The sequence below is a fragment of the Sorex araneus genome, chromosome 10, assembly GCF_027595985.1.
Source record: "Sorex araneus isolate mSorAra2 chromosome 10, mSorAra2.pri, whole genome shotgun sequence".
In the NCBI taxonomy this organism is placed as follows: domain Eukaryota; kingdom Metazoa; phylum Chordata; class Mammalia; order Eulipotyphla; family Soricidae; genus Sorex; species Sorex araneus.
In genome coordinates this window covers 64,539,271-64,679,067 of record NC_073311.1, presented here as the reverse complement: position 1 = coordinate 64,679,067, position 139,797 = coordinate 64,539,271, and the positions used below count along the sequence as shown (strand labels likewise).

General features: G+C 58.5%; 3 protein-coding genes across 5 annotated transcripts; 1 reads left to right on the top strand and 2 right to left on the bottom strand.

Moving 5' to 3' along the window:
- Window positions 1-32,446: 32,446 nt before the first annotated feature.
- On the bottom strand, window positions 32,447-46,905 carry LOC129399131 (collagen alpha-1(I) chain-like). 3 transcript variants are annotated; one of them, XM_055118337.1, is made up of 4 exons: window positions 46,281-46,905; window positions 38,551-38,904; window positions 33,271-33,600; window positions 32,447-32,597 (listed from the first exon to the last, which is right to left on the bottom strand). In XM_055118337.1, exons 1-3 carry the CDS (start codon window positions 46,903-46,905, stop codon window positions 33,527-33,529), a joined length of 1,053 nt encoding a protein of 350 aa, XP_054974312.1. In that variant the 3' UTR covers window positions 32,447-32,597; window positions 33,271-33,526. The 3 variants fall into 3 exon arrangements, with proteins under 3 accessions (XP_054974312.1, XP_054974310.1, XP_054974311.1); XM_055118335.1 differs by having other exon boundaries at window positions 33,271-33,595; XM_055118336.1 differs by having other exon boundaries at window positions 32,448-32,597; window positions 33,271-33,595; window positions 38,551-38,901.
- Window positions 46,813-50,891, top strand: BHLHE41 (basic helix-loop-helix family member e41). The gene is made up of 5 exons (XM_055118334.1): window positions 46,813-46,946; window positions 47,128-47,191; window positions 47,521-47,628; window positions 47,947-48,058; window positions 48,499-50,891. The coding sequence occupies exons 1-5, from the start codon at window positions 46,885-46,887 to the stop codon at window positions 49,398-49,400; spliced, it is 1,248 nt and encodes a 415-aa protein (XP_054974309.1). The 5' UTR covers window positions 46,813-46,884; the 3' UTR covers window positions 49,401-50,891.
- Window positions 50,892-70,149: 19,258 nt separating this feature from the next.
- RASSF8 (Ras association domain family member 8) lies at window positions 70,150-124,964 on the bottom strand. Its single transcript, XM_055118254.1, has 6 exons — window positions 124,836-124,964; window positions 111,119-111,198; window positions 82,507-82,698; window positions 75,551-76,440; window positions 74,122-74,266; window positions 70,150-73,155 (listed from the first exon to the last, which is right to left on the bottom strand). The coding sequence occupies exons 3-6, from the start codon at window positions 82,607-82,609 to the stop codon at window positions 73,034-73,036; spliced, it is 1,260 nt and encodes a 419-aa protein (XP_054974229.1). The 5' UTR covers window positions 82,610-82,698; window positions 111,119-111,198; window positions 124,836-124,964; the 3' UTR covers window positions 70,150-73,033.
- Window positions 124,965-139,797: the final 14,833 nt, after the last annotated feature.

The window sequence follows — 139,797 nt, the reverse complement described above, 5'->3', positions numbered from 1 at the left end:
GGAATTAAAACTTCTAAATGAACGAATGAACGAACGAATGAATGAATGAATAAAATGATCTTCAGTTTCACAAAGGAAGTCTGGCTAGCAGAGCCTTTGGCATCAGCTCCACAGTCACCTCACGGGACTGTAAGAACAGGGATCCCCTTCTCTTACCCCTAACTGCCAACCGGCCCTTCCTGGCTCACAAAATCTCAAAGATTTTTCAAGACTATCAGGCTGGAGTGATGGCAGAGCAGGTAGGGCATTTGCCTTGCATGCGGCTGACCTGGGTTCAATTCCCAGCATCCCATAGGGTCCCCCCGAGTACCGCCAGGAGTAATTCCTGAGTGCAGAGCCAGGAGTAACCCCCGTGCATCGCTGGGTGTGACCCAAAAAGCCAAAAATAGAAAAAAAAGAATATGTAGAGTCGCTGGAGCGGTAGCACAGCGGGTAGAGTGTTTGCCTTGAAGGTGGCCGACCTGGGTTCAATTCCTCTGCCCCTCTCGGAGAGCCTGGCAAGCTACCGAGAGTATCTCGCCCGCACAGCAGAGCCTGGCAAGCTACCTGTGGGGTATTCGATATGCCAAAAACAGTAACAACAAGTCTCACAGTGGAGATGTTACTGGTGCCCACTCCAGCAAATCGATGGGCAACAGAATGACAGAGATACAGTGATACAAGTAGAGTGCCCAAGGTCCTGTGCGGGAAGCGTCTCGCCAAGTGCCTCCCGCGGATTTCTGCAGGTGCGCCCGGTTCTTAAGTGCAGCCCCCAGCTCAGTTGCCGGGTCCCGCCCTCCATTCCCAGGGCCTCAGCAGTGACGCGTCACTGTGCCAGGACTCACCGCTTCCCTCCAGGACACTATTCGACCGGGGCAGTTCAGGTCACTTCAGGTCATCTTACAAAGCAACACAAGCAAACACCCTACTACACTTTGCCCTGTAAGTGGTGTCTGTCCCCACAACCATGTGTGTTTAGGTTAGACAGCCCGAGCGCTGACCTACCTGCCTTTTGGTTGAGTTGGTTAGGGGTGCAGTGCTCAGGGGACTGGGTGCTGCTGGGAATCGAACCCGGGCCTCCCTCCTACAAAGCATGCACTGAGTCCTTCGCACTGACTCTCTGGTCCCCCAGTGGCCCTGTGCAAGCTGTCTTTGTTGAACCCTGAGCAGTGGTGATTGGGGCTGCCTTCCGACTTCCTCCTTCTGCCACGGGAAGAACGACGATAATAATTAGGCTGATGAACAGGTTGCGGCCTACCGCCCCTCGACACTCACAGTGCTGGGGTCAAACTTGGGTCCTGAACAGCGTTTATGTTTCACAACTCAGTTTTGCTGTTATCACACCTTCCACTAGGAGACAATACAGAATTTGGGCCCATACAATGGAAGCTCTCCCCGCTAAATTGGTGGCGATAAAATAAAAAGTGAATTACTACAGTCTAAGCAAGAGAAAGATTTTCCCAGACATTACGGCTTTATACTGATGGTGCCCAAGTGAGAGTGGAAGTAAGCCCCTATCAACAGAAGGGAAGCTTGGCGTTCTGTGCAGCGTAAGAGAATCTGCTTCCTGGCCAGGGGTTTCTCTAACGTCCCTAGAGCACAGCCAGAGGGCTAAGGAACGTGGTCGCATGGTGTCCACAGTGCAAGGCTGGCTTCTGTGGAATACCGGATTCTTTCCTTCCGGGGCCAGACATTCCCCTCTCTCTCATGAGGATCTGAAGCCGCTTAGAGCGGGACTCGGTGTTCGTGATGAGTATTGAGTGCAGTACTGTTTCCGAGGACAAACGTGTGGTTCCTTCCCGATGCCTCTCCCCAGATCAAGGACCCCCCAGGTGTGTGTCTCTTAAGTCCAGACCGTCTTCCCGGACTGCAGCTGCTCAGCGACGAAGCCGTGAACCAAATGTGGTTTAGGAGCAAGACGTGGGCATGACGCTGGGAGAGAACTCTCCAGCCCACCGCGCGTAGCGTGAGGCGGTGCCGCGCTGCCCGGTGGTGTCGGGGGAGGGCGGACACAAGGCCCACCCCCCTCCGTGGCCTGGGCCAGGGTTCCGAGAGCAGCCGAGCACACAGAGGTGTCGGGACACTCTGTGCATTGTGTCAAGAAAAGAAATCTCGCTCTCCGGGCCGGAGCGTGTGAATGAATATTCAGCACCTCCAGCCAGAACTGCCGCTAATGATCTAGATGCCGAGTTCCAGCCGGTCGCTCCCTCCTGCAGGCCGCCTTTGTGTTTCAGCAGCTTTGGGCTGGTTCACACCTCCTGGAGGACAAGTGGGGAAGGGAGGTGAGATAGAAATTCACCCGCTTTCCCGCTGCTGCAGCCTCTGTCCGGCCAAGCTCTGGGCGCTAGGCGAGATTGAGGGGAGGTGAGAGGGAGTGTGTGTGTGTGTGTGTGTGTGTGTGTGTGTGTGCGTGTGTGTGCGTGTGTGTGCGTGTGTGTGCGTGTGTGTGCATGTGTGTGTGCGCGTGTGCACGGTGCACATGTGGATGTGTGTATGCATGTGTGTCATAAATGTGTACGTGTGTGTCATGTGTGTCCATATGTGCACATGTGTGCACATATGTATGTGTATGCATGTATGTACATGAATGTGTCCAAGTGTGTCATGTGTGCATGTGCGTGCATGTGTATGCATGTATGCATGTGTGTCATGAATATGTATGTGTGTCATGTGTTTGTGCGTGTGCACATGTGTGCATACCTGTATGGTGTATGTGTGTATGCATGTGTGTGCATGGATGTGTACGTGTGTGTCATGTGTGTGCATGTGTGCACACATGTATGTGTGTATTTAATGCATGTGTGCATGAATGTGTGTGTGTGTGCAGGGACGCAGAACTTGCAGCCCCGTGCTCTGAATCAGGGAGCACAGGAGCACACAGCACACAGCCCCCCTGAGAGGGCCGTTCTCTGCACGGGAAGACAGTCCGGGTCAGCACCCCCTACCCACTGCGGGCCCAGAAACCAAACCCAGGCGGGGCTGTCTCGAGCAGGACCCCCGCCTTGCCGTCAGCAGCTTCCAGCCTGCCGGGTCTGGGCATCCCTGGTGCGGGGTGGCCCTGGGAGCCGCACAGCCCCTCGGGGCGCTGGTCTGCACCGGGGTCTGCTGTGTTGGGGTCTTGGGAGGCATCTGGAACGGGGCCCCGGGGAGAAGCCAGGGTTTCTGGGGGGGGGGGTGTGCTCGTGAGCATCGGAAGCCCCAGCAGGTCAGACTGCTTCTGAGAGGGTCAAGACCCACGGGGCCCGAGCAGAGCTGGGGGCTTTCTCCAGGCGCCCTCACCGAGCCCGACCAGCGGGAGGGGGCCCCCGCCAGAGGGAATGGCACTGGGGGCAGGAGGGCCACTTCAGGCCCTCCAGGCCCTCCTCGGTGAGCCCCTCGGGTGGCCCACACCCGCTGACTGCCCTTCCCTCCCTTCTCCCCTCTCCCTCCCGGGAAGGGGGATGCAGGGACACCCCACCGGCTCCCTCAGTGCTGCTGCCTCATTCCCGGGGCTGCCGCGTGCTCATGGGCTCTTGGCGCCTCAGGGCCTGGGAGTTTCTGGGCGCTGCCCCCCACCAGCAAGGAGCCCGGCCCAGGGCAGGCGCCAGACAGATGTCAGACGGGCAGAGGACTGCTGAGGTCACGGCGCCCGCAGAGCTCCGGGCTGCCGGGTCTGCGGCGATGCTGAGCTCACTGGAGGCCCCCCAAGGCCTTCAGGTGCGGACCCCAGGACTCCTGGCTCCTGCAGGGGACAGGGTGGGGGCCGAGCCAGCTGCCCCCCCACAGGCATCCTGAGTCTCCAGCGTCTGAGCCAGGCCCCTGCCTCCTCCTCCCCCACTCCTGAAGGCCTGGGGACTCGGTCCCCGTTCTCGGGCCAGATGCAGAGCCCGTGCTGAGTGCCCGGTAACGCGCTCTCCTTCCCCACACCAGCCCCTTTAGGGGGGCGCACCCACACCCGGGTCCCCAATGCTTAGTTAGCATCTGGGGATTACGCAGCCACCGCCAGCCTTCCTTTCCCCTTCTGCACTTCAGACCCTCGTCCTCGCGATGATTGCCGACACGCGTGTAGCGGTTAACACGTACCACTCACACGTGTGCCTGCCCCACCCCCCACAGCCCCTGTCTGTGAGTTCTTGTCTTATTCCCATCCAGCCGGTGAGGAAGCTGAAGGAGAGAGAACAAAACTATTAGCTCAAAGTTACCGGGGGGAGCAGGGACCCCCGGTGCTGAGATCTGGGCCGCGGTCCATGCCAACACGTGCCCAGGGTGCTGCGGGGGACCCTGGATGTGCCACACTGAGGGGGCCCTGAGTGTCCTCGCCTCACCGAGCCTGAGGCAGGGACCGACCCGGACTCGGGCCCCGTGCAGAGGATCCAAACCAACCAGACGCTGCTCTTCCGAGTCTGGCGCTGGGACCCAAGGAGCACTGTCGTAGTGAGCGGGGAAGGTGGAGCCTCATAAGCCCGATGGCGCCAGGCTGCTTCTGGTACGAGACGGGAAGGCAGAGATTCTGACCTGCTGGAGCTGAACGCCAGACAGGGCAGGGCTGGCGGGAAGGAGGCGTCGTGGCACGCGATGGGGAGTGCCAGGCCCCTTCCTCGTCTCCTGATTTCCACGTTCTTGGGTTCTGGATCCTTGCAGTGGGCGAATGACAGGCCACAGCCCTCGGCTTTGAGCTCAGTCCTCCCAGGCCCCCAGGAAGGGGAGGCGGAGGGAGGTCCTAGGGAGAAGGCGGGGAGGCGGCTGAGTGACTCAGGTAGGGCTCTGAGCGTACACAGCATCTCTCCCCAGACGGGGTCCGGGGCCGGGGGCTGCTGACGGCTGCAAGTCCCATGGGCTGGAGATTTGGACCGAGGTGCCGGATGAGTGTTCAGAACTCGAGCGAATGAGAGAGCACACGCCCGGCACGCCCAAGGCTCGGGCTCACCCCAGCCCACACCGACTCCCAGGAGAGACACCCCCCCAAAAAACACGAGGATAGACGCCAGGAGCAGAGCCATGCCCTCACAACCCAACAGGCCTGACGTCTCCGAGCCTCAGCGGGAGTCACAAGCCACGTGGGAGCAAAGTCCAGCACGCGGCCGTCCCTAGTGGCCCGGCGAGAGGCCGGGTGGAGTGACGTGGCCCCGGAATCCTGCTTTCTGCTTCCCAAACTCCTTCTACACAGCCCTCTCGAACCCTCACCCAGCCCTGTGTCATTCAGTCCCTGGCTTTGCTTCCTTCCGGCTAGGATCTCTCTGTTAATTCGCTTTCCCTCCTCTCCCACACCCACTTCCTGAAGAATGAAGTCCAACTTAGCCTGGAAAAGACTCACTAAGAAATGCAACCTTGGGGGCCGGGGCAATAGTACAGTGGGGAGGGCGTTGGCCTTGCACAAAGCCAACCTGGGTTCAATCCCTGGCATCCCATTGGATCCCCCAAGCACTGCCAGAAGTAATTCCTGAGCATCGCTGGGTGTGATCCAAAAGCAAAGTAAATGAATAAAAAATTGTTTTAAAAGATTTAAATTAAAAAAAAAAAAATAAAACTCCTTCCAGAGACAATAAGGCGCAGAGAAAAACACAGGGTCTGTTTGGAAGGTGGCGTCAGACGCTGGCGTGGGTACCAGACGGGCAGGGAGGAAGATGGAGCCAGGGACGGCAGCCAGGTGCTGCTGGTGGCTGGACCGGGCAGGAGGGTGGCGGGGCGCGGGCAATGAGCCCAACAACCTGCCTTCGTCAGCTGCGGGGAGAGACAGCCACGAGACCAGACAGAAGCCGCTTCCAGACTGCACAGAGCAGGCACCTCATTTCCTTCCGAGAAGTACCGACTTGGCGAAAAATCCCGGAGGTGTAAGTCAGGACAAGGAGAACGGGGTCCATGAAGCGACTGAACAGAGCTGTTCTTGGGGACACAGTTTGTAGAAAACACCAGGCCATTCTCGGACACTGGCTGTAAAACTACCGTGGAGGGGCCACTTGCCCTGCGTGCACTGACCACAGCTCAATGCCCAGGACCACTTATGGCCTCCAGGGCCCTGCCCAGGACGAGGGCAGAGCCACGAAGGAGTGAGCCCTGAGCACTGCTGGGTGAGCACCAGCCCCCCCTCCCCAAACACCATTTGAACAGCCGGAGCTCGAGTTTATCTTAATTCCAGGATTAAGCTTGACAAAATTTTGATACTACTATAAGAATTTAGAATTCTTAAGTTGAAGAATGTTCTCATTTGCAAAAGGATTATTCAGACCATTAGGCACAGAGTCCTTTTTTATTAATTATGTCAATATTTATGTAATCAAATAACGTATGGCCAGCCTACTCTTTCACACTTTTCTGTCTGGAAAGGGTTAAAAGAACAGGATTAAATTATTTCCATGAGGACAATTCAGATTAAAAATATCTAAATGAAGAGCGGGACAGAGCTGAAAGTTAAGAGGACTTCTATTTCCGAAAAAAAATTTACAACCTGAGAAATGGAAAGTGTATATTTTAATACTCTAAATATAACTCACTTTTTAAAAAACATGAAAACTACAACGATGTAAGTTTAATTTTCAGAATTTAGCTCTGGGGTTATAATGAAATGAAATCTCCCGTAATGATAAGGAGTTCAGCAAACTGCCTCTTTGAAATGCAGGCTTGAAGCAGCATCTACCTTGCAGTCGTCTAAGACAGCTGAGCTGGGTACAATCCTTACAAATATAATTGTGATATTAGGGGGTGGGGGGAATCAAAGTTCCCAGAAAGACCACAAAAAAATAAAATTATCTAGATAGTGGGAAAGTGAAAAGCCATGGAACTGGGAGAAAGCAAACACTAGTCACCAGAGCAAGAGTTTGTTCCCAGAATACAGAAGGAATTCCTATGTCCTGGAGTTACTTATAAAACAGTAATGCCGCTCATGGTCAGGGAGACGGAAATGAAGCCAGCTGCGAGTGATGACCACAGGCCCACTAGAATGGCCAAGATCAAGAAGACTGAGACGGAGCGCCCAAACACTGACATGCCAGGGAAGGACTTCTCACACAACCGCTGCAAAGGTGGGTGAGCACTTTGAAAGAAAGCTGGCCGTTTCAGAAGAAATCCACACCTGCCGTGAGCTCTAGGCCAAGAGGGCTGAGAGCTTTGCATATGTTTGCAACAAGTTCATTTGTAACAGCAGAAAGAGTATTCCAAGGGCAATGTCAGAAAAAGCACATGCAGTGCTTTCATTTCTAGGAAATAACATCTGCACCTGTACGTCCATGGCAGCACTGTTCACAATGGCCAGAATCTGGAAACAACCCAAGTGCCCAAGAACAGACGACTGGTTCAAGAAACGTGGGTATGTCTACACAAGGGACGTACCCAAGTTCTATGCAGCAGTTAGGAGAGATGAAATCATGAAATCTGCTTATAAGTGAATGGACATGGAGAGTATCATGCTGAGTGAAATGAGTCAGAGAGAGAGGGACAGACACAGAGGGACTGCACTCATTTGTGGAATATAAAATATCATAATGAGGTTAACACCCAAGGACAGTAGACACAAGGGCCAGGAAGATTGCTCCATGGTTGGCGGCCTGTCTCATGGGCTGGGGGAGAAGGCAGCTGGGGTAGAGAAGGGGTCACTAAGTCAATGGTGGTCGGAGGGATTGCTTGGGATGAAAGATGTGTGCTGAGAGTAGATAAAGGACCAAGCACGATGGCCTCTCAGTATCTGTATTGCAAACCATAATGCCCCAAAGTAGAGAGAGAGTAAGAAGAAAATTGTCTGCCATAGAGGCAGGGGGTGGGGTGGGATGGGGGTGGGGAGAGGAATACTGGGGACACTGGGGGTGGAAAATGTAGACCGGTGGAAGGATGGGTGTTCGATCATTGTATGACTGAGGCTCAAACATGAAAGCTTTTCTTAAGTGGTGTAGCTCACAGTGATTCAACTAAAAAATAAATAAATAAATCATGCCTCGGTAAAGCCATTACAAATGCGGAAAAACACAACTGGCAGGTGTGATCGGTGTTTTGGTGAGGTGGCGCCTGAAGAAGTATCAATATTCAACCAAGACGGTGTTTAAACCTCAGGCGTGTGGGACTGGAGTGAGTAGCATAGCGGGTAGGGTGTTTGCCTTGCACGCGGCCGACCCGGGTTCAAATCCCAGCATCCCATATGGTCCCCTGAGCACCGCCAGGAGTGATTCCTGAGTGCAGAGCCAAGAGTGGCCCCTGTGCATCTTGGGTGTGACCCAAAAAGCTAAAAGAGAAAAAAAAAACCTTCATTCTTCCATAAAGGCCTAATTTAAATCTGATCACCCATATACATGGGCCACAGTCAACAGAGTAACAAAGAGAAATAAGAAAAGCAATCCTGGCTACATATTTTAACACATGGATGCCCGTACAGCCCACCAGCTTCTCACAGCTGAATTCCTTAAAATAAGGAAGATGGGGATATAATGTCTAGTCCATCGATCTTGATACAGCTTAATACAGCTTTTTGAGAGAAGCCGTGAGCTCTGATAGGAGATAATGGCCGAGTTTATGCATTTTGCTTGTTCCCCTTCCTATAAATGATCACAAAATAAAGGATGAAAATAGAAGAGCCCAGAAGGAGCCACGAGCAGGAGGACAGCCACTTTCTGGGCCCTAGAAAGAGGAAGGGGACCAACAGGAAAAGCAACCCTGAGTATCCTCCGCGAGGAAGCGGTCAGCGTCGGTTCCAGGCAGAGACGGTGGGCTCTGAAGCTGGGGAGAGGAGACAAAACTCAGGGGGGTCTGAAAAGTGTGGCAGAGCCTGAGCACTTCATTAGAGACCGGGGATAGCCCCATCCTGGGCCCCAGGCACCAGCCTCAGTTGGCACCGACAGCTACCCGGGCAGAAGGGCTAGACATGTGTTGGCAAAGGTGTAGGGAAAACGGCATCTTCAGGACGAGGGTCAGGTGATGGAGCGGGGAACTTGCCTTGCACGTGTGGGGCCCTGCATTTGATTCCTGGCATTGCCAAAAAAAAAGCAACAACAATCACTTCTTGGCCTTTTGGCTAAGATCAAGTGTGAAAAAGCAATAACGAAAATAAAAAGGAAGCCTCGTGCACTGTTAAGGAGAAAAGAGACTGTGAAGGTTGGCACACAACCTTTATGGAAAACAATTCGGAAATCCCTTACAATGTTAAAAATAGAAGTAGCATATGATGTTGCAATTCTACTTATTAGTCCAAAGATATGGAAACAGTAACTCAAAACAGTTTATGCACCTGTATATTTGAACACCATTACTCACAATAAACAAGACGTGGAACAACTCGAAAGGCCCGTCACTGCAAGTCTGAGTAAGTCAACCGCGGTGTGTACACTCAGTGAATTACCGCTTAGCGATTGAGAGGTGACTTCTCTGGGTGGAGCTGTTGTTCTGGGATAGAGCACATGCTTTGCATTCATGAGGCACTGGGTTCCACCTCGGGTACCCCTGAAAAAGAAAGATAGAATCTTGCCTTTTGAGTCAAAAAGAGAACAACAATTACCGGATGGTCTCTTTCATCTGGGGAACGTAAAAAGCCAAAGCAAATGAACAAACAAAACACAACAAAAATAACTTAACCACTGAGGCCCACGTGGTGGTCAGCAAAGAGGAAGGGAATGGGGGGGAGGGGTCCACTGACCGTGGCGAAGGCCGGGAACTCTGCCTGTGGACTCAGGGCGGTGTTCTTCAATCCTGGGGTTCGAGCTTATGTTCTAGAAACACCATCATGTAAAACCAACGGTAAATAAATTTTGAAAACACACAGTAGGCTTTTACTCTTTATTTTAAAAACCTGACTTCCGGCTCCGGGGTAAGACTCCAGTAGCGCACATGCCTTGCACACGTGGAGTTCTGCGTTAGATCCCCTTGGATGCCCCTGTCAATCTTTTACATTGTTTTTCAACCAAATTCATTGAAACCATAGTCGACACAAAAAGGGCTCAGCCCCTGTGGCTGACACAACGGCTTTCTAGAACACACATTTCTGTGCAGTAGAGCAGTGGGTAAGGCGTTTGCTTTGCACGCAGCCAATCTAGGTTCGATGCCCTGCACCCCTTAAGGTCTCCTGAGCACTGCCAGGAGTGATTCCTGGGTGCAGAGCCAGGAGTCAGCCCTGAGCATTGCCGGGTGTGGCCCCGTCCCACCCACCCACCTCAAAAGAAAGATTAGAATGCAGACTCCTGCTTTCTCCTCAGGGAAATCTACGCCTAATGCCTCTTGGCCAGTCAGTCACTAAGTCACGTGTCCCTTGCCTTGCTCCCGGGCCAGCTCCCCTGTCTGAATTGCTGCCCCCGCCCCTGTCCCCAAGGCCTGCCCAGGGCGTGCCCCCCAGCTCCTTCTCGCCCCCAGTGTTCCCGGTACCCTCAGGAGGTGCGGCTGGCTCTCTAGCTCCCTGCAGGCCGCTCTGAGAAGCCGACCAGCTGTGTGCAGGGGTGAGGCCAGCCTGCAGCCCTGTCCATGCATCCCCGGCCACGTGGGGTGCTCTTGTCCCTGCATTGCCCCCTGCCTCTCGCAGCCCTGCCCACCGCGGAACTCTGGCTTGGGGCAGTCGGGGGAGCGCTCGGGGCCACTCCAGCTTCTTCAAGCCTTTTCTCCATCTTTCAGCGGCTGCCTCAGACACAACAGGATCTCTTTCCTCTCTGCTCTCTGCCAGACTCTTGTCTGAGCCTACGTGCACTGCGCTGCCCCGGCTGTCCCCTTCGTCCTGACCTGCTGCCGATGCTGGAAGGCGGCGTGTGGAAGGCTGGGGCGCGTGTGCAGACGCCCGTGGGTGATTGGAGCGATGGTGACTCCCCGACAGGGCTGAGGAGCGGCGAGCCCAGGAGAGACGGGCTTTAGGAAAATGCCCACTTGCCCGGCGCCGGGGCGTGCAGTTCTCTGCCCACGTGAGACACACAGAGCCCCCCTATGAAACTCTCCCCGAGAAAGTCACCGTGTGCTCAGAACGCGTGACCGCGGGTGAATAAGCTGCTCGTGTGGACTGGGCACCGGGGCCGCGCTTCATGCTCACTGACTCCACAAGTGGGTGGGGAGGAGGCGGGGAGGGGCTTAGGGACAGAGAAGGTTCTGGAGCAGAAAGAGCCCCCCCCCCCCCGCCTCGCGTGCTCTTCATGCCCTGAGGCTGCTCAATCTTTCATCCACAAGGTTTTTCATATGTAAGAATACAAAGACATCACACAGGGGGGAAATATATAGCAGGGGTGGGGCAGGGGGGAGAATGAGCAAATGTAATATTTACCTGGTCGTTGGAACAGGTGCTTGGGTTTTTCATCTCATATATGGCATTTGCTTCTAGAATATTCTTGGCCCCAATGTCTGCTGGATTTGATCCAGTCCTGCGACCATGTGCTCTAATTTTTATCTACTTTAACACGACCCTTTTCCTTCCCAGTGTTACCCATTGCCTTCTCTGGATGTCTTTTTTAAGGCCCTTGAACGTAGATGACACAATTTACTTCAAATGACTACATACCTAGGGAACACGTACATTCACAGATTTTTATTAGCAGAGACAGGTTTGCGCTGTATTTTGTGGAGTAGATCCTCTGGATTAGAGGCTTCCAAACTTAATTGGTTTACGGCCCCTTCTTCAGGGAAAAAAAATCAGTCACTCAGCACCCCCGGGAAGTCTCCTTCTTTAAGGGAACAGATAGAAAGTGACCTGCGAGGCGATTTCCTCTGCCCTAGACGTCACTCCTGAGGGCAGCTGCAGGGCGAGGGAGGGAATCAGACTCCCGTAATGGCCCTGCAGGTGCGCGGTCTGTTGAGGTTTCCCAGCCCTGCTGTAGCACAAGGTGACAGATCCATGAACGAGCTTGTCTGTGTTCAGATGTTTTATGTGTTTTGTGTTTTATGTGTTCAGTAAAACTTGAATGTATTAATTTTTCAATGTGTTCTGAGATGTTAGGCTTTCCCGCCCCCCCCCCCACCAACAGTTACAAATGTAAAAATCATTCTTAGCCCACAAGCTGTACAAAAATAGACATAGGCTGGCCATGGCCAGCTGGCCGCTAATTCCGCCTGAGTCCAGGGATTACTGGGTCAAAGGCTACGGCAGCCTACGGTTCTCAGTGAGGAATTTCCTCGCCAGTAATCTTGCTGATTATTTTCCACCATTTTTCTTGGTTGTTCCATTTCTGAGTTGAAGTTTCTATTTTAACCTTTTGGTACAGGGAGAAGGACCCAGGGTCTCTCACGTGCAAAGGTATTCTCTACCCCTGAGTTATACCCTGGTCCTGAGTTCAGGCCTTAAATAGCGTTTTCCTCTAAACACAGACTTACTAGGGGATGATTCCGACAAAACACCCTTGTGGCTCATTACCTCTGGCCTGCCTATTTCCTTCAATTTTTTTTCTTTGCTTTTTGGGTCACACCCAGCGATGCACAGGGGTTACTCCTGGTTCATGCACTCAGGAATCACTCCTGGCGGTGCTGGGGGGACCATATGGGATGCTGGGAATCGAACCTAGGTCGGTCACATGCAAGGCAAACGCCCTCCCCACTGTGCTATCGCTCCAGCCCCCTATTTCCTTCAATTGACAAGACAGACAGCCTGAGTGGTCATCTGGTCGACCTTCTGCCTCAACAGCTGAAGCAAGGAAAGCCCATGAGAACAGGATGCTCCAGGATTTCATCATCTGCCCTTAAATTCCCATTTCAAACACGTTCCCTTCTCATTCTTCAGCTGAGCCACAGAACATGTGGCTGGCTGCCACCCTCAAACACAAAGACAATTATTATTAAGTTGCCTCCTCGGCATTTCTTTCTCTACCCTGGGTTGATGGTGATGAACAAAAACAACTTCCATTTGTGGACTGTGAAACTAAGGTGCAAAAGTGTGTCTGGTCTGATTGGAGGGTGACCCGGGAAAGGAAGAGGCCACGTTCCCTGCCTCCAGGGCTAACTGTCATGCTCGTAAATTAACATTTATTAAGCAACTGGCGGGTGCATTCCACTGTGTGAGGTGTGATGGCGATTAATGCCGTTCATTACCGTACATGGTTTAATTCTTCTCAATTTATTAAAGTGTCTCCTGGATGATTAAATTGCTGGAGGCCACAAGTGCAACTAAACACTCATTCCATTAACACATGCAATAGAGCAGCGGCAGGGGCATGAGCCTCAGGACGCTCGAGAACGGACCGATTTACAGCATGTTCTGAAGGTCAGAGATTCGGTCAAAGGATTTTATCAGCTCCCCAAAATGGAATTTTGGACCCAAGGTTGGTGAGTGTATTATCAGGCCTGCCGGAATTTTGCTACCTTACTTATTTCATTCCCCTGAAAAGTTTTCCAGTAAAAATACTCACTTGAGAATTCACCTTTGAGATTTCCCTTATTCCTTATGGTCTCAGTCCCCTGACCCTGAAAGAGCCTCCGATCGTTGGAAAAGACAAGTAAGGAAAGGCTGCTAAAATCTCAGCGCTGGGATGAATAGAGACGTTACTGGCACCTGCTCGAGTAAATCGATGAACAACGTGATGACAGTGATACAGTGATTTCCCTTATACTCCTTTGGGGGCTGGGGGGAGAGGGACTTGTATAAAATAGGAGGAAACACTTGTGAAGAAACAATCGCTTCTCTTTTGGGGAATGTTATCGACTCAGACAGCTGAGGGAGCTCTGAGGACTGAGTTCATGCTCAATCCCAGGCACTGCATGGTCCCCAGAGCACCAAGTATGCCCCCCAAAAAAGCAAAAAAGAAAGAAACTGGCATCAACATTAAGGATACAGTTAAGTCAGGGTTAAGGGTAACTAACGGGAGAAGCGAAATTCCACAGAAATTGACTCAGGGGGTTACTTGCCTTTATCTTCACAAACAAAAGACGAGAAGAAATTAAGCACGAGCTCAGTGACCTGGTGTCTGTTCTAAATCACGCAGGGCTGTGAAGGTTGCAGGGGAGGCTAAGTTCAAAATGGCTCTGACCAGATATTTTAATTTAGTCTTTCAAAGGTAGGAGGGCGTTGAATAGGGACAAATATAAGACGATATTCCTAGAGGGAGGAGAGAAGGATGTGACAATGAACTAACAGCAGAGTCTCCCTGGGTCAGTGCACACAGGACCTGGTGAGAGTTCTTAGATCATGGGTCAGGCCAAAACAGCACGTTCTGAAACAGCTCACACTCACCTGGAAAGTCTTTAAAGAAAAGGCCTCGTAGCCAGCAACTGTAAACATGATGTCAGTTCTTGAGAAGGGCCCAGGAAATTTGCATTTTGAGCAAGCTTGGACCATGATTCACAGGCAGGCCAGTGGGTCTCTGGACCACACTTTGAGAAACAGAACAACAGCTGCTTTCTGGTCTCTGCCCAAGCTCAGAGACCCATCGTTGGGACAGGAGGCTGGTTGAGTTGGAACTCAGAGCTGTACTTGCTGGACTTTGAGGGAATATGGGAGTTACGAATACTATATTCATGCATAGCTAGCCATTTCTTTGTCTTTAAAATGAGAAGTCTTTACTAAAACAATTAACAAATTTATACCCTGCAATCTGAGCACTTCTCTTGTTGGCTAAACTTCCTGGAAGCAGAAACTGTTTTTTTTTTTTTTACCAGTTTGTGGTCTTGGTCCTTAGCACAATAAAGTTCAATAAGACCTTTTATCATCAGATGTCAGGCTCCAGTTACTGGGTTCTCAGGATTAAGAGATATATGACTCATAACTTACATCTGGACTTGAGGAAACTTAAAAACCAAAACCAAACCAAAACCTCTGCCTAACAGAGGTCCCCTCATTGTATCACTCCGAATGCACAAACGCTCTCACTCCAGAGCCATTTCAGATCCCCGAGTGACGGTCACTATTTATCACAGTGTCCCCAGTTCTTGAGCCACCCAGTCCCAACCCTGTCCTCACCTAAAAAGAGCTTCAACTTCTTTTAATTTAGTCTTTCAAAGATAGGAGGGCATTGAATAGGGACAAGTACAAGATGATATTCCTAAAAAGAGCTTTAACTTCCTCACGCTCTTGTGGCAACCTTGGTCCACATTCCCAGACTTCATTCTTCTCATTATTTCTTATATCACTGCCACCCCATGGCCTCCCACCACACATACACACAGACATACATAGATACACACAGAGACACACAGACACACACACAAACACACAGACACACACACACCAATTAGATACGCCATACTCACTCCTGACTAAAAAGCTTCATTTGAGGGTGATTCTGGATAGCTCTCTTTTAGATAATATAATAACTTGCATTCTCAAATTTTCAGATCATCTCAAAAGTGTATTTTTTTTTTTGCTTTTTGGGTCACACCCGGTGATGCACAGGGGTTACTCCTAGCTCATGCACTCAGGAATCACTCCCAGTGGTGCTTGGGGGACCATATGGGATGCTGGGAATCGAACCCACGTCGGCCGCGTGCAAGGTAGACGCCCTACCCACTGTACTATCGCTCCTCAAAAGTATATCTTAAAGAACTTTTTCCCCGTCATAAACATTTTACTTTTTTATTCCTATCTTTTACACCAAGCAACCTCTCACTGGCACCCATCCCTCTTTTTTTTTTTTGTTTTCGTTATTGTTATTTTGTTTTTTGGACCAAATCTCTTTAAACCAGGGTGAATGGTAGTTTCCTCGAAAAGGCCAGACCTGCTCAGCCCTTCAGCCTGGTCCTGAGAGCAGTGTTCTGTTCACTGGGGTCCTGGCACACTCTGCCCCTCCCACTGTGGAACACTCTGCGACAGAACATGTTTCCATTAATGTGCTCCCTGGGGAGTAGATGGTGCTGGACCTATTTCATCTGTGGGCCGGAATGTGCAAGGTTTGCTTTACTTTCCTCAGTACATGAAAGGGCTTTGGGGAGGTGGCGGGGGCGTAAGGCTCCCTGGTAAGTCTTGAGAGACTGAGAAACTCGGGGCTTTAGCTAAAGCAAGACAGGCACACGCTTAGTATCAGCAGAGGGAGAGCCCGCAGCCCACAGGGGCCAGACTCGCACCCCTGAAACCCACCGAACTGGGTGCATTAGAAAAAAGAAAATAATAATGTATGAACATAAAAATGACTTTTCTCAAATTAAATTTTTTTAAATGCAATTTTTTCTATCCGCCTGCCCACAGGATGATCCAGTAAGATTAAAAAAAGAATAAAAACGAGCCAATGAGATGATGGCCCAAAGGGAGGGGGGTTCTCCAGAGGCCTGGGGGTGCCTGGCATGAGGGGGCCCAGAGCTGGCCCCAGCACTGCAGAGACCACCTGACAACACGCCCGGGCCCTGCTGGCCCCGGTACCGCTGGGCACAGGGAGGACCCCATCGATGAGCCAAGCATAGAGTGTCCACCCTGCACGGCCAGGCTGAGCACTGCTGGCACTGGCCCCCGGGACCCAGGAGCACTACTTGGGAGTCCCCCCTCCAACTCCACACAGGACGGACACATGTCAGGAAGGGCCAAGCCTTTGGGTTTCATGGCATGGCACAGCGTCCACTGCTGGGCTTGGAGCAAAGGCGTGGCCTGGACTTTTGGTCTAAACTTTCCCCACAGGCTGGAGGCAGGAGGAGCAGAAGCCGGCGGCGGAGGTGGTTCTGACCCGAGCAGTCTCAGCGGAGGTGCTGAGGGTGGGGAGCGGGCCGGGGGCATCCTCATCCACGAGGAAGCCAAGCGACTCCAGAGCTGCCACTGCTGAGACGTGCCCACGGAGGAGAAACTTCGCAAGTGGCCCTTTCAGCACGGGAACCAGACCAGCCACGCTGAGCGGATGCTGAGCAGATGCTGAGCGGATGCAGCCGCTTGAGGTGCTTCTCAGTGCTGCCTGTGACGCTGCGTCCGGCCTGGCAGCTGAGTGCAGAGTGGCCAGGTGATCTCTCTCACGGCCCAGCACCTGGCTTCATCTACATGCTTAGATCATACGACGGAAACCGTCTCAGAGAGAAGCTCAGCTGGGGGCCTTGAGCTAGTACAGTGAGCAGGGCGCAGGTCTCGAGGACCCCGGGCACTGCCCAGGGCAGCCCTGAAGGCCCCCGGGCACTGCCCAGAGCAGCCCTGAAGCCCCCGGCGCCAGGCCTGGGGACTCCTGGACCCACGCGGCACTGCATCCCCAGGCCCTCATATCGGACCATCGGCCTGGTTCGAAGGACCAAAGGAACCCCCGGGCCTCCCGAAACCATAAATAAACAAACAAATTTTAATATAAAGGAATGGCAGGAGCACACTGGTCTCCCAGCCGAAGACTCTGGGCACCCTCAGGAGGGGCTGAACGGTGTCCACACCCCAGCACAGCCGCAGCCGCAGCCACGCCAACAGCCACGCCAACAGCCCCCTCCACTGCCTCTCGACCCAGCTCTGCAGAGACACCAAACTGATGAAAATTCCAGGGATAGTGGTTCACCAGGCTCCGGGGTCTTCTCGGAGTGGGGGTGGGCAGCCTCCCCCAAGCCCACATACTTCTGGAGGCCCGAGAAGCCACACCCACATCCCAGAGCCCTGGGGTGTCAATTCACTGGCCCAGCTCTACAAAGCCTGGCCTTCCTGGAACATGCGGCCACATACCGCGATACAGCCTGCTCGGAGCACATAGTTAGCTGGGAAGGTAATGTAGCAGCTGGGAAGGTAATGTAGCAGCTGACTGGGCTCAGTAAGCAGAAACAGTAACACAGAAAGTCAACTGGCAACAAACTGCTCCCTGAACCCTCAGGCAAGGACTTAACGATCCCATGACATATAATGATTTTCATAAATTTTTTTTCTGAAACATTTTTTGATAATTCTGTTAGTCATCTAGTTATAACAAGCAGTAACAAATAATTTTGTATCTGTTCAGTGGTGGGCTTGGTCGGGAAAGTGGGGACAATGGTGCAGGAAGGTGTTGGAACACAACGCTTCCAACAACTGTATTAGGCACAGCTTCATAAACCATGGTGTTTAAATAAAGTAAAATTTAAAAACAAAGTAAAATAATAGGTGTGTGAAGGGACTAATCAGAGCTATGGAACAAGTGCCCGTGTGTACACGAGGGGATTTTATTTTATCTTATTCAAATATTCAAAACAAGGAACTATCTAGTATGCCACTGGGTTCTCTTTTCTAATCATTGAGCTGACATAGTTGATGAGAGTGCCAATGTTTAAGTGTTTTAGAGATACAATGTTAACCACACTCTACAGCCACCAACATGCCAGTAACCACCTGGTCCACAGACCTCCCCCTGCACATCTGCTCCTTTTTTTTTTTTTGATATCCCATCTTTATTTATTTATTTTTAATTCTTTTATTGAGTCACCATGTGGAAAGTTACAAAGCTTTCAGGTTAAAGTCTCAGTTATACAATGCTCCAACACCCATCCCTTCACCAGTGCACATATTCCACCACCAAGAATCACGATATACCTCCCCCCTTCCCCCACCTCCCCAGCCCCCCACCCCGCATGTGTAACTGGTAAATTTCACTTTACTTTCACTTTACTTTGATTACATTCAATATTTAAATGAAAAAAATCACTATTATTGATTTGGAGTTTCTCCCCCCTAAACACATCTGCTCCTTATGGAAACTCAGTGCTGTAGTTTAGAGACCCTGGGCTTGGTTTCATTGAAAAACGTCCATTCCCACTATGCAGTCATTAGAAGAGATCAAATCATGAAATCCGCATATAAGTGGACAGACATGGAGGGTATCATGCTAAGTGAAATTAGTCAGAAAGAGAAGGTCAGACATAGAATGACTGCACTTATTTGTGGAATATAGAGTAGCATAATAATAATAATAATAACACCTAAGGACAGTAGAGATAAAGTCCAGGAAGATCACACCAGGTTTGGAAGCCGGCCCCACGTGCTGGGGGAGAAAGCAGTTAGGATGGAGAGGGGCACAGCACAGCACAGTTGGCCCATTGTTCATCGATTTGCTCGTGCGGGCACCAGTAACATTCTTGTCACTGTTTTTGGCATATACGCCACGGGCAGATTGCCAGGCTCTGGAGTAGCGGGCAAGATACTCTTGGTAGCTTGCCGGGCTCTCCGAGAGGGGTGGAGGAATCGAACCCGGGTTAGCCGCGTGCAAGGCAAACGCCCTACCCGCTGTGCCATCACTCCATCCCAGGATGGAGAGGGGACCACTAAATACATGATGACTGGAGGGATTGCCCAGGTTGGGAGATATATGCAGAAAGTAGACCAAGGACCAAACACGGTGACCTCTTAGTAACTGTATCACAAATCACAATGCCCCAAATGAGAGAGAGAGTAAGAAAGACTGTACCTGCCACAGAGGCAGGGAGTGGGGTAGGGCGGGGGTGGCGGGTGGGACACGGGGAACAACGGTGGTGGGAAATGTGCACTGGTGGAGGGATGGGTGCTCGAGTACTGTTCAAATGAAATGCAATCGTGCAAGTTTATAACTATCTCATGGTGACCCAATACATTTTTTATTAAAAAAAAAAAAGAAAAATGTTCATTCCCTTGTCTTGTTTCTTTATACCCTACAAAGAGTGAGATCGTCCAGTATGCTTTTATTTTTTTGCTTTTTGGGTCACACCCAGCAATGCACAGGGGTCACTCCTGGCTCTACACTCAGGAATCACCCCTGGTGGTGCTCAGGGGACCATATGGGATGCTGGGATTTGAACCCGGGTCGGCTGCGTGCAAGGCAAACACCCTACCCACTGTGCTATCACTCCAGCCCCCGTCCAGTACGCCTTTTGCTAAGTTGTTCACTCTTGAGATCACCCAGTATGTCTTTCCCTTCTGATTTATTTCACAGTACTTGACACCCTCTGGCTCACCCATGATGGAGCCAAAATCAATACTTCACTTTTTATTATCGCTGAATATTATTTCATTGTATATACAGACCACAACCTCTTTAGCCACTCTTCTGTAGCAGGAAACTTGGGTTGCATTCAGACCTTGGCTATCATTATAGCACTGCAGTGAAAATAAGCCTGCGTGGATCTTTCGGAATTAGTATTTTTGTCTACTTGAAATAGATACCTAGGAGTAGAAGTGATGGATCAGATGGTAGTTATAGTCTTTGGCGAAATCTTCATGCTATTTTCCATGGAAGATAAGTAAGTTTGCCATCCTACCACCAATGAATGAGGACTCCTTTTCCTCGACACGCCACCTATACGTGCTTTTGGTCCCTCTCTAGTAGCCATTCTCCCTGGTCCGGGTGACAGACTCACTGTCACTTTGATTACCATTTGATATTCAGTGGCTAGGAGCTTTTGTTCATGCGCTTGCAGGATCTTCTTGGGATATGTTTCTATTCGGCTCTTCTCCCTAGGTTTTAATGGGGGTGCTTGTTTTTTGTTGCTGAGTTGTGTGTGTGTTTGATTTTTCTCACATGTTAGTCCTTCATCAGAAGTACGGTATGTGAATATTTTCTCTCATTACTTAGGATGTCTCTTTGTTGTAATGATAATTTCTTTTGTGGTGCAGGAGCCTTTTATATAAGCCTCTTTGGTTTTGCTTTCCTTTCCAACGGAGCTGAATCACTGGAGATACCACAAAAGTTAATATCATGGGATGCTTCGCCTGTGTTTTTATGAATTCAGCTCAGACATATCAATATTTAACCCAACTGAGTTAATTTTTCTTCATGATGTGAGTCAATGGTCAAATTTAAATTTTTTGCACATGGCTATCTAATTTTCCCGTCATCTTTGATTAACGTGACTCTCCTTCCTCTATTTTATATTCTCGGTACCTGCTCATAAATTAACTGTCGATATATGTGAGGGTGTATCTCTGGGCTCCCAATTCTATCCATCGGTCTAAGTTTTTTGTCCTTATTCCAGCACCACACTGTTTTGATTATTATAGGCTTACAGAATAATAAGTCTATGTCAACAACTCCATCTTCTTTCCCCTGGGCTTCCTTCAGTGATTCATGGGTGAGGATTACGGGGTAGTGCATTTTTGTAACTCAGTATAAACTTTAGTACTAGCTGTTCTATGTCCCAGAAATATTCCATTGGCATTTTCTTAGGGCTTCTACTTAATCTATGTGAGCTTTAAGGTGGATCCCATCCTGTGCTGGTTAACATCTGACATCTAAGTCTCTGTGATGCTTTGAGTAGGACAGTCATTTGAACAGCACTAATTCCTCCAATATGTGAACATGAATAAATGTTCACTTCCTTTCATTTGCTATTGCTTTCAACAATGACACAAAGTTTCCAATGTATTAGATCTTTCACCACTTTAGTTAAGTTAATACCTGACTATTTGACTTTTGGATGTAACCATAAATATGTTTTAAATAAATTTTTTACCCCCTAGTCTGAATACAGAAATGCTATCTTTTTTGTGTATAAATTTGTCACTGGCCACATTATTTTATTGGGTTATGGTTTTCAATAGTTTTGAAGAAGTCTTCAGGGCTTTTCATTATATATTATTATCATTGTTATAATCATATTATATCATATCATATTATCCTAATATATTATTGTATAATAATATAATATATTATCATATAATATCATATTAATGGTATAATCATATAAGATCATATTATTATGTCCTCTGAAAATAGTGATCATTTTATTTATTTTCCAACTGGAGTCCCTTGTATCTTTTCTTACCTAATTGCCATGACTAGGAGTTCCAGATTCTCTCTTTCAAAATGAAATTCTAAACAAACACTAAAAGAAACAAAATGGAACTCTACGTACTCATGCCACCCACCACAGTTCCCGCCCCATCCAAGGAAGATGTGGCTTCTGCTTCCTCCCCACCCTCACCCCGCCCCCCATCCAGGCGTCTGGGCTGAGACCCCCTTGTGCTCAGTGGGAGACAGTGAGAGGCCCCTCCCCCCTGCAGTGTCCCCCACCAACTGTTGCGGACAGATCTCTACAGCCGAGCCCCTCCCCTAGCCAGGACTGGCGCCCTTCCTTTGCAGGACGGTGGGTGGGGGTGAGGGGTGGGGGTGGGGGATTAAAGAGCTGAAAGTGCGTATGAGAGGAAGGTCACCGTGTCTGGGAGTGAAAGCGGCCCAAAGACACGGAGGCCTCTGAGATGCACACGGCCACCACAGGACCAGAGACCCCTCGGGGTGAAGCGGTGCCAGACCCAGTGCCGGCCCCTGAGAGGCTCTGAGGCAGAACAAGGCTGTGATATAGACATGAAAAGGACCCTTGGAAGTTCAAAGCTCCCCGACCCGGGAAAACTCCCCATTAACTCCTACTCCTGCAGAGAGTTCAAGATCAAGGCCAAGTCCCAGCTGCCCCACCCCAAGGCCACTCAGGAACCCCCCTCTGGAGCAGCCCGTGTTCTCTCCGAGTGTGTCCGTCTCTCCCCCCACTCAGGTCTCCCCAGTGCGTGGACCTTCCCTCATTCGTGTTCACCAAATACTCTCACCTTACCTCACCCGAGACTCTCTTCTGCAGGGCTGGGTGAGAAAAGAATCCAGGCAGAGACCTGGACTGACTTTTTCTCTTCTGCAAAGAGTAACTTTGCTCCAGCCCGAGCCCCACGGTCCCTGGGAAATCCAATCCCGAAGCTAAACTCCCACACCGTGTCCTTCGAGAGGGACCCGGGCACTGGCAACTGGCTCTGGGGCTGGTGAGCCGCGTGCAGGAGTGCCTGGGGCAGACTTTCTCAGTCCCGGCTCTGCCAGGAATGTCCAGGCAGCCTAGGGAGGTGGGGGGGGGGGGGCAGTAGCGCTCTCCTCTCTCCAGACTCCAGTCTGTTCTCCCGCCTCATGGAGGCAGCTGAGCACTTATTCAGGGAGCTCTGTGTCCCGGGCACTGTGCTCGGCGCTAAGAAAACCACCCTGGGCGCACTTGCTGCCAGAAGGCTCATTCTTGGTTTTCTTACCCTGCCACCTGCCGCCTCTCTGTAAGCTCTGCCCACCCGGGGTCAGTCCTTGGCAGGACTCTCGGACCAGCTGCTCCCACAGGCACACCTCAGCCTTGTCTGGGTCTCTGGGTGGCAAGTGGACGCTGGTTACCTGGACATCCCTTCTCATCCAGAAACACAGACTCACTGGACGCCCTGCCGGGCGGAGGCCCAGGCCCTGCTCCCTGACCACGGTATCCCCCCGAGTGTCACCACCCCACGGATGCCCGGACGAGGCTTCTGCCTTGCCTATCCACTTCCTCCTTTTACCACCCATTGTTCCTAGAGTGTTAACAAGACTCACGCCCGGATGGTTTTGTTCTTTGGACAGAGTTGGCCTTGGGAAGACCCTTTCCCCAGTCCCAGGCACGTCCCAGCAGGCCCTCAGCCCCTTTGTCTCTTGTCAGCCTTTCAGTCACACCCCATGGACCGGCCACACCCTGTGCTTTGGGGAGCCAGCCGGACTCCCCCTTCCAACCAGTATAACCAGGCTGAGCCAGCCCAGCCTTCAGCCAGGGGGGCAGAATGACCGATGCCCAAGAGCTGGTCCCGCTGCTGTGCTCAAGATGGCTCCCAGGGAAAGGCAGCCAAGAGTGTGGCCCAACAGCACTCCCGACAGGCCTGTCCTCTGAGGTGGAAGATAGCGTAACCCCAGGAATGAGGTAGAAAGGAAGCAGGGGGGTGGGGGAGGAAGGAAAATGGGAAGGAAGGAAGGAAGGAAGGAAGGAAGGAAGGGGGGAAGGAAGGAAGGAAGGAAGGAAGGAAGGAAGGAAGGAAGGAAGGAAGGAAGGAAGGAAGGAAGGAAGGAAGGAAGGAAGGGTGAAGAGAGGGAAAGAGGGAGGGAGGGAAGAAAGAGGGAGGAAGGGAGGGAGAGAGGGAAGAAAGAGGGAGGGAGGGAGGGAGGGAGGGAGGGAGGGAAGGGGGAGGAAGGGAGGGAGAGAGGGAAAAAAGAGAGAGGGAGGGAGGGAGGGAGGAAGGGAGGGAGGGAGGAAGGGAGGAAGGGAGGGAGGGAGGGAGGAAAGAGGGTGATGCAAATGTCCAAGCTCAAGCTTTGCATGAGGCAGACCCAAGTTCAGTCCGCCACATCTCCCAAAAAAGGAGAAACAAAAGAAGGTAATGCAGTAAGATGGGAAGAGCAGAATGATAAATAAAGTTCTACAGATCTCTCACATTAAGTTACAACAATTGCTTGTGTCTTTTGTGATATTAAAATGAACATCCTGGAGAAAGAGCACAGAGGTTAGGGAGCTTGTCTTGCACGCAGTCGATCTGGGTTGGATCCCCAGCACTTCATGTGGTTCCCTGAGCACCGCCAGGTGTGAACCCTGAGCACAGAGCCAGTGTGGCTCTGAGCACTGCCAGGGATGGCTCCCCAGTAACAATGAACGGGCTGTTAACTTCCGAAACCAAACCTATTTATTCCCCATTTTTCATTGCCTTGGATTTGAGAGTTTAGGAAAAGAAAAGAAGGTGGCTGCCCATGTACGGTGACACTTACTTTTTCTTGAGAAAAATACACTGATTCCTGAGCAAAATGCCCCTTAGAAGAGGGTAAATAAAAGCATCATCTCTCTGGACTTGGGAGGTAGCTGGTTTCATCATAAAGAATTCATATAGTGGCCAAGGCGTTGCCTTTTGTCTTGCGACCTGGGGTTGCAGTGCTATGACTGAGTCACAGAACCATCAATGATTAGGGTATGTAGCACTGTCGTCCCTTTGTTCATCGATTTTCTCGAGCGGGCACCAGTAACGTCTCCATTATGAGACTTGTTGTTACTGTTTTTGGCATCGAATACGTACACCACGGGGAGCTTGCCAGGCTCTGCCGTGTGGGTGGGATACTCTCAGGAGCTTGCCGGGCTCTCTGAGAGGGACAGAGGAATCGAACCCAGGTCGGTCACATGAAGGCATTAGGGAATATATCTTTTAATATTTATTTTATTAAGATTAAGGAATATTTTATTTTATGCAGTGGGATGAAGCCATAAAATGACTAGAGACATTCCACGGTGAACTTCAGAGTCCCTTGGGGTCGTGGTGTCGGTGTCTCTGGAGGCTGTGTGGCCATTCTCCCGGATTTCCTTACAGAAGCAGCCACGTTAGTCGTACGAACTCTTGAGAGTATCAGCTGGGCTGTGGGCTCTGTCTACACCCCGGGGAATTTCTGCAGATTCAAATGAGTTCACCCTACCCTGAGGGAGCCAAAGTTCACTCAGCCCGTTGTACTCGAGCACGTTTATGTGTGAAACAGAGTCCAGGCCCTGGGCGGGGGCAGCTTTCCTAGTCGTGGACCCCAGAGAACTGTTTCCCAGAGGCTCATCCTATGCCAGACAGCCGTAAGCAGAGGAACCTGCAGGGAAGTTCGCTTTTTATTATTTTTTTTTCCTTTTTGGGTCACACCTGGTGATGCACAGGGGTTACTTCTGGCTCTGCACTCAGGAATTACCCCTGGTGGTGCTCAGGGGACCATATGGGATGCTGGGAATCGAACCCGGGTCGGCCACGTTCAAGGCAGATGCCCTCCCCGCTGTGCTATGGCTCCAGCCCCAAAGTTTGCTTTTTATGAACTCAGCTTCCATCTACACTGACCGTTGACTGGTAGTCATTTCTGTCATGAGCCGAAGATTCCTCTCTAAAGCACTTCCACAGTCAAAAGCAACACTAACAACACTGGGTCGAGGGTAATTTACCATCAGGAAGGCAGAGTTTATTTATTTATTTATTTATTTATTTTGCTTTTTGGGTCACACCCAGCGATGCTCAGGGGTTACTCCTGGCTCTGCACTCAAGAATTACTCCTGGCAGTGCTTGGGGGACCATATGGGATGCCGGGGATCGAACCCGGGTCGGCCGCGTGCAAGGCAAACGCCCTACCCACTGTGCTATCACTCCGGCCCCCAGAGTTTATTTTGATTAAAAACTTTATAATGTTAAGCTCCTTGCAGAGCATAAAGGGCCGTGCTCAAAAACATTACACCAGAACAAGAGAGAGATGGTCCGGGGGCAAGTTGCCTCCCTGTACCCCTCTGAACCTCTTGCCATGGCCTGTGGAGGGCTCTCTGCCAGCCGGCACAATGCTGACCCTGCTGGATACCAGGCACCTCACATGGTCCCCGGAGCACCACCAGGAATGATCCCTGAGCACAGAGCCCGGAGCACGCCCTGAGCAAGCCCAGGTGTGGCCCCAGCCCCTCCCCCTACAAGTTCTCCCAGTGACCCCAGGGAGGATGGCCAGAAGGGCTTGAGCTGCGTAGCTGGGAGGCCCAGGGTTTGATCCCTGGCACCAATGGTCACCAAGATAGGAGTAGCTCTGGAGCACAAGTGAGTGTGGCCCCCCCAACAAACAAACAAAAATCACAGGCAAACAAACAAAACAATTACCCTCCATGATCTGATTTCCCAAATTCACGATTAGGGCTATATTTTCCTTTCAGTCAAAAAAGTGAAGCCACATTAAACACTCAGTGTGGAGTCCAACTAAACTCTAAACTAAGCAGCTCAGCTCTAAACCTCAAGCCGGCCTTCGAGGTCCAGGGGCCCAGCTTCCTCCCTGCAGAGAGGTGACCGTGAAGTTGGCCCAGCAAACCCCACAGGACCCATCTCAGCTCGAGCCCGTCTCTGGCCTGTGCAGGAACCGAACTTCCTGCCAACCCCCTCCACTACCGTCATCCTGAGACTCCCTGCACCTATCCCTTCCTCAGGAGCACGGCTAGCAGCCACACCTCTGCTCCAAACAGCAGCACGGTAAAAGGTGGACGCTCCAAGGCCGGGGGTCCTGCAGGCCTCCCCAGCCCCCCGGACCTCATGCCATGGCCCGTGGCGGGCTCTCGGCTGCTCCCTCTGAACCAGGCGTTGTTGTGCTTTTTACACTCAGTGTCTCTGACGTGCCTCTTTGGCCGAAAGAAAAACAGGTGGCAAACGCTGAATTATCACCCCGTGGTCCTCCCTTTCTCATTTCCTTTTTTTCCGTCTTTCTAGTCATGCGTTATTTGCATCTTTCACCCGCCCATCTGAAGGAGATGCTTTTTCTGCTCTCGCGCCCTGCCCGGACACTTCCTTTCCCAAGGCAGCTGTGTAGATGGAAATACTGTGGGCTTTCTAATGCTGCTCACCGCGGTTCTAATCCTGGCTCTGCTGTTTACGAAAAGCGCCTCTCTGCACTTCGAGCTCCTCAACTGTGTCAACGGAAATCGTTTCAAGGATCTCTTGAGAGGTCGTCTATGTGTGCCGGAGTCGACCGGCCGATGAATAAATATGAACCCCCTTGCTGCCATACAAGTCTTTACTTCTGTATGATTTTTTGCTCTGTCTTATTTTCATTCCCACATTCTTGAACATCCTGGCTCTCGTACTATTTGTCTTCTTCCCCCTCCAAATAAATGGCGATGTGAAGTAACAATAAGACCTCAGTACAAAACTCAGCCCCCCAGCCTCCACCCTCCTCACCCGACACATGTCCCACCCATGCCCACCCCTCCTTGTGAAGTGGGTCTTGGGTGCTGTGGGAATCGATGCGACAGTGTTCGTGGAAAGTCTTGCAAAGCAGGCTGCACGCAGGGGACACGGTCACTGCTGTTCCCGACACTCTCTGCGTCCCTGACTCATTATTCAATCTTGCTCTTTCCTTTCCATTCATTGTGGATGACCCCCCCCCACTTCGTGTTCTTTTAACCTCAAATTTCCTCTTTCACACTGACTCTTCCCCTTTCTGCCAAAGGACTCGGTCGCCTACACATGAATTACAAAACCATCCGAGGGGCATCAGCCCCGACTGTGCCAGAGGCCACTTTCTGAAACACTCTGATCTTTTTCCTTTGGAACCGCTTGAGCTTTCTACATGGCCATGTAAGGAGAAAGCCGGGGTCACTCTGAAACTGTGGAGAACTTGCCTCTGTCTCTGCTCTCCCTCCGCTTCTTTCATGCCCGTCCCCTCACCCACTGCCTCGCCTGCTCAGTCTCATCATTTTTCCCAGTACCATTTTTTAGATCTATTTTTTTCTCAGTCACTCTGGATTTACCTGCTATATTTCAATTTGGACTGAGTGACAGCACAGTGGGTAGGGCGTTTGCCTTGCACGCAGCCTACCCGGGTTCGATTCCTCTGTCCCTCTTGGAGAGCCCAGCAAGCTACCGAGAGTATCCTACCGGCACGGCAGAGCCTGACAAGTTCCCCATGGCATATTCGATATGCCAAAAACAGTAACAAGTCTCACAATGGAGACGTTACTGGTGACCGCTCGAGCAAATCTATGAACAATGGGACAACAGTGCGACAGTGCTATTTCAATTTACCCAATGGGACAGTTAGTTGTTTGCCAATGTCCTTGCTTTATATAGTGAGCACGGCTACTCCCTGATTTTAAAATCAGTTCTTCTGCCGTGATAAACCATTGGTTTTGGGTTACAAGTTGCATTATTAAGCCGTGGGGGGTTGGGGAGAGGTGGGAGGAGTGAAGATCTGACCAGAGGCCACGGCATCCTGGACGATGATGCGGGGAGTGGAGGGTCAGGGGGCCGTCGGTGGGGGGGCAGCAGGAACCAAGTGCAGCAATACCATGAACTTTGACACTAATGATTGTAACCATGTGAACTATACTCTAATGAAATATGGCTCAGTCGGTTTTTCTAATGACGTCATAGGCTGTCATTGCTGTCTGTTCTCTCTGCCAAGTGCTCCGTGAAGGAGAGATGCTCCCGTGTTCTGACAGCGATCATTCACAGTTGAATTTCCCACCTACGGAAACATCCATTCCCGGGCTCCAGACCGCTTCGTTACCACGCGCCCTCGCTCACCACCCCAGGCCCCCACCCGAGTCCCAAACCCCACTGCGGCTGTGGGGGGCAGAGCCCGAGGGTGAGCTGCCTCCCTTGCGTGAGGCCTGGCCACGTTCATCCCACACACGGCCACCGGGTCCTGCCACCGGTGATCCCTGAGTGCAGAGCCAGGAGTGAGTGAGTCCTGAGCACACCCAGATGTGACCCCAAAACCAAAACCGAGACAGAATAAAAGTCTCCAAATCCCCCTTCCTTCTCGCCGACGCGGGCTCGGGCTCAGCCGTGGCTGTGCAGGCCGACTCCTGCCCACCCCGAGGCTCCTCCTTCCCCTGCTGACAGTGTGCGAGACAGGAGCCCTCCCTCGCGTCCTCTCTCGGACTCCGGTATTCGAGCCCACGGCCGGTGCCAGCGCAGGGCCTGACGCTTAATGTTCCCTCTCAGGTCAGCCTCACAGCGACCACTTGTATGTCAGCACAGTGGGAGGGCGGTCGGTCGCCTTTCACGCGGCTGACCCGTGTTCGATTCCTCTGCCCCTCTCAGAGAGCCCGGCAAGCTACCGAGAGTATCGCGCCCGCACGGCAGAGCCTGGCAAGCTCCCCGTGACATATTGGATATGCCAAAAACAGTAACAATAAGTCTCTCAATGAGAGACGTTATTGGTGCCCGCTGGAGCAAATCGATGAGCAACGGGATGACAATGACAGTGACAGATTTTTTGGGGGGGGTCACACCCAGCGATGCACAGGGGTTACTCCTGGCTTTGCACTCAGGAATTACTCCTGGCGGTGCTTGGGGGACCATATGGGATGCCGGGGATCAAATCCGGGTCAGCTGCGTGCAAGGCAAATGCCCTACCCACTGTGCTATCGCTCCAGCCCCGACAGTGACAGTTTTAAAGACCAGAAAACTCAGCCAAGTCACCTCCTTGAGGTCATTTAAACTCCAGGCCTGAAGCTGTATCGACCGGCCTAATTTTGGAGCCGGTCTCTGGGTGTCCCTAAAAGGAGCGGCTGAGGGAGGGGAGAGAGATGACTCAGAATTCTGGCCCCGGGGCTCTGCAGAGGTTCCCCCGGGTCCTGCTTTCTAGGATCTCATGCTTCAGGCGATTCTCCTCTGAACGCGGGTGTCCGTCTTTCTCCGCAGGCGCGGGAAGACCCGCACTGTGCCGGGCGAGAACCACGCACGGGCATCTTCAGAGCGCTCATGCCAGCCGGGGAACAGCACCGAGGGTCAGGTGCCTGCCTTGCAGGCAGCTCCATTTCCAGAACCTCAAATGGTCCCCTGAGTTGAGGTTCTGAACCCCGAGCCGGGAGTAAGCCCCGAGCACAGCTGGCCACAGGCCTCTCAAATCCACCTTCTAGAGCCCCTGCCCTGAGCTCAGGTTAAGGGCTTGGTGGAGCCGAAGCATCTAAAAACAGCACAGTGCAAGACACTTCCACACACACTCCATGTTTCTTCCACAGAGAAGAGCCATTTCTGAGCTTTCTCGAGGAGAACAGAGGTCCCAGGTGCAAAGGTCCTGGGGTCAGGCCGTCCCTGGAATGGTGAGCCACTAACTCCACTTCTGGGTGCATCTCCTGCCTTGGGCCCAGCCATCTGGTCCTCATGACATTACGGTTCACTGTTCAAGCTGGGCAGCCCCCCTCCTGGAGACCACGGTGTGCGGCACTGGCAACCGGACCCTCAGGAAGAGCCAGTACCAGAAGCCCTGGGTGGCGAGTGTCCCGAGTCAGGAACCACACACACACACACACACACACACACACACACACACACACACACACACACACACACACACACTCCGTGAGAGGATGCACCTGCGCAATCACGCTGTTTACAAGCCTCTTTGGCAACGTCTTCTAAAAATAAAACAAGGTTCCGAATGGTTTCGCCATCACTCTCGTGTTGATTCATCTACACACCTTCATTCAGAAAGTATTTAAGTACTCAGTGCTCGCTGGGCACCGCTCCAGGGGAGCGAGCCCCGCATCACTCAAGGTCGCAGTGCTCCACGGAAGGGACAGATGAATAAACACAGCCAGCGCCCAGGGTACTGGGCAGGCCGCCCCCCGCGTGCTTCCCCAACAGCTAGAACGGCGCGGCCGCTAACCCGGCTCAGTGCCAGCCCGACCCGGGCAAGACGCAGAGGGCGCCTGCGTCTCACCAGCACAGCGGCTGCCTCCACCGGCTGAAGAAGGAGGCCGACAGCTGCTTCCTCTGAACAAACGAGGAAACCGAGGCCCGAGGAAGCTGTTCACTGGCCAGAGCTTCCGGGAAGAGGCAGAGAAGATGGAGGGGCGGGACGGGACGGGGCTGTGGCTGCGAGGACAGACGCTCAGCCGGGTCCGTCCATGTCTTCCTCTGCACCAGCAGGAACCACCCCGGAACACACACACACACACACACACACACACACACACACACACACACACACACACACACACACACACACACACACACACACACACACACAGAGCTCTGTCCTGAGCCGTCGGACCTTAGGGTCGGGCTAAGAAGTCTCACAAGCTGCGTCTGCCAGCTGGACGCCCAGGGCAGGCTCAGCCCATGGGGACGCCCCTTAGTCCGTCCACCCCCGCAGAGTCCAGCTCTGGGGCTGACTCTGGCCCCTCGGGCCGAGCTCAGAGCTAGTCTCTCTCTAGCTCCAGAATCGGTTGCCGGGGCCCATTCGACTGCCCCTGGCACTGGCCTCGGGGCCGAGAAGCGGAAGCAGAAAGTCCATCCCTCCTCGTTTTCATCCAGCCCAGGGGCCTCTGCCCACCACCTGCCCCCTGGCCAAGCTCTCTGTGAAACTCCCCAGGCCACAGTGGGGCCCCCAGAGCCTAGGGCACCCCTCACTGCCACTGCCACCCTCCACCCTGCCTGGTCCCCAGCAGCCCTGCTGTGCCCGGAGGGGGTGGGGGTGGTCATGGTCACACTCCAAGCTGAAGGTGCCTCCTGCGACCCTCTACTCCAGCCTCCAGCACCAAGGTCCTGCCCCGGAAGTCGGGGCCCCTGCACTTCCGCTTTTATGAGCTTCGACCCAGTGCTCCTCATATAGGGCATTAGCCAGCCACAAACCGTCTGCGGGAGACTCAGTGGGGTCCCGGGGGCTGGGCGCGTGCGTGGAGAGCACGGCCTAGGGTTACCCCGAGAGCACCACGAGGGCAGGGCCTGGGGCCACACAGTGCCTGGCATGCACGAATGTGTTGCATAAATAACTCTTTCCCGTTGCCATGGTGACAAGGTGCCTACAGCAGAGAGGCTCGGTCGAGGAGGCTGAGAAGCGGCCGTGCTGGGTACCAATGAGGAAGACTGCAATAACCGAGGGGAGATGGTGCTTATGCTGGCGCCCCGGTACCACCCCAGCACCTCCTCTGTCTGTGTTCCACCTTAGAAACCTGTTTCTCATGGCTGGGACGGGACCCAAATAGGAAATCACGCCAGCACGATTTTAAATAGCCCAGAATGAACCTTACCTCCTTCCCTCTCTCTCTCCCTATCCCTCTCTCTCACTCTCCTCTGTCTCTGGCTCCTCTCTCTCCCTCCTCTGTCTCTGTCTGTATCCTCTCTCTCCCTCTCTCTCCTCTCTCTCACTTTCCTCTGTCTCTGTCTCTGTCTCCTCTCTCTCTCCCTTTCTCTCTCTCTCCCTCCTCTTTCTGTCTCTGTCTCCTCTCTCTCTCTCTCCCTCTCTCCTCTGTCTCTGTCTCTGTCTCTCTCTCTCTTTCCCCCTGTTCTCTTCAGCATTTCCACAAGTATTTGGTAATGTTTGATGGTTAACAAAAGCTGATCTCATGCTGGCTTTATAGCATGAATATTTTCCCCCCAAAGAATAAAAACCTGTTCAAAAGAATAACAGGGTGCTTAAGAGCTTGCTGAGAAAAAGACCAGTCATGGAGACTTTTTAATATATATATACTTGTTCCTTTATTTCCAGTTCCCACCTGAAACCCCCACGAAGACTTACCATCCCAGTGCCTTGAAAGAAACGTGAAAGAATTTCTCTATATTGGAAATTTCTGGAAACGATGGTTACAGCAAAGAATTTCTCAACCACTGCTGGCACTGGCAGATGAACAGGCTTCTCGGTTCTCTGCTGAAAAAAGTCAAATGAGGGACTTGAGTCCCAGGCATCACTCTGGCCTGCCGCCTTGCCTTTCCCAGAGGCTAGACTCTTGTCCCCGTGCAGAATCTAGCACACCCCCAGGGGTGCTGGTCTCTCTCCAGGGTCTGTGAAGGGTGAGACAGAAAACAAAGGCTGCTGCCTTTCCCAAACCCACAAGCATTCACGGTATTGGACTTTATGCTCCTTTGTTACAAAATATTTTCCGGTCTACTTTTTTGTAGGCATCAAAGATCAAATTAGAATTTTATAAGAACTTATGCCCAGGAGGAAATGATGAACTTTCACTTGACACACACACTCTCTCTCTCTCTCTCTCTCTCTCTCTCTCTCTCTCTCTCGTGGGGTTAATGGGGCTGAGTCACACCCTGCAGTGCTCAAGCATTATTCTTGGTCTGTGCTCAGGAGCATCTCTGGTGGGTCCCCGGGGGACCACACCTGGTTTCAGGATTCAGATGCATGCGGGGCCAGTGCCCTTGCCCAGGTGCTATTCGGCGGGCTCTTGACCTATAAAGGAGTTCACTTGGAAGTTTTTGGAAAGCATAAGACAGGACTTCTAACTTAAGTTAGAGGAAGACAAAAACTGTTCTGTAGCACCAATGCGTAAGAGCTAGCTGGTGGGCAGGCTGAAATGAGCAGTTCCTACCTTCCAAGGGGTCACAGACAGAGTCGAGAGCGCTCGTGGAATGTGCCACTCGGTGTCAGTCTGTGACTGGGCGGCTGTCCCGGGCGGTGTGCAGTGTGTGTGTGTGGGGGGCGGGGTGGCAAACCAAGCACTCCTGTGCTGTCCTGCAGGCAAGGCCACTGGGTGCTTCTCCGGTGTGCCTGCTCGCTCTTCACTCACACACGCTTGGCCGTGGGCCCTTCCCAGCCCAGTCACGGCGCCCCGGTGGAGACGGTGTTCAGGCCACGGGAAGTGTCTTCCCGCCTGGGGCTGCACGGCTGGCAGCAGGATGTGCCCGTGCTTCTTCCTGCACTTGAGAAGACAGGAGAAACTTTTGACCTTGAGACTCTGTGTCAAGACGATTTTAATTCTGGGGCTGGAGCGACAGCACAGCGGGGAGGGCGTTTGCCTTGCATGCAGCCAACCCGTGTTCGATTCCCAGCATCCCATAGGGTCCCCCAGCACCACCAGGAGTAATTCCTGAGTGCAGAGCCAGGAGTCACCCCTGGGCATCGCCGGGTGTGATCCAAAAAGAAATAAAAAAGAAGAAGATTTAAGATTTTAATTCTGGAAACCTCCATTGGACATTTCTGGTGCAAGATTTGCAAGCACCCACATGGACTTCAGTGTTCATGGTAAGAAGACAGACAGACAGAGACAGAAACAGAGACAGAGAGAGGGAGGTAGGGATGGAGGAGGAAGTGCAACAGGGACAGAGACAGAAAAGACAGAGAAACTATATAATACATGGTAATGTAATTGAGTGATAACATAGTAGGTAGGACCCGTTTGCCTTGCACGAGGCTGACCCAGGTTCCATTCCTCCGTCCCTCTCAGAGAGCCTAGCAAGCTACCAAGAGTATCCCACGCGCATGGCAGAGCCTGGCAAGCTACCCGTGGCGTATTCGATATGCCAAAAACAGTAACAACTAGTCTCACAGTGGAGACGTTACTGGTGCCCGCTCGAGCAAATTGATGAGCAACGGGATGAGTGACAGTGACAGTGATTGTAACTGAGACAGGGGGTACCACATTCTTTCTAATCTGGTGAGAATTACAATGTGTATATCCTCCATAAAATAATATACAGGCTAATATGTTTCCATAACAACTGACAACATATAATGTGTACTAATTATGTACCAGAGTGCCTGGCTAGTCCAGCCCTCGCAGGAAACTTAGAGGCTGTGTGTATGATCAGTCGAGGGCACGGAGAGTCGGGGTAGTCCGCCTCAAGACAGAGGCAGGCAAAGGAGAGTTGGCCTTTGAGTTTGTTTGGCTTCTCAGCTCACTCCCGTTCACTAGGATGAGTTAAATCACTCGGGACAAAATCTGAACTTTCTTTGACGATTTAAAAAATCACCCCTGCTCTCACAGTGTCTCTGAATCCGCAGTTCGATCACCAATTATAATCCACAGGGTGTATGGATGAAAAGAACAAACCACGAAAATTTCCAATCACGACAGCTGTGAAAAGTCAACCTTGACCAAATGTGTATAAAGGCAGCAACAGCAGCGGACAGACATGAATGAGAGGCAGGAACTGCCGGCCTGACAGCCAAGGCAAACAGCACCTTCCTGCAGCGAGGAGGCCAGCCTGGCACAGCCGTGTGTGGGAAACGTCGTTCTGCCACCGAGAAAGGCCTCTGAAGGGAAGCTACGGTGCCTGGGAACTACAGTGGGGGCTGACACGATCCTCGTCACAGACCTGAAGGGGACGATGCTGAGCAGGACGCAGAGAGGATTTCTTTTTCTTTTTTCTTTTTTAATAAGATCAGGGCTGGAGCAATAGCACAGCGGGGAGGGCGTTTGCCTTGCACACGGCACACCCGGGTTCGATTCCTCCGCGCCTCTTGGGGAGCCTGGCAAGCTACTGAGAGTATCTCGCCCACACGCAGAGCCTGGCAAGCTCCCCGTGGCGTATTCGATATGCCAAAAACAGTAACAACTAGTCTCACAGTGAAGACATTACTAGTGTCTGCTCGAGCAAATTGATGAGCAACGGGATGACAGTGACAGTGACAGTGACAGTAAATAAGATCAGGCAGCAGCACGGGGCAGCAGCCAGGTGCATGTGTATGTGTGTGTATATGTGCGTGCATGTGTGTATGTGTGCACGCGCGTGTATGTGTGCGCGTGCATGTGTATGTGTGCGTATGTTGTGTATGTGCGTGCATGTGTGTGTGCATGTGTGCATGTGTGTTGTGTATGTGTGTGCATGTGTATAAGTGTGTTGTATATATGAGCGTGCGTGTGTGTGCGCGTTATGTGTGCATGATGTGTGTGCCTGTGTGCATGTGTGTGTATGTGTTGTATATATGAGCGTGCGTGTGTGTGCATGCGCTTGTGTTGTGTATGTGTGCGTGATGTGTATGCCTGTGTGTGTGTGCCTGTGTGTGTGTGTGAGCTGGGAACCAGCCGTGATGCGGCAGAGCCGTCCCGTGTCCCGTGTGTGTGGACCGGGGGTTCCCAGGACACCTCTGAGCCTGAGGGGGATCTCTCAGCACGAAGGAAGCCTCTCGGGAAGGAGACTGCACTTCACGGGTGCTCCTGGGGTGCAGACCTCATCAGTAAACACACTTGGAACGGGGCGGGGCGTTAGATTGCCAGAACACGTTCCGTTGCCGTCCCCCTGGCCACAGCCTCTCTGCAGGTATAGGAGGGGCCGTCAGGGTCAAGGCCAGCGCGAGGCATGGTCACGTGTGCCAGCTTTCGGGCCCACGGGCTCCGCACTGAAGGGCACCGGGTGTCCAGCACACAGGGACAGCAGGGGGGCAGCCTCGTGCCCTTCACTGCCCCGTGGCACAGGCTGCGCCCCCCCCCCATCTTCACCAGGGGAAGGAGCCATGACCCCACTAACCCCTCCGGACCCGGCTGCAATGAACAAACCCCAGGAGACACTCAGACACTCCGACAGCAAGAAGGGCAAGGTGACGGGGCAGGGGATACGCCGGGCAGCGGGTACTCACGGGCAGGGCATACAGGAGAGCAGCGGGTACCCACAGGCAGGTTTACGCAAAACAGTGGGTACCCACGGGCAGGGCATACAGGAGGGCAGCGGGTACCCACAGGCAGGGGATACGCAAAACAGCGGGTACCCACAGACAGGGCATACAGGAGGGCAGGGGCACTAATCCTGAGACTCGGTGGTTTGAGAGATTGCTAGAGTTATATAACAGGGTACCCGCAGCCGGCGACATCCCTGCTCCCGAGCCGCATCCATGTCTTCTGGGACAGAAAGCCCCCGAGTCCCGCCTCTGTGGAAATCCCACACCAGAATCCCGACCGCAGGATCCCGTAGCTTCATCCCATAATCCCCGGGCCCTCCTGCTACAGGACACGGAGCGTTCGCTTCATTCGCTAAAATTCAGATGCATTAGAAAGCCCCAAAGCGTTTTCTAAGATTAGCTACAGTTCCTAGAAAGGAGCCTCGGTCGGGGTGGAGCTGGGGGTGCAGACACAAGCCTCCTGTGGCCGGCCCGCACCCACGACACACACACAGCCCCCGCTGGCCTCCCCCGAGGGCGGGCAGGGACGGGGGCGGGGGGCGAGCCTTGTCACTTCCAGCCCCACGGGCCTCCCTGTTTCTAGAGTGACCCGGCTGGCACCTCCATGTCTGTCACGTGCCAGTGTGACCGTGGTTTTGCCTCGCCTCCCCCTGCTGCATGGAGAGCATCCCTGGGTCTCTGCTCTGTCCCGGCCAGAGGAGCCTGGAAGCAGCACGGCAGGTGGGGCGCTTGCCTTGCACCTGGCTGCCCAGGTTCAATCCTGAGTTCCCGGGGGCCGGAGCGATAGCACAGCGGGGAGGGCGTTTGCCTTGCATGCGGCTGACCCGGGTTCGATTCCCAGCATCCCATATGGTCCCCTTGAGCACTGCCAGGAGTAATTTTTGAGTGCATGAGCCAGGAATGACCCAAAAAGCAAAAAAACAAAACAAAAACCAAAAAAACAATTCCCAGGTTCCCGAGCCGCATCAGGGTGCCCCTTGAGCACAGAGCCAGGAGTAAGGCCCGAGCCTCGCCGTCCTGCCCAGCTAAGGCTCCACTATGGCTTTCCCCAGGAGGTGGACCTTAGGTGCAGAGCACTCTGGGGAGAGTGCCAGCCTGACATGTGTGTCCACGCACATGCTCCTACTGACTCGTCTACATACGGGGCTCCCTGCTCCTTCCCCTGGGCTGCTCGCTCCACAGCCCCGGCAGAAAGCTCTCGGCACCCTCCACAAACACCTTCCCTGCATGTGAAGAGTCCGGGGTCTTCAGAGCCGTCATCTTTGTCAGCGCACTCAGGAATAGGGGGAGGTGGGGAGGTCAGCACGGCTTCCCCGTGAAGAGCAGAGGCAGAGGGTGGGCGGAGGGGGGAGCAGCCTGGGAAGTCCAGGACAGGCTCAAGGTCAACAAAAAGACACCCGAGGGGTATCGCCAAGCGGCCAGCTGCGTTTGTGACTGAAACCTGCGGAGGAAGCCAGAAGGGGAGGCAGGAGTTTGGGGGTCATCGGCACAGCGCTAACATCGGGGGTGAGTAGGGATGACACCGGCCAAGGAGAGCGAGAAGCAGCACAGGCTGGCCCGAGCACAAGAGTATGGACGGGACACACCCCTGCAGCCCGCCTGGACAGGACACGCTCCCCTGCAGCCCTCCTGGATGGGACACACCCCTACAGCCCTCCTGGATGGGACACACCCCTGCAGCCTGCCTGGATGGGACACGGTCCCCTGCAGCCCGCCTGGATGGGACACACCCCTACAGCCCTCCTGGATGGGACACGCTCCCCTGCAGCCCTCCTGGATGAGACACACTCCCCTGCAGCCCTCCTGGATGGGACACACCCCTACAGCCCTCCTGGATGGGACACGGTCCCTCATACAGCCCTCCTGGACAGGACACACCCCTGCAGCCCTCCTGGACGGGACACGCTCCCCTAGAGCCTGTGTGGATGGGACACGGTCCCTCATACAGCCCTCCTGGATGGGACACACTCCCCTGCAGCCCGTCTGGACGGGACACGCTCCCCTGCAGCCCGCCTGGATGGGACACGCTCCCCTGCAGCCCACACACCACCACCTGCCCATGTGGCCGGCCCCTCCATAAACTGTTGATGAACAAAGTACTAATTCTGAGACTCAGTGGTTTGAGAAATTGCTAGAGTTACAATAATAGAAATGATCTCATCGACAGGAGTCGTAGCTATCGAAGTCCCTCACCTCCCAATTATTTCACTCCATTCTACTATCGGGGGCTATTTACGCCTGTGCAGCTACTCACTCCACTGTTGGTGACGAGACGTGGCTAGCGTGGTGCTGGCTGGAGGAGCAGCGTGGTACTGGCTGGAGGAGCAGCGTGGTACTGGCTGGAGGAGCAGCGTGGTGCTGGCTGGAGGAGCAGCGTGGTACTGGCTGGAGGAGCAGCGTGGTGCTGGCTGGAGGAGCAGCGTGGTACTGGCTGGAGGAGCAGCGTGGTACTGGCTGGAGGAGCAGCGTGGTGCTGGCTGGAGGAGCAGCGTGGTACTGGCTGGAGGAGCAGCGTGGTACTGGCTGGAGGAGCAGCGTGGTGCTGGCTGGAGGAGCAGCGTGGTGCTGGTTGGAGGACTATGCACATCAGGGGAACCGCATCTGCCTGCTTGTTTCATCATTTGTTAAACCCAAGCACGAGAAAAGAGAAGACGTTAATCACCCCGACTGGAGCATTAAAGTGTATGATTTCTCCCTCTCCCGCCAGTGACTAACAGCCTCATTCCTGTAGGCATTCTGTTGTGAGTAACCCAAAGATAGAGGAAAACATTTTTCCAGTTCACAAAAATTATCTTGGTATTTTCTCAGATCACAGCTGAATAAATGGGGCTCCAACAAATGTTTTCATTGCTTCACTTTGACTTCAACTTACTCTTCAACACCACAAATCACCAACCAGTACTCATGCGAGAAATATGCCTGCAAATTCACTGCAGTCACGGTTTAGCAAGAGATGAAAAAGTTTGGCAAATATTAATAAAAGCATTCTGTGAGAATCAATAGATTGCAAGGAATCTGCAGGATTAATGCATATTTTATTATTATGTGTGAGTGTTTACACATCCAATATAGTGATACATCTATATACTATACAGAGTAATATACACAGTAATCTATATAATAAACTGCATACAGTATTATGGAGTAATATATATGATAAACTATATACACATATTACCCAGAGGACTAGCTAAACCTTTATCACCAGTGCTTATATCCCAACCTAATAGACATATGGTATTCTGTGCAGCAATAAAATTATTATATTACTATCTACTTGTGGGAAGTGTCAAAAATAGTCACAGCAAATTATGATGAGTATTTTTTTAAATGATGGCAGATTCTGTGATGTGGCTTCCAGGAAAACGGATCTGTCAGGTATCATAGCACCTTGAAAGGCTGATGGCTTTCTCTTCATTTGCCTGAATTTATGCTTGATAATTGATTTTTTTCTTTCTTCTAACATAGATGCTGAGTGTCATGGAAACCTCAGACAAAGAGCAGACTGAGAAACCGCTCTCCGAAGGGGCTGGGCTGCCGCGCCAGTATCTGGGGCTACCCCGTGCCACACCAGAGCCACTTACTGCATGTGGGTCTTCAAACTTAAGCTGCTTAAAAATAAGAAACAGAAGCCCAGGGCCTTGGTTCAATTAGCCACATCTCAAGTGTCCAGTGACCACACACAGCTAGGAGCCGCCATACTGGATGGACCAGGACACAAATCGTTTCCATCCCCACAAAAACGTCCCGTGCGGCTTACAACGTCAAGGGAGGGAATTCCTTCCATGTCGAGGGTTTGGCAATTACTCAATGATCAAGTTTGTTTGGTTTTTTTTTTTGCTTTTGCTTTTTGGTCACACCTGGCAATGCTCAGGGGTTACTCCTGGCTCTGCACTCAGGAATCGCTTCTGGCAGTGCTTGGGGGACCCTATGGGATGCCGGGGAATCGAACCCGGGTCAGCCGCGTGCACGGCAAACATCCTACCCGCTGTGCTATCGCTCTGCCCCTGAATATGATCAAGTCTTACCCTGTTTTTTAAGCTGAAAATGCACTATTAAAATGGTTTCCATTTTCTAGTTTCCTTCTGGGCTTGGAACCTGCTTAGGACTGACTCCAGGCTCTGTGCTCACTACACAGGCTGGGGATCAGGCCTGGGTCTGCGGCATCAAGGCTGTACTATCTCTGCCGCTTTAAGCTGAAAGTGTTGTTGTTGTTTTAAGCCAAGAACTTCAGGAGAAATCACTGATTGTCTATGTGGACATATTCAGATATTCAGCACCCAAGATACTTAGTACCCAATACTCAGTGCCAGTGTTGCTCAGGCCCCCCTGCCTGGTCAGGGCCACTGAGGCTCGCTCCCTCAGGGCCCCCTGGCACGGTCAGGCCACGGTCAGGCCATGGTCAGGCCACGGTGCGCTCTGTCCTCCCAAAGCCGGCTCTCCCAGGCCCCTGGGGCCACAGCGAAGCCACAGACGGGAGACAGGGACAGGGCTGCCTTTGCCTCTGGCTCCAGGGGGGCAAGGGGGAGGGGCGAGTCCGAGCCATCAGCGAGCCCCGGGAGTGACGAGGGGGCCTTCCACTTCCGGGCTGTGAGGTGTGGACTCATGTCTGGCCTCAGTTTCCTCCTCTTCTGAACGACGTCACCCAGGGCCCATCCCAAACCTGAGCTCACCGTGGGGTGGGGGGCGGGGAGTGGGGAGGCTGAGTGGGGTGCAGCCACACCGGTGGCGGGGGCGGGGGGGCGGGTTGGAACGTCTCGGGCGCGAAATCCCCTGTGAACAGCACGGGAAATCACAGTGCCTCAAACAAAGAACCTGAATTCTAAAGGGACGACTGATCTGCGTAACCGGGATAGAAGATTGCGGGCTCAGACCACCGCCCCCCCCCCAGAAAAGCATGAGACGTCCTGACCGTGACACAGAAGGGCCCCAGTCTGCACCCAGGGTGGGAGAGCAGGGCCCAGCCCCGCGCAGCCCGGGTGTGGGGGCACGAGGGGGAGCGGGCAGCGCGCTCCCTGCTGGACCCCAAGTCCGGGAAAACCGCACCTCAGTCCCGGGGCAGCCTCCAGCGCCCATTTGTGCTGGGCAGGCACGAGCGTCCCCGGGACTGAAGCCAGCGCTCACCCCAGGGCGTTCAGGCCCCCATAAGCCGACCCAAGCTTGGACGGGGCGCCCGAGACCACCGACTACTGCTCCCCCACTCTGATGCAGGGCCAGCGGCCTCACCCTACGCCAATGGAGCACCAGGAAACGAGCTCCAGTCTCTGCACGCCTTTGGGAGGCACCAAGCAGTGCTGGGGGGGGGGGGTGAGGGCCCGAAGCACACCCAGGGCTGCGCCTGGCAGTGTCTCAGGGGCGTGTGGTGCCCCCGTGCTGACCCCGGTGCCAGCCCTGCCCTCTGGGCCTCGGTCACCCTCGGTCACATCGCTGCTGGGGGCAGCCCCGAGGCCAGTCCCGACCCGGCCTGCCCCTCTCTGCAGGACGGGGACGAGTGACCCCTGGCCCGCGGCCTCGCCCGGCAGAAGCGGACTTTCTAAACTGCAATAAAGAGCACGGGTCACCCCCAAATCCGCATCTGTACCCTGAGTGCAGGAACAGGGGTGGGGAGGGTGGTGTTTCCGGGCGGGCAGGGATGAGAAGGCCTGAGGTGCTCTGTGCTCCCCCCCTCCCTCTGTCTGTCTCTGTCTGTCTGTCTGTCTCTGTCTCTGTGTGTCTCCCTCTGTGTCTCTGTCTCTGTCTCTCTCCATCCCTCTGTCTCTCTGCCTGTCTCTCTGTCTCTGTGTGTCTCCCTCTGTGTCTCTGTCTCTGTCCCTCTCCATCCCTCTCTCTGTCTGTCTGTCTCTGTGTGTCTCTCTCTGTGTCTCTGTTCCTTTCCCTCTCTCTCCCCTCCATCCCTGCCTCCCCTTCTCTCTGTCTCTTCCTCTCTCCCTCCCTCTTCCTGTTTCTGTCTCTCTCCATCCCTCTGTATCTCTGTTTCTGTCTCTCTCTGTGTCTGTCTCTGTCCCTCTCCCTCTCTCCCCTCCATCCCTGCCTCCCCCTCTCTGTCTCTTCCTCCCCCCCCCTCTCTCTCTCTCCTCCTCCGTCCCTGCCTCTCCCTCTCTCTCCCTCCCTCTCCCCGCAGGCCTGCTGCTCAGGCTCCTTTGAGTCTGGGGGCGCCTCTCCCCTGTCTCCCAGGAGGTGCCCGCCTGGCACTCGGATGCCGCTGTCCCGTGGCCTCCCGCCTCCCCCTTTGTCCGCAGCCCGACTCCGAGGGCCTGGCACCGCGCCCTTGCTTCGGGCCTCCTGGGAACCGACGCTTGGCAGGGCCCGGGATGCCCCTCCTGAGCGGCGCCCGGCCGCCCACTGCGGGCCCTTGAGAACCGTGTCCTGGACACGGCCGCCCTGGCCTGTCTCTGGGGCACCTGAGAATGCGGCTGGCCGGGCTCCAGCCCCTCCAGGGAGGCGCGGAGCTGGCGTGGGGGCTTCTGGGCATGGAGCGCCCCACTCCAGAGCAGTGCCAGAGGCGCGGCCCCGACACCCCCTTCCAGGAGGGCCTGTCCCTCCGCCAGAGCTCCGGGCCCTGTCCCTGGGGAGCTGGCCACGCTGCCACTCAGAGGGGCACCCCGCAGGCAAGCCCCTCCGGACCTACGCCTGCAGCGAGGCTTCCCGCCCCGGCCTGGGAGGAGGCCCCCCCGGCGGCCGTGGGGTGTCCACTCCTATTCCAGGTGGCCCAGGGCATGGGCGTCCGTCCCTAGGGTTCCCTGGGGCGGAATCTCTGGAGTCACACGCATGTTCGGGGCAGGAGCAGGGAGACAGAGCAGCAAAGGGACCCCAAGAGAGGGAACGGGGCTCTGAGATGCCCCAGAGTCCCCTCGGGTCGGGGGTGGACGCTGCCCTTGGAACTGGAGATGGACAAATTCCCCAAGGGGGCCACGGGTGCAAACCCACTCGAGTGAGAGGCCACGGCATGAGACTCGGGGCCGACTGGTGGGATGGGAGAGGGGGTGCCCGCGGGGGAAACACGGTGAGGGGGGCAGAGAAACTCTGTGCTGGCCGATCTCCGTCAGGGGGGCTGCGCCCCGATAAAAACAGCCCTGGCACCCAAAGACATGCTCGGGCAGAGCCTGGCCCCGGCTCTCCCGCCTCGTCCTCAGAAACCCGCCTGCCTCTGGCCCGTCCCGCAGACCCCGCCGAGCAGAGGCGCGGGGGGCCAGTTCCCCTGGCAGAGACAGTGCCTGGGCCTGGGCTGGGCCGAGTGAGGCTGCAGGGGGAGTGGCGGGCGGGCCCCTGCGTGTGGCGTGCCAGCGCCGAGACCCCGATGCCAGAGCATCTGAAGAGCATCGCTAAGGCTGTGCCGGGGCAGACAGGACGCCGGAAAGTGCCCGAGACCAGGACTCCCCGTCCGCAGGGCCCAAGGTGGCCAGGCCGCCACAGAGTGGGGACGCCCTCCGCAGCCCTGCCCCCGCTCCCTGGCCTAAGAGCCCCCGCGCTGGGGGTCGGGCTAGAAAACTCCGTCCCTGGCGCAGCACCCGGGGACAGGCGCAGAGGAGGGGAAGTGACCACAGCTCCTGAGCACAGTCCTCAGGGCTCCACGCAGCCCCGCGGGCCCCGGGTCCCTCCCACAGGAGCCACCTTGTCCCCAGGGAGCGGGCGGGCGCATGGCCACTGTCCTCACTCCCCCCTAGACTCTGACACGGACACTCCCGGCTGGCCCAAGTATGGTTATGTCTGCCCCTCGGTCTGTGGTTGGGGGGGTGAGCCCCAGCACCCCCCAGCACGGACACTCTCCCCAGAGCCTGCGAGTGGGAGACTCCACGTCCACGGAACGCCCCACTCCCATAGCTGTCCCCAGCACCAAGCCCGTGAACAATGGCTCCCCACGGGGACCTTGGTCCCCACTGCTCTGACCCGGAGTCACAGAGGAGGATGGGGGGATGACTCCCGGCTCAGTGCCATCTCCTGGGTTGGGGACGACGAGGCCTGATGCACCCTCACACCAAAGTCCTTAACCGCCCGCAGACCGCCCTAGTAGCAAAGGGGCCCGGGGGTTAGGGGCTCCACTCCTCCAGGGCCAGACCCGCAGGGGCAGGGCCTGAGTTTAAACTCAGCACAAAGAGGGGCTGAAGCAATAGCACAGCAGGCAGGGCCTTTGCCTTGCGCGCAGAGGACCCAGGTTCGAGTCCCAGCTTCCCATACGGTCCCCCGAGCACTGCCAGGAGTAATTCCTGAGTGCTAAACCAGGAGTAACCCCAGTGCATCGCCAGGTGCGATCCAAAAAAAAAGCAAAAAGAAAAGAAAAATAAAATAAAATCAGCAAGAAGATGAGCCAGGGAGATGGGAGATGAAAGGCAAGAGTGCAGAGAGGACAGGAGGGGCAGAGGTGGATGAGAAGAACAGAGGGCAAGGGGGAGGGGCAAGCAGAGAGAGGTGGAGGGTGTGTGTGTGTGTGTGTGTTTGGGGGGATGGAACAGCGCTGCGCTGGGCGTCCTGACGCAGGCCAGGAGGCCGCTGAGTGCCGAGGCCGAGCAGGGGCCTGGGGCGAGGAATAACTGCTGCAGAACACTGAGGCGAGGAATGAATGAAAGGGGCCAGGGGTGAGGAATGAATGATGCGGAACCTAGAGTGGGGGATGGGGCTTCATTCATTCCGGGGGGCAAGGAGCTGCCGCCCACGGTGACGCCCACCCCATCCCTCGTCCTCCGATTTCAACTGCTCCGGGGCCGGCCCCAGTCCAAGTCCCCAGGGGCCACGCGGGGCCTGTCACGTCCACGCGGGCCAGTTCAACTCTGACCCACCCCTCCAGGCCTCGCCTTCGAGCGCGGCCCGGCCCGAGCACCCAGAGGCCCCGGGCGCCTTCCGCGCTCCCACTCCACGGAAGGCGCCTCCCCCGCCGCGGAACGGGCGTGCCCGCCACCCGCGGGGAGGGGAGAGGGTGCATCCGCACAGCCCGGCCCCCCTGGGCCACCCCGTGCCCCCCACCCGCGCCGGGCCAGCGGGGGACTCGAGCGCGCGCCGCGCGGCCCCGCCTGGCCCCGCCGACTGCAGCGGCGCGCACGTGACCTCGCCGCGCCCGCGACCCAGATCCGCCCGCGGGACCCGCGGGACGCGCCGCCAACGCTCCAGGGCCGGCCACTGCTGCCCCCGGCGGTCACCGCGTCCCGGGGGCCGGGGGGGGGGGTGGTCGAGATGTGCCGGGGGGCGGGAGCGAGAGACGCGGGGCGTCTCCGCACGCCCCGGGGGGCCGGGGCGCGGGTGCCCGGCGGGGCCTGGCACCGGGACGGCGACGTGCCTTCCCCTGCCCGCCGCGCCGGGCACCTCCGGGGACTCTCCCTGGCGGTGAGTCACGCTCCGGGGCGGGCTCCGGGGACAGGTCGCCCGGCTGGGCGGCCGCAGGGCGGGCGCGCGCGCGCACGGCTTCCCCGCGCCGTGATGTGGCAGCGGCGGCGGGTCGCGTCACGTTGCCGGCCCTGTGCCGCCGGTCCCCGCCGGAGCCGGGACGGGGGGGGGGGGGGGCACGGCGGTGCCAGCGGTAGTAAACGTGGGCAAGGCGCACTCCCGGCGTCGGAGCGCGCACGAGGCGGGGGGCGGGGGCGCACGCAGCGCCACTCGGGCGTGCCCGGCGGCCCCTCTCGTGCCACCCCCTCCCGGCCCCGCCGCCCGCCCCGCTCCTCCGGGAGCACCAGAGGCCCCAGACGTCGTCATCGGCTGCTGGGGCTGGTGCCACCGCAATTCCGGCGGCGGCTGGAAGTTTGGGTGGCCGGGGGCCCCCGCGCCGCCGGAGGCCGCTGGGATGGCGACGTTCTGACCCAGTGACTACATTCTCATTCCTAGGAGATCCTGGGCAGAGAGCGCGAGCGGGCTCCCGGCAGCCTCTCTGCGGGGTCTGCGGGGGGCTGGAGGGGTGGGCTGGGGGGGGGGGGTGTCCCGGCCCGCTCCGCCCCGGGCCACCCCGAGCGGTGAGCAAACAAGTCTCGGGCTCGTCCTGCGGGACTGAAGTTTACCCACCGCGAATCCTCTTTCTCTTCCCTTTCTCCGGTGCAAAGCAACAACGGCGCGGGCGGTGGGAAGGGGCGGAAAGGGGAGCCGAGAGGGGAAAGCCCCGAGCCCGCGGCGTCCCCGCCGTTCCCAGCGCGCCCCTCCCCCGCGCGCGGCCGACTGCGGCGCCCCGGGAGGAGGACGCGCTTGGCTGAAGTTGTTTTTCCTTTCCGGTGGCCGCGATCAGGTGTCCCCGCCCCCGCGCCGCCGGCTCCGACGCCCCCTCCGGGCCCGGCCCCTCCTCCCCCGCCCCCCTCCGGGCCGGACCGCGGATGGTACGTTCCGCACGTGAGCCGGGTGCTGGTCTGGCCGGGGACGCGCGTGCCCTGTGGCCAAACACTGCCCGGAGTGCGAGCGAACTCCCGGCGCGGCGGGGCCGGCGCGAGGCTGCGTGCGCGGGTGCCCGAGCGCCAGCGCGGCGGGAGGGGGCCCCGGCGGCTCCCCACTTTCCGTCCGGCACCGAGGAGGGAGCGGCTGAAGGCGCGCGGAGCCCCCCGACAGCTCCCCGGGCGCCGGCCCCGCAGAGTACGGAGCCCCCCAGAATCGAAACGGAGGAAACGGACCGCGGGAGAACATGGACGAAGGAATCCCTCATTTGCAGGAGAGACAGTTACTGGAACATCGAGATTTTCTAGGGTAAGGTGCATGCGGCCCGTGCCAGGCTCTGCCCGGGCGTCACTTGGGCATTTCTCCCCCCCGCTTCTGCTCGGTCCCTTTTTCCCCCTTCCTCTCCCGAAAGTGGTTTGGAGCGGGCGAGGGCAGAGCCCCTCCCGGCGTGGATGCCTGCTTGCCTGATGCTGGTCTCGCTCTCTCGCAGACTGGACTATTCCTCTTTGTATCTGTGCAAGCCCAAGAGGAGCATGAAGCGAGACGACAGCAAGGTACGTGCAAGTTTCCGCTGTTCCCAGACCCTGCCTGGGTCGTTAATTAGGGCTATTGATTTCACGGCGAGCTCTGCCCGCAGCTATGTGCCAGCTCTCCCGCTTCCCTGACTGTGAATTTTAAGTGGTTTGCTGGATACTCTCGGGGGGATTCGACATCATACCTGCATTTCAATAGCCTTTCAGGAGAGCCCAGAGCTCGGGGCTTTGGGGGGAACAGTTTATCTAGCACGTAGTATTTTTTTTTTTTTGCCCCCGAGGGGAGGATGAATGTGGTTCTTTCCAGTGAATGCTCGGCTCACTGTCTTCTGTGACTCTCTCACGTTAAGGATACCTACAAATTACCGCACAGATTAATAGAGAAGAAGCGGAGAGACCGAATTAATGAATGCATCGCTCAGCTGAAAGATTTACTGCCTGAACATCTGAAGTTGACAGTAAGATGCTCATTTTCATTCTTTGCTGCTCTCCAAGGGCGCGCTAATAGCCTGGTACGACTCCCAGATAGAAGAACAAAATGTAAATATCATTTGCCTTCAACTTGTGCCAGTGTCGAGTTTCCCAGGGGCTGCGGGAGGAGCCGGTAACTGGAGGCGGGGATCTCCTCCGGCCTGTCTGCGGGGAGCCGGGGAGCGCAGGGGGGGGGGGGCACTGCTCACCGGCTGCCCAAGTGGCCGTGCGGACCGGCAGCCCCGCCGCCGGCCAGACCGCGCGCCCCCCGAATAACCAGAGGCCCTTCCCTCCGCTCCCTGCAGACGCTCGGGCATCTGGAGAAAGCGGTCGTCCTGGAATTAACTTTGAAGCACTTGAAAGCTTTAACAGCCTTAACCGAGCAGCAGCATCAGAAGATAATTGCTTTACAGAATGGTGAGTCGGCTGTGGGGGGGAAGGGGGGCGGGAAGCGGGCAGCCCCCCGCGGAGACGCGCGTGCCCCCGCCCCGCCGCCTCCCCCACTCCCCCCACCCCGCGCGCCCGCTCTGCTTTCTACGATCGCGTCTCCTTTCGCCTCGCGGGAACGCGCGGGGTCCCCGCGGCAGCATCCCGGGGGCTTTCCGCGGAACTCGGCGGAATCCGCTGATTTCCACCGAAAGTGGAGGTGGCGCTCTCGCGGCTCGGGTTTCTCTGCCGCCGGGAGGAGGGCGCCCACCCGCCCCCACCCACCCCCCACGCCGCCGCCGCCGCTCCCCGCCGCCGCCCCCCCTCCCTGGGCCACCGGCGGATTATGTCACCCGAGGACCCGGGGGAAGCCCGGCGCGCGGGGCGCGTCCTGATCGCGGCCCTCGGCGCCCCGCCCCCTCTCGCCCCAGGGGAGCGCTCGCTGAAGTCGCCCCTGCAGGCCGACCTGGACGCCTTCCACTCGGGCTTCCAGACGTGCGCCAAGGAGGTCCTGCAGTACCTGTCCCGCTTCGAGAGCTGGACGCCGCGGGAGCCGCGCTGCGTGCAGCTCGTGAGCCACCTGCACGCCGTGGCCACCCAGTTCTGGCCCGCGCCGCCGCCGCTGCCGCCCCCCGCGCCCCCCGCGCCCCCCGCCGCCGCCGCCGCCGCCGCGCCCAAGGCCGAGCCCCCCGCGCACTGCGTGCCGGTCATCCAGCGGACTCAGCCCAGCGCCGAGCTGGCCGCCGAGCACGACACGGACACCGACAGCGGCTACGGCGGCGAGGCCGAGCCCCGGCCCGAGCCGGCGCGGGCTGCGGGCCGCGTGGCCGTCAAGCAGGAGCCCCCCGGGGACGACGCGCCCGCGCCCAAGCGGCCCCGGCTGGACCCCCCCGGCGTGCCCGGCGGCCCCGCGGCGGCCGCGCTCCTGGGGCCCGAGCCGGGCGCGGCGGCCGCGCTGCTCAGACCCGACGCCGCGCTGCTGGGCTCGCTCGTGGCCCCCTTCGCGCCGCCCGCCGCCCCCTTCTGCCTGCCCTTCTACTTCCTGTCGCCCTCGGCCGCCGCCGCCTACGTGCAGCCCTTCCTGGACAAGAGCCTGGAGAAGTACCTGTACCCCGCGGCCGCCGCGCCCTTCCCGCTGCTCTACCCCGGCCTGGCCGCCGCCGCCGCCGCCGCCGCCGCCTTCCCCTGCCTGTCGTCCGTGCTGTCCCCGCCGCCCGACAAGCCCCCGGCCGCCGCCGCCGCGCCCCCGCCGGGCCGCCGGCCCCTGCCCTGCACCGGGCCCCCCGCCGCTGCCGCGCCCGACGAGCCCCCGCCGCCCCGGGATGGGCCCTGAAGCCGCCGCCGTCCGCGCCCCGACGGTCACGCGCGCCGGACGCACGGCGGGCTCGGAAGCCCCGGCCGAAACGCAGGTGTCTGGTGTCCTTTGGCGTCCTGTTTGCGCGCCCCCGGCCCGCCCCTGCCCCCGTCCCCAAGGAGCCTCCGCGGGCGCTCCGGTTGCTTTTTCTGTCGACCACCCCCCTCCCCGCAAGTTCGCCTTCCCTTCCTTAGGCCACGCTCCTTTGCAGAGAGACGCCCCTGTTCTCCTCCTCCTCCTCCTTCTCCTCCTCCTCTCCCTCCGGGAGCTGGGGGGCGCGCCCCCGGCCCGCCAGGGTGCAGTGGGGGGACCCCCGCAGTCTCATCCCGCCACTCTCCAAGTCTTTGCTCACGTCTGGCTTGGCCAAGGCACAGGATACTCCGAGGAAGGCGCAGGGATGCAGCCGCTCAGCCTCTGCGGGGCGGTTGGAATGGGACCCCCCGGTGACTTGCACCCGGGCCTGGGGGCTCAGTCAGGGAAGGAGATGGAGGAGGAGGCACGTTTGCTAGCACTTTATTGAGAAACTGACCAGGAACCTGTCGGCTCCCCTTAATTTCACGTAGACACGAAACACATATGTGTGGAGACGTATGTAGACACGCAGAGTGCCGCTCTTCCCACAGTCATTGATGGATCCATCACGTTTTCATCAATTTGCTGTTGGGAAGGGGAGGGAAGTGCAATGAACTAAAGGAAAACTTAAGTCCCAACTGATGGATCCGCTGTCCTCATAAATCAGAGTGGAGGGGGCATTCAGCTGGTCAGTTCAGCGCCAGGAACCCGCCGGCCCGAAGCGTGTGTGGCCTCCCCAGCGCCGTGTCTGTGTGTTTTGTGGAGACCAAACCAGATACCAGATAATCACAACGAAAGCTTTTAAAATAAGGCTTACACCAAGACCTTGTCTAGATATTTTTAGTTTGTTGCCAAGGTAGCACTGTGAGAAATCTCACTTGAATGTTATGTAAGGGGTGAGACACAGTCTATGAGTGAAGAAAATATCTGGGTCTTTTAGTCAGTTTGGTGCATTTGCTGCTGCCGTTGCTACTGTTTGCCTCAAACGCTGTGTTTAAACAACGTTAAACTCTTAGCCTACAAGGTGGCTCTTATGTACATAGTTGTTCATACATCCAATTAATAATATCCGACATGCTATTTTTGTAGGAAGAAGATATGAGCTAATGATATTTTGAGTTAAGATATCTTTTGGGAGGATTTGCTGAAAAGTCGCACTTTTGTTACAATGCTTATGCTTGGTACAAGCTTATGCTGTCTTAAATTATTAAAAAAAATAAATAAATACTGTGCAAGAAACCAGCTGTTTTAGAGAAGTTCTGCTATGTGAAGATCAACTAGAAATCCTTTCTATTTGAGTATTTTCAACACTCCATAAATTCTATTCCCTAAATATCTCCCCACTCTTTTGTGATTTTAAAAATTCTTACTAAGGAATAAAAACTTTAATATAAGCTATGAGACTGTCTAGTAATTAAGAGACATCATGGATGCTCCAGGGAGTGTAGGGGTGAAAGTCGCTTTACCGCTAGGCTCCCGGCACCCTGCCCACCCTCTCGAGGAGGGGTGCCAACCCCCCCAGGCGCTGGCCGTGACTCCTGGGGGAAAGAGCAGAGGAGTGCCCAGAGTTACGTGTGGGGTGGGTTCGCGTGAGACCCAGTGGGTCGAGTTTTTATGATTGAGGACTTTCTCACTTTCGTCTTTGACGTCAGGTGGCCCTTGTGGTTGGTCTGGTGTTTCTCGAGAAAGCTCGTCCCGCCTGAGAGCACTGCCAGTTAGCCGGCGGAGCTGCTTGGCTCTGCCCGCCACCCCTAGCCTGTATCCAAGAATCCCATCATGGGACCTGATCTCGAAGCTCGAGACACAGGAATGATTGTTTCGAGACTTTCCTCAAATTTACACTCAGATCTGTGACTCATCGCCAACTGGGGGCTGGACTCTCGGTTCTTCACTCCAGTTCAGGAGCCCGAGAGTTCTGAAAGGCACTGAGATGACAGAGTGTCGGAGATGTAGAAAAAGTGCTCCCTCTGCTGACAGTGACAGCCAAAATGCAAGTCATAGACTGTGGCACCAGAGGGAAGCTCAGAGATCAGCGGGCCCAGCCCCCGGCTTTCTATTTTCGGAGGAGATGAAGCCCAGAGACGGCTTCCCTAGCACACACAGCTTCCTTGGGCAGCAGGCGCGGCTCCATCTCACCCCGCTCTCCGGACCTGGGCTGGGCGAGGACGGGCAGCCGAGCCTCAGGAGAGAGGCGAACACGGAAGAAGTACGTAGGGCTTTGAGGGGACTGTCACGGCACTCTGACAAGTATTCTGTCCTCAGAATATTTATGAGGGAAACGATAGTTCTATTTTTAGCTACATCTTAAGGTCTACTGTAATAATGTTTCTTAACCAAAAATAGATGCAATTAAATTATATATAAAGTTTTTAGTATTTTATGATTTTGATCTATTAAGTCCTAGAGTTGGACCAGACTTTATAGGTCAGTTATTTAGTCCAAATGCCCCCAGACCACCATGATACTGTGGCAAAGTTCGGAGGACAGACTGCAAAATACTGTTGTCTGCATTGCCTCAGAATAATGTTATTTGGGGCGATGATTCTGCTCACAAAGTTAAGACGAGTCATTATAGCTAAGAAAGTTCTTAACCTGCAGTGGTGACGTAGTCGAAATGCTTTATAGTACATACAGTTTTTCACTCAGACAAGAGAGTCTTGTGAAAACAAGCTAAATATTCGGTCAATAAAACTTGGGCACAAGTGGCATTAAACCAATTAATTTTCTACAGATTTCTCAGCAAACTTTATTATGGATTGATAAATGGCCTTCCCTCCTTAGAGAGCAAGGCATGTTTTCTAAGGCCTAGAAAGTTTATTTGAATAGCTATTCAAAGTGGTTCACAGCCAGTGAGAGCCTGGTGGACTTTTAGCTGCCACCTACCTCTTTCTGTTCACTCACTGTCTAGACACACGGGCCACCACCTGAGATGTGTTCTAAAGCAGGAACAGAAGCCTTGGCCCTTCACAGACCGATCCCTGGGAGGCAGCTGCCCATCAGAGACCTCAGACCACACCCAGGCCTCCTAGGATAGAAATGAACGGAGAGAACCAAGTCCAGGCCACTCAAATGCCCAACGCCGCTGGACTAGCGTGATAAGATTTTACTTTACACAGCAATCTGGTGTTTTCTTAAAACTTCTTAAATCCGTCGGAACACAGATTAATATATGCAGGGCAGCCTGTTGGGGCCAGCTCTGCCGCTTCAGCTCAGTTCAAAATGGGCATCCACTTCCTGCTCGATTCCAGTGCTGGGTTTGCAGAGAAGGTAGGTGAGGGACGGACGTGGGAAATGATTGCATTTTAATTGGATGAAATTTTTCACCCGAGAGCACCCAGCTCAGTGGCAGAACGTGCGCCTCACATTCAGGAGGTCCTGTGTTCCATCTCTGGCGCCTCCCACCCAGAAATATGCCCGCAGCCTTAAGTTACAGATACACAAATAGAAAGGAGATAGACGTCTGTTTTAAAACAGGGTTTCCTGCTCTTGAGATTCCATACTGAAAACTCCCAACAAATGTAAAATAATCCCCCTTAAGACACTGCTATTTTAGGGGCTCGGGAGATAGTTGACGAGTTCGGTAGTGCTCTGTCCGCTGGAGACCCAAGGGCTGGTCCCCTGACCATGCAGAAGGCTCCAACAGAGAAACAGTGAACGTTGTTTGAAAATTCTAAATTCAGGAATGCCCAGCTTAACCTGACCCCGGGAAAAACGACTTATCCCATGAAACACTGGTTCAAAAACAGACGCTCCTGTGTTCAAGAGTCAATGTTGATCTTTAAAAGAAAAAAACCATCTGAGGGAGCCGTAGGGCAGTGCCTGGCGTGGTGACACTAGGCTCGATCCCCCCGTCGCCCTATTTGATCCCTTGCACCCCCTCCTAAGCCTCATCTGGCTCTGAGCACAAAGCCAAGAGTCAGCCCTGAGTGCGGCTGGGTGTGACCAAAAAAATGATTTGAGTGCAAAGGTCCCTGAAAGTCCCCATACTCTCTCGCAGGCTGGCCTGAGGACACTGCTGTGTGGCCCCGAGCCTTCCACGGCGTCCCTACCTGCGCCTCCTGCTGACCCTGGGTGCAAACAGGCCTCCCCGCCCAGCGCTGCCCCATTCTGAGTTCCCCCGGGGCCTGTGCTTGGGGCCGGGCCGGCGGCATGTGTGTGACGCCTGCGCCCGGCGCTTATCTGGTCTGCGGGCCCAGACACCGCGGCTGGCCCGGGAGCCACACCCACCCGGCTGTGTCTAAACTTAGAGTAAGTCGGGGCACTTCTCCAAACTGTGCAGTGGTAGAGTGACAAGCGTTTTCTGCTTCCCCAGCCCTCGGCCACGCTCTGCACCACCATGTAAAAAGGCAGCTGGGGTCCCATGGGCGGGGGGAGGGGGGGACACCACCTGCAGTGACCCATGAGCACAGGGCCAGGAGGAGCCCCTGAGCGCCACCGGGTGTGCCCCCTCCCGAGGAAGGCAGCTGGCCTAGCCAATGCCACGGCTGGATGGAAAGGGAAAGTTCCACCAGACGCTGCCCGAGTCCCGTCCCTGGGGGTCCCGGGGTGGGCCGCCTTCTGCAGCCCGCCGTCTGGAGCCCGGCGCAGAGTCTGCCGCAGGCCGGGCACACGCGGGCTTGGGTTTCGCTGCTGGGGCTGGCACTGCGGTAAAAGGAGCAACGACTAACCTGAGGCTCTGGGTCGGGGGGGGGGGGGGGGGGGAGGGCTGCGCGGGGGCGCACAGGAAAACAAAGGACAACACAGCAAGCGCCACGCGGGGGGCGGGGAGAGAAGGCAGCTGCGGGCTGGGGGTCACTTAGTGGCCTTAGGAGCTGGCAGCCCGGGAGTGCCCTGACCCCACGCACCGCTCTCTAACCGTTAAGGTTGACCACTGTGTCCATCACTCACAGCCACGAGAGCGCGGCGCTCTCATCTCCCGGGGCTGGCCACGACCCGGGGGGCTCCTGCGGGAAATGCCACCACGCGCGGCTGGGCGGCTGGGGGTGCCAGGGCCCCGCAGGGCGCCTGTCTGTCTCTCAGGGGGCCTCTTCCCGCAGTAAGGGGCGGGGAGACGCGCAACCCCGGGGCCTGGGGGGCGGGGGACAGAGGCAAAGGACGCGACCCCCACCCAGCCCCGCGAGACAGGCAGAAAGGAGGTCAAGCCTCACTGACCCGGGGGTCTGCGCCAGCGGAGGGGAGTGGGAATGAGGCGGGAAAGGGAGTCCCCAGGGGTGTTTCTAGGGCCGTGAGGGAAGGCTGGCAGCTGGTGGGGCCGGTTCCTAAGGATGCGCCCGGGCTGCAAGTGGGTGATGGGGGCAGGGGAGGGGGAGGGCGCGCTCCGCCCCGCGAGTCCGCGGGGTGCAGGAGGAGGGAGCGCGGAGCGTGCTCGGACCCCCGCCCCGCACCCCCAGCTGCCCGCGCGCTCCGCTCCCCCGCGTGCCGCGTTGCGGGGCCCGGCGGCTGCGGAGCGCGCGGTGACGTCATCCTGCGGGTTCAAAGTACGGCGGCGGGGGCGGCGCGGGCCGTCACGTGCGCCCACACATGCCCGGGCACACGCTGCGCCGCACGTGAGGGGGGCGGGGCGCGCCCGCGCCTGCGCGCCTCCCCGCGCCCGCCCCCTGCACCCCCGCGCCCGCCCCCCGCGCGCCCCCCTCCCCCGGCACCCCTCCCCACCCCGCGCCACCCGCGCGTCCGCCCGTGCGCGCCCAGGGCCGCCTACCCTGGCGCGGGGGACGCTGCGGCCTCGGGGTGGCACCGGGACGGGCCACCCGAGGACGCGAGCGCACGTGCCAGGGAGCCCCGCGGAGACCCAGACGTGCCCCACAGCTGTCGCGGCCGCCCTTGGCGCAGTTCTGCAGACGGAATGCGCAGGGCACCGGGCGGGCTCCTGCATTGTAAGGACGGGCGCGGGACACGGCGTGCCAGGTGCGCCGCGGAAGGGGCATTGCAGGGCAGGGTCGTGCCAGGTGCGTCACGGAAGGGGCATTGCAGGGCAGGGTCGTGCCCGCTGTGCCGCGGAAGGGGCACCGCAGCGCAGGGGAGGCTCCTATGTGGACAGCGCAGTGCGGGAGATCAGTGGAGCCCGGCTGAGGCTCTGGGGGGGGGGGGGGCTGCAAACGCCTATTTGAACGTTATTCACCTCTTCTTTTTTGGGGAAAAAATCAGTCTCTGTACCCTTGCATTTCTCGGAATGGCACTGGATTTGTGACCTGCCGGAGCGGGCGTGCGTGCCGTCGCGCGCGTGTGAACCGTTGGTTTGGAGGGCCCCGAGCTTCCCGGTGCCCTTTCGATCCCCAGCACACCCGGAGGTGTTGCAAAAGCCCGGAAGCACCCGTGCCCCCTGCAAGTCCGCTTCGGGACATGTGATGAAAAGTGAGCTCCGGCGTCGCCAGCTCTGTTTGCACGGGTCTGCTGCCAGTGTTTGCTGAGACAGCCGGGCCTGCTTGGATGGCCGCCGGCTAGAGGGCGCAGACCGGGCCCTGTGGGCCGTCCACGCCGGGGCTGCTTCGTGGCTGGAGGGGTCTCCCTGGGGTGGGCCTGCGTATTGATCCACTGTAAAAGGGTGTGGAAGTCACACGGGGCTCCTGCTGTTGGCCACGTGTGGGGACAGCCCACAGTACAAACAACGATACAACCCAGCTTGTTTGGTTCCCCGGGCGGGCCCGTCAGACCTCCCAGCATCTCGCTCTGTCTGGGCACAGCGCAGGTGGTGGCGACTGTGGTTGTCAGTGCACGGAGGCTGGTTGGAGCTTAGATCAACGAAGCGCCAGGAGGATAACCCAGGGCTGCGGCTCGCCTTGCTCACGGCTGAACCGCGTTGATCCCAGCACCGCCAGAAGTAATTCCCGAGCACAGAGCCGGTCCTGAGCACGGCGGGTGGGGCCCCAAACCGAGCAGACACAGGACGGAGGAGTCACGGCCGTCTGGGTGGCCGGCAGCTGAGAAAGGCGAGGCGCCAGGGCCCCAGCCCATTCTCAGTGCCCCCAGACCTCGGCCATGCCTCGCTGCCCGCCCCCCTCAGGGACTCCCAGCTCCAGCCGCTTCCACCCCTTGCCCCAGGCACAGTCACCGGTGTGCCCTGCTTGGGAGGCGGCTTTGGTGCCAGCATTGGTGTCCCTGGCCCTGGGTGCCACGCCTGGCAGCGCTCCGTCCGGCTGTCGCAATCCTAGCCGGGTCTCCGTTCCCACAACAGCCTGGACACGAGCTGTCCAACCTGGGTCACCTCTCACCAGGCCGCTGCGGGCACCCGTGGTAGCCGGGCTCCTGCCCCCTCCCCCCAGGGCAGTGCCCTCGGGCGCGCTGACCGGCAAGCTGGCGGCTGAGGACTGTGCCCTGCCAGGCACTCCCCCACCTTCCCCTGCACCTCCTGCCCAGCCCTGGCCGCTGGCTGCACCCAGAGGTGCCGCATCACGGTCTGCTCCTCCCAGCCTGCCCCGTGCCCGTGCCCGGTGTTGGCATGGGTGGGATGGCCGCCTCCTGCTCCCACACGGGCCGCTGGACTCATGAGCACTGCCCCTCCAGCCCCCCTTTCTGAGGAAGCGTTCCTGGGGCTGGGAGAGGTCCGAGCCCCATGACCCCGCACCCCGCACCCCAGCCTCACCACGCTTGGGCCCCGTCCCGTGTCCCGAGGATTTCTGCCTGCAGCCGCGGCCGGCTGTGGGCCACAGGGCATGGAGCGGGCAGGCCGCAGGTGAGCACAGGCCGCGCGTCCCTCCAGAAGCTGAAACCAAGACGCCGTGTGACACCTACTTTGAAAAAAGGTTTTTTTTCTCCAACTAAAGAACTGTGATTCACAAAGTTGTTGAAGTCGAGGCCTGCCACCACCAGCCCCACCACCAGCCTCCTTTCCCCTCCCCGCCCCACCCCTACCCTCTACTCTTTATTCTTTCTTTCCCTTTTTAAGAACATGTGTCTTGTGTTTGGGGGGCACAGCCTGCTTGCCCAGGGGACCCCGTGGGACGCCAGGCACGGAGCCCCGGCCAGCCCTGAGTAGGCGAGTGCCCAGGAAGCTGCTCTCAGCGTCGCCGTGTGCCCTGAGGGTTCCTGCTGACGCCGCTTGTTAGAAAGCAGCTTGTCTGCACCGGCCCCCCGGAAGCCACCCAGCGGCGGGGCGGCAGGCTGGGCCCCAGGGCCAGGAAAGCAGGAGCCAGTTCAGGGGGTCGCTGTGGCCGCCCTGCTCCAGGCTCCGCTGCACGAAGTATCCCGAGAGCCCCGGGAGTGACCCCTGAGCACCACTGACTCAGCCCCAAACTCCCCCCCGCCCCCCCCCCCATTTTAGCTCCAGACTCCCCAAGGCCGGTGGCCTAGAGATGCTGAGCTGAGGACAGACTCTTGTCACCCTGGTGCTGGCATCACGGTCTCCCGAACCCTGATCCCAGGGCCCCCGCTGAGGCTCAGCCTGGCTGGCCCTGCCGTGACCTCGTGCCACCGAGCCCGACCCTGCCGTGACCGCGTGCCTCCTGCTGCGCCTGAGGCCTCTTCTCCCGGACCCCCACTCGCCAGAGAGCCCCGCTTCCTCGGGGTGTCCCCCTGGGCACCCCCCTCTGTTCCCGTCCTCCCGCCAGCCGGCCCCTGGCAGGTGACGCTCCTTTCTGAGCCGCCCCTGGCAGGGCTGCACGCCGTGACCAGCGACCAGCGCTGCCCTGGAAAGTCCCGGGCACTCCTGGCCGGGCCCAGTGGGGGGACCCACAGAACGCAGATCGCACACGTGGCTTTTCTTCCTCTAAACCTGGGGAGGGGCGCAGCCTCGTGCCAGTCCCTGGAGGAACTCCCGGGGGACACGGGACAGCCGGGGGGCCGCTGGCCCTGCGGGTTATTGATCTGAGAGGCGGCCCGGGTCTGCCCGGGGCTAAATTTGGAGGAGCTAAGCCCAGGGCGGTGGAGGGGGTCAGGTTGCCGCCGCCGTCCAGCTGTGAGGGGATTAATGCCCAGTCCTCCCTGCCGGTTGCTTGCTGAGGTGGCTTCTGGCACCGGGCAGGGGTGAGGCCCGGGCTCCCTCCCAGCACCTCAGCCGGCCCCAGCTCCGGGCCTTGGGTCACACGGGGCCCCGGCCTCATGGCATGTGCTCCGACACCTCCCTGCCCTCCCCCCTCGGCCTCTGCTGCCCGCACATCTCTCCCGCGGCAGGTCCTGGCTCCACCCCTGCACGGCAGGATGCCCCAGCGCAGAGCTGGGGGCAGGCCTGGGGCGCAGCCGGCAGGGCCCCGGACCCCCAGGCCCCAGAAACAGATTCTGACTGTTGCAGAGATACTTGAGCTCTCTTCTCCCCCTGTTTGGTGTGTTTCGGTTGGGGCCACGCCTGGAGGTGCTCAGGGATTACTCCTGGCTCTGTGCTCAGGGATCCGTCCTAGCGGGCTCCGGGGTACCGGAAGTGTCCCCCCGGGCAGGCTGGTCTCTGTCTCGTCTCTCGTTTGGGACAGGAACCTCGTGCCCGATTTCGTATGGTCCTTAGGAACTGTTGGCTTCTAACCTGGATATATTTGGGGTTTCATCCGTTTATTAATCTTAAATTATTATTTAAAAGTATTTTGCTTCTTTTCACTTCATTTTCATCTTTGTTTGTGGGGGTACCAGGTGATGCTCAGTAATTCTTAGCTCTCCACTCAGAAGTCAGTCCTGATGGTGCTCAGGGGCCCCTATGGGATACTGAGGGTCCCACCTGGGTTGGCCCCGTGCCAGGCAAGCGCCCTCCCTGCTGTGCTCTGGGCCCTTTATTTCCATTTAACGTACATTCTTTTAAATGGCAGTTTCTTTTTTTCTTTTTTTTTTTCTTTTTGGATCACACCTGGTGATGCACAGGGGTTACTCCTGGCTCTGCACTCAGGAATTACCCCTGGTGGTGCTCAGGGGACCATATGGGATGCTGGGAATTGAACCCAGGTCGGCCGCGTGCAAGGCAAACGCCCTACCCGCTGTGCTATTGCTCCAGCCCCTAAATGGCAGTTTCTTTACACACACACACACACACACACACACACACACACACACACACACACACACGTACCTTTTGGAGAGCCCAGCAAGCTACTGAGAATGTCCCGCCCACATGGGCAGAGCCTGGCAAGCTCCCCGTGGCGTATTCAATACGCCAAAAACAATAATGATAGGTCTCATTCCCCTGACCCTGAGAGAGCCTCCAATCGTTGGGAAAGACGAGTAAGGAGAGGCTGCTAAAATCTCAGGGCTGGGACGAATGGAGACATTACTGGTGCCCGCTCAAGTAAATGGACGAGCAGCGGGATGACAGTGATACAGTGATTTCTTTTTCGATGATATATTCTTGCTTTAATCTTTATTCAGCTTATTGTCTATAGCCAAAGTTGTGCTTCCCTCTATGAATTTTTATCAGTCATTGGGTTTCAATTTTGGCCTTTCTGTTGCTATTCTTAGCTTTCAGTTTTGGGTTTTAAGTATCCCAAGAACCCTTTAGTAGCACATTAGAAGAAACTTGAAGAAGCGGCCAGAGAAATTGTACAGGGGTTAAAAAACTTATCTTGCATATGACTGATCTGGGTTTGGTCCCTGGCACCTCATCCAGTCCCCTCTGTTCTACCAGGAGTTGCCCTGAGCACAGAGCCAGGAGTCAGCCCTAAGCACAGAGCCTGGAGTCATCTCTGAGCACAGAGCCTGGAGTCAGCCCTGAGCACAGAGCTGGAGTCATCTCTGAGCACAGAGCCAGGAGTCAGCCCTGAGCACAGAGCCTGGAGTCAGCCCTGAGCACAGAGCTGGAGTCATCTCTGAGCACAGAGCCAGGAGTCAGCCCTGAGCACAGAGCCTGGAGTCAGCCCTAAGCACAGAGCCTGGAGTCAGCCCTAAGCACAGAGCCGGGAGTCATCTTTGAGCACAGAGCCGGGAGTCAGCCCTTGAGCACAGCTGGGCATGCCACAAACCAAACCCAGACACACAGCTCCCTTTCTGAGTTGTTCTATATTGATGCTTTTGGGGCCCCTGGGTGTACGGGCCCCACCACGTGGGCCTGGCCGAGGGCCACAGTAGGTGCCGGGGTGCTGCTCGGGACTCGTGTAGCGGGGCTTGAACTCGAGGCCTTGAGCTTGCCAGGATGTGCTGTGCGCCCATGCACCTGCCCCAGGGCCTGCCCCTGTGCCCTCCGGGAGAGTGGAAGCGCGTCTTTAGCCAGGCGCCCAGTGGGTGCCCGCCAGGGAGCCCTGTTTTCCTCAGGAGTCACAGGATGAAAGGATTGACTTCCCAAGCAAAGGAGCCCCATTGGCTGTCCCGGCTGTGGGGGCGGGACCTGGTGCCCCTCCTTTTGGGGGGTGGGGCCCCCCATCTGCCTGGCCTTGCAGGGGCTCTGAGGCTCCCAACAACTCTCCCCTGTCCCTGGAAACCCCAGAAGTGCCCTGCAGAGTCCTCAGGGCCCCACCCCCCTCCAAGACAGGAAGTGACATGCCCAGCCCCCCCCCCCAGCTGTGTGATTAACTGGTCAAGGGGACTTTCCTGGGGGACTGGGATCTGGGATCGGCAGTTGCTGTCTTTATTTATTTATTTTTAAATTTTATTTTAATGACTCACCGTGAGATACCTTACAGACTTAACAAACTTTCATGATTTTGTTTCAGTCGTACAGTGGTGAAGTACCCATCCCTCCACCGGGGGCCATTCCCCACCCCCAGTAACCGGGGAGGTGCTGTATCCAACAAAACATATTCTCCACACATGAAGGAGGCATATACACTTTCTGAGACAGAAACTAAGAATCACTGCCCGCAGACCTGACTTGCAAGAAGTGTTAAAAGAAATTATTCTAACAGTCTAGCGACTAGGGCGTTTGTCTTACACACGGCCAACCTGGGTTCGATTCCTCTGCCCCTTTCGGAGAGCCTGGCAAGCTACCGAGAGTATCCCGCCCGCACGGTGGAGCTGGCAAGCTACCTGTGGTGTATTTGATATGCCAAAAACAGCAACAAGTCTCACGATGGAGACGTTACTGGTGCCCGCTCGAGCAAATCGATGAGCAACGGGACGACAGTGACAGTATCCGATGTTCCCAGTGTCCCTCCCGCCACCCCTGCCCCTTCCCTCCCCCGCCTCTGCAGAGGCACCGTCCCTCTTTCACTCTCTCTCTCCCTTTGGCGGTTAGAGTCTAACAGTCGCTGTCTTTAGCATGGTGGGGCCTGGAACTTCCAGCCCCGACCCTTAAGCCATGGTTCTGTCAAAATGCCGAGCTGGGAGCACACACGCAGCCCCGTGTTCCGTGAGCAGCAGCCGGGTGCCGGGTGCCGATGGCCGCAGAGCAGGTAAAGGGGCTGGCCGCGACACACACCGACATGCAGAGCAGCCCCAAGGCAGGACAGACTCACAGGGCGGCCAGAGGGGGCGTGGTCACAAGCGCGTCCAGACAGACAGACAGAGGACAGATACCCAGTGACTCCACTTACCTGTGGCAGGTGGAGCAGCAAGACAGGGGAAAGCTTTGCCGTGGGCACATCTCGGCCCCGGGTCATGGAAATGAGCATGTCCAGGCAGGACAGGGGCCCGGAGAAAGTGGACTGCTGGCCACCGGGGGCCCAGGCCGCCCGGCCAGCGAGAGCCGCACAGCTGTGCACGGCCTCGGACAGGGACTGGATGAGCGAGGGAGCCGGGTGGAGGGGCAGCGGGGAGGGCGCTGGCCCTGGGGGTGGCGCTGCAGTGAGTCTCCGTAGATCAAGGGGCCTGAGTTGAACTCCAGATCTAGGGGCCGGAGAGATGGCGCAGTGGGTAGGGAGCCTGCTTGGCGTGGGGCCAACTGGGGTCAACCTCAGGAGTAAACCCCCGGCACAGCTGGGTGCCACCTCCCCCAAACACACACACACACAGACTGAAAAAATAAAACAGACAATGATAACGTTTGATTTGGATGATCTGTGGGGACAGTCGAACCCCACCCGCATGCGGGGCTCAGCCGCTGGCCGGCCCAGGCTGCTCTCGCCACTTTCCGAGTCTTGGCGCACACTCACGCACGTCATTTCCTCCGAAACACAGCCCTCGAGGTCCGTCTCCCTTGGGGACATTCTGCGTCCATCCCCGTGAGATGCTATGGCTCCTTTTCTGACGAGTCACACGAGTTCAGGGTTGCGTTTGGGTTTCCGACGGCTACCCCGGCACACAGAGCTCCTTGGAGGCCCCGACTCCCCAGGGGCACAGGACTGCCTGCTCCTGCGTGGGAATCCAAGCCACAGAAGCCACCCGTTACCCCCGACACAGAAGCTGTGTGGAGTGACCCCGCAGACTTGGTTATTCTGAAACTTAGAAGCAAGACGGGGAGTTGCAGGCAGATGAAGTAAGTTCATTGCTGTTTGCTTTTCGTTTTGTTTTGGGCGCACACCTGTTGGTGCCGAGGGCTGACTCCTGGCTCTGCAATCAAGAATCACTCCTAGTGGGCTCAGGGGACCGTAGGCGGTGCCAGGATCGAACCTGGTCAGCCGCATGCAAGGCAAGCGCCCTACCTGCCGTGCTATCTCTCCAGTCCCAGTACTCAGTTTATAATAAAAAAGAAAGCTCTTAATTCCTAAGGAACCAGAGACCTGCAGGGCGGCTCAGTGCTCCGTGTCCAAGGGCCTTTAAAAATCAGTGCAGGGAGGCAAATTCAAATAAAGCGAAGGTTTCTAGCAAGTGGATGTGCGGTGGTTGCTGCCACCTAGTGTACAATCTGCTGTTACTGCAGGCATTGCGCTCCAGGAATGCAAAGTCTAGGAAATAAAGCAAGCCCGCCTCCCTCCCTCCCTCCCTCCCTCCCTCCCTCCCTCCCTCCCTCCCTCCCTCCCTCCCTCCCTCCCTCCTTCTTCCTTCCTTCCTTCCTTCCTTCCTTCCTTCCTTCCTTCCTTCCTTCCTTCCTTCCTTCCTTCCTTCCTTCCTTCTCTCCTTCCTTCCCTCCTTCCTTCCTTCCTTCCTTCCTTCCTTCCTTCCTTCCTTCCTTCCTTCCTTCCTTCCCTCCTTCCCTCCCTCCCTCCTTCCTTCCCTCCTTCCTGCCTCCTTTCGTCTCTCCCTCTCTTCCTTCTTTCCTTCCTTCCTTCCTTCCTTCCTTCCTTCCTTCCTTCCTTCCTTCCTTCCTTCCTTCCTTCCCTCCTTCCCTCCCTCCCTCCTTCCTTCCCTCCTTCCTGCCTCCTTTCGTCTCTCCCTCTCTTCCTTCTTTCCTTCCTTCCTTCCTTCCTTCCTTCCTTCCTTCCTTCCTTCCTTCCTTCCTTCCTTCCTTCCTTCCTTCCTTCCTTCCCTCCTTCCCTCCCTCCCTCCTTCCTTCCCTCCTTCCTGCCTCCTTTCGTCTCTCCCTCTCTTCCTTCTTTCCTTCCTTCCTTCCTTCCTTCCTTCCTTCCTTCCTTCCTTCCTTCCTTCCTTCCTTCCTTCCTTCCCCCCTTCTTTCCCTCCTTCCCGCCTTCCTTCATCTCTCCCTCTTTCCTTCTTTTTTCCTTCCTGTTCTCCTTCCCTCTTTCCTCCTTTTTCTCCTCCCTCCTTCTCTCCCTCCCACTCCCCTTCCTGTTATCCCTGGCTCTGCACTCAGGGATCATGGCTGGTGGGGCTCAGGAGACCCTCTGGGACGCCGGGCTCAAACTCGGTGGGCCGAGTGCCTGCCAGGCACCCTACCTGCTGGCCTATCTCTCCAGCCCCCTTTCTTCCTTCTTCAGAAACTTCTTTAGTTCTCAGTGCTGAGGGTTGAACCCAGGACTTCGCACGCCCGAGGCAAGTGCTCCACGCCTGAGCTGTGTCTGGGCTCAGAGGGGCTTTCATGGTCCCAGGGTGGGTCTCCCTGAGAGCCGATGAGCGTATCACCCTCTCAGCACCAGCCAATCAGAACGTCCTGCCCAAGTTCACTTGTTTCTTATAAAAAGATTGAATCCCAGACATGCCAGATGGAAGGGGCGCTGGGGCTAGGTGGCGGGAAGGCCACAGCCCCGTGTGTCCACCACCGGGGGCTCCCACACACAGCCCCGTCTCGGCCTGAACAGGGAGCTCTTACTTCAGTGCTCTTCTGCAAGCCTGACTGCTCCCACCTTTGGGGGCTGGCCACGGGAACCGCCAGAGCACGCGCCGTGTCCGCGTGAGGCCCAGGCTTGGCCCTGGCCGGGCAAAGAGAGAGGAAAGGAGAAAGCAGAGCAGAAGCGAGGGCGTGCGTGCTGCGGGGCAGCGCCGTGCTCCGAGTCCAGGGCCAGAGGCAGAACAGCTGCTGCTCCGGGCCCGGCCGTGGCGGCGTCTCCGTGGGGGAAGAAAAGCTTCACGTGTGTGAATTTTAGCTCTCGCCTCGAGCTGGGGCCTCTCAGAGTGATGAGGACACGTACACTTGTGTGGGCTGGGGGTGGCGGGAGGTGGGGGCCCGGTGCCCATCCCGGCCCTGGAGCGCCCCAGGGAAGGAGCCCGAGCCCTGAGCTGGCGTGGTCCCGATCGTGGCCCACATCGACATCCGCCCGGAAGCCCACGGAGTGCGGCCCCGCTCCCGGCCCAGCGGACAGCCGCCCGGGCAGAGGCTGCTCCCGAGATCACGCGGCTCATGGCACACGTAAACCAGTAACAACAAGTCTGCCCGCGCCGGCTCCTCGCGGGGCGGCGGACACACAGACTCCTCCTCTGCGGTCGCCCCCTGCCCACGCCGGGCGTCTTCCCTGCTCTCTGTCCACGCTGGGCCAGCCGATGCCCCGGCCAGAGCAGGAGCAGGCGCCGGGGGTGCTGGCGTCATGGAGCGAAGCCAGGACCGAGTGGGGCTCTGGGCTGAGCTGCCGGGGTCGCGAGGTGCGTGGGGCAGGTCGGAGCCCCCCCCCCGCCCCCCCCCCGTGTCAGAGCTGAGGTCAGTGTTTCCACTGCTGGGCACCGGAGGCCGCCAGCCTCACCCCTGGCGAGGAGGCGCAGGTCTGGGCACTGCTGGAGTGGGCTTGGGAAGGGTTCGGGCTGAGAAGCAACTTTTCAAGTTTTTTTTTTTTAATTTGAGGAGGGAATCGTGCTCAGGGCCTGCTCCTGGCTCTGTGCTCAGGGGTCGCTCCTGGTGGGGCTCAGGGGCCCGTAAGCAGTGCTTGGGGTTGAACCCCGGGCCATCGGCATGCACGCTGCCTGCTGTGCTCTGACCCTCGCCCCTGTGCTTGCTTTCAGAACACACCCAATCACGGATTTTTCCTGGCAGATCTGTGTGTGGTTTGTGATGTCTGTAACTGATCGGGGTTTAAGGAAGCGTAGCAGGCTGTGAGTGGGGGTCAGGAATGTGTGAAAGGCCCTGGGTTCAATCCACAGAACAAACACACGCACACGTGCACGCTCACACACTCGCACACACACACATGCACACACATGCATGCACATACACACACAGAAATCAAAGGATAGTATGTCATTACTTTATTTTGTGTCACTTGGCAGTGCTCAGGGCTTACTCCCAGCTCTGTGCTCAGGGCTCACTCCTGACAGGTCTTGGGGAACAATATGGGGTACTGAACCTAGGTCAGCTGTGAGCCAGGCAAGTGCCTACCTGCTGTACTATCTCTCCAATCCCTACCACCTCATTTTACATAGCTATATAATAGCACTGTAGCACTGTTGTCCCATTGCTCATCGATTTGCTAGAGTGGGCACCAGTAATGTCTCCATTGTGAGACTTGTTACTGTTTTTGGCATATAGAATACGCCACGGGGAGCTTGCCGGGCTCTGCCGTGTGGGCAGGATACTCTCGGTAGCTTGCCGGGCTCTCCGAGAGGGACGGAGGAATCAACCCGGGTCAGCTGCGTGCAAGGCAAATGCCCTACCCGCTGTGCTATGGCTCCACTGTTTCATTTTATGTAAATAGGCCAACACAGCACGTCCACCTGTGTGTAGAATAGGTGAAGCGGCTTCTCTGTCAGATTACAAAGAACCACGAAATGTTCTTCCAGAGGCACAAAGGACAAGTTAGGGGACAGAATTCATTGAAGTGGCTTAAAAAGGCCCCACGGCTAGTGAGACAAGGGGAGGCCCAGGCCCACAGCCACCTCCGGGCCAGGGGTCGCCCGGGGGCACCCAGAGCACAGTGGCCCAGACCTGGTTTCCTTGCCCCTGGCCCCTGCTTCTCGGCGGGGGTGGGGGCAGGGAGAGGAGGGGGCTCTGGGCCAGGGCCTGGCTAACGAGGCTTGGGCTGGTTTGGGCGCCAAGGTGGGTTTCAGACCCTTCAAACTCAGACATTCGTTGGGGCTGGAGCCAGAGCACAGCGGGGAGGGCGTTTGCCCTGCACGCGGCCAGCCCCAGTCCCCAGCATCCCATAGGGTCCCCCAAGCACCGCCAGGAGTAATTCCTGAGTGCAGAGCCAGGAGGAACCCCTGAGCACTGCCGGGTGTGACCCAAAAAGAAACAAAACAGAATTGAAAAACTCGAACATTCGCCTCTGGTGGGAACGTCCCCAGCCTGGAGGGTCCCCCAGCTCCGGAAGGTGCGACAGGACGTCTAGGGAACGTCTGGGGCCCGGAAACAAGCACCCGGCTGTGGCCAGTGGGGACACGGGGTGGGAGGGGCTGTGTCTGGGGCTTGCTGGACACCGAGTCGGCCTGCAGAGGGCAGCGGCTGGCCGGGCGGGAGGACGCAGCCTCTCCGGCTCTCTCAACCAAGCCACCGGCCGGCCGCTGTGGCCAGGGACGGTCCATGGGGCTGGCATCTGTCGGACGCGTCCCTCGGGTCCAGGGATCACCGGCAAGAAGCCTGAGTCTCGGGGACACGCCCAGGGGCGCTGGGGCACGGGCCAGGTCGTTAACGGGTTTGGGGGGTGCTCTCGGCTTCACTCTAGACATTGCTCTCGGGGTTTGGGGTCCCCGAGGGACCGTGGAGAAGGTGATCGAGGCCAGAAGCCTGAGCTGGGCAAACGGACCCAGCACCGGGGCTGGGTGGGTGACGCCGGGCCCTGGTCACAGAACCCAGTACCGGGCAGAGCTGCACCCGGACGGAAGGACGCCCCCGGCGGGACCCTGAGGAAACCCAGCGCCTGTAGCCCTGAGTGGTGGGCACAGAAGGGGCCTCAGGGATGAGGCCGGGAATGAGGACCCCGAGGCCCACAGGGTGGTGCCCGTGCCCTGTGGGGTGGAGAGCCTGTCAGGTACCGAGCACTGGCAAGGGGGTGGGGCAGGGGCCGGAGTCCAGCGGGGAGGGCGCTCACCAGCCTGGGATCAAGCCCCAGCACCCCGTGTGGCCCCCGACCCCCAGGGCTGATCCTTGAGTATAGAGCCAAGACGGACCCCCGAGCACTGCTGGGTGTTGCCCCCCCCAAAAAAAACGAAATAAGAAATTTTAAAAAGAGGGCCAGAATGAGATAGCACAGCGGGTGGGGTGTTTGCCTTGCACGTGGCCAACCCGGGTTCGACCCCCGGCATCCCATAGGGCCCCCCGAGCACTGCCAGGAGTGATTCCTGAGTGCAGAGCCAGAAGTAACCCCTGTGCATCGCCGGGTGTGACCCAAAAAGCAAAAATAAGTAAATAAATAAATAAATTTAAAAAGAAAGAAAAAAGATGAGAAGGGGCCCTGGGAGGGCAGCGGTGCCACTGGCCGGGGCTGCAGGGGACGTCCCCGTCCTGTCCCCACCGGGCTAGGGCACCGCTGTTCACGGCTGTGTCTTCTTGTTGGCCGGAAGCCACCCTCAACCATCTTTCCCTCCCGCATGCCAGCTTGTGCCCGGGCCTGGACACGCCTGGGACCATCAGGGGACGCCCCAGAGACAGTGGGAACGGCTCAGGAGTGAGGTGCCCCACTGAGATGGGGGGGGGGACATCTGGACACAGTGGGGGAGCACCCCGGAAGGGGGGGGACGCCGGGGGGATAGGGGGATTCTTAGGAAGTGACCCCCCGAGAGCTCCGTCCACTCACTGGGATTAGTGGGGGGCCCCGGGAATGCACATCCCACACACTGGGAGCCACGGAACAGAGGAGGGCGTGCGGGAAGCTGGGGTGCCCTTAGCACGGACGGGGCTGTGATGGGGCCGGGGGGCGCCACATGGGGCCCAGGAGCTTCCCACGGGGCTCGGGCGGATGGGGTGGGGTGGGTGCTGCCTCTCTCCCCGAGGGTCGGGGGATGCAACTGCCGGGGTCTCCCCAGCACGGCGGCCGCGCTCCAAGGCGGGAATGGGAGTGGGGTGGGCACCCATGTCCGCGCCCGGCTCTCTCCCAGGCTCCCTTCCCCAGGGCCGCCCAGGGCGGGTGCTTGAGGGGCCTCTGGAGTGTTCCTGGAGGGAGGCCTGGGGGGCTGCTTGCCCGCAGGGGTGCGGCTGGGCGGGTGTACCCTGCTGCCTCCCCGCCCCCCCTTGTGCCGTATTTACCAGCCGACAGTTTGACCCGTGTGTTCTGGATGTCGTCTGCTTCGTGCTCGAAGAACTCACCTGCGAGGGGCAAGCGGCTCCGAGGGGTGGACGAGTCCCAGGTAAGGTCCCAGCACTGCCAGTGTGACCCGGAAGTGAAAACAAAGAACCCCCCCCAAAGCTCATCCCTGCGCTTTTCCTGTCTCACGTGGCGGCTGGATGCCAAGGGGGGCCCTAGACGCAGGGGCCCGGCTGCCCCCTCCCGGCCTCCCAGGCCAGACCCGGCCCCCTGGACACACGGGGACACGTGGCTAGTGGCACTGTGCTGGGGCAAGAGGGTTCTGAAGGTGGAGGAAGAGGAGGGGGCCTTCGGCCCGGGGTGCGGGGGCTCCCGAGCGGGGCTCATTCGCTGGCACTGCCCCTGTGGCCAGCAGGGACGGCAGCTGCTGGCGGACACGGGGCACCTGGACACAGGGCACCCGTCTTGTCTCTCCTGCTTCAACCCCAGGCCCCCAGGCTGCCGGGCCTGTCCCCTGCAGGGTCCACCCACGGGTGCTTGGGGGACTCGCTGGGGGCGGCCCAGGCCCCTCCCCACCCTGCCGACCGCCCTCTCCACTTGGCCCCCTGGCCCCAGGCTGGTTCCAGAGGCGTTTCCGTGGCCTCCGCATCTGCCCCAGGGGTGCCCATCTGCGGGGATGGAGGAGGGGGTGACTGAGTGCCCGTGACCTCGGGCAGCGTGAGGGCTCCTGTCCTGCTCAGCACCCAATGGGGGACAGGCAGGGGTTCGGGCCAGCAACACTGACCCCCGAAGTCCCCAAAGGTCCCCCAAAGTAGCAACAGACTGGGTCCTATTTGAATTCTTTGTAAAAATGATTTATTTGGGTTATTTTTGGCCACACCTGGTTATGCTCCGGGGTCACTCCTGGCAGTGCTCAGGAGACCATATGCAGATCCAGGGATCGAACCCGGGCTGGCCATGTGCCAGGCGAACACCTTTCCTGTATACTCTCTGGTCCCCAAATTCCTTTATCTTGGGCCTTAGATCCTTCACCAAGATCTAACTCCAACGTACGAAAAAAGCAAAAACAGTATTTTAAACTTTTACATGAAAAAAAAAAAACGGTGTAGACACCAAAATCCATCCTGTAGTTTCTCAACAGACCCAAGTCCCGATGTGGTGGGGGCCACTAGCTGAGTGATGGGGGAAAGGCCTGCTCCCTCCCTCCCACCCCTGCACTCTGGGCCTTTCGGGACTGTGGGACCACAGAGCTCATTCAGTTTCCTTTTCTTTGGAAATAAGGGAGGCGCACTAGTTTTCCCAAATTCCGTCTATGGCGGAGGAGACAGCTTCCTTCCCGCCAGGAGCTAATCTGAGAAATAGTCGAGTGACTCGGCGACACACACACCCACTTTGCACCATCGTCTAGGCAAGGAACAAGCCGGCGACTGCGGTGGCCCCGTGAATCCTGAACATTTATTGTCTGTGAGGATATCCAGCCTTGGCCGTGTGGCTCGCGGTGATCATCACAAAATACACATTTGAAACGAAAGCAGGAGAGTAATTACATGTCACACAGGTCACAGGCCATCGGCCCAGCGCAGGGTGTCACTGCAGGAGACACGCCCGCCGTCTGTGTCCGCGGGGCGGCCAGCTCCCGCCCCAGCCTGGCTGTAACCCCCCCCCCATAGATATGTAGGTACTTTATTGCCTCTATAGTCTGCTGGTTTAACATCGGTATACTAAATAATCCTCTGCGTTTATTTGGTTTCTGAGAATATAAAAACTGCGTTGGGCCCTAGCCCGGCCGAGGGCAGGGGCCGGGGGCCTGACGCGGGCCTGGCCCAAGGCTCACAGCTGCTGCGGGTGCAGCACTCACTGACTGTCTCCTGGGACGCTGACCCCAAAGTTCAGGACGTCGCCCCAGGCCCGGCGTCTGCGCAGGCCCGCACACCCCAGAGCAAGGCGCCCGGCCTCCTCCACGCCATCTCCTCAGCCCACGGGGACAGTGCTCGAGAGTGTTCCTGAGGGACTACTCTGCTCTCACGCACCGAGAGAAACGTCTCTGAGCACAGGCAGGACTTCATTCCCGCTCTGGGACTGAGCGCGACCCGGTTCCTGCTCTCGAGTCCACCCCGCCCCGGGTTTCAGCGCGAGCTTCTCATCTGAACTCGGGGAGTTAATGAATCTGTCACTTCCCGCCAGTTCCTGGTAAGATAATCATTTCCCGATGGCGTTAATACTGGTAGATATTAAAGGGGGGAGGGAGGGAAAGGAGAAAAAAACGTGGGTGTCCTTAAAAAACAAACCTAAAAACCCCAACAAAAAAAAAACCCTTATAATCTAATAACCAGAATTTATATTATTCCCTCAGACGCGACGCCGTCCGCTGTCATCCAAACGCACCCAGAGACGTGGCAGCTCGCCCGGCCAAGATTCCCGATGGGGGAGACAGCGGGAGAGAGACTCGTGTCTCTGTGAGTTCACGGGGCGGTGCGCAGGGACTTGGTGCTCAGGACGCACGCACGGGGCTGGCTGCACGGGGCTGGCTGCACTGTGCCGAGTGCCCTCCCTGCTGTACGACCCCTCCACCCCACCCCGAGACGGCTGTAAGGTGTTCTACCCCCGGACTCTCCTTCCCTATGTTTAAGAAAGAGACTCAGAGAATATTTCTCAAGACGTGTTTTCAGAAGGAGCGGGGTGGGTCCGCGGGTGCAGCTGCTCAATGAAGACGTCCACATTTCCAGAAGCTTCTCCCTTAGAAGGTGACGTGCCGTCTGCAGTCCGTTTCGTGGAGAGGAGCCGGGGGACTCGAGCCTGTGGGGGGCACGAGGAGGTGAGCCCTCATCACCTCGGGGGGACGGAGGCAGGCGGCAGGGCGGGTGCTGCCGTGGTGGTGCTCAGTCCTCCAAGGCATTGTCGCGATTCACACGGGCCAAGCTCGACGCAGCTTCAGTTGAACATTTGCATTTAAATAGAATGCGATCGATTTATAAAATATTTTGTCAATAGATCCCAATTTCTCTGAACAACAGTAAGAAAATAACTCAGGACAGGATGGAACCCTTTAAAAGTAAGGCATATATTGGGCATTCAATTATTGTCGTCACAAAACTACAAATCAGTTCTTTTAAATTTTCTTAACTTTACAGTATGTAGGTATGAAAGTACTATTATAAATTGAGAGCAAATATATATAGGTTGTGGTTACTTAGTAAGACTCGTTCGTAGGTCAGGTTATCTGAAGAATAACATAATGGCAAAGCCAACTCAGTAACTCCAAGAACCCAAAGGAAACAGTATCTTTAGTTGAGGTCTGCCATGTAGCTAGACTAGAAAAGGCAACTCTGCATTATCACTTTCAGTGTTCTAGAAGCTTCTATTTTCACAGCCATTCTTGAAATTTCTCACTGAAAAATCTAAATATAGCAGCATTCTCAGCATTCATTACTCCAAAAATAAGCCAAACGTCTTAGAAACGTCCGGAGGCGCTCCCATGCACAAGGTGATCTCTTAGTGTGACCACGGCATCAACATACAAACCCACGTTTGCTTTGTTGCACGTATGGAAATAATACAAATCACGCATATTTTTTTTTGTTTGTTCTTGTAGAATTAAACACTGCTTTTGATCTCACGTCGATGCCCCTGTGCTGGGCAGAGAGGGCGGACATGGCTCTGAGGGTCCAGCTCTGCCGAGACCCCCGCCCCGGGGAGCACCTGGAGAGGGGGGTGCTGGGGGTGACGCATTTTTGGTTTCACAAGGGAAAGAGACGACGGTGGAGACTCCCGCCAGCGGCCCGAGCAGAAAGGCGCCCGGACCCTGGCTCTCCTGGGGGGGCCGGACCCCCGCCACCCTCGGGGCCTCCAGAGACTCAGAGACTCGGGCGGTGGCGGGCACAGCGCCACCTTGGCCGGCCGTGGGGACCTCTGGGCGGCACGTAGCCGGGCGGGGGTGGCGGCTGCATGCCCGGTGGCAGGGGGCACCTCTCCCACGCCCGCAGCCCTGGCTCCGGAGTTACCGTGCAGACTCGGTGCACCCGGCGTCCGAGAGGACCTGAAACTCCTGCCACACAGCAGGCAGGACGGCGGGGCCGGGCGGGCGGCTCCTGTGGCCGCGGTGCCCACGCAGGGGCTGGGCAGACACGCCGGCCGCGGGCGGGCACAGCGGGGAGGGAAGGAAGCTCACCGGCCGCGCGCGCTCTTTCCTCCCAAGTCGCGGCTTTATTGACGGATGCACGCGGTAGGAACGCCTCCCTGGAGCTCCGGTGTCCCCCAGGGAAACCGAGGCTGCGGCTGGGGCCCCCCGGGCTCTGCTCAGCGCGCGGGGCTCGGGCGCGGCTAGACGTAGATGCCCTCGGGGTTGAAGCCGGCGGCCACGGGGCTCTGCAGCAGGCGCAGGTCGCTGGGGAGCTGCCGGGCCGTGCCGGGCCGCTTCAGGGAGCCCGACTGGAAGGGGGCCTCTGCGGGGACGGGAGACGGGCGTCAGGGGGGCGGGGAGACGGGCGTCAGGGGCACGGGGCGGGGGGCGGGGAGACGGGCGTCAGGGGCGCGGGGCGGGGGCGGGGGGGGGGGGGCGCGCAGGCTCCAGGCCACGCCATGCTGGGCTCAGAGCAGCCTCGGAGCAGCACAGGTGTGACCTCGCCATCTGTCCCTCTCCCCCTCCCTCGCCCCTACTCCCTTTCTCCATCTCCCTCCATCTCTGTCTCTGTCTCTGGGTCCCCTTCTCCCCCCTCCCTCCTTTTCCTCCCTCCCTCCCCCTCTCCCTCCCTCCCTATATATATATTCCCTTCTCTCCCCTCCCTCCCTTTCTCCCTCCCACCTTCCCCCTCTCCCCCCACCCTCCTCCCTCCTTCTCTCTCTGTCCGTCTCCCTCTCTCTCTCCCTCCCCTGACTCATGCCTGTTTCCCTAAATTAAATAATTCTGGGGGGGCTCCCAAGCAGTGGCCTGGCGGGGTCACTCTGGTCAGCTGGGCCAGGGGTTCAGTGCAGGGGCACTAGGGCCAGCATGGGGTGCTCAGGGTCCTCCATGGCCCCACAGAGTGTGTCCCGGGGAGTCCAGGGTGGCACCCCGTGACCTTAAGGAGCCCACGTGGTACCAGAAACATGCCGGGCGCGTGCGCTACCCACTGTGCTATCCGAGCCTCTAAAAAAGCGATTTCACTTCACTGTCTTCTTAAAAAGCAAAACCCAAAACTGTGTGAGCAGTTCCAGGTCCTTCTGAGGGGGGAGCGCACTGCTTCTCAGTCTGCTGCCCGCGAGCGCCCTCAGAGCAGGGGGAGGGGAACCGGGTACAGGACAGGGGGGGGCTCGCAGAGAAGCGGCTTCAGGCCGGGAGTCCCGATATTCCGACCCCCCGCCACCCTGGGGTACGCGGAAGCCGCTGCCCACTTCCTCCCAGCCCAGGAAGTGCCCCGGCCTCTTCTTACCCCGCTGCAGGTCGGCGTGGGGCGCGTGCCCGTCCGAGGGCTCTGCGGGCAGGACGGTCACCTTGGTCCCCGTCTGCTGGATGAACTGCTGCAGGTTGACCTGCCGGAGCTCTCTGGTCAGCTGCTCCAGCTCCTGCTCTTTGTCCTGGGGGAGACGAGGCTCTGCTGGAGAGGCCCCCCGGGCTGCCCCTCCCGCCCGCTCCCTCCCTCCAAGTTCAGGCCGGGGAGGCCCCCCCACCCCCCTGGGTTCCCGGAGCCTGGTGAAAGGAATCCCACAGGGCCGGAGCAATCGTCCAGCAGGGAGGGCATTTCCTTGCACGTGGCTGACCCGGGTTCAAATCCCCGGCATCCCCCCGGGTGCCCTGAGCACTGCCAGGAGTGACTCCGAGTGCAGGGCCAGGAGGAACCCCTGGGCATATCATTGCTGGGTGTGACCCAAAAAGCCAAATACAATGAAACAAAGGATTGCCACAGACCCAGTGGGCACGCGGCTGAGCTCAGGGGTGGGCCTGAGGCAGCAAGATCCTCGCTGGGTTCGAGAGCCCAAGGCCCTGCCGTGGGGAGGGGCCCTCGGAGCTGCGGGACGAGCAGGCGGGCGAGCAGACGCACTGCGGGGGCCCGGGGGCGGGAGCAGCAGCGAGGCCGGGGGCCTGAGGCTCTGCAAGCAACACGGGCGGGCGCAGCTCTACCCGGTCTCGGGCCAACCCTGGACAGACAAACCCACAGGAGACGGCGACCGGGGGCTTTCCATGCCGTGGCGGCGGCAGCGCCCCATGGCCACCAGCGAGAGAAAGGGGGCGTCCCCCACCCTGCCGGGGCACAGCCAGGCCTCCGGTCAGCGCGCGCCCAGCCAACGTGCCCAGCCCTGCACGGCCCACACCAACGGCCTGGGCAGACCCTGCTGTGACGGGCACCCGGGCCCCACCATCCCCCGAGGCGGCTGGGCACACGGCTGGCGTCAGTACCGGAGCCCAAGGGGCCGCACCGAGGACAGGGCGTGCCTGCATCTCCCTGCTGGACGCTGTGTCACCAGCGACCTCCCTCGAAGGCTCCCCCGGAGATGCAGTGACCACTCGGGCTAAATCGGGGCCAGCTGGTCACTGGCGGCATCTCCTGCCACATGGCACGGGTGGACGGGCCACGGCAGCCGCCCAGAGGTGCCCGGTGGGTCCAGTCACACTTGAGGGACAGACACCAGTTTCCTGGGTGTCCCTGGACCCTCGGGCCAGACGTGCCCCCCTCCCCACCTCTGCTAAGTGAAGCCCAGAGCCCGTCTTGCCCAGAGCTAGGGAGTCGGGGGGCTGACAAGCCACAGGGAGGCCGCAGGGGCCCCGGGCATCTCCGGGCCTCGGTTTCCCCGTTCCCTAGTGCCGCCAGCACGGGCCCTCCCGTCTCCCGGCCCCTCCTCGGGTGCGGACGCCCCACGTACCTGCAGCCGCTTAGCGGCCTGCCCCAGCGAGCGCTCCACGGCCCGGATGCCGTTCTCCAGCCGCAGGCTCTGCTGGCCCTGGACGCTGATCTCGCCCTTGACCTTGCCGATCTTGCCCCGCACCTCCTCCTCGTCGGCCTGCGCCCCCCGGCCCTCGCGCTGCAGCTTCTCGGCCTCGAGCCCGCTCTCCATGGTGTGGATCTGCGCGCCGTAGTCCTGCAGCCGGCCCTCGCACTCGGCCACCTTCTGCCGGATCTCCCGCAGCTGGTCCTTCAGCTGCTTCTCGTTCTCCTGCTCGATCTGCAGCTCGTTCTCCCAGAACTCCTCCTCCTCGATCTCGACGTCGTTCCGCTTGATCTTCTGCTCCAGCCGCACGATCTCCTCCTCCAGGCTCGGGCTGTGCTTCTGCTCCCAGAAGCGGATCTCCAGGTCGCTGGACTCCAGCTCCCGCTCGATGGCCTGCAGCTTCTCCGTCTGCAGGCGGACCAGCTTCCGCAGCTCCTCGGCGGTGGCCCTGCGGCCGCCCGGCGCCTTCTGCTTGGCCTCCGCCTCCCTGCCCTTCCCGAAGATGTCCATCAGCCCCTTGGCGCCCCCCGTGAACGTCAGCGACTTCCTCTTGGGCTCGCGCCTGCGGAGGGCCTTGTCCGCCGGGGGCCGCAGCTTGGCCAAGGGGGGCAGGCTCTGCCGGTGCAAGGTCCGCTCGGGGGCGCGGGCCCCGCTGTCGGAGGTGGGCCGCTCGCTGAGGGAGGGCCCCGTGCGGCGCAGGATGAGCTGCACGTCGCTCGCGTACTGCCCCCATTTGTTCAAGGAGATGACGGGGTTCTCGTGGGGCGCCAGGTGCCTCTCGGTGTCTCTCCACTTCTCAATGAGCGTGTAGCGCCCGGTGCGGCCTGGGCAGGGAGGACAGAGCATCAGAGCACGGAGGGCCGAGCCCTGCGGGGCCACCGCGGTGGGGATGCTCTCCCCCGGGCGGGGGGGGGGGGACTGGGACGCGCGGCTCGGAGCCAGCTGGGTGCCTGCAAGAAGCCCGTCCTGGGCGGTGCGGGCGGGAGCCCAGAGCGGACTCTGCTTCGTGGACTCCCCGTTCCCGGCCCGGGACTCGGGGTGGTGGCACCCCGTTTCTCCTGAGGAGGCAGGAAGGCAGGAAGGCAGGGTGGCGCCTGCCTCTCAGGCCGTTCCGGGGCCCCTGCCCACACCCCGGCACACACAGCAACTGCCTGCCTCTGGGAATTCACTTTTTAATATACTTTTTTTTTTTTTTTTTTGCTTTTTGGGTCACACCCGGCGATGCTCAGGGGTTACTCCTGGCTCTGCACTCAGGAATCACTCCTGGCGGTGCTCGGGGGACCATATGGGATGTTGGGAATCAAACCCAGGTTGGCCGCGTGCAAGGTAAACGCCTTACCCGCTGTGCTCTCGCTCCAGCCCTGATATAGACTTTCTTAATCATAGGTTTCCCCCACTTGGGTCTGATGTGACAGACGCACCGTACACATGCACGCTACGTGACGTTATGGTTCGACTCACATGTACCACGGGATGGTTACCAGGGCAAGCTTGCTCGGGGTCCATCATCTCGTGGAGAAACAGACACACACTGTCCTTCCCGTGAGAACTCTCGGTCCCACTCCCGAACAATGTTCCTCCGCTTGTTTATCTCACAGCAGACGCCCGCCTGCCCCTCCTGACCTCTCCCTCGGCTTCCTCCCCACTTCTGACAACCACAAACCCGACCTCCTCGCAGATGTGGTGCTGAGATGGTTCTGCATCTCTCAAGCGATCTTGTCACGGCTTCGGGAATGCCGTCCCAAAAGCTTCGGGCACCGGAGTCTGCCGCCCACCGAGCTCCCCCAGAGACGGCGGCCAGGGGCCCAAGGACAGCACGGGAGTGTCCTGAGTCAGTCGCTTTGATTTTATTAGATAGGTCGGCTTTTAGATCTTTTATGGACGAATCAAACCCCATAAATAACCACTTTTTAAAGGTGCATTCTTGGGGCTGGAGCGACAGCACAGCGGGGAGGGCGTTTGCCTTGCACGCGGCCAACCTGGGTTCGATTCCCAGCATCACATACGGTCCCCTGAGCACCACCAGGAGAAATTCCTGAGTGCAGAGCCAGGAGTAACCCCTGAACATAGCCGGGTGTGCCCTAAAAGCAAAATAAATAAATAAATAAAATAAATAAATAAAGGAGCATTCTTGGCAAGGTCCTACAAACTCCATTTCATTTACAGAAATTAAATCCCCCTTGCAAAACCTTAGTGTCTTTTACTAAATGCCCGTTTAGTTCCCCTCTGTGCCGTAGCTTGGTGTGCCTTCTGAAAGCAGGTGAAATATCGACTGATTCTTTTTTTTTTAACAGACTAAGCAACTGAGTGTGATCCCAAGAATTACTAATTTTAAATAACGAGCAATATTACACAGTGATTTTGTACAATAGGAGGCTCTCATGGGATAACTGGCACAAATGGGGAAAAAAATAACATATTACTCCCCCTTAACTACTAAGGTAGAAAATGTTATAATTATCGATTATGAATATTTTGCTGGAAAATATCTAACAGAATTCAAATAGTCAAATACAGTTCTCCCCAAGACATTATGTCTTTATTTCACCACTTTTTAAAACTACAATCAATTTTTACAACTGGATTTCTTCTTCTGCCCCTCCTCCCCAAAAGATATAAAAGTCAGTTGTGTTATTTGTCCAGTAAATATATTTTATCTACAAAATACTAGTAGTAGTGTCTAGTTCTATAGAATTCATTCTGCCAAATGCTGGCTCATTTGTCCTCTCCATATTCATTTTATTCTGATTAAATTTTGATTAAAATTAAAACTAGCGGGGCTGGAGCGATAGCACAGTGGGTAGGGCATTTGCCTTGCATGCGGTCGACCCGGGTTGATTCCCAGCATCCCATATGGTCCCCTGAGGACTGCCAGGAGTAATTCCTGAGTGCAGAGCCAGGAGTAACCCCTGTGCAGCGCCAGGTGTGACCCAGAAAGAAAAAAAAAAAAATTAAAACTAGCTTGGGGCCAGAGCGACAGTCGAGCGGGCAGGGCAATTCCCTTGCACACGGTCACTGTGGGTTCGATCCTCGGCTCCCCCAAAGCTGGCCACAACCCAAGCTGGTCCCCCCGAAGCTGGCCAGGCGTGATCCCTGAGCACAGAGCCAGGAGTGAGCCCTGAGCACCGGTGGGTGTGGGTCCTGCCCCTCTGTCCCCAACCCCCCCAAACAAAGGAACAGGAAGGCGCACTGATCTTCCATGAACTTAATGCCAGCCCACCCGTTTCTGGACCCGACGAGGCGGCACCGGAACCGCGGCTTTGCCATTGCAGGAAGCCCCCGCCCACGAGCGCCGCAGACAGACTCGAGCCCTCGGGCGACGGCCCTCGGGGCGGCCAGCCTTCCTGCGGTGGCGCCGGCAATGCCCGTCCCTCCGCGGCAGGGCTGGCGCTGTGCCCGCACCCTGCGTGGGACTCGGGGACGGTCTGCGAGCTGACTGGGCAGGCAGCACCGTGCTGCAGCTCGAGGGGAAGAAACGGCAGCCAAGTCCCGATGACGCGCCCCTGGCGGGGGCTGCACCGTGGCAGGCTGGCGAGACTCACGCGCGGGCCCCGCTCTGGCCTGCTGCAAGACCTCCTGCGCTGGGGTGGTGGGTTCACGGCACATGTCCCAGCACTGCTAACGCTTTGTACCATCACACAATCGCTGCGGACTAGTCTGGGGCCTTCTTAGACTCATGCAAACTTGCTACTAGGGGCTGGAGTGAGAGCACAGCAGGGAGGGCGTTTGCCTTGCACGCAGCCGACCTGGGCTCGATTCCCAGCATCCCATAGGGTCCCCCGAGCACCGCCAGGAGTAACCCCTGAACATTGCTAGGTGTGAAAAAAAAGCCAAAAAAAAAATCATGAAAGCCTCCGGTGAGTCTGTAAGGGCCGGCGTTTACTCTGCGCCTACTGTCCCCGCTGTGCTCTGGGCGGGTCAGGGGACAGACACCCACTGGAGAACGCCAACAGCGTCTCTGTAAGCCCTCGGACCTGGGCCTGGGCACCTTTGCTGAGGCAGCGGGACGTGACCGACCCTGGCTGGCCAGGCTGGAATGCCAGGGCTCCACTCTCCCACGTGCACTCGTGGAAGTAACCCTCCAGGGATGTGGGAGACAGAAGCTGCTCAGAACCCAGGACCACCACACGCCCTTCGCAGGACCACAGCTGGAAGACACGACCTTGGCTATTGAAAAAAAAAAAAAAAAGCAGAGCTCAGTGCCAAGGGGTCTGAGTTTCCATTTCAGTGCAGCTCAGCAGGGGCCGGGGCGATGCCGGGGTGAGCTGGAGGCGGGGCCGGGTCCCAGCGAGGCGGAGGCTGTGGGAAGGGCAGGGCCTGGCTCAGGAGACTCTAGTTCCGCGAGTTCCCAGCCCCGGGGGAGCACTGTGTCGGGCGGAGGGAGACAGTGGGACGCGGAGCCTCAACCCTAGCTGCCGCGCTGTTTCCTGGGAGGCGCCAGGCACGTTTCACTGACCTAAGCCCCATTTCCTCAGTGACTCTCGTCCCGTCCCTGGTGCTCACGAGCCGTGCTGAGGAAGCCCGGCCGGACAGGTTTCAGCGACAGCTGATGCTGGCCAGGGGTCGGGCGGGGTCTGGGCAGCAGGAGAGAAAGACGCACTCAGGCCTCGAGAGCGCCCGGTAGGGAATGTGTCTCTAACGGGCTTGCTGGCAGCGACAGAAGCGGCCGAGGCTGCGTCGGCCAACCAGACCCGGTCCCTCCCCTGTGGCCCAGCCCAGGTGGCCTGGGGGGTCCAAAGCAGGTAGCGCGGGACGAAACCCCAGTCCTCTGGTCCCCGGCGCCCGCCATCTGCACTGTGCTGGCCGGCACGGCTGCGGGGGTGGCGGGAACTAGCCCCCCGGCCCCTGCGGCTCAGGGGCTGTGAAGCAAGGCCGCTGGTGTGGCCAGCTTTTTCTTTTCTTTTTGGGTCACACTTGGCAATGCACAGGGGTCACTCCTGGCTCTGCACTCAGGAATTACCCCTGGCGGTGCTCAGGGGACCATATGGGATGCTGGGACTTGAACCCGGGTCAGCCGCGTGCAAGGCAAACGCCCTACCCGCTGTGCTATCACTCCAGCCCCTGGTGTGGCCAGCTTTGAGGCCGGTGGTGTGGCCAGCTTTGAGGCCGGTGGTGTGGCCAGCTTTGAGGCCAGCGGGTCGGGCGTCCCACTTGGCACTCAGATCTGAAGAGCGGCTGGAACTCTGGAACAGGGGCGTTCTGGAGATGGTGAGGGGTGAGGCAAGGCAGCATGCTTAAGCTGGGAACGTTCTGGAAAGCCTTAGTGCGTGGTGTGAATCTTAGCGCAGCGCATGGACCACTTACCTACGGTCTTCCAGTCGGGACCCTGTGAGCTCTACAACTGAAGGGCACCCGCGCAGGCGGCCGGCGGTCAGCACCGGGAGGGCCAGACTGGGCCACGCACCCAAGGTCTTCTACCATTGTTGGCTATCATTGGTTTGTCCTTTCTCCCTTGCCACAGAGTTTGGGCTTATCTGGTAATAATCTCTAAACAATGCTAGACTACATTGGTATGTCCTGCTCCCCTTGCCACTAGGAGCTTAGGTATATCAGTCACGCCCATCAAAGTGCTCCCGAGTCACTCCCATTCCTTTGTTTATCTGTAACCACTTCTACCAGTTTATCTGCTCTTCCTCTAATCAAACTCTGTTAATTTGTTAGGTCAGACCTTGCTAGGACAAGTGTACTTGTATTGTAAGTTAATATTGTCTTTCTCCTCTCTTATGTCTTTTGAATAGTTTACTTTAAAACAATATCCTTTTTGTATAGACAGAGAAAAACACTTATTAATATGCTTTGGTAACATGGAACTTAATTGGCTTCAAATATTATTCACTCCCGGGCATCTGCTTTCTTGACTTAAGCCTCAGCTGCCCTTACATCCTAGCACCCCCAAAAGCAGGGTCCCGGCGAGGGACGGGACAGACCCAGGGCAAGCGGTGAGTTATGTGCTACCCTGGCATCGAGATGGGCCTGGCCAAAGTGCCTAATGCTTAACTATATGTTAAGAGCTCGGTCATGGACATGTTATGTCATGATCCAGAAGCAACGACTAGACTAGGACCCTGCTAGGGCTAGGAAAGACTAATCTGGCCTGAGCGCTGTAGTCTGAGATCAAGGTGACCCCCAGAGAGCAATTCTATAAGCTTAATGCGTCTCTTGCTATGTCCATACAAAATGATTAATATTATGAATGCTTATGTGTTAGTTGGACAAAGAGAGGAGAAACACACCCTGGGATTCCGCTCTTGGGCGGGTGTCCTGCTGAGAGAGATTCTGTCCTAGTGAAAGCACCCCCTAAGGGATAGAACTGCAACCACACCTATGCATCAGCCCCGCCCCCGGATGCGGGGGGGGGGGGGGGGGGGATTTAAGGTGGCTGTGAGAGGGGGCTGGGGGCGAGTGCTGTTGAGTTCCAGGGCCAGGAAAGCTGGATTCCCAGCCATGTTCTCACAGGACGGCCGGGCAGGACTGGAGGGAAAGGCGCGGGGGTCCTCCCTCATTGCCCGGGGCACTGCACCCCACCGTCCACTGCGCTGCAGGGAGCCGGGGCTGGGTCCAGCCTGAGCCGGCCTGCCCACCTTCTGGCACCCGGGCTGGGAGGGGGGATCCGGGCCCAGCACCGTCCCTGGGCAGAGGGGCCCCCGCCAGGCGTCCACATGGTCCTCCGGCCCCTCTGGGGGGTCCCAGCCCCCGCCCCACACCTGCACCGGGAGTGACCCATGAGCACTGCAGGGGGATCCCATACCAAAAGTCCACCCAAGTCGACCTCAGAGCAGGCGGGAAGGAAGGCTGCACCGGAGGGCGCCCGGGGAAGGAGCCCAGGGCGAAGGGCGGCCAGGGGTCCCGGCCAGTTCACCTGCAGTCCCGAGAGCCCAGGGGGCACTTACCGATGGCCTGGGCCAAGGCGATCACGACCTCCTGGCAGGTGGTGACCTCGGTGACGCCACACACGATCCTCTGGACTCCGTCCACCCAGACTTTGAGCTCCATGGCGCCCGCCGTGGCCCGGGGGCCCCGAGGTGCTCATCAGGCGCTCAGGGCATGGCTGAGGGCGCGCGGGGGCGGCACCTGGGCAGCAGCTGCAAAGGGGGAGCCACGGTCAGTCAGGGCCCAGCTGGGCAGAGAGACCCCGCCCCGCTGCCCTGTGCTGTCCTGCCGCCCCGGGGCGGAGGGGGGCGGGGGGCGGCCCACGGCAGAGGCTGGGCTGGGGGAAGCTGCTCGGTGCGGACGTTAGCGGGAAGGTCTCTGTTCCTGTCCCTCTACGTGAGCACTGACCCGTGAGCACTGACCCATGAGCACTGACCCGCCGCCCAGGGCCTCGCCAGCAGCCCGGCCCAGGAGCACCTGCCTCGCCCAGGGCTGCCCTTCGGGGTCTGGCCTCGCTCTGGCCTGGGGGGCCGGGAGTAACAGCTGGAGGGAAGGTCGTCCTGCTGCGCTTCACCGAATACCTCGCCGAGGCATCACGTCCTTGTGACGGCGCCATCGGGGCAGACCCATGGCCGGCCCTGGGCGCCCGCTCACTGCCATGCCAACAGGTGCCTCGTGGCGTGGGGACACGGCTTGCCCGCGTGGCCCTGAGACCATGCACCACCCCCGAGACCGAGCGCGCACTGCTGGCCGCTTGCTCGTCTTCCTGGAGAAGCAGAGGCCGTGAAAACGGCTCCGTCACAGGCAGCGCGGGCGGGGCTGGGGGCTGCCCCGGGGCCCTGGCACGTGACACACCCGTCACAGACCCAGTGTGAAGGAGGTCGGGCAAGAACCTGCAGGCCACTCGGCCGCGGCCTGGGTCACCCTGTCCGGCTCCCGGCCCCCACCCCCGCCCCAGGTGTCCCCTTTCTCTGCAGAGCAGGGGCCCGGGCCTCGTGCCCTGGCTGTCTCCCCCCGGCCACACGCTTCCTCATGGCTGAGCCCAGGTGCTAACTCAGGGCGACAACGGCGAGTCGGCAGGTAACCGGAGAAGGTCACGCGGTGGGGCCGGTGGGAACCCGGAGGTGACAACCGATAGTCGAGGCTGTCGCCATGCTGGACCCTGCCGGACTGGGTTACACTCCGGGAAAAACATAAAGCTCACCGATCATGGTGCTGCCACCGTGAGAACCACGCCACGCGGTGAAATTCAAACAACCACCAGTCAACACCTGAAGAAGGGGGAGGCGCATGCAGGGTTCAGGGCTGACTCCTGGCTCTGTGCTCAGGGCTGACTCCTGGCTCTGTGCTCAGGCTCACCCCTACCTGTGCTCAGGGCTGACTCCTGGCTCTGTGCTCAAGGCTCACTCCTGGGTCTGTGCTCAGGCTCAGCCCTACCTGTGCTCAGGGCTGACTCCTGGCTCTGTGCTCAGGGCTCACTCCTGCCTCTGCTCAGGGCTGACTCCCAGCTCTGTGCTCAGGGATCACTCCTGGCTCTGTGCTCAGGGCTGACTCCTGGCTCTGTGCTCAGGGTTCAGTCCTGCCTCTGCTCAGGGCTGACTCCTGGCTCTGTGCTCAGGGATCACTCCTGGCAGTGCTTGAGACAGACCAGATGCGGTGCCGGGATTAAACCTGGGTCGGGTGCTTGCACAGCCAGTGCCCCACCCGTGTACTCTCTCTCCAGCTCCTGCAATTAATATTTCTAATACCCAGTCAGAGAAAACGTGCAAACAAATCACTGTATGAAGAGGTGGAGAACTCGTGCCAAGCGCTGGGTGTAACGTTCAGAAGGTGTCACCAGCCGTGTAGAGCTCTCGGACCAGCTTTCTCTTGGCCCCTAGCACAGAGGAGCCCCTGCCCTCCGCCCCACTGGCCCAAATGGGCTCCAGGCTGCCGGTCAGGAGGAGGAGGAAGCGGGGCCGGGTGCGGTGGGGCGCGCAGGGGTCTGCGGGAAGAATGCAGGGGGACAACGGGACTGCCCACGTCCACTCGGGTCTGCCCACATCCACACTCGGGGCTGCCCACGTCCACACTCGGGGCTGCCCACGTCCACACTCGGGGCTGCCCACGTCCACTCGGCTCTCGCCCTCCCCGGGCTGCTGCAGTGTCGGTAGCTCGTCTAAGACCTCGGGCGCAGGGAGGGAAATGGGACCCAGCGGGGCCCCGGGCACGGGTGAGGGGGCGCGCGAGAGAACCGAGCCCCGGCCACTTCTAACAACCTTCCGACCGTGTCTCACCGAGATTCAATTAATAATAAAAATGTTTTTAAAGAAAGAAGAAAGATCAGGAGCCTGAAGAGAAGCGAGAGACGCTGCCCCTCCACGGCCGTCCCCGGCGCCTCACCGAGCCGGCCGACAAGCTCTCCGGCGGCTGCAGTTGCTCCTTCCACACCGGGGCCTCTCTGGGGGCGGGGGTCCCTGGGTGCTGGGGACGGCACGTGCCCTTCCACCGGACCAGAGCCCCGGCCCCCGACGGCTCCGTGCGACTCCGGGGCGGAGGAGACACAGTCTCGCACTGCAGACCTCGAGGGCGCGTCACTGGGGGGCCCCACTCGGGGTGCTGAGGGCCCGTGGGGGAGGGGCTGGCACGCTCTCGGGCCTCAGCCCTCCCCACGCAGCTCCCGGCCCTTCCTGCCCCAGGCCCCCGCGCCTCCACCCAGCCCCTCCGACTCAGTTTTGAGTTTTTTTTCAGCCACTCAACTGTGGCTCAGGAGGCCCCGGGGGTCCCGCTGGTGGTCCCGGGTCGCCAGGCTGTGACTCCAGAGCCTGGGTCTGAGGGTGGGTGCCAGGGCCTGCTGCCAACCCTGTGGGAGCAGGAGGTGCCGGGAGCGAGCGCAGGTTCGGGTCCCATCTGCTGCCGCCCGTCCGGCCCTGGAAACGGGCCTCCAAGTTCCCAGACACTGACGGGGCCAGGCAGGCACCACGCGGCAGCTCCAGCCCAGCGTCTCGGCCCGGCTCGAGGTCCCCCTGTCAGCGCAGGTCGGGGGGTAGTGGAGACCCCAGGAGTCTCTCACTCGCAGCCACGCATCCCGGCTTCCACGGGCCACAGGTCTCGGCTCGTCTCAACGGAGCACTTCTGTACGAGCTTCTGTGGCCCCCACCCCGCCCCCGACGGCCAACCTTGGGCACGTGACACACGGTCGTCCCACCGGGCAGACACCCGAGATGACCCCAAGCCTGCCAACGCGCCCGGCCCCTCCGACAGGGCGACAGTGACACCACGCATGAACCCACTCGGAACTTAGCCGGGGCGCTGCCTGCGGAGACCCCGGGTTCCGCACCCCCCACCCCGCCCGGGCCTGGAGACCCCCGCCCACCCAGAGAGCCGGGAGGAAGCGGGCCACGCCACGCCTGCCCCCATACAGACCACCCCGAGGGGAAGGGACGCCGGGCCGGGCGCTCCTGGTGCTTCCCCCTGGCCCAGCAGGACGGGGTCCCCCACGCGGGCCCCCCAGCACCGCCTCAGCTGCCCACACAGCCTGTCCCCTGGGCCCTCTGCCCGGGCTCCAGGAAGGCCGGGCGGTGCCCCGCTGACCCTCTCCCGGGAGTCCCACGTGGGGCGCCACGGAGTTGGGATTTTCTCTGTAACACTCGGACAGGGCTGAGATCACCAGGGCTCACACCTGGGCGCGGTTTAAATAACGCCAGTAGCGGCACGCAGAGACAATCCTCACGCCTAGGACGGGGACCATGCTTGCAGCCAGAGCGCTAGCCCAGGGGCCGAGGGGCGTGCCTTGCGTGTGCCGGACCCAGGCTCGATCCCTGGCACCAGAGAGGGGCCGTGAGCCCCGTCAGGCGTGAACCCTGAGCGCGGAGGCAGGAACAGGCCCTGAGTGAGCACCACCCGGCTCCAACAGAAACTTTTTTCTTTTTTAAGTGCAGCAAGGAGCAAAAGCCCCACACCACAGTCCGGAGGAACGGACACGGGGATGTGTGTCGGCAGACTGCACTGGGGGGAGGGTCTGTCTCTGAAAACAAAGGACTGACTGATCAAGCCAATAAAGTCATTGTGAAGACAGAAAGCAGAGTAAAAGCCCCTGGGGACGGAGCAGCTTCCTAGCGCTGGGGGGGTCAGGGGTGGGGGGAGGCGTCGGCCACAGGAATCCACGGGCACAAAAGCCCACGGAGCTAGCTCCCTTCAGGGTGTCGAAACGCGTTCAAGAGCAAAAAGTGTTGTGCGTTATTTTCCCGTATTAATCTCGGGAGTTAAGGAGCCGGCGGCCACGCACTCTCCCCGGGCAGGGGTGTGTGTGGGGGGGCAGCGGCCAGGGCAGCGGGCAGAGAGCGTCGCTCTCTCGCCCAAACCGCCCGAGCAGCTCTGCGGCCTCTTCACGATGCTGCTTCCTGGGGGTCTCCCCCGTCTCTGGTCAGTTCTGAAGTGCGGAGCCCTCCCCGCCGAGACTGGCCGGGGGCTGGTGCTCGCAGGTAGTGGACACACCTCCCGGCCGATGGGCACTGGCCTCCCACAGCACGGACCTTCCGGCCGGGGGTGGAGGGGCTCTGGGGAGGGGCCCGGGGAGGGTGCAGGAGGGAGAGAGGGAGAGAGACAGAGAGACAGAGAGATAGAGAGACGAGAGAGACAGAGACAGAACAGCTTGAGATCTCATCTAAAGACACTAACTGCTCTTCCTTACAAAACGCTCATTTTCTGAGTCAGAAAGAAAGAGACAGACATAGAAAGATTGCACTCATATATGGAATATAATGTAACTGAGAAGTACAAGTTGGCAACGATGCAACTTCTGGCAGATATCTCTCTGGACTTAGTTACTAAAATACTAAATTACAGAAACCCAAAACTGAGAGGCCGCTAAGTGTGGTCACTCGACCTCATACCTCTTCATCCTCAGCAATGGAAAACAAATTATCTAATGCTTCCTTTTCAGCAGGTCTGACTTTAGGGGAGAGACTCTCCAAACAATAATAGTGAGTTTTGTTGAAATATTGTATGCAATCAAAGTGAAAGTAAAGTGAAATTTATTAGTTACACAGGCGGGGGGGGGGGCTATGGGTGGGGGGGCTAGGGGCGTGGGGGGGTTAGGGGTGGAGCTATACTGGGATTCCTGGTGGTAGAATATGAGCACTGGTGAAGGGATGGGTATTCGAGCATTGTATAACTGAGATTTAAACCTGAAACTTTGTAACTTTCCACATGGTGACTCAATAAAAAATTAAAAAAAAAATTGTTAAATGAAAACAAAAAAACGCTCATTTTCAAGTGAAAGTGACCACGCGTGTCGTACCCTCCGGCCAGCAGGTGTGGGTGACCCCTCCCTCGAGGCCACGCCCACAGCCCTAGTGCTCCCACAGGCACTTACACCCAGCCCCCTTCTCGCTGACACTTGGCCGTGAAGGTCTTCAGCGTACGGCGCTCTAACCCGGGGCCCATTCCTGATGCTCCTCTGTCCATCTCGGGGCCTCTTGCCAGTGTCTCATCACCGTCCCCGATGAGAAATGACCGAGTCCGGCCGCAGGGGCCCCCAGGACGACGGGCTCCGGGCCAGGGAGGGTCCCCTCCCCCTCTGCACTCGGGCGGGGAGGGCGGCAGATGCAGGGACCCCTGTGCTACCAGCCCGGGCAGCCGGTCGGCCAACCCCGGCACCAGACGCTCCCCTGCCCCCACCGAGGAACCAGCCCGCGCTGCAGGTCCTGGACGAAGCCCCGGGGGGCGCCCCCCCACCCCCGGCGGGCGGCCCGGCCCATGGAGCCGCTTATGTAACCGTTGGCTCCGGAGCGAAGGCTCCCAGATGTTTACTCAAACCGCCTTTGTGGGCAGCGGGATTAAGGCGGCACCTAATCACCCTGGCGGGGGGCCAGGGCCAGCGGCGGCGTTACGCCAGCACACCGGCATCCCAACCCTCCCAGGAATGCGGCCGCGGCTGACCCCGCTGCAGGTCACCACGTGGGGGGTCCAGGCTGCCCACAGGGCGCGACCCGCAGACCCTCTCACGCCTCAGCCGGGAGACATTCCCCGCTTCCCCGGAGCTCTCGGGCCAGGGACGGGCCAGCAGACACGCCCCTCCCGGGGAAGAGCGGCTTCCTCAGATCCGACTAAGTCCAGTCTTTCCCCAGAGAAAATCAAACCATCCCCCATGGCTGGAATGAGTAAATCCCGGGTCAAGGTCACCCCGTGAACAGGCCCCGCGGAGCAGGTCCGCGGGAACATGCCAGACCGGAAGCGTTCCAGACACGAGATTCCCAAAGTCCCCGGCCTGGTCAGCCAGCCCGCAGCTCTCACGGGACACCAGCCGTCAATGGGGGGGGGAGGGTGGCGGGGAGGGCGCCTGAGCCGGCCCACCCCCTCCGGGGTGAGGTGGAAGCTGGGTGAGAAGCGGCGGCTCTGGGTGCATTTCCTCGGGACACACACGTGCACAGTCAGTCAGTCAGTCAGCCAGTCAGCCAGTCAGCCAGTCAGTCAGTCAGTCAGCCAGTCAGTCAGTCAGTCAGCCAGTCAGTCAGTCAGCTGGCCAGTCAGGCCAGTCAGCCAGCCAGTCAGTCAGTCAGTCAGTCAGTCAGTCAGTCAGTCAGCCAGCCTCTGGCTGCAGGCGCTGAAGCACCCGGGCACGGGCCGGCCTTACACGCGCAGCCAAGACCGTTTCCTGCCCATCCCCCTCCACACGCACGCCGGGAGGGCACTCGGGGGTGGGGGTGCGGGGAGGGCGCCCCAGGTCCTGTACGCCGGCGACCCGGCCCCGGTTCCCACCCGGCACAGCTCCGGGGGCTGCAGGTGGGGTGAGACGCCACCCGGTCCCGGAGTGGACGGGCCGGCAGAAGGGCCCCTGTGCCCCGGCCAGGCTGCCCGGAGGGGGCCGAGACACGGGCTCCTCAGCTCCGGGCTGGCTCCGCACGGGAGAGGGGGCGCACGGACACCGGAGCACACAGATCAGGAGCACATGGACACGGGGCCGCACAGACACAGGATCATGCAGACACGGGACTGCACAGACATGGGACCGCACTGACACGGGACCACTCAGACATGAGACCACGTGGACACGAGACCGTACGAACATGGGACCATACGGGCATGGGACCGCATGGACACAGGACCACACGGACACCAGACCACAGAGAGACGAGGCCACATGGACACCGGGACTGCACAGACACGGGACCATGTGGACAAAGGACCATACGAACATGGGACCACACAGACATGGGACCTCATGGACACGGAAACCACACAAACACGGGCCAAATGGACACAGGACTACATGGACACGGAATCTCATGGACATGGGACTATTTGGACATGGGACAACATGGGAACCACACAGACACAGGACCACACAGAACGGGACCAGACGTGGGTCACAGGGTCACAGGACTGCACGGGCTCAGGACGGCACAGACAGGAAGGCTGACCCTCGCGGGCACGATGTGGTGGGCCGCCCAGCAGTGCTGCTGGTCAGACGGCCTCAGGCGCAGGGGCCACAAGTAAACGCTCTCCTGCCCCGGCCCCGCCCCCTCTCCCCGGGCACGCCCTTGCCAGGAGTAACCCCTGAGCATTGCTGGGTGTGAACTGAAAAACAAAGAAAAGGAGAGAAAAGAAAAGAAAAGGAAGGAAAGGAAAGAAAAGAAAAGAAAAGAAAAGGAACACGGGCCTTCCTGCTGCTGGTGAGTGACCACTCGTGCCCTCGCCCTACGCGCCCTGTGGCCTCTCGGCCGGGCCTGCCTTCCCCTCCAGGGTCTCTGTGTGGGCTCTCAGGACCTGCCATTTGTGCTGGGCTTTGTTTGACTGGGATCGCGTCTCTTAGGACGTGGGTTTGGAAAGGTCGGACACAAACTGAGACAGGCAGAAGGGCTCGTCTCTGCCGGGGGTCTCGCCGGGCCCGGTGCCGACTTCCGCTCTCCCCTCCCCGTAACTGCAACCGCCGTGTGAGCGCAGCCACGCTCGACCTTCGTGCCCGGCGCTGCGTGTTTGTAGTTGGATTTTAAGTCTACAGTTCGCCAAGCCCCGCGAGCTCGAGGGGAAGTCGGACCGCCCAAATCAGAAAGGGATCCTGTTCTCGAGAATGTTCCAGAAGGTTCTGTAGGCTACTTTCATTTTATTTTTTTCTGTTTTTTTTTTTCCCCAGGAGGGAGGTGGTGGCTCGGGGGTCACTCCTGGTTCTGTGCTCAGGAATCACTCCTGGAGCGCCCAGGAGACCATATGGGACGCAGAAATTACACCCAGGGCAGCAGTCGGATCATTTGTCTAGGTGAGCTGGAGCCTGTTCTCTTGCGGTCAGGTACTCAGTACTCGCCTTCTAAGAACGTTCTTTGTATAGCCTGTGTTGCTTTGCCAAACCCCACTACCCAACGGCCGCCACGCTCCAGGCCGCTTTCCACACGCTGGGGCCGAGCCTCACGCATGAGTGAACATATTCCTGGACACATCAGAGAGGGAAATATATATATATATGTGTGTGTGTGTGTGTGTGTATACACACTCAGCACACACAGCCCCTGTGGAAGCACGTGGCAAGGGGCGAGGCAAGGGCGTGACAGTCGTGAACGTGCCTTTGGAATCGGGGCTTCTTGTTGCGGCCACCAGGGGTCGCCCGGGCCCAGGAAGAGGGCCCAGGAAGCCCCAGGTCTCTGCCCGGGCCGAGGGTGTCACGGGACAGGAGCAGCCCGCGGTGGGTGGGGCGGGGCGGGTGCCCCGCGCTGGGCGGAGGGTTCCCAGGCTCTGCCCCGGGCTGCTGAGAGTCGCGCCCGGCCACCCGCCTCTCCGCTCTGCCCCCAGACCCGAGTCCCGCGGGAAGCAGACCCAGTGCTCCACCTGGCCAGGGTGGGCCAGGGCCCAGCACCCAGACACCCCCCCACCCCGCCTCTCCTCGGCCCGGCACAGGGGACAGCGGTGGCCCTGGCGCAGGCCAGCGGGCGGGAGAGCGCGGGAGGGCAGCCACCCCCGGGGTGCAGGCACGGCCCGGCCCCACCACCGGGCCGACAGGTGACCTGCATCCTGGCAGGCGGGCAGGAGAGGAGGCTCGGGCCTCGCTGCCTCCGCCCCTCCACCCGCGGGACCCGCACGCCCCCTACCCCCGGGCGAGCACCGTCCACTCACCAGGGGCGAGCCGCAGGAGGGTGGACGGCACGAGGGCCTCACGCCTCAGCCTGCCCAGTGCTCAGAGGGCGGAGCTGCTGGCCGCCGGGGTCACCCCCCTGGAGCAGCCCGTCCCCGCCTCGGCCCCGCCTCACTCTCTCAGGGGCTCCTGCGGCCACATCACCGGCTCCGCCGCGGCACGGGCTTCTCCCTTAAGGACGCGCACGGGGGCCTCTCCGGAGTGACAGGCCCCGCGACAGAGCCTTCCCTGTCTGGGCATTTCGGAACACACACGCACACACAAACACATTCTCCCTCCCACACACTCTTACACACTGATACACACAGAAGAACACTCATACACACAAACACTCACACAGACTCACAAACACACAAAAACACTGTCACGCACAAATGCTCAACTCACACAGACGCAAACACACTCATACAGACAGTCACATGTGAACTCTCAAACTCACACACACTCTCATAAACACAGATGCACAAACATACAGACACACACAAATACACTCATACAGACACACCCACTCACACAGACATATACAAATGCTCTCATACACACTTATATACTCTCACACAAACACAAAAAAACTCTCAGATGCACAAACTCATACACACAGACACACACAAATGCTCACACACACTCTCACAAACACAGATGCACAAAAACACAGACACATGCAAATACAGACACACAGACATACCTCCTTACACACAAATGCTCTCACAGACACAAACACACATACAGACACACAAATACAGACACACTCATACACAAATACACTCTCACACACACATCCACAGATGCTCGCACACAGACACACACACACACACACACGCTCGCACACAGGCTGGCTCTTGTGCAAAGGCCCGGGCACTTGCGCACACGTATCCCTGAGTCGCCCTGGAAGCCGGAGCCGGGATTTGGCTGCAGCCAGGCCCCATCTGACCCTTTTCAGTGTGAAGCAACGACACGGGACTCCCTTTAACACGCAGACTCCCATGCGGGCGGGCGTGCTGCGCCCTGGGCCACGGGAAAGTGCGCCTGACCCTCCCTCCCCAACCATTCCCGGGGTGGCCGTCAGCGCACACACAAGGCACTTCCCACTGTCCAGGGCCAAACGCGCCTCTAAAGGTGCTCGGGCTGGAGCCCGGGCAGCGGCTGGTGTCTGCCCCACCGCACTACTGCGAAGGGCCGGGCCAGTCCCAGCCCCATCTGGTCCCCCGCACCCTGCCGGGAGGGCCCGGAGCCCGGGGCCAGGTGTGCGCTGAGCTCACCCGGCCCGGCCTGCCCCGCGGACGGCCCCCTCTCCAGGCCCCGCTCGGACAGGCCGCTCTCCCGGGGCAGCTGGGAAGGCCCTGCCCCGCGGGCACTGTGCAGGTGACGGGCCTCCACATGCGGCCAGTGCCGACACAGGGTGGACACGCAGGGCCCAGGCCAGAGCAGGGCGGGCCCCGGAGAGAAGCAGCTTCCCGGGCGGTGCAGGCGCCTCAGACCTGGGCTCGGTCTTCCTGTGTTTACCTTTGGGTTCAAGGGAAGGGGAAAAGGAGTGGGGGGCTGGGCCATACTAGGCAGTGCTCAGGCTGACTCCCGGCTCTGTGCTCAGGGCTGACTCTGGCTCAGTGCTCAGGCTGACTCCTGGCTCTGTGCTCAGGGCTGACCCCTGGATCAGTGCTCAGGCTGAGTCCCAGCTCTGTTCTCAGGCTGGCTCCCGGCTCTGTGCTCAGGATGACTCCTGGCTCTGTGCTCAGGCTGGCTCCCGGCTCTGTGCTCAGGCTGGCTCCCGGCTCTGTGCTCAAGATGACTCCCGGCTCTGTGCTTAGGCTGACTCCCGGCTCTGTGCTCAGGACTGACTCCTGGCTCTGTGCTCAGGGCTGACTCCTGGCTCTGTGTACAGGCTCACTCCTGGCTCTGTGCTCGGGGGCCATAGGTGGTGGCGAGGGTCAAACGGGGTCTACAGCGTGTCGGCCCCCAGAGCGGTGCCCGGCCTGCACAGGGTCCTTTATATCGCAGTGTCCCTGCTCCCAGGGCCCTGTCAGCCCCCGAGGCAGAGCCGCACGCTGCCCCACACCATCCTGGTCCCTCGGGTGCCACAGCAGCGGCCCAGCCCCGAGAGCGGGGGACGCCGTGACACGCGGGCTCTCACTCCCAGGGGTGACACTGCTTCTTTCAACAGCATTCGCCTTGGGGGCAGCGAAGGGCGGGAGTTCCAGTTTGGAAGAACACGAAAGTAGTACTGTCACTGTCACTGTCACTGTCATCCCGTCGCGGGCCCAGGAGCGTCTCCACTCGTCCTAGCCCTGAGGCGTAGCAGCCTCTCGCAACTCGTACACCAGCTACAGCAACATGACGGGTCTCGTTCCCCTGCCCTGAGGGAGCCTCTAAGGCAGCACCGCAGGGAAGGACGAGTAAGGAGAGGAAAGCGGTGCTATGAGAAACACACTCGCCCTGTCCGAGCACTCAGAGAGAGACCCAGGAAGGCCAGGCCGCCACCAGCCGTGCTGCCAGCATCCTGTTTTGCTAACGGAGATGAAAGTTTATATAAATGAACAATGAGGTGGACCCGAGCAAGTAGAACAGCACGAAGCCAGAGAAGGGCGAAGGGGCCCCGGCCCGACTGCGGTGGTCTCAGGGGCGGGTCCGGCGGCGGCGTGGTCTGAAGGGGCCGGGACGGGGGCATCAACGGGCTCAGAGACAGCACCCTCCCCGCCTCGGACTCAGGGAAAGACTCGGGTCAATCCCGGAGCAGGAAACACCCGAACCGGCCCCGCAACCCACACCTCGCGGTCCTCCGAAGCCACCAGGCTCCTGCACGTTGGCAACAGATGGAAACGAATTTCCCAGCGTTTCCCGGGGAAGCCAGGTCCTTCTTCCTCTGCTTAAACAAAATCTTGAGTCGAAGACTCGGATTCTCCGGTTCCAGAGCGTACGACCGGCTGACAGGCAGAATACAGGCTGAGGATCCAGATGACAGTAATTTGGACCCAGATTATAAGGTCTGACCGGCCAGCGGCACCGTCAGTGCCCATTAGCCAGGGCCCCTGGGCCCTGCGGTCCCGGCAGCAGAGACGCGTCATCATGCAGGCGCGGGGAGAGCCTTACCAATAGCCTTATCAATACACAGACGCACAGACCCAGGCGCAGGGAGAGCCTTACCAATAGCCTTATCAATACATGGAAGCACACAGACACAGGCGCGGGGAGAGCCTTACCAATAGCCTTATCAATACACAGACGCACACAGACAAGGCGCGGGGAGAGCCTTGCCAATAGCCTTATCAATACATGGGAGCACACAGACACAGGCGCGGGGAGAGCCTTACCAATAGCCTCATCAATACACGAAGCACACAGCTGCCGAGAACGCAGTGGCAGAGCAGCAAACTCACCAGTGACTTCCCTGCTTCCCTGCCCCCGAGAGCCACCCGGAGGGGCCCCTCCTCTTCTCCTTCTCCTGCTCAGAGGCCCCAGTAACGTCTCCAATCGTCCTAGCCTGAGATTTCAGCAGCCTCTCAGCATGGGCCTGAGGTCAGCGCTCGGGCCGGGCCCAGTGCAGGTTGCTGAGGGTGGAGGTCACCGGGTGCTGGGGGGTCATCTGGTGCTGGGGATCACGTCGGGCAGGCCCGGGGACCTGCCTTGAGGGGTCACATAATTTTCTTATCACAGCGGCTCTACAGAAATAATCAGGGACATTTTTCACTACTTGGTAAACCGAGGCAGGCCACGTAAAAGCACCTGCCGAGGCTGGAGGTCACAATGGTGTGAGCCTGAGGCCAGTGGTAGCTGCATTTGCCCCAAGAGTGGCCGGCTTGGGTTTGATCCCCAGGCACCACCTGTGGCCCCCGGGGCCCACCAGGAAAGATCCCTGAGCACAGAGCCAGGAGCAATCCCTGAGCATCACTGGATATGACCCCTAAACACACAAAGACGAAACAAGTGTCTGTCATCTGGCTTTGAGGGCGTGGGCTTCCGTCTGCTGGGGTCAAACCTCACCTCCGTCTCTTTGCCGGAGAGGTGGCCGGTCAGTGGAAATATATTCTGATTAAGACAGCAGCAGCAGCAGCAAGCAAAGCTATCCCAGGACAGGCAATTCAGTGCTGCAGCCCCCCCGGGCCACAGGCGCACACCACCGTGACCTCAAGTCCTGGGCCAAGATATTTCAGAACTTGAAATTTTTTTTCAATGATAGCACAGCGGGGAGGGCATTTGCCTTGCACACGGCCAACCTGGGTTCGATTCCCAGCATCCCAGATGGTCCCCTGAGCACCACCGGGAGTAATTCCTGAGTGCAGAGCCAGGAGTAACCCCTGAGCATTGCTGGTATGACCCAAGAAGAACTTCACCCCCCCCACACACACACACACTCACACACCACACACACACGCATGCATGTTTGAGCTGCACCCAGCAGTGCTCTGGGGACCATGGGCCAGGGACAGACCAAGGGCCAGCAGCAGGCAAGGCCAACTCCTCCAGCCCCAGCCCTGAACTCTCTCCAGTTCTGTTCCATACCTGGGATTTTAGAAAGGCACGATTACAAGGTGAAGCAGCAGTCAGGCCTGAAAAGAAAAAGTCCATCTCTTTATCTGCCTGGAATCCTAGCGACCTCCTATGGCCACAACTGCGCCCAGGATAGCCTTTAAAGAATTCTCCCAGAATTAGTTGTTTAACGGGAGATTAAAATGCAAAGAAGACTTCAGAGCCGGTTTAGCCGACAGGTGTATAAAAGTGAACTGCAGGGACTGGAGCGATAGCACAGCGGGGAGGGCGTTTGCCTTGCATGCAGCCGACCTGGGTCCGATTCCCAGCATCCCATAGGGTCCCCCGAGCACCGCCAGGAGTAATTCTGAGTGCAAAGCCAGGTGTAATTCCTGTGCATCGCTGGGTGTGACCCATAAAGCAAAAAAAGGGAATTGCATTATAAAGACCATTTTTGAGGAACTGGAACAACGGCACAGCAGGTAGGGCCCTTACCTTGCACCCAGCCAAGCTGGGCCCACCCCCAGCACCCCATAAGGTCCCCGGAGCACAGCCAGGGGTAATCCCAGAGCACAGAGCCACAAATAAGCCTGGCACACACAAGCGCGCGCATGCACGCATGCACGCACGCATGCACGCACACACACACACATACCCCAAAACAACCCCCCCTTGTGAGCACTGTCCAATGATCTTTTATTTGGTACATTCTCAGGAGCTCACGCCTGCTGCCTTCTTCACTCCTCCCACGTGCCAGGTGTCGCTGCGTCTCGGGGATCACAGTGGCACGTACTCAGGGCGGACGAGGTGCCGGGGGCGTCTCATGGTCACCAGCAGGCCAGGTGGGGGCTCGGCTATACCCTCAAGCACTGGGAGAACTAAACAGCGAGAGTCGGAGGTTTGTTTGCACAGTGGCACTTTGCTTTGCCTTTGAAACGGGATTTGTCCAGGGCCAGAGAGCTGGACACGAGCCCTGTGTGCAGGAAGCCCCGACTGCTCGTGTTCCCCCCGTCACGACACACGCACACGTGTACATACGAGCACGGGTCCCGCACGGCTGGGGTTGCCAGCAGAGCACCCCCTCCCCGCCCCCGTCACTGCTTGCAAGGTCCTGGGAATCCAAACACACGGGACCTGCCTGACCAGGTTAGGCTGCGTCCACCCCAGCCGGGCCTGGACAGCCAAACACCCCATCTGTTCCCCCTCAGAACCAAAGCCACGATTCACCTTTCAAACAGTTCCACAAGCAAATGGGCCGATTTCAGCCATGCCAGGAAGCAAGGCGGGTAAGGCCCCGGGTGCCACGTGTCGGGCTGGGCGTCAGGACAGAGGCCCAGCAGAGAGGAGGCGCCGCTCAGCCTGACAGGCCAGGCCAACACGGGCCGTCCCGGAGCGTGCTCGCACGCACGCACACACACACACACACACACACACACACACACACACACACACACACACACACAGGAGCCAGGTCACTGTCCTCTCGGCTCAGAGTTCACATGAGGCTCCGGCTGCCCGAGTCCCAGTCCTGGCCCAGAACTTCAGCTGCGCCAAATCAGGGGCGTGAGAATGGAAGCACCACTGAGGGTGCGCGGGTCAGCCCTGACTGACCACCGAGGGTGCGCGGGTCAGCCCCACTGACCACCGAGGGTGCGCGGGTCAGCCCCACTGACCACTGAGGGTGTGCAGGTCAGCCCCACTGACCACCGAGGGTGCGCGGGTCAGCCCTGACTGACCACTGAGGGTGTGCGGGTCAGCCCTGACTGACCACCAAGGGTGCGCGGGTCAGCCCTGACTGACCACCGAGGGTGTGCGGGTCAGCCCTGACTGACCACCGAGGGTGTGCGGGTCAGCCCTGACTGACCACTGAGGGTGCGCGGGTCAGCCCTGACTGACCACCGAGGGTGTGCGGGTCAGCCCTGACTGACCACTAACGGTGTGCGGGTCAGCCTGACTGACCACCGAGGGTGTGCGGGTCAGCCCTGACTGACCACTGAGGGTGTGCGGGTCAGCCCTGACTGACCACCGAGGGTGCGCGGGTCAGCCCCACTGACCACTGAGGGTGTGCGGGTCAGCCCTGACTGACCACCGAGGGTGTGCGGGTCAGCCCTGACTGACCACCGAGGGTGCGCGGGTCAGCCCCACTGACCACTGAGGGTGTGCGGGTCAGCCCTGACTGACCACTGAGGGTGTGCGGGTCAGCCCTGACTGACCACCGAGGGTGCGCAGGTCAGCCCCACTGACCACTGAGGGTGTGCGGGTCAGCCCTGACTGACCACCGAGGGTGCACGGGTCAGCCCTGACTGACCACTGAGGGTGCGCGGGTCAGCCCTGACTGACCACCGAGGGTGCGCGGGTCAGCCCTGACTGACCACCGAGGGTACGCGGGTCAGCCCCACTGACCACCGAGGGTGTGCGGGTCAGCCCTGACTGACCACCGAGGGTGTGCGGGTCAGCCCTGACTGACCACTGAGGGTGTGCGGGTCAGCCCTGACTGACCACCGAGGGTGCGCGGGTCAGCCCCACTGACCACTGAGGGTGTGCGGGTCAGCCCTGACTGACCACTGAGGGTGCGCGGGTCAGCCCCACTGACCACCGAGGGTGCGCGGGTCAGCCCTGACTGACCACCGAGGGTGCGTGGGTCAGCCCTGACTGACCACCGAGGGTACGCGGGTCAGCCCCACTGACCACCGAGGGTGCGCGGGTCAGCCCTGACTGACCACTAACGGTGTGCGGGTCAGCCCTGACTGACCACTGAGGGTGCGCGGGTCAGCCGTGACTGACCACCGAGGGTGCGCGGGTCAGCCGTGGCTGACCACTGAGGGTGTGCGGGTCAGCCCTGACTGACCACCGAGGGTGCGCGGGTCAGCCCTGACTGACCACCGAGGGTGCGCGGGTCAGCCCTGACCGACCACTAACAGTGTGCGGGTCAGCCCTGACCGACAGTGGTCGCGGGAGGATGGCGGTCAACAGGAGGACACGGGGAGATGGACTGCTTTGCTGTGTCCCAGCGCCTGGTTGGTGAACGGGGCTGGAAGGGGCTAGAAAGGACCCCGGGACGGGACGAGCGTCAGCCCTGCACAGCCCCGCTGTGGTCAGCAGCTGAGCAGGAGTCCTGGGGGCTCCTGCAAGACAGTCAGAGACCCCCAGGACAGAGGCCCCCAGAGGCAGGGGGCCCCATGGGCACAGAGACCCCCTCACGGGCAGAGACCCCCACGGACACAGAGACCCCCCTGGGCAGAGACCCCCCCGGGCAGAGACCCCCCATGTGCAGAGACCCTCCCATGGGCAGAGACCCCCATGGACACAGAGACCCCCAAGGGCTGAGACCCCCCTGGGCAGAGAACCCCGGGCAGAGACCCCCCGGGCAGAGACCCCCCACGTGCAGAGACCCTCCCATGGGCAGAGACCCCCACGGACACAGAGACCCCCCCGGGCAGAGACCCCCAGGCAGAGACCCCCCCCCCCGGGGCAGAGACCCCGCCCGGCCCTGCTGCAGCCCTTGCGCCCTGCTTCCCTGCTTGGTCTGCGTCGGCAACGCAGAAACGTGCCACTTACTGGGCATGAGGTAAATCAGCGGTTCCCCAAATAGAATCGCTTCCTTCTTCCTGGGACCACTCGCTTCCTCCCAAGTGCAGGGCGGGAGCTGGTAATTACACTCTCGCACGGCTGTCAGCGCCGGGACGCGGCCCACTCCCCGCAGCCGTTCAGAGCCGGGCTGCCCTGCAGACAGCTGCCGGGGGGTGGGGGGTGGGGGGCAGAGCCCCAGGATCACGGCGCCCGACACACCGCCAGCACCCGGGCGGGAAGACGGGCACCGTGAACAGGCCAGCTGTAGGGGGAAGGAAGGACGAGAACCCGGGACGGGTGGGGAAGAAAAACGGGTGCACAGAACCCCTGGTGGGGACTGAGGCCAGGTGACCCCCTCTCAGGTCAGAAACTCCGGCTCCCCGCCGACCCCCCCCCCCCCCCCGTGGGGCTCCCCCGAATAAACGCAGAAAGTGCTTCTGAGGTCCAGGCAGGGAGAAGAGTGGGGCTCAGGGAACACGGGCCCTCAGGCTTATTTCTGCTTATTTGGGGGAGGGGTCCCTGGCGAAAGGCCCACCCCCGGGAGATCTCTGTGCCTGTGCCTCGCCGGGATGGGTGGGACGAGGCCGGGTCTGAGTCGGCTACAGAGCAGGGACACAGGACGGCCGCGGGGCCACGAAGCCCGCACGGGCCCCCAGCCCAGACGCTGCCTCCTTCGCCTGCAGGCACGCCCGGAGCCTGCTGCGAGCACCCAACAGACCCACCCGTCTAGAAGGCAGAGGTCAGAGCTGAGGGGCCCAGGGCTGGGCGGGCTCTCATCCTCGTGGCACAGCCCCGAGCCCTGCCCAGGGGGGCCCCTAGATAAGCCAATCACATGGCATGGCCTGCTCGAGGCACCCACCCTGCAGGGAAGAGCCCGAGAGAGTTGCTGGCACCACCCCACAGGCTGGCACTGTCAGTGGGACCCCTGCAGACCAACAGGGGAGCTCAGGGCGCTCTGTGTGTGTGTGTGTGTGTGTGTACGCGCGCGCGTGCGTGTGCACGTATGTGTACGTGTGTACATGTGCACTGTGTGTACCAAGTGTGTGTATAGCATTTTTGAGTGTGTAGGCGAGTGTTTCTAGTTTGTATGATGAGCATGTATGGGGTGCGCATGTATGGGCTGTGTATGATGAGTGTGTGTGCGGGGTATGTGGGGTGTAGATGGTGTGTACGGGGGTGTATGGTGTTTGTGTATGGGTGGTGTGTATGATGAGTGTCCATGCAGTGTGTGAGTGCATGGTGTGTATGTGTGTGTGTGTGTGTGTGTGAGACACCACGGCTGAAGACGCGAGGGGGTAACAGCTGCCCGTGGTGGCTGTCCCCTGGGAGAGGGCAGGCAGTGGGCCTGGGGTGTGGGCACCGTGGGGGCTCTGCCAGCCAGAAGGCGGGGCGGGGGGTTCCAGGAGCCTCAGTTTCCCTTCCTGGGATGCTGGGACTTGGGGTGGGGGGCGGGGTGGGGGAGGGGTAGGAAGCCCGGGACAGGGGAGCCTGAGGGCGAATCAGAGCTGTCACACGCAGAAGACCCTCGACCCGCCGACAGGGTCCACAGCAGCTCCGACACCGTGGGAGCCGGGCGGCGTGGAGATGTTGGGCGCCACAGCGCCACGGGAGGCGGGAGCAGGGCTGGCGCCGGCCCACGGGGAAACAGAGTCCTTCACAGCCACCAGAGGGTCGCCCCTCGACAGCCGGGCCCGGCTCTGGCGGGTCCTTGCCGTAGCCAGGCAGTCGGAGGGGCTGAAAGGACCCAGGTACCGATGCCCGTGCGATGCCAGGCCGGCACTGCCATGGCCCCCACTTCCCGAGGAGGAAACCGTGGCCCCAGGGGCCCCCGGGGTCAGGCGTGAAACCCAGCGCAGCGTGCAGGGCCCAAGGGCTAGGACCCGCGCCCGGGAGGCACCGCAGGCCCCCAGCACCCTGCGGGCGGCGGCACTCTGGGAGTTAAGGGACATCCATGTCCACGTCCTCGGCTGGACACGGCTGGAAGTGCGATGCTGTCCCAGGAGCCGCGTGGAGCAGACACGCCCGGGGCCCCCCAGCTCCGAGCCTCTCCCAAGGCCACAGGGCGGCTGGTTCAAGGAAGGGGCCCAGGAAGGGGCGGGCTCAGCCCCTGAACTGGGGCTGCAGAAACAGCGCGGCAGAACCGGAAACACTCGGGACTCCTCTCCCACTTATCGTTATTTTAGTTCTTGTGTAAATTACTCTTAAAAAACAACTGGGAAGGGAGTGGGCTTAGACCTGGTGGTGCTCAGCCTCCTCCCGGTCTGTGCTCGGAAGACCACAGGCAGGGCCGGGGGGCAAACCTGGTCGGCACAGGCCAGGGAAGGGCCTGACCCTCGACTCTCTCAGCCCCCAGTGGGCAGCCGGGAGCATGCAGCAGTGGGGACTGAACGTGGGGCCCCCTGAGCCACACCCGGCCCCTCTGCCCCCCCCCCCCCGCCGCTGAGCCACACCCGGCCCCCCTGCCCCCCACTGGGCCACACCCGGCCCCTCTCTGCTTTCTGACGGGTCTGTTGTCCGGTCCCCGTCTTGGTCACGAGATGCCAGCAGCTTCCACCCTTAAATCACGGGGGCAACAAAAACATCCTCGCAGACTTCTCCTGAACCACTGGTGGTGGGACCGCTCCCCGCCCGCAATGCCCCAGAGAGGGCCCCATAGCCGCACCCCACCCTGCGCGGGGTCCACGGGGAAGCACCGGGACCATCCCGGATGCCGGCTGACCTGCTCGGTCAACACTAGGCCTGCTGGGAGGCCTGCTGGGTTAGGCTGCCGAGCCCGGGGAGCTGCGAGAAGGCCCTCAGGAAGGACCGGGCAGAGGCGGCCCCTGGCACACATGCCCCTAGTCCAGAAGAGCAAAGAGCAAGAAGCCGCCACCGTCACTGTCCAACCAGTCATGTGTATGTGTGTGTGTGTGTGTGTGTGTGTGTGTGTGTGTGTGTGTGTGTGTGTGTGGGCGCCATGCCTGGCAGTGCTCAGGAGCTGCTCCCAACTCAGTGCTTGGGTCACTCCTGGGGGTCATGAGGGGAGCATGTGGTTCTGGGGAGATCCGGGCTCCCACCTGCAAAGTCTGAGCTCTAGCCCCAGCTCTGCGAGCATCCCCTCCACACACACACACACACACACACACACACACACACACACACACACACCGGTGGTCTCGAGAGAGGTCTTCAGCTCAAGGTGCCTTCAAATAAGAGCTGACGTTAAGATTTTTTATTTATTTTTTATTAGAGAATCGCTGTGATGTGCAGTTACAAACTTATGAACTTTTGTGTTTGCATTTTATCACGTTAAGATTTTATGGGGCTCTTATCTTGATTCTTGATGGTGGAATATGTGCACTGGTGAAGGGATGGGTGTTTGAGCATTGTATAACTGAGACTTTAACCTGAAAGCTTTGTAACTTTCCACATGGTGAATCAATAAAAGAATAAAAAAAAAAAAGATTTTATGGGGCACGGTGGGCAGCTCAGGGCCCAACCTCGGCACGAGGGTCCAGGAAACTTCTGGTTTGTTAACAGGCAGAAGAAACCCCCACCGTCTGCATCTCTTCCTCTTGGCACAGCGAAAGGACCGAGCGTGTATTCAGAGGCTCCTCGGGGAGCCAGCAGAACGGAGAGGCGTTCTCGGCGGCCATGCTCCCCAAGGGCCGTTAGCACGGTCCCCTTCTGGCGGGGAGAATCTGCAGGGTGCACCCTACGACGGGCCAGGGGCGGGAGCAGCTCAAAGGAGCCGCTAGTGAAACTCGCCCCGGCGGGCTGCGCACAGGGCTGACGGCTGTGTCTCCACAGGAGCTCAATATTTTTTTTCTTTTTGGGTCACACCTGTAGATGCTCAGGGGTTACTCCTGGCCCTGAACTCAGGAATTACTCCTGGCGGTGCTCGGGGGGACCATATGGGATGCTGGGAATCGAACCCGGGTCGGCCGTGTGCAAGGCAAACGCCCTACCCGCTGTGCTATTGCTCCAGCCCCCAGGGCTCCATTTCCAAGTGGGAACATTGTGAAGGAGCAACACAAAGACAAGCTGAACGCTCGGCCCCTTAAGATGATAAAGCAACATAAATAAAAAGTGTGGGGTGGGGGGTGGGCTGCTGCAAGGCTCCCAGCTGCCCCACCCGTGCAGCCTGGCAGCCCCCAGCACCTGCCTGGCCCTGCTGCACGACTGGGTGAGGCACCACAGGGAGATGATGTCCCCAGGACCCGAGAATGAGAGCTGGGAGCCACACGAAGGTCACCCTGGCTCGCCCACTGGGAGCTCCTACCGTTCCAGCTCCCGTAAGATCAGAGCGCGGAGAGAAAGGACTGTCCCCATCCAACGAGAGTACAACGCCGCCTCCCCCCAGTCCCTGAACGCTGTCCCCTGAGCACCCGCAGCTCTGTGCAGGGGGTCCTCCCAGTGAGCCCTGCCCGGCTCGGCCTCCGCCACTGGGCACAGTCTGCCCTGGGCTCAGGGGCACCGGGGCGGTCCCTGACACTGCATGGGTCCCCAAGCACTGCGGGGGGTGCGCCCTGCCCGCCCCCCACCCCCAGACGAAACGAGACTCGCTCCCACTGTGCTCTCGTGGTCTGGAGAGGGGGGTTTGCCCTTGCCAAGGTGGGGGGCGCGTTGGGGCGTTATTAGCACCTTAGCGGGCCTGTGGCGGACGCTGTTTGGGTCCTGCTCCAGTTCCCGCATCTCCCCTCACTGCCTTCCGGTAGACTCACCTCCCAGGGGCAGAAACCGGGTCACGGAGAGACTGCGGGGACGCCGGCCACGCGCAGTCACGAGACCGGATGGACTCGCGCTGGGCCAGGGCAGCCTCATGTTTATGAGGTGAGTCAGGAGGACTAATGAGGCGGAAGCCAGGCCCTGGGCCAGCAGGGGGGCGGTGCAAGGGGTCTCTCTCCTCTCTCTGTCTCTGTCTCTCCCTCTCCTCTCCTTTCTCTCTCCCTCTCCTCTCCTTTCTCTCTCCCTCATTCTCTCTCCCTCTCCCTCTCCTCTCTTTTCTCTCTCCCTCTCCTCTCTTTTCTCTCTCCCTCCTTCTCTTTCTCCCTCCCCCTCTCCTCTCTCCCCCTCTCCCTCTCCTCTCTTTCCTCTCCTTTCCTCTCCCCTCTCTTCCTCCCTCTCTCCCTCTCCTCTCCTCTCTCTCCTCTCCTTTCTCTCCTCTCTCTCTCCCTCCTTCCCTCCCTCCCTCCCTCCCTCTCTCTCCTTTCTCACTCTCACTCCTTTCTCTCATACACACTTAAAAATCTACACGGGAGCATGGAGACACACGTGTACATGGAGAGATATGCCAGGACCGGGCACTATTCGCCAGAAGGCAGTCACTTTGTGTTCATTATGTAACTTTCCATACTTTCGGGACTTACTAATTTTTTCCAATGAGCAACAGTTGCAAATATACAGCTCAGATGTTGTAAAAAAGTCTCCAATAGAATTCAGCGAAACAGAAGGAACCAGACATGTCTTGCCAGAAAGGCAACTTAGTGTCAGTCCTTGCCTTTCAAAGAGGAAAGAGAAGCTGAAGAGTCTTTGAGGAATGTTGACTCCAACTGTACTGAGCCCGCAGTGGTGCCCCGTGCCCAGGGCTCCCCAGGCCACTCCCTGTCCCTGAGACCGGCCCAGCCTTCCCCTGGGCTCGCGCACCAGCGCTGGGCCTCTGTCTCCCACGGGTGGTCAGCAACGCCCCCACCTAAAACCACGGCCGGAAACATCCGGGACTGCCAGGGCGGGACTCAGGAAGGGGAGCACGGAGCGAGGGGACAGAGATGTCGCTGAGGGATGAGGCAGGGCCAGGGCGGGCCGCGCTGACCCCGGTACTGGCAGCGGTGAGTCCTGAGCACCACCAGATGTGCTCCAGATGGGCACTGCCCCTCCCCCCGACCCCCAGACTGCGGACGCCCCGCGTCTCATTCTGGGTCTGCTCTTAGGGTTCCTCAAGGCTTCAGCCATGTGAGGTGACTCCACCCAAGGGAGCGTCGCCCCTGGGGGACGGGGAGAGGGTCACACAGATCAAAGGGGAAACCGAAGGACAGTCACCGTCCTAATTCACTTAACCCATGAGGTTTCAGTGAGTTCACCTGGCGTGGCCCCAGGGGCAAGGCACCGCAGACGGCAGCCTGCTGGCTGTGGGGGACGGAGCCGGCCCTCAGAGAGGCGTGAACGCTCCCACTAAGGCGCCTCCCAGAGCCCTCCTGACTGGAGAAGGCGTCACGTCTCGGGAACGCCTTTTCTGTTCAGAAGTACCTAAAAACCGCATGTGCTTCCACGTGACTGTTTCTGTGATCTGAGGCAAAACCTAATCACGTACACAAACCACTGTCCGTTCCGAGCCTTTGCTCTGGTTTATTTATCCTCCCCCAAGCACCAAGTGGAATAGTTACAGAATTCTCTTCTAATAGATTTACCGCTATATGCTCATATTTATTATTTGTAATGATATCTTTACCTAGATCACATTCTTCTATTTTTTTTTCTGTTCAGCACATAGTATTTATTTTATCAACATCTTACAGGTTTTTAGCTAATATCTATAGCATATACATTTTCCTTCATTCTTCTTCTTTGTATATACATTTGGGGCTTTTAGTCTATAAAGATAAAATTAAGAATAATTGATCTAGAGGCCAGAGCAGTAGAAAAGAGGGGAGGGCGTTTGCCTTGCCTGTGGCCAAACTGGGTTCGATCTCCGGCATCCCATAGGGTCCCCCTCTGCGCCGCCAGGAGTGACTCCTGAGTGCAGAGCCAGGAGAAAGCCTTGGGAACCACTGGGTGTGACCCAAGAAGCCAAAAAATAAAAATTAAAAAAATTAATTTTTAAATTAAAAAAAAAGAATCACTGACCTACATAAAATTCCCATGGTCATTGATTAGAATATTAACAAATAACTCAAAGAAACTGAAAATAACTCACAAACTCTCTTCCTGCCTAGAGACACGAGTTTGTTGTCACTGGAGGGTTGACAGGTTCCTCCTGAGTTGCGTGTTGTAGAAAGTACAACCCTCGGTGCACTCGGCTTCTTTGAATTTTAATTCAATGAAGGGTCTTTTCCCTCTTATTTTGACCTGGTCTTACTCTCCAGCACCATGTCATGATCCTTAGAATGGAAGCGTGCTAAACTTTAATAGTTTGCTTTGAGCTGGAAATTAAAAAAATAATAATATACAAAACTTTTTTCCTCTTTCCAACAGTTTTCTGTAATTAGTGTTTTTTTTTTTTTTTTTTTTTTTGAGCACAGTCAGGAGTCCAGTCCTGTGTGTGTGCTTGGGGGCCCCACGAAGGACCCCGGGCCGCCTCCTTCCTTCCTCTGCACACAGCCCGTGAGGCTGGGGTGGGGGCAGCGAGCACGAACACAGCGGGGGGCAGGAGGGGGAGCTTGACCGGCTCTTGGTCACTTGACCCCAAGTTTGTCCATGAGAGTGTGCCATTCCCATAAACTGCTCTTAGTGGACATCACTAACCAGGGAGACTTCGGGATTTTATCTTCCGTCACGTTTCTCAGCCAATGGTGATCCAGATTTCTCTAGATTGCACCTTTAGGATTTCCAAAATGGAACATTTGGGAGGGATGTGGCTGAGTGGTCTCAGTAACTGGATTTGATACCTGACCCTGCAAAATAAAAATTAAAATACCCTGGGACCGGAGATAGTCCAGGGGGAAGGTGCGTGGGTCGGTATGAAGCCCCCCCAAGTTTGGCCCTGGGACCACCCGCCAGGAGGCCCGATGGTAAGGCCTGAGCACAGCCAGGCGAGGCCACAAACCAGCCAATGACAGCAAAACTAGTATCACTGATTTAAATGTTTTTTTTTTTTTAAATCACCCATTTAAGATTGTAACGTTAGATCAAAGTCTCGGGAAACTTAGTATCCCTTTTGTCTGTGGGATGTCACAGCCCGGATGTGCCGCCGAGTGACTTAGCTTGGCCTGTCATGCCCACGCCTCGGGGTTTTCGCTGGCCAGACTGGCCACGAAGCTCTTCCGTTCACTTCCCAAGTGTCCCCTCGTGGCCAGTCCCGCTCACACCCGCACCTCCAGTTCCCTCCTGCCTCCTGCTCGAGGGGCTGTTTCTAACGCCAGAGACGCCTGGTGAGTGGTGAGCGGGCGGGCGGGCGGCAAGAGAGAAGCAGGTGAGAGACCCAGGACTCCCTCCTCTCTGGAACCCTGGCCGCGGCCCGGCCAGAGAGCATGCCGGTGTCTGAGCACCAACCGCTCCCACGCTCACAGTAAAATCTCTTTGCTAACGTTTGTTTGGCCTTCGGGCAGCACCCGGCGGTACTCGGGGCCGACTCCCGGCTCTGCACTCGGGGATCACTCCCCAGAGGGAGACCCGCACGGTGCCAGGGGGTAGGCCCAGCAGGCCACATGCAAGGCCAGTGCCTTCCCGCTGGACCACGGCCCTGGCCCCTTGCCTCATGCCTTTTTGTGAGAATGCGCCTGGCAGCAGGTGAGACACTGACAGTATCTACGAGCAACAGGAATGAGGAAACTTGACTCGAGCAGCGCCGAGCTCCGAGGGTGCCAGGCTGCAAGGCGACAGTACCGGGGCCTGCTCTGCCAGGGGGGTCCGCGGGCATCTCAACTCTGCACAAATGCCACTTTTTTGTGTTTGTTTCATTAAGTAGCCGCTGCACTGCACTATCTCACTAGCTGAACAATGAGCCTGAGATCGTTCCTCGCAAGGGTCAACTTCAGGCGCGGGCACAAGGACCCCCACCCCGGGGCTGCAGAGAAAGCCCACCAAGGGCATGAAGGAATCAGGCCACATGAGACCGCTCCTTTCTTGGAGAGGAGAAAAGGGATGGATGATGCAACCGGAATGTTTATTGTCACCGAAATTCCTCGGGCCTGCGTTCTAAGTATGTGTCTTAATGCAGGTTACTACGACAACTTCAGTGACAGAAAGCATTCCCCTTTAAACAAGTTGCTTTTTCTATAAGATCATTCCAACCCTCTTAAAGTCATTATCTCCAGACAATAAACACGTAACAACAAAAAACATCTTTTCAAGTTTTATTAAGAATAAGCCCATCTAAATCCTTCAAAGTATAAGCATATAAAATAAAGGAATATTAGATCTATGCAAGATAAGATCCCTGACCTACACACACACACACACACACACAGAGCATCCCAGATGAAATGCTAACAGTGTTCTAAGACTGTCTACCGGCAGAAATGCAGTATATTGCCACCATCTGCTTCATTACAGAAATTAGGAGGGAATTACATGCAAAGCAGTTTTGAAAGACGATTATAGAGCTAAGGCCTCTTAACCATTATTTGCCCTCAGTAATTGTATTTTTACAGAAGGCACCAGGAATGGGGGTGGGGACGAGGGGGTGTCAAAGGAAGACTTCAGTGCTATTTTACTAGAAAAACAAACAAATAATCTGGAAAGTCAGATTTTGTTTTGCCACTTCATTTTTTTTTTTTTTACATAAAATATATGGGTGTTAAAGTTTGTTCTTACACAGCTTCAAGTTGATGAAAATAACAAAAGATGTCTTGTGACAAATAGTGTGAATTTATCACTGTTCTCTAGGAGAGTAAAGGCTTAAGAAAAAATGCATCAGTATGGAGCAAATATGATTCAGTGAGATTTTCTACTTGCAAATCATTAAAACCCACAGTAGCACGATGAACTAGAAGAAGGAGCTTTACAGAGCGGCAATCTTGGGGTTCAAAGCCGGTTCTGCTGCTCAGCAGTCTTAATATGACTAAAATTAGTAGCTTCGCTGAAAGGCTTCGAGGATTCACAGCCCCTCTGCGATGAGTAAGCCAAATTATTTCAGAAGTCAGCGCGGGCACCGAGTTTTACAAGTCACAAGCACAGCTGTACCCCAGCCCAGAAGCCCTGTACGCACTTAAATCAAACAAGACTTGCTTTGAAAGAGGAGAGCCAAGCACTCTGCCCCAGTCTCCGCAGGCACTTTCAGAACGCAAGATGCCTCTTCGAGCGACCTCAGCCTGAGAAGAGGCTCAGTCCCGGGCCATCTTCCCGTGTCCTCCCTCCTCCGCGGGGGGCTGCCACTCCCAGAGACAGAAGGACAGCAACAGTCCCACGCAAATGCACAGTCGCAGCGGACGGAGCGGCCCACTCGCCCCCGTCGGGAGACGACCACACCAGGACAGAGCTACACAACTGCTTCCCCCCGTCCGAGAGTGACACCAGGGCTGGGGTGACTGACCCGAGAACTTCCGATGGCTCGGTGGCACACATGTTCATGCATGTTCATACATGTCTTCCACTTCCTCGGGGGCTTACACACAGCCCAGCGTCAGAAACAGCAGGGCTTGCAGACAGGCAAAAAAGAGATGGACAGGGCGTAGGGCTCGAGTCCGGCACACGGCCGGCCCGGGTTCGATCTCTGGCACCCCATTTGGTTCCTGTGCCCTGCCAGGAGTGATCCCTGAGTGCAGAGCCAGGAGTCAGCCCCGAGCACTGCTGGGAATGCGGGAATGCTAGCGTCCCCCGAAAAACACCGGGAAAGAACTCGCAGGGCTCACACGGAGTCGAGTCTGAGGCTGTGCCTGCCAGCACTGGGCTGGCGGCCAGGCGGGCGGACCCACAGCAGCTCCGGAGCCCACGGGGAGGCCGCAGAGAGTGCCCTTGGGGCGGGATTTGTTCCTCCACAGTCCAGCAGTTGCTGGAAGGCACAAAGGTCAAACTTTTTTTTTTTCAGAAGAGATTAATTTATGTGAGACACTTGAAATCCACCATTTCGGCAAAAAATAACTACAACAGCAAGCACAAATTTTGCCAGAGAGGGACGGTGCAGAAATTCCCAGTCAGCACGCGGGGCGATTCTCTGACGAGAAGCCGATTCTCCTGGGAATCGTGAACGGGCCACGGGGAGTGAGGGTCCCGGTGCAGACAAGGTCAAACCCTTCCCCCAGGGGCCAGTCAGCCCCGCCACGGGCCCGAGGGCAGAGCAGACACCACAGCAAGCACCAAGGCCCTGGGGAGCCACTCAGCGCCGTGGGCCAGCCTCCGGGATCCCGCGCTGCCTCCCCCTCCCGGGCGGCCCGGCAGCACGGCTAAGGCAAGGGCAGCGGGAGCTCCCCCAAGGCCCCCGGTGGCTCCCGGGCCTCGGGCTCTGGGCACCGTCACAGATCGCTGCGGGCCCCCAAGCAATGACTTCACACTTCCCGACTTTTGCCACAGACCCCAGATGTGAGGCTACAGCGTGTTCCCGACACTGCTCATGTCAGCCCAACCTGACCTCGCTTCCAAACGGGGGCAACGAGCGGGCTTCCCAACAGATGGGGACGCCCCCGGGAGCTCATCGGCAAACACCACGCTCTGAAGGTTCCCCAGAACTGGGGAGAGGCTGAGCATGTGCTTTGCATGCCGGGGGCCCGGGTTCGAGCCCAGCTACGGTGTGGTGCCCTGAGCACGAAGCTGGGAGCAGCCCCTGGGCACACTAGGTGTGGCCCCCAGTAATAATAGTAATAATAATAATAATAATTAATAATAACGTAGCTTCTGAAAGGTCCTGTGTGCATCGGACTCACCTGTGGGCTCAGTCGTCCGTCCTCTCGTCTGTCTGTCCGCTGGGAGGAGTGAGGTAGGCGCCACGACGGGCGATCAGCACCTGGAAGACACAGGAGGCCTTATTCCCTGGGCTCGCTTTGATCTTAGACGGGGGGGATCACCCCACTTTAGCTTCGGAGTCCCCAAGGCCACCTGCACAAGCTTCGCGCGTCACCCACCGACCCGGGACGAACTCTCCACACGGGGCTGAGGTGTGGGGCGACAGGGCACGCCCCGCCCATGGCCCTTGGTGACAGGCGCTTCCGAGAGACACACGGAAGCTGCCTGTTGGATAATACTGGGTTGTCCCTGCTTCCTTCCAGCAGGAAGCTTAACTGAGTTACTCCCACAACAGTGCTCCTACGGCCCACCCAACTCCATCAGGAACTCCTAATCCTACATTGCTTTTTCCTTTTCTTTATGTCCTTTGCATGGTTTAGCAATGTCCTTTTGTAGAGACACAGGAAGACAGCTAACACCGTGCTTTTGTAACATGGGAATTAACATCCGAATGTATGTTAGCTTCTGGGCATCTGTTGTATTCACCTGACTTCAGCCTCAGTTGCCCTTACTTCCTAACACCCCTAAAGGGAGGGTCCCTGCGAGGGACTGGGATGGACTCTGGGCAAGCTGTAAGCTACCCTGGCATCAAAAAGGGACAAGCTAAGTGCCATAAGAAGTATCACTGTATCACAGTCATTACTGTCATCCCGTTGTTCATTGATTTGCTTGAGCAGGCGCCAGTAACGTCTCCATTCATCCTTGCTCTGAGATTTTAGCAGCCTCTCTTTACTTGTCCTTCCCAATGGTGCCGCACTGGAGGCTCTTTCGGGGTCAGGGGAATACGACCCATCATAGTTACTGTTTTTGGCATATCAAATATGCCACGGCGAGCTTGCCAGGCTTTGCCGTACATGCAGGATACTCTCAGTAGATTGCCGGGTTCTCCGAGAGGGAGAACTAGACAATAAGAAGTATAATAACTTAAAAGCAGGGTCATGGAACAAACTCTGTCATGACCCAAAAAGAAGCGACTAAATAAGGACCCTGCTGGAGTTAGGAAAAATTAACCTGGCCTGAGCACTGTGGTCTGGAATATATAGGGAGATGTCCCCAGGAAGAGCCAACCTTTAAGCTTAATATATCTCTTACTGTGTTCATACAAAATGACTAGAAATAGTATCAGAAGTAAATTCACTGATTGTTTAAATGGATTACTAGCTGAGGAGAGGAGAAGCAATGCACCCTGGAAGGAATCCCGCCCTTGAGCGGGTCTCCTAGGAATCCGGAGTGCTGACCCCTCACATGAGATCTTGTCCTTGAGTTAATCCCCTAGAACTTCCCCTGAAGGAGTGGCTTTACCTCCGTTTGTTGTTATGACAATGTTCAACCCCCTTACGCACAGTTGTATAGAAATCATGAAGGGAGGGGTACACACGGGGTGGGGGTGGGGGGAGAGATCAAACTATTTGGGGAAATATCCAGCTGTGACAGGGGAGGGGAGAATGGTCTGCGGTGCCTAGGGGAGAGATCTGATGAAGGGGAAGAGGAGCAGGAGAAGCAGCTGCGAGGATGAGGGTGAGAATGAAATAAACAGCCTGGGGCCCTGTTCCCCCATTCCCCCCCCCCATCCTTCGTCCATCAATCGCCTGGGCCGGCCAGGGGACAGGACAGGAAGTGAGTGAGTGGGTGCTGGGATGAGTCACCAAGCCTCCACCGGACACGTCCTGGGGCCGCAGGGGACGGTGGCCACAGAAAAGTGTCACCTGTAGCTCAGCGCCACAATGAGTGCAGCTGGGGATGGGGGGGCAGACCCCAGTCCCCGTGGGGCCTCTGTGGGGGGAAGAGGGTGTTGGGAGGAGGCTGGGGTGCGGCGCAGAGCCTCAGCCCCCATGGGGGTCTCTGGGGACTCTCCCCAACACAGGCCGAGCCCCAGGACCCTGAGACTCAGGCCAACAGGCCAGGCTCCGAGACACTCCCAACAACAGTGCTCGTGAATTCTCCCCGCTCCTAGGATGGAGCCGGCAGTCACCTGGTGAAGAGCGACTCAGAGCGAACATTCCCGTCCCACCAGAGACGAAGCCAACCTCTGGGGCATTTGTTTCTGTCGGCGACACTGAGCTCGGACCCGGGGGAGCTAATGACCGTGCTTCCGCGTACGCACCGTAGGCAGAGGAAGACTCGGGCCCGGATGAGCCCGGGGCAGAGCTACGGCCTGACTGGCACCCCACCCGGTCCCCTGAGCCCTCCAGGACTGAGCCCTGCACGCTGCTGGGCGCAGCCCAACATAACGACAAAGGAGCAGCTCCAGAGAGCGGCACCCGCCGGCTCACCCTTCTCCGGAGACGCCTTTTCCCCACGTGCGTGTGCGTGTGCGTGTGCGTGTGCGTGTGCGTGTGCGTGTGCGTGTGCGTGTGCGTGTGTGTGTGTGTGTGTGAGAGTGAGAGAGAGAGAGAGAGAGAGAGAGGAGGCTGCAAAACCCACTTGAACCACTTAAAACCAACGTTTCTCACAGTCATACACACACACACGCACACACACACACATGCACACACGCACACGCACACGGACGCCTTGAGAAGCAGCCGTGACTCAGAAGCCACGGCCTGTGCTCGCATGTGCTGCGGGACCGTGCAGGAGGGCCCGCTCAGCCTCCTGCAGTCCTTCCCTCCCGGGCACAAGGTCACACCTGCCCGCATGGGGGCCGAGCTGCTCGGGGCCACCGAGCGCGGAGACCAGCACTGTCAGCGCTTCCCCCGACGCGCCCGGTGCCCTCTGCCCTGTCCTGCCACCCCCCTGCCCGCTCCCCGCTCCCTGCCTGGTCCGGAGGCCCTGCTGAAGTCTCGGGGAGCCGGCTCGGGGCCGCCCTCAAGGGCAGCTCCGTCCAGCACGGCTGAGACCGCGGGTGCGGGGCAGCTCTGCCCGCCATTGCTGTGAGCGCCAGGAACTGAATCCAGGCCCGACGTTCCCGGGCTCCGCCAGCGAGGCCTCGTGAGCGGGTTCCCCCTCTCCAGGGGGGAGACCGCGGGGGTCTCCCCGACCCAGACATCTGGGCCCTCCGCGGCCCGTGGGCCGAGACACCATTCCTCTCACTTCCTCCAGGCACAGGCCGCACCCAGCCGCCAGCCCAAGCCCCGGGCAGCGCAGGGCGGCTCACGGGGGGTCTGCAGCCGCCCCCTCCTCACTGGGCGGCTTCCTGCTGGGCTCCGTCTCTCCCACCAAACTGTAGGAAACACAGTCTGGACTCCAGTGCCGGGAGGGGTCGGGACGGCGGGGAGAGGCTGTGGCACCTGCTGGGGCATGCCGGAGGGAGGACGCACTCGGGGAGGATCATGGAAGGGAGGGAGCACTCGGGGAAGACCACGGAGGAGAGGGAGCACTAGAGGAGGATCACAGAGGGGAGGGAGCACTCGGGGAGGATCATGGGAGGGAGGGAGCACTCGGGGAGGACCACGGACGGGAGGGAGCACTCGGGGAGGATTACGGATCACGGAGTCTCAGGTTCCTCAGGGAAAAGGTCAGAAAACGGGTGATCCAGGCTGGAAGCGGGTCTGTCCGCCTCCCCCTCCCCCCGCCCCTCCCGGCAGAGCCCTGCGGCTGGACCCGGCCCCCTCTGCCTCCCACCGGTAACTCCTGCCAAGGTAACGGCGGTGAGAAGGGCGCTGACGCCCGCTCTGAGAGCCCCCCTGCCCCTCACACGCAGCTCACACCGCACCCCCCAGGGGCATGTGTGATGCTGGGGCTGGTGTCATGCGTGTGGCTGGTGGCGTGCCTGCCGCCCCCCAGGACTGTGAGGTAGCCGCAACCCTGGGTCACTCCACATGTGACCATTACGCAGGGAGCTGCCCGTGGCCATCTGCCGACTCCCTTCCTTCTCCTCAGGACAAGCCCTGCTGCTGCTTCCGTCTCTCATTCAGCTCAGCCTTCCTCTCTCTTTCTAGAACAATCCACACCTCCGAGCTGGTGTATCTTCCTCTTGGTTCCACTTCTCCAGAATTGTGCCTGGCCTCAGCACCACACGCATGACACAAGCCACACGCATGACACCACCTGCAGCACCACACACACCACCAGCCACACGCATGACACCAGCCACACGCATGACATGAGCCACACGCATGACACCAGCCACAGCACCACACATGACACAAGCCACACGCATCACACCAGCCGAAGCACCACACACATGACACAAGCCACACGCATGACACAAGCTGCAGTAGCAGGCACCTTCTCCAGGCCCAGGCTCTGCCTGCACAGAGGGCGCGGAACCGGGCTGTCACGCGTGACCTCGCGGGGAAGTCTGGCTGTGGAGAGTGCGCGGGTCTCCGGGTGGGTCCCTGGTGAGGACCCCTGTGAGCCGCCGCCTTGGGGAGCTGCTGAGCATCGGGCGCTTGGCCGGGCTGGCTACAACCCCCAGCAGTGGGGCCGCCCCCGAGAGAGGCCGCGCCGGGCACCAGAGCTGCAGCCCAACACCCTGCGGCCGCAAGCGGGCGGACCTGGGCCCCCGGAGCCTGGACCCCCGGGGACCCTCGGGCCGCACCCCCAGGGGACTCCGGGCTGGCGCTGCTCCCGCACTGGCCTGGCCGGTCGCTCTCACCCCCTGACCCTGCGCTGGCCTGGGGACAGGCCCCTCACCCTGTCCACTCACCAGATGGGTGGGGCGGGGCCGGGGCAGGTGAGTGCTAAAGCTGCCCCCGCACAGCCTGACTGAGGGGCTGAGCACTGGCCTGGGAGCTCCCTCAGCAGGGCGGGCGTGGCTCCAGGTGACAGGTGGCTCTCCTAAGCAGGCGTGCCCAGGGCCAAAGGCGAGCAGGCTGGACAGAGGGGGAAGGGAAGGGCCCCGCCGCGGGCATCTGCCTGCCTGGGGCCTGCAGACAGGCCGCACCCCACCCGGCCCAGGGGGCTCACAGGCCCCTCTGAAGCCCCCTGCAGGGAGAAGCAGGGACACCCTGGAAGCTCCCGCCCCGCCCACCCCTCCCAGGACCTCTATCTCCTTTCCACCCTTATCACATTCCAAAAATGATTTCTTTGAATGCCTGGCTCGGAATCAGGGAATCTGGGAGATAAGGCGGTTCCTCCTGGCGTGGCAGAGCGGGAGATAAGGGGAGTGGGGGCAGGCGCTGCCCCCCCCACCCCGCACCCCACCTCTTCCTGCCTGGGCGCCATGCCGCCCACCCCGCTCAGAGACCGTCTCCCCCAGCTCACCCCGAGTTCCCCACAGCCGGGCCCCACCCAGACGCCACAGGAGCAAACCCGCCCCCACACCGCGCCGGGCGGGGCCCCCACACTGCAGCTGGCGCGGAGTCTGACCTCTCCCCCCACCCCGCCCTGCACGGCCTCCCCCAAGCAGGGGGGGGCGGCCCCCTGAGCACCACCGGGTGTGACCCCCGGACCAAATCAAGACAAAGAACGTGGGGAGCACTTTCGGGAGCCTTCCCTGCCGGACCCCTGAGTGACCCGAGCATCGCCAGGTGGCCCCCCAAAGCAAGGAAAACCCAAGGTCCTGCCTGCCTGGGTCGCGTCCCAGACTGGTCAGGACTCAGCTGAGTCCAGTCCTCTCCTGGGACCCCGCAGGGCCCGAGATCCCGTCCTGCCCTCTGCCACGGCCCTGCGCTTCCGGCTGGACTCTGCGGGCCCTGGACAGGCCGGAGCGGTGTCTGCCCTGGAGCAAACTCCCCGGGCAGGAAAGCTTTGTTTGGAGCCGCCCAAAGAGGCAGAGCACCAGGTCACTGCGCCTACAAACAAACCCCAGGCACGGGCCCGCCCTCCCCCGGGGCCGCCCCAGCCCCTCACCCCTGCCCCGGGTCCCTGAAAAGGGCCCGGCCACCAACTCCCAGCTTCAAAGGCTCAGCTGGTGCTCAGTGCGTCTACGCTGCATCCATCCCTGCTACACCCGCAGCCAAGAGAGACTTAAGGAAGGTGGCAGGGTGACAGGGTGACAGGGCTCCCGGTCACAGCTGCCGGGTCCTCGAACCTCCCCCTAGGGCCACCCAAGCACTTCCCAAGAACACCTGCTCTGCCTCTGCCTGCCTGCCTGTCAGCCTCTCTCTCTCTCTCTCTCTCTCTCTCTCTCTCACACACACACACACACACACACACACACACACACAGCTTGTTCTGATTATAAGATTCATGCTCGCTACAGAAAATTCTGGAGCGAGGCTGTAGCTCAGTGCCAGATGCTAGCCTGCCTCACATGGGAGGCCCGGGTTTGATCCTCAGCCCAGCAAAAAAATGAGGGGGGGGGGAGAATTTTTTCCCTGGTACTCTTTAGAAAACAAGGCAAGAATAAGATGAAAAGTCGCTGTTCGGGGCTGGAGCAACGCACAGCAGCTAAGCCGCCAGCCTGTACCTGGCAGACGCGGGCTTGGCCCTGGCACCGCACGTGGTGCCCGGAGTCCATCAGGAACGATCGCTGAGCACAGAGCCCGGAGTCCAGCAGGAACGATTGCTGAGCACAGAGTCCGCAGGAAAACCTGAGCAACACTGGTGTGACCCCAAGCCAAGCCTGTTGTAGGGAGGGGCCCTGGGGCTGTACTCTCGGAGATAGATAAATATAAGAATTCCCTGGCCCGGAAGCAGCTCAGGAGCACGAAGGCTGGGAGATACACATCCTCACTTCTTTGAAAAGGAGAAACGAGGCACCACCTAGATGCAGACAGCCAAGGCCCCACCCAGAGAAGGGTGGACCCCTCGGGAAAGGAGAAACCACAGAAGAGCCTGTGAGACCATGAAGGGACCGTCCACAGGGCAGGGATGAGAGGATGAAGGGACCGTCCACAGGGCAGGGATGAGGTGAGGAAGGGACCGTCCACAGGGCAGGGATGAGGTGATGAGGGGACTGTCCACCACGCAGGGATGAGAGGATGAAAGGACTGACCACAGGGCAGGGATGAGAGGGTGAAGGGACGTCAATGACATAAGGGTTGGAGATCAGGCGGGGACAGTCCACAGGGCCAGACGCCCCGTGACAATGTCTAACTAACTTTTATGTCTGTTAACGAACACTCAGGGCCAGCTCCGTTCGGAACATGTGCCTCTGACTCCCAGGCCCGTGTTCTCCCTTGGACACGTATGTCGGCGTTGCCTGGTCCCCTCCCCCCCAGAGGGCCGGGTTCTGTCTGGACAGTTTGCCCATCTCTGCCGTCCCACATCTCTCTAAGGAAGTTCCCCCCCAGGAACTGCCTCCTCCCGCACTGCGCCTCCTCGAGCCTCCTCGGTGGGGAGGGGCAGACCCGGGCGCGAGTGCTGAGGCGGGGACGGGCTCTCCTCTCCCGCCAAGGGCAACCTCGCTCCGGCCGAGTCCAGGCTCCCGTACTCTGGCGGGGCCCGTCTCCCCGCCTGCCGGACAAGCGGCTCGACGGTAACCTGGCGGATGACGCCCGTCCTGACCCACCCGGCCCGGTGCGTGTCCTCGCGTGCCTCCGTAGCCCCCCGAGCAGCGGCCCGGCAGCCCCTGGAACAGGCTGGCCAGGAAGGGGCCGTGTCCAGGGGTGGCTGTGTCCAAAGACCGGCGGGGGCGCTGGCATCTGGCAGAAGCTCGCAGGGAGACAGGCCCTGGGTGCTGCCAGCTGGGGCGGGGGGGGGGGGGGCAGAAAGGGCAGCCGAGGGCCCCGTGCCGGGCCCCGCAGACAGCAGCAGGGACTGCGGCGATGGTGGACACCAGCCCTGCCCGCAGGGACACTTCCTCTCCGCTGGCCTCTAATGCGGACGTCTGGGATCCCCTGATTCCAGCTCACTCAGAGTGGCGCGGGACTGTGGCCAGTGAAAGCTGGAGGAAGGGGGGTGGGGGTGGGGACGGCCCGAGGAGGGGCCTGACCTTACGGGCCACAGGCCCCGGGCTCATCCCAGACCAGTCCACGGCACCGGGGAGACGAGTAGGCCCCTTTCGGCACACCCTGAGCCCACGGACCCTCCAAGGTGGGGGCCCTACTGTGCAGAGGACCCGCCCGGGACCCCCCACCACGCACAGGGACCCCCACCAAGTGGACCCCTCACCAAGCACATTCAGCTCCCGCCCCAAGTGTGTTTAGCCAACACCACAACGGAGCACACAGGCCAGGTCGAGGCCTTCGGGGGTGGGGGGGCCTTCCCCGAGGCCGTCAGGGAGCTGCAGGGGGGAAGCGGAGGGGCCTGTGGCTGGACAGGGAAGTCTCGGTCATTAGCAGGAGGAAACCCTGCGGGAGAAGGGGCACCGCCCCCCACTCTCCAGATTTCACTACACAACAGTGAAGAGCAGAGAACAAGCTGAGAAAGGAGGAGGCTCCCGAGAGAGGCCGGAGACCTCAGTAGCCCCGACCAGAATGCACCGAGTTCTGGTTTTCCCTCTGGTTCCTTACGGAGCTACAATGCCAAACTGATAGAGTAAGAGGAGTGGAAGAGGGAACTTATCTCCAAACAGGCAGAGATATCTCAGGGGCAGGAGGGCCGTGTCCGGACAGCAAACAGGCACGGGAACAAGCAAAACGAGTCTCAGAAGCTCCCATCCAGAACTTACTCAATATTAAAACAAATCCACTCAATGGGCCACATTTCTACAGTCACCGGTGACAGATGCCAAATGCACACGGCACAACAGTGCACGGCAACACAGCCATGAACCACGGGACCCTGGAGGGACGAGGCAAGCGCACAGCTCCCGGCCCACAGGCGCAGCCCCCAGCCCCCAGAGCCCACACCTGGGCCGCAGCAGTCAGTGCCGGATGCTGAGAGGAGCTGACCAGCGGCCGCTCGCTCCTGGTTCCCCCACCCCAACCCGTCCTTGCACCAGCCCGAGGGAGGGAAAGCAAAAGGTGTGACTTCCCCCTGGGAGGCTGTTTGGTGGTTTCTCACAGAACCAAACACAGACCTGACACACGTGCACCTAGACAGCCCCAGAGCCGGGACTCCAGGCGACACTGCCCCGGGCTGGGTCGGGGGGCACAGGAGAGCCGGGACCAGTGCTCAGCGTCACTGGGACCCGGGCCGGGTCGGGGGGCACAAGAGAGCCGGGACCAGTGCTCAGTGTCACCAGGCCGAGGGCTGCTCTCCAGTCATTCTCCCTTAACCACCCAACGTCAGTCTGGGGAGACGCCGCAGCAGGTAAGGCGCTTGCTGTCGCACGACCAACCCCGGTTCGACCCACGGCACCGCACTAGATGCCCTGCGGGGCCCCGAGCACTGCCAAGAATTATCCCGGAGCGCAGAGCCAGGAGGGAGCCCCGAGACCTCCAAATCCAAACTACGAAGATCTCAACATTCAGCAGCAAGAAACCGGCCCGATGAAAACACAGACCAAACATTCGGACAAGGATCATCTCAACACCAAATTCTGAATCATTTCCCAGTAATGCCTGCCTTTCTTTAACTGGGCGTGGGGGGCTCGCCCCGCAGTGCTTGCCCCCCACCCCCCGAGTGGTGTCGGGGACCTCAAGCCAAGGGCCCTACCTGCTGGACTCTTTCCCGAGTCCTAAGGTGACCGTGGTTTAAGAGAGACACGCCGACTCTCCGAAGCAGGTGACAAGCGAGGAGAGGAGAGTGACAGACGCATTATCCACATGACTGGAGCCTGGTGCAAAATCACGGCTCTCCCCTGTGGCCGCCTGTCTCTGTCCCTCCTTCCTCCTGTGGAAGGGGAGGGGGCCGCACCGCCCGTGCTCAGGGGCTACTCCGGGAGCCATGTTGGGTGTGGGGGGGTGTCCCTGTAATCTTCAGGGGCCCTGTAGTGGCAGAGGTCAAACCCAGGTCTCGGCAGGCAAAGCCCGGCCCGCTCAGGCCCGACTTCACTCCTGCTCGCTCGAGCTCTGGCCCCGATATCTCATTTCTTATCAAAACAAGGCGCCAACATTTTCCTTAATACCCACACTTCGAGCAGAGATGGAATTGGCTGCAGCGAGCTCTGTGATACATTTGAATGTGACAAAAACCAGTGCCCAAAAGAAGTCTTCTAGACTCTACTGCAAGGCTGTGAAACAAATAGGCAATAAATATTATTGGTGCTAAAAAGCTGCAGGCCACATGTTCCAGGCCACGGGGGAAGAAAACCACGGGCGGGATCTGAAGGACAAATTCCAAAAGAGGTCCCCATGTCCTCTCCAGGGCTGCCTTCCCGGGAGGAGGCAGGATCAAGCGTCCCGGGGCGCAGACCCCCCTCAACACCCCTGCCCCGGGGTGTATGCAGGAAAAGGGGGTCTGCTCCAGTCATCCGCAGGGGGTGCAGCCAAAGGCGCATCTCAAGGTTGGATAGTCCAGCGGGGAGGGCCCTTGCCTGGCACACGGCGGACCTGGGCTTGACCCCCGGCATCCCGTAGGGTCTCCTGGGCACCGCCAGGAGTGGTTCCTGAGTGCCGAGCCCGGAGGAACCCCTGAGCATCGTCGGGTGTGGCCCCCCAAAAACAATAAATAAAGGGGATTCTCACTCGCCGACAGGGTGTTTTGGTTTTTTTCTCTTGCTTTTGGGCCCCAGCCAGGGGTGCTCAAGGCTCAGTCCTGTGGGCTTGGGGAGCCCCACGAGCTGCAGACATCGGAACCCGGGGAGGCAAGCGCCCTACCCCCGCCCTCTCTCTGGGCTGGGGAAGAGACGGGAAGTGAGGGCCCATCCTCGCTCCCCGGCCTGCCCACGGGTCCCAGGGCTGCCGTTCGGAGGCAGAGCAGCCCAGGGGCACCGCGGGCTCCGGGGAGAGGGGCGGGCGGAGACCCCGGGTCCCCCATGCGCTAAGCGGGCCACAAATACAACCCCGGAGGGAACCTGGGATCACGCGTCTGAGTCCCGGGGGACCTTCTGAAAGGAAACCAAAGTTCTGAGAAGACTGTGGGAGTCACGTGAGGAGGGAGACAAGAAAGCCACACGCGTGTGAGGATCACGCGGGCAGCCACCAGCACACGCTCAGGGGGCCCTGAGCTGGCCGGGCTCGGAGGGGCAGGAGGCCTGGGGGGAAGATGAGGACTGGCTCGAGGGGGCTCCCCGGCCCTGAGTCCCGGGTCACCTCAACACCCGCTAGGCAAGGACCCCCCACCCCCTGCAGGCCCGCCCGCCGTGCCTGCACGTCCCCTTCCCTCTGCTGCCCGGCACCTCAGACACGCTCAGATCAGCAGGCGACAAGCATAAAACAATATAGAGGATTTTTTTTTTCTTCAGTAATCCTGAGCTGATGGGGGGAAAAAAAACAACCCAAAACATAATTACCTGAATGATGTACTTAGAAAGAGGATTATCTGCAGCAGAAACGAACAAGAGTCACTAATTAAAAGGCGGCTCCCTAAAAGGCACTGGACGGGCCACAGGCCCCGGGGCGTCCATGTCCCCTAACACCAGCCCCCGGCTGCTTCCCACTAACCAGAGTCCAACAGGGCACCTGCCTGGCCCCCGCCGGACCCCCAACACCACCAGGGGGGGCCCCTGAGCACAGAGCCGGGACCCGCACCTCGGAAGCCGGCAGCGTCTGATCCTCAGACCGGGAAGGAGCCCCGGGGTCACGGGCCTCTGCGGCGGAGAAAGCAGGCGAGGGAAGGCGGGAAGCCCGGGCAGAAGGTTCCAGGGCTGAGCGCGGAGCGTGGCCGGGGCCCGGCTTCCGTCAGGAGCGTCAGGTTCAAATGCCGAGTGAATGCCACAAGCTCGGCCTCGACAGTCTCCGGGTGTGCCCTCCCTACGGGGCGGTGCTCTGTCCTCCCCGGGCTAATGGGACAGCGCCAGCCATCTCCCTCGGCCGGGGAGCATCTTCCTGGTGCAGCCACGCCACACCCGGGCCCTGGGTAGGGACTGGGGAGCAAACCCTGCATCAATGCTGCCCCGGGGCAGGGAGAGACCTTCAGAGCGCCCCGAGGGCATCCCCAACCCGAAGGCCCTGAGCAGGCGGGGATGGGAGGAGAGGAACAGGTGGGACACAGTCCTCAAGCCCAAGGCCCGGGTTTCCGCCACACGACCTTTTCCTCTCCATCGACCCACCCCGACACACACCCACGGCAGAGCCCTGCGACGCTCTGAACACTTGCGGGATACGGAGGGATGTCGTAACCGAGGACAGGAGAAACAGCCAAGCCGGCGGCCCGCAGCCAACCTGCGCCGAGCCGGAGATGACAGCCAGCTGCACGCGTGACGGCAGCGCGGAACAGACCGCGTGCTAGACAGCATCGCTGGGAAGCCCACCCTCTCTCTGCAGGACCCGGTGCGGCGACGCAGTCCAGCCTGAGCAAAACGGTGACCGCAGCCCGCCCGGGCGCGTCAGAAGTTAAAACATCGACGCAGGCGAAAAGCGGGGATGAAAGACACCAAAGCACAGCCGCTCACAACTTCAAACCGGCGCTACCCCCCAAAAGGAGAAAGTCTGCGACCCGACAGCAAAGCAGGAGGCGCCCCCGACTCTCCCCCTGCCCCCACTGCCTTCCTGGCTCTCCCAGGCCCCTCGGTTCTGGAGGCCCAGAAGTCCGGCTCAGTGGAGGAACAGCCAAGAAGCACTGACCCGGGCCACCCAGGTGCCAGCAGGAGACACTTGGGAGATTCTGAGACTTTGACAGGTTTTATCACCCGCCTGTCAGGTGATTAACACACAGGGGCCAGCGAGCCCGACACAGCAGAGGGGCCGGGGGCTGCCTAGTGGCTAGTCCACCCTGGCTCATTTCCCACCAGGAATAGGGTCCCTCAGTCCCCCCAGGTGCCGCCGGGAGTGGTCCCCGAGCTCCAGGCCCCCCACCCACACCGCCAACCCCGCCTGCACCATAAATTTTGCTGGTGCCTGATCCCTCCGCAGAATAACCGTTACGCGGGGTCCGGCCCTCCTGCCGCCGTGGACAGGGCGCCAGCGGTTTCTCGGGGCCAGGGACGGCTCCCGGGGCGGATCAAGAAAACTTAAAAAGTGACACTGACCGGCCCGCTGGGGATCCAAACTCTCACGGCCGCTCCCCGGACTGACAGCGCGGTGGCCACGTGTGGCCCGGCGGCCGGCGCCCGGCCCTGCGCAGGGCAGCGCTGGCCTGGCCCGGGCTTCCCGGGCGCCGGGGACGCAGGCCGAGGGCGCCCCGGTCACCCCACGCCCCTCTCCCGGCGACCCACAGGGGCCAGGCTTCAGCGGGGCCCGAGAGAACCGCGAAAAGCGCCCCGCGGTCGGCGGCGACGCGGCGTCCCCGTCGCGGTCCCTCGCCCTGCAGAGCCACCCAGCGGCCCGCGGAGCCGCCACAGGAGGGACGGACCCGGCGGCCGGACACCGGCCCGGGGGACGCGCCCCGCATCGGCCGCTCCCGGAGGTCCGGTCGGGCCGGCCCCGCGGCGCGCAGCGCGCCCGAGTGGCCGCGCGCGGCCGGGACCGTGTCGGGGACCCCCGCGGGCGGCGGCGCCGCGCGCGCAACTTCGCCCCGGGCGGGACGGGGGACCCGGGAGCCCCCGACGCTGCCCCGGGCCCGGCCCCGCCGAGCTGCCGCGCGCGGCCCGACCTCTCGCCGGCCCGCGGCGGGGACAGCCCGGGCGCAGCGGCCTCACCCCCGCCAAGGGCGCCGCAACCCCCGGGGGTCCCGCGCCCCCGCCTGGGGGGTCCCGCCACCCCCGCCCCGGGTCCCGCCGCCCCCACCTGGGGGTCCCGATCGCCCCCCGCCCCGCGCCCGCTGGAGGTCCCGCCACGCCAGCCCAGCGCGCGCCGGGGGTGGGTGGTGGTGGGGGTCCCGCCGCCCCCGCCCCGCCCGCCTGGGGGTCCCGCCGCGCCCGCCCCGCGCCAAGTTGATACTCACGAGTTTCGCAACTGCGGCGCCCCAGCCCGGCCCCCCGCCCGGCCCCTGCGCCCTCCCGGCCCGGGCGAGGCGGCGGCGGCGGCGGCGGGTACCGGGCACCGGGCAGCGGCGGCGGCGGCGGCGGGCGGCGGGCGGGCCGGGGCCGAGGCCGGGCGCGGGCGGGCGCGGGGCGCGGGCGGGCGGGCGCGGGGCGGCCGAGCCTGGGGCGGGCCGGGCCGGGCCCTCCGCGGGGCCGGCGGCTCCGCCCTCCCGGCCGGGCCGAGCGCGCGGGCGGCGGCGCGGGGCGCCCCCCTCGGCCGTCGCGGGCGCTGCAGCCGCGGAGCCGCCGCTAACGGAACTGGGGCGCAGCGGGGCATTGTGGGAGCGGGCGCGCCCCCCGCCGCCGCCCCCCGCGCCCGCCGCCCCCCGCGCCCGCCGCCCCTGAGTCCCGGGAAGCGCCGGGCCCCGCGCCAACGGGGGACTCGGGGCCCTCGGGGCCGTGCGGGTCCCTCTCTAGCCGGGTCCGCTGCACGGGCTCTACCCCGGGTCCCCCCAGGCTTGCCAGCCTTGGCGCCACTGCCCGGGCGCCCCTCCCCCCCCCCCCCCCCCCCGTCCTCAGCTGGCCCCGAAGGCGCCTCCCTTCTGCTCCCCCTGCCCAGGAGCCCCGCGCCCCTGTCTCTGGGTCACGTGGGAAGGCCTGACTCTGCAGTCCAGGTCCTGCATGTGACCCCGTGCACGTGGACATCTCCTCCACCTGAGCCATGTGTCCCCATGTGTGTGGACACCTGCCTCCACATGATTCTCTGCATGTGAACACGACCTTGGTGCCACCACATGCATGGAGACGCCCACCTCCAGTTGCATGTGCCCCTGTGCAAGTGGACACTCCCGTGGCCACTCGCATGTCACGGTGATGGGTGCCCATGGAGTCGCACGCAGGTCCAGGGAGGCAGCTGTCCCCCAGCAGTCGGGGGTGACTGCGGAAAACTCTGTCCCCCAGGCCCCCTCGCCTGTTTTGGACTTTCTGGACTATAGCTCCGTCCCTAGGACCCTTCCCGAGCCCACCGGGCAAATGCCCCTGAGGGTAGGTACGTGAGCTGCCCCTGTTCCTGCTTCCGCTCATGTTCTCGGAAAGTCACTTAACTAGCATTAGCAGCAGTTCATACTCTGCGAGAACAACAGATTTGACTTGCAACAACAAAAACAGCCCAGAGAACGGATTCTGAAAAGGGGGAACCTAGCAGGGAGAGATTATGTTGACAGGGGCAGTGAGGATAACCAGAATTCTATCGGGGGCTCTATTAGAGTCCCACTGTTACCGTAAGTGAACCCCGCGAGCAGCACCCCAAACAGCAGGAGTGCGTGGCCTCAGAGTCTGAAGCTGGGGAGAGAAGCAGTTCCCTCTCCTCGCCCAGCTTCCCCCAGCCTGTCTGGCCCCGGCTCTGACCTGTCCCTCTGTCTTCAAGGGCAACAGCCTGGCATCTCCCAAAACCTTTGCTCTGTCTCATTCTGACAAAGCTGTGTGTCTCTCAAATATAGTGAAGAGTAATCGACACGTTTCTAGTCATATATGATTAAAAAACTACCAGTGACAGTGGCTTTATGATTAACCAAAGGGGTAACTGATTTAGCTGTCGGACTGCACCGTGGCAGGTGATAGTTCACTCACCGCATCTGTCTAGTGACCCCCGCTCCCGGGACATAGAAGTAAACCGGGCTCCCATTTAAAATTTGGGGGGTTGAACCTCTTTCTGTGGAAATCTCTAGACTTCTGAGTGTGATGAATAAGAGCCCCCTCCTGCTCCCCACCCTTTCTTCTCTGTTCCTCAGTGGGAAATGTGTCTAGACGGGTATTTCCCAAACTGGCCACTGACCTCCCTGGAGGACGGGAGGGGCTGTGTGTGTGTGTAAGATGTGACTCGGTTCTCGGATATGGGACTGTTTAGACACCCGGGAGTGATGTTGCTGGGTGGGATCCATAGTGGAGAATCTTCTGGAAGAGACCAAGGAGGTCGTGGAAATGAAAATTTGGTCCTATCAGATAGCACCTGTAGGGCCTTGCCTTGTACCTGGTGGCCGGGGTTCCATCCCCAGTGCTCCAGGTGGTTCCCAAGCCCCACCAGGCGAGACCCCTGAGTGCAGAGCCAGAAGGAAGCCCTGAGCACTGCCTTGTGTGACACCAAGGGGGGAAAAAAAGCACGTGTGCTGACATAATTTGAATTCATAAATGTTAAAGAATTTTTTTTTTGACATCCTGGGACAGACAGCTCAGGTCCTGAATTTGAGCCCCAGTTCAGCAGGGTGCACCCTCACTGACCCTGCTGGCCCTCAGTGCCACGCTGTAGCCCTCACTGGGGGGCTCAGATTGCAGATGACGAATCCCTGGACCTTGCTGACCACGCGTGGGTTGGCCCCTTTAAGAAAAGAAAAACCGTGGGCCAGAGCGACCCACAGCAGGGAAGGTGCTGGCCTGGCATGGGGCCGAACCAGGTTTGATCCCCAGAACGACATCCTGTGTGGCCCCCAGTTCCTTCAGGAGTGACAGAACGATTCCTGAGTGCAGGACCAGCAGTAAGCCCTGAGCACAGCTGGGTGTAGCAAAAATAACTAACTGAATAAATAAAGGTCACTAGAGTGAGACGGAGGAACGTTTCATATGAGATAGTAATGCAGTCGTGTTCTCCAGCTTTTAGCTTGTGATAAAGCTGATGGATCAGGACAAATTCTGGGGGCCGGAGCGATAGCACAGCGGCTAGGGCGTTTGCCTTGCATGCAGCCGACCTGTGTTTGGTCCCATATGGTCCCCTGAGCACCCCCAGGAGTAATTCCTGAGTGCAGAACCAGGAGTGACCCCTGAGCATTGCCGGGTGTGACCCAAAAGGGAGGGGAAAAAAAACAATTTTTTTTTAACTTTTTAAATTAGAAAATGATGATGCGGAACTAAGATTTGAGCATTCGTACATCACGGGTACCCGCTAAGGGCCCCTAGTAAGAGGGATTTGAAGAAGTGCTGGTTAAGGAAACTATAATCATGTCTACATATAATACCTTCATATAGTTCTCTTCCCTTTTTGAGGATAGAATATATATTTTCGGGCTGGAGCAATAGCACAGCGGGTAGGGCGTTTGCCTTGCATGCGGTCGACCCAGGTTCTAATCCCAGCATCCCATATGGTCCCCTGAGCACCGCCAGGGGTAATTCCTGAGTGAAGAGCCAGGAGTAACCCCTGTGCATCGCCGGGTGTGACCCAAAAAACAACAACAACAACAAAAAAGAATATATATTTTCTCCTATCCATTCTAATGCTTAATGGCTGGAAAATTTTATTCACGTAGAGCCATTTGGAATTTTTCACCCCAGACTTCCAAGTCTTCTGTTTCTATTACTGATTTGGAAGGGAAACAAAACAAAACAAAACAAAACAAAGCCTATCTCCTGGCAGTATTTGAGTTGGCATCAAGCAGATACCTTTTTCTTTGCAACAAAATTAAACTCTTGTATACACATTGAGACACTGGAAAGAATTAGAAATATTGTGACTTACTTGACACAATGTAAAGGAGCGTTTTAGAAACAAGTAACGGTTTTTCCCTGACTCAGAACTTTCAATGATGTTTATTCCTTGAAGAAATTATTCTTTAGTTATCAAACCCTAAATACCCCACCTGAAAAACTCTGGTAATTGACCTGGCAAGAGGGTAAGGAGCTGGATATTTTGTTCAACAATGAAGGACTCAAAACATAAACTCTGGAACCGGAGTTGTCAGTGGGTAGGGAGCTAGCTTGATTCCAGGCACCGCCCCCTGCCCCGCCCCTGAAGCCCACCAGGAGTGGTCCCTGAGTGCAGGGCCAGGAGTAAGCCCTGAGCACTGCCGTCTGTGCTCCCAACCAAAGGAAATAGAAACTCCTTTTTTTTTTTTTAAAGCATCTGTGAATTTTATTTTATTTTGCTTTTTGGGTCACACCCGGCGATGCACAGGGGTTACTCCTGGCTCTGCACTCAGGAATTACCCCTGGCGGTGCTCGGGGGACCATATGGGATGCTGGGAATTGAACCTGGCATGGCTGCGTGCAAGGCAAACGCCCTACCCGCTGTGCTATCGCTCCAGCTCCTGGAAATAGAAACTCTTAAATAGAAGCTTCAACAAGCTGCACCTAAAGGACCTATATCTGTAGCCCCCAAAAAAACAAAGGGGGGGAGGGTGCTGAGAGAGCTGCAGCGTGCACCCCTGCAAGGCGACAGGTGGGGATGGGGGTGAGTGAAGTCTGGACGGGTCCCTGCACCCAGACTTCAGAGCTGGAAATGCAGCCAGTGAGGGCAGGTGCCCGGGGCCTTGCGCGCACGTAGCATGGCGCTGAGGGCAGCTGGACAGTCCCGCCCACACAGGGCACAATGCTGATGGGGCTGGACAGTCCTGCCTGTACTGGGCACAGCACTGAGGGCAGCTGGACAGTCCCACCCTTCCTTCCTTCCTTCCTTCCTCCCTCCCTTCCTCCCTTCCCTCCCTCCCTCCTTCCCTCCCTCCCTCCTTCCCTCCCTCCCTCCCTCCTTCCTTCCTTCCTTCCTTCCTTCCTTCCTCCCTTCCTCACTCCCTCCCTTCCCTCCCTCCCTCCCTCCCTCCCTCCCTCCCTCCCTCCCTCCCTCCCTCCCTCCCTCCCTCCCTCCTCCTCCTCCTGCCTGCCTTCCTCCTTCCCCTGGTTACACTCTGGCCCTGCCCTAGAGGGCAGAAGGCCTACGAGGGCTCCGGGTCAGGTCTGGAGTGCAGTGGAGAGACCAGCCTCTGTCCTGAGGGGTTCGGGGCTGACCTGTCGTCTCCGTTTCACCCATCTGGGCCTCCAGCTCTGCAGAGGGAGGAGGTGAGGGGCTGGAAGGCTGCGTCTGACCTGGAATGGGCCCCAACTCGCCCCTGGTTATCCACGATCTTTCTCCTGAAACCAGACGTCTCAGTTCAGCGAGGCTGATGGCCTAGTGAGATGTCATGTGGCGGGACAGGAACCGGGTGTGGTGGAGGCGGAGAACAGAGGCTGGGCCTTGCCTGGCACGCTGCTGGCCGGGTCCGGCGGTGCGTGGACACTCCGCCTCTCGGCTGGCCAGGAGGGTGCACGTGCCTCTCGGAGACAGAACCAGCTTCTGCCGTGCTCCCGCTGTGTCCCGCGCCTCCAAAGGTGACTGTTGCCCCTGTGTCTCCTTCTTGCGGACCCCCAGAGAAGTTACTACTGCACGTGGAAACGCCGTGAGCTAGGTTTCTGACGCGTCATTTTAAAAATCAATATTAAGGGGCTGGAGCAATAGCACAGCAGGGAGGGCGTTTGCCTTGCATGTGCCAACCCGGGTTCGATTCCCAGCATCCCATAGGGTCCCCCGAGCACTGCCAGGAGTAATTCCTGAGTGCAGAGCCAGGAGTAACCCCTGTGCATCATCGGGTGTGACCCAAAAAGAAAAAAAAAATCAATATTAAGAAACTTTGAGGGGGCGAGTGATAATTCAGTGGGTGGGGCGCTTGCCTTGCACGCAGCCGGCCGGGTTCAACCCTCGACACCCCAATCTCTGAGCACCGCCAGGAGTGATTCCTGAGTGCAGAGCCAGGAGCAGCCCCTGAACATTACCAGGTATAGCTCAAAAACAAGCAAAAAAATTATTAAGGAATAAACATAAATTTTTGCTGCATGGATTTAGTTTTCTATCTTCTGGGTAAAATTGTACAACTAGAAAATATGAGGTGGGGGAAAATGACCTTGTTTGAATTAGTGCCTGGATTAAACACCCTTGCAGGTGAGGCTGAGAAAGAGTGACGGGCAGTGGGCTTGGTGGTGACTGAATTCATTGCTGTTTTGTCACTTCACAGAGATGACTTAGCATCCTCAGCTTGTGTCGGTCCTCGGTGTTTGGGGGTTTGTTCGGGGGCCACACCTGGTGGGGCTCAGGGGCCCCTGGTGTGGTGCTGGGGTTGAACCCAGCTCAGCCGTGTGCAAGGCGCGCGCCCTCCCCACTGTGCTCTCCAACCCGCCCCAAACCTTTGTTGTCCCAGGGAAATGCGTCAAGCCCTCGGCGGACCTGCAGGTGGCTTGCTGGCCCTGCCCCATGCAGGGGCCTCTTACAGGTGACCGGAGCAAACGGGCGGCTGCTGAGGTCTTGGCCGCGCACGACTGATGCGATGCCTTGTGGTCCTCGGGGCTGGAAGGGGCCTTGGAGCTCGTCTCATCCGGTCTTTCCCGCGTCAGATGAGGAGGCCAACCCAGCGGCGTCTAGAGACCCCCGAAGCTCGCGCGCCTGGTTCGTTAGGCTGGTCTCGGAGCATCTGTCTTTCCCAAACCACACAGCGTGTTCGAACATCTCTTCTGCAGATCGCTAAGTCAGCAATAAGCAGGGTGTTTTAATGTTTAAATGCACGTGTGGAACTTAGAAAGGCACTGGATCAGGTCTCCTGCAGCCCCCTTGGGAAGGGACGTTTATGTTCGGAAGCTTTCGGGAGCGAGAGCCGCCCCTGTCCTGTGGTCTCAGAGGCCGTCGGGGACAGCGTTGGAGGAACCCTAGTGATGTAGGCAGGTAGATAGGGAAAGGCCCCTGGCAATGAAACTTAGATTATCAAAGTCTCCTGGGAGGAGAATCCTGAGACTGACCCACCCTGTGGATACAGGAAACGGACCTGATAAGACCTTCAGCAGACCCTGAGGAGGTTGGACCCCTCCCCATGAAGTTCCTCAATTCTGTCAACCTCTCCCTTAATCTGATTAAAATGTGATCCAGCCTAAAGAAGACCGTCACCACTCCCAACCTCCCTGGTAACCTCCTTAGCAACGGACTTTTTTTTTTTAATTTTTATTTTTTTTTAAATTTTATCACCATGTGGAAAGTTACAGAGTTCTCAGGTTTATGTCTCAGTTATACCGTATTCAAACACCATCCTTTCACCAGTGCCCATATTCCACCACCAAAATCCCCGGTATACCCCCGCCCCCCACCCCAACTGTATAACTGATGAACCTCACTTTATTTTTTCTTCACCTTGATTGCGTTCCATATTTCAACACAAAACTCACTATTGTTGTGGGAGTTATATCCCCAAACAAGATAACCCTAATAAGGAGGCATTTGATAATTAGTTTTCCATTCAAAGATTGTATGTTTTCAGGTTTTAGAAAAGGTCACGCGGCTGCGCTAGCGGCCACGCGGCTCGGATGTGTCCCAGTCCCGAATCCTGGAGCCGTGTTAGTTGCTGCTCAGTGTCGCCAGGGTTCCATCTGGAGAAGGTGTGCAGGCGGCACCTCCTCCCTCTGGCCCCCCAGTGATGCTGGCCCCGATTCGGGTCCGGAGCATTGTCCGGGCCGCGTTGCTCACCAGAATGCCTGCCGCTTCTGTGTGGATTGTGGCATCAAGATCAGCAACGGACTTTTACCTGGGAAGAAGCCCCCACGTGGGGGCAGGTTGGAGAAACCCTATAAAGGCCACCTTGAACAAAGGAAGTGCGCGCATACGCTGCCTGAGCCCATGTGCTGCTTGTGCCCACGTGGCCGAGCACATGTGGTGGCCAGGCACATGTGTCGCCCGCCCGCATCTCCCCCCTTGAGATGTGTACTTTCATGCTTTCGTGTCCAGTGCTAGGATGTGTGTAGAGCTCTCTCCGTCTTCGGAGGAGCCCTCGTTCTTTCTCGAGCGCGTTACTCCTACTGGTTTTTCTTTTCTACTTATCCCTTCCTCCTTCCCTAAGACCTTCTAAATAAAATTTGCTACTTCACTGCTTGTTTACTCCTGAAATTCTTTTCCTCGATCGAGTAACCCTGGGTCCCGGGTGTTTGAGGCGGTTGGAGAGAAAGTGACCGTCTTTCTCCTCCCCGCTTCACGTAAGTCACCCGTGGGGCCCACCGACATCACTAGCACCCTCCCCCGGGCTCCTGCTGTGCCCCCCCACTGCCCCGCACGGAGACCAACATCGCCCTGGGTTTGGGGCGCCCCAGACTGGGAGCAGCAGGCAGTGCCCCGGTGTGGGAGAGACTGAACTCCCACCCGATGGGGCGGCAGGGATTCGCCCTCCTTCCGAGCAGGCGCCTTCAGAAGCCGTCACTGAAACCCAAGAGCCGGCAAGGAGAGAGAAACTGTGAGCTCGAAGGCTGGCAGGGGCCGGGCGCCCGGGGGCGAGTACCCCGGGCTTGGCACGGCGAGACGCGTGTTGGCTTCCCTGGATGGAGACTGTTCCCTGGGCGGAGACTGTTCCCTGGACGGAGACTGTTCCCTGGGCAGAGACTGTTCCCTGGACAGAGACTCTTCCCTGGACGGAGACTGTTCCCTGGACGGAGACTGTTCCCTGGGCGGAGACTCTTCCCTGGACGGAGACTGTTCCCTGGGCGGAGACTGTTCCCTGGGCGGGGACTCTTCCCTGGACGGAGACTGTTCCCTGGGCGGAGACTCTTCCCTGGACGGAGACTCTTCCCTGGACGGAGACTCTTCCCTGGACGGAGACTGTTCCCTGGCGGAGACTGTTCCCTGGGCGGAGACTCTTCCCTGGACGGAGACTGTTCCCTGGACGGAGACTCTTCCCTGGACGGAGACTGTTCCCTGGGCGGAGACTCTTCCCTGGACGGAGACTGTTCCCTGGGCGGGGACTCTTCCCTGGACGGAGACTGTTCCCTGGGCGGAGACTGTTCCCTGGGCAGGGACTCTTCCCTGGACGGAGACTGTTCCCTGGGCGGAGACTGTTCCCTGGGCGGAGACTGTTCCCTGGACGGAGACTCTTCCCTGGACGGAGACTCTTCCCTGGACGGAGACTGTTCCCTGGACGGAGACTGTTCCCTGGCGGAGACTCTTCCCTGGGCGGGGACTCTTCCCTGGACGGAGACTGTTCCCTGGGCGGGGACTCTTCCCTGGACGGAGACTGTTCCCTGGACGGGGACTCTTCCCTGGACGGAGACTGTTCCCTGGGCGGAGACTGTTCCCTGGGCGGAGACTGTTCCCTGGGCGGAGACTCTTCCCTGGACGGAGACTCTTCCCTGGACGGAGACTCTTCCCTGGACAGAGACTCTTCCCTGGACGGAGACTGTTCCCTGGCGGAGACTGTTCCCTGGGCGGAGACTGTTCCCTGGACGGAGACTGTTCCCTGGGCGGAGACTGTTCCCTGGCGGAGACTGTTCCCTGGGCGGAGACTCTTCCCTGGACGGAGACTGTTCCCTGGGCCGGGACTCTTCCCTGGACGGAGACTGTTCCCTGGACGGGGACTCTTCCCTGGACGGAGACTGTTCCCTGGGCGGAGACTGTTCCCTGGGCGGAGACTCTTCCCTGGACGGAGACTCTTCCCTGGACGGAGACTCTTCCCTGGACGGAGACTGTTCCCTGGCGGAGACTGTTCCCTGGGCGGAGACTGTTCCCTGGACGGAGACTGTTCCCTGGGCGGAGACTGTTCCCTGGCGGAGACTGTTCCCTGGGCGGAGACTCTTCCCTGGACGGAGACTGTTCCCTGGCGGAGACTGTTCCCTGGGCGGAGACTCTTCCCTGGACGGAGACTCTTCCCTGGACGGAGACTCTTCCCTGGACGGAGACTCTTCCCTGGACGGAGACTGTTCCCTGGCGGAGACTGTTCCCTGGATGGAGACTCTTCCCTGGACGGAGACTGTTCCCTGGACGGAGACTCTTCCCTGGGCGGAGACTGTTCCCTGGACGGAGACTGTTCCCTGGCGGAGACTGTTCCCTGGATGGAGACTCTTCCCTGGACGGAGACTGTTCCCTGGGCGGAGACTCTTCCCTGGACGGAGACTGTTCCCTGGACGGAGACTGTTCCCTGGCGGAGACTGTTCCCTGGGCGGAGACTCTTCCCTGGACGGAGACTCTTCCCTGGACGGAGACTGTTCCCTGGCGGAGACTGTTCCCTGGCCTCTTCAGCCAGGGGAGCATCCCGGCTGGCATCTTGCTCGGCTTTCCTCTCCCCGATGTCAAACCCTCAGCCTTCCTCGCGCCCGGGAAAGGAAAATGGACCCGAAGTCCGTCACTCCCTAAATTCCTCTCAGCTGGTGAACATTCTTCCGCTGCTCGGCCCGCTGGCAGCGTCTCTCCCAGGCCCGATCCTCGGAGCAGGCGGGGATCAAATTCCCGGAGGCTGGGCCTGGCAGCCTCTTGGGGCCGTCCCCGGGAGAGCTGCTTCCCGGGCCGGGCCTCAGCCCTGCGCTCTGCTCATCTCTCTCCCCTGATTTCCCCACCCCAGGCCTTCTGCATGCCCCCGTCTGTCTGTCTGTCTGTCTGTCTGTCTGTCTGTTTGGGGGCCACACCCAGCAACACTCCAAGCTCACCCCAGGCTCGTGTGTGGGACCCTGTCTGGTGCTGGGGGTCCAAGCGCGGCTGCGGCCTGCAGGGCTCGTGCCTTAAGCCCGTCCGTACTCCCTGGTTTCTGCAGAGAACCCGTTCCTCCTCACCCTCGGTTTATGCTTCTTCGCCTCCCATTTGGTCCCCCAAGTCCCCCCGAGATGCACGTCTGGAGAGCACTGGAGCTTGGCTCGGGATGAGCCTGAAAGGCGGGCAGAGCCCATCCAGGCCACCGTCCGCCGGGCCCTCGCTCCTCCTCCCTGCAGCCGCGTCCCCCCCACCCGGTGCTCGTGGAGAGGGTCTCTGGTCTCAGAGCCCCGCTCGCCTCTCTCCGCCCTCGCCCCCTTGAGCTGCAGAGGTACCACAGGAGGTAAATGGGCCCTTTTGAAATGATTTTGGCTGCCGGCCATTTTTTGAACATTGTTTCTCTGAGAAAATGAATTCCCAGCTTTTAGAACATGATTTATTTTAAGTTGGCCACTTCCTCTGCGTGTTTGGAAACAAAACTCCCTTTGATGTGATGACATGCACTCACAGGCCTGTTTTGTTCTTTTACCTTATTGACTATTTTGACAGTCAGGCGACTCAGTCCGCTTGTTCCTTTGCCTGACGTTTCCGAGGCGTTGCGGCGTGTTTGGTTCCTTGTCACTTTCTCGGCCAGCAGCTACGGGGTCTCCGCCCCCCCACTTCTGCTCCTCCCTTCGTCCCAACACAGGGAGAGGCCTCCCCGGCCTCCCGAGCAGCTGGCGCGGCCCTGGGCGACGCTGGTTCTTGGGGTGCAGGGCCCCACCCGCGAGGACATTGTGCTTCTCCGGCCCTTTATTTGGCTGAAGTGGTGGGGGCAGGGGGTGCTGCGGAGTGGATGGAACTGCTGGCCTGGGCCCCCACCCAGGTCTCCTCCGGCTGCCACCAGGCTGGACCCTGCTCAGACGCTCCCCAGCAGGCAGGGTGACTTCACAGTTGTGGAACCACTGACCTGGAGGGGCCCAGCCTGCTCCACAATTTGATCCCCAAAGATCCTTCCCAAAGTGCCCTCCATTCGCCTCAATATAATGGAGATACGCACGAGCAGCAGGTCTTTTTCTCTAGGAAAGAAATTTCCAGCCATTTTTTTTTCACCTTCTCCCTCTGACAGAATAATCTGTTTACAGATTTTAAAAAAAAAAGGGGGTGCGGAGCGATAGTATATCGGGTAGGGTGTCTGCCTTGCACATGGCCAACCTGGGTTTAATTCCTGGCATCCCATAGGGTCCCCTGAGCACTGCCAGGAGTGATTCCTGAGTGCAGAGCCAGGAGTAACCCCTGAGCATTGCTGGGGACCCAAAAAGAAAAAAAAATTAAAAATTAAAAAAATAGATGTTTATTGGACTGCAGAGATAATCCAGTGCAGTAAGTGTCCTGCACACAGCTGACCCTGGTTCATTCCCTTGTGGCCCAGATGGTTCACCCAAGCACTGCCAGGAGTGATCCCTGGTGAAAGAGCCTGGAGTCAGCCCTGACAACGGGGTGTGGCCCCAGAACAGCTGACAAAAAATTTCCCTTTACCAAATGTACCCAAAACAGACATGTTTCCTAAACACTTGATATTTGAAAGGGTTAATGTAATATATTTTAACTTTCATTATACCTATTAAAGGAAAATAAGAGAATGCCCACCCCAGGGGCCTTTGTTAGGTTATTTTGATCACTGTATCACTGTCATCCCATTGATCATCGATTTGCTCAAGTGGGCCTGGTAACATCCCCATTTGTCCTAGCCCTGAGATTTTAGCAGCTTCTCTTTACCTGTCCTTCCCAACGGTGCCACATTGGAGGCTCTTTCAGGGTCAGGGGAATGAGACCATCATTATTACTGTATTTGGCATATTGAGTACACCACAGAAAGCTTGCCAGGCTCTGCCCTGTGGGCAGGATACTCTCAGTAGCTTGCCAGGTTCTCCGAGAGGGAGAACTAGGCTATAAGAGGTTGCACGGCCTCGAATGCAGCCCGTGCTTTCAGGAGTTTGGTTTTATAGTCTTGGATGTTGGCCATTGATGGGATTACGTGGTACTGGGGGCAGTTTGTGGGTGTGGCTGCCAAGCTACTGGGAAATGGGGGATCTGGGTGGAGGAGGCCCAGTCCCAATCCGAAGAGGCTTGGAGATCTCAGCCCCGGGACCCACACACCTGGGTTCCTCTGCTGGTTCCTTCATGCGTGAGGCTTGTCCAAATGTGTGGAGAGGGGCCTTGAGCATGGCTGTGATTGGGTTCCAGAGGTCTTCGGCTGCCAGGGTGGGGAGGGAAACTCAACCTGCCCCACTCCGAGGGGCCCTGGTGAAGACAGCCAGGGCCGGGGACAAGAGACTCTGCATTGCAGAATATTTTGATATTTTCTGATAATCCCCTTTAAATGAGGGCCAAATTCTACTCATGATCAGATGTACATGTACATTGATAAATAAAATTGTTAAAGAGCCTCTCTATAAAGTAGTAATGAGGTGATTACAAACAAAGGTTAGCATCATTGAATTTAAAAGATATAAATTAGAATGTGCCTAGGGTTACATAGATCTAGTTATAATTGATTTTGTATACTCTCAATTGATCACACCTAATGGTGGTGCTTTGCTAAATATTTTTGTTTATGTATTTGTTGGTTAGCTTTGTTTTCATTAGGAAGCAAAGTAACTAAACTTTCAGTTTTTTTTGTGAAGTTCTGGCGTCAGAAGAGTTATCATAATTATGGCGGGACTGCAGTGATTGTCCCCCCGGGAGGGCCCTCTCCTTGCACAAGGCCACCCTGGTTTCCATCCCTGTTGCTAGAGATGGTCCCCCCAAGTCCCCTCAGGAGTGAGCCAGACTGCAGAGGCAGGAGTCAGCCCTAAGCTCTGCTGGGTGTGGTCCCCAAACAGAACAAAACAAAACAAAAACCCAATTATGTGAAATATGAAAGTTAAACATGCTCCTTTGGCCCTGGGCTTTAAAAATAAACATGTTAGGGCAAGGTTAGCCTAAATTCCCTTTTTCAGAATCTTGCAATTGAATGGGTAGGAAAAGAGACTATGAAAGATCTATAACCTTAATCACTTCTTAGAGACTAAATGAATGTGACAGTATTCTAGTAGTATTCAGAAGTCTAAGTGATAAGAAAAGATATTTTCATTCCACATATGAATATCTCCTTCAACCTTTAGCTGAGCACTGTGGAACTTTGCTGAGTTGCTGTGTAGACGGTGTTACCCATTGTCAGACTGACTGGCACTCGGGGTGCAATGGGATGTGATTCAAAGACCTAAAAAGAACCCCGAAAGACTGTATATCACAGTTATTTCTTTCTCTCTTGGAAAATGTAGATGATTGAGTACTATGTGGTAATTCATATGAGTCCAAATAAAGTTTAGAGAAAAGCATCCTAATACCAGCTTTTGTACTATTTAACTATAGCGCAAAAAAGATGCTCACTTATCTTATTTGAAAATGAAATTTTATATTAATACTTGTTTTGCCAAGCCCATTTTAAATCTAACTGCAAGAACCCACTCTCACTGTTTGAAACGATAGTACAGCCGGTAGGGCATATGCCTTGCATGTGATTCCTGAGCACAGAGCCAGGAGAAACTCCAGAGCAATGCTGGGTGTGACACCAAAAAACAATAAATAAATAAAAGACAAGGGTGTGGAATGATAACACAGCAGGTATGGGTGTGGAATGATAATACAGCAGGTATGGGTCTTGCCTTACATGGAGCCAACTTGGGTTTGATTCTAGCACCCGATACGGCCCCCGGAACCTGCCAGGAGTGATCCCTGAGTGCAGAGCCAGGAGAAGTCCTGAGCGCCATTGGGTGTGGTCCAATAAATAAACAACTTAATTAAAAAGACAATCCTGGGGCTGTGGATGTGGCTCAAGCCTTGCGTGTGTGAGAACCTGCATTTGATTAGTTACACAAAGACAGTTTAGGGGCAGGAGCGATAGCACAGCGGGTAGGGTGTTTGCCTTGCATGTGGCCGACCCTGGTTCAATTCCCAGCATCCCATATGGTTCCCCGAGCACTGTCAGGAGTAATTCCTGAGTGTAGAGCCAGGAGTAACCCCTGTGCATCACCGGGTGTGACCTAAAAAAGACAAAAAAAAAAAAGACAGTTTAAAGCGGAACGCAAAGTTCCTGACAGTCACACATCGACATAGGCAGTGTCGATGCCTATGGGGAGGAGGGGACAGCAAAAAGTGAGGAGTGTGTATCCCAGCCTCTGGCGCCGGGCCATCCTGAGGGCCACCTCCAACCGGTTGTGGGATGGGTAGTTTTTTCCTCCCCTTTCCAAGTGGCTTTTTACAAGTGTTTCAAGGGATATTTTAAGATCATTGAAAAGGATGTGAAATTCAAATATCGTTGTACATAAGTAAAGTTTTGTTGTCCCATAGCCACGCACGCTCACGCATTCACTGTCTGTCCGTCTTCACACCACACAGCCGGGCTCAGAGTCACGACAGGGACCGTGTGGCGTGTGAGCCTGGAGCACTTGCCTTTCTTTATAGAAACGGCACCGCTGCCCTTCCTGTGGGACAGCCGGGTGTCACTCGGTGGTCGTGCTTGGATTCTGGAACTATCCGTAAGAAGCAGGAATAGAAAATGTGAGAATTGATGGGGTGTGGGGGATCTTGGAGAAGTGTGGATCCCTGTCGGCCATCACCGGAGAGCCAAGAATCGAGGCCGA

Excerpts from the sequence above, each read along its gene's own strand:
- BHLHE41 (XM_055118334.1), top strand. The coding sequence starts at position 46,885 with ATGGACGAAGGAATCCCTCATTTGCAGGAGAGACAGTTACTGGAACAT. Across the intron at positions 46,947-47,127 it reads GAACATCGAGATTTTCTAGG|ACTGGACTATTCCTCTTTGT; the intron begins GTAAGGTGCATG and ends GCTCTCTCGCAG. Across the intron at positions 47,629-47,946 it reads CTGAACATCTGAAGTTGACA|ACGCTCGGGCATCTGGAGAA; the intron begins GTAAGATGCTCA and ends CGCTCCCTGCAG.
- LOC129399131 (XM_055118335.1), bottom strand. The coding sequence starts at position 46,905 with ATGAGGGATTCCTTCGTCCATGTTCTCCCGCGGTCCGTTTCCTCCGTT. Across the intron at positions 38,905-46,280 it reads GAAGAGAAAGAGGATTCGCG|CAGGCAGATGCGGTTCCCCT; the intron begins GTGGGTAAACTT and ends TGATGAAACAAG. Across the intron at positions 33,596-38,550 it reads GTCTCGTCACCAACAGTGGA|GAAGAAGCACGGGCACATCC; the intron begins GTGAGTAGCTGC and ends TCTCAAGTGCAG.
- RASSF8 (XM_055118254.1), bottom strand. The coding sequence starts at position 82,609 with ATGGAGCTCAAAGTCTGGGTGGACGGAGTCCAGAGGATCGTGTGTGGC. Across the intron at positions 74,267-75,550 it reads AGGCCGCTAAGCGGCTGCAG|GACAAAGAGCAGGAGCTGGA; the intron begins GTACGTGGGGCG and ends CGTCTCCCCCAG. Across the intron at positions 73,156-74,121 it reads CCACGCCGACCTGCAGCGGG|AGGCCCCCTTCCAGTCGGGC; the intron begins GTAAGAAGAGGC and ends CCGTCCCCGCAG.